The sequence below is a fragment of the Chiloscyllium punctatum genome, chromosome 15 (assembly GCF_047496795.1).
Source record: "Chiloscyllium punctatum isolate Juve2018m chromosome 15, sChiPun1.3, whole genome shotgun sequence".
Taxonomy (NCBI): domain Eukaryota; kingdom Metazoa; phylum Chordata; class Chondrichthyes; order Orectolobiformes; family Hemiscylliidae; genus Chiloscyllium; species Chiloscyllium punctatum.
Window position 1 is genome coordinate 68366969 of NC_092753.1, and position 144179 is coordinate 68511147.

General features: G+C 42.7%; 1 protein-coding gene and 1 pseudogene across 1 annotated transcript; one reads left to right on the forward strand and one right to left on the reverse strand.

The window, feature by feature from the left end:
* Positions 1-1446: 1446 nt before the first annotated feature.
* On the reverse strand, positions 1447-111743 carry LOC140486358 (NXPE family member 3-like). Its single transcript, XM_072585390.1, is given in 8 exon segments — positions 1447-1959; positions 1962-1994; positions 43029-43238; positions 52434-52507; positions 75503-76290; positions 80204-80377; positions 91100-91233; positions 110386-111743. Coding segments are annotated over 6 exon segments (1734 nt in total). The 5' UTR covers positions 80324-80377; positions 91100-91233; positions 110386-111743; the 3' UTR covers positions 1447-1450.
* Positions 107875-108599, forward strand: LOC140486359 (heat shock 70 kDa protein-like; annotated as a pseudogene).
* Positions 111744-144179: the final 32436 nt, after the last annotated feature.

Sequence of the window (144179 nt, forward strand, 5' to 3'; positions counted from 1 at the left end):
GTTTTACTTGCACATCCACCAACATCATTTATTGTATCCGTTGCTCCCGATGTGGTCTCCTCTACATTGGGGAGACTGGGCGCCTCCAAGCAGAGCGCTTTAGGGAACATCTCCGGGACACCCACACCAATCAACCACACCGCCCCATGGCCCAACATTTCAACTCCCCCTCCCACTCTGCTGAGGACATGGAGGTCCTGGGCCTCCTTCACCGCTGGTCCCTCACCATCAGACGCTTGGAGGAAGAACGCCTCATCTTCCGCCTCAGAACACTTCAACCCCAGGGCATCAATGTGGACTTCAACAGTGTCCTCATTTCCCCTTCCCCCACCTCATCCTAGTTCTAAACTTCCAACTCAGCAATGTCCCCATGACTTGTCTGGACTTGTCCAACCTGCCTATCTCCTTTTCCACCTATCCACTCCACCCTCTCCTCCCCGACCTATCACCTTCATCCCCTCCCCCACTCACCCATTGTACTCTATGCTACTTTCTCCCCACCCCCACCCTCCTCTAGCTTATCTCTCCATGCTTCAGGCTCACTGCCTTTATTCCTGATGAAGGGCTTTTGCCCGAAACGTCGATTTCAAAGCTCCTTGGATGCTGCCTGAACTGCTGTGCTCTTCCAGCACCACTAATCGAGTCTTAAGCAATCTGTTCACTCAAAGAACTGCTTCTGAACTGGCTGTTCACAGACCAATTACTGTGAACGTGAAAATAAAAGGGGATTTGATGACAGGATACCAGCCTCTGTGGAGTTATTTGAGTCCACCAAGCAACTTGAAATACAAAACATATTTGTAACAACATATACACAGTATAGGACAAACTAGGGCTAGGTAGGATTCAACAATCAGCATTACTCAAAGCATCAGTTTGCAATCACACACGCGATTGGTTTCTGTCACATTTGTATTACATCCTGGTTCCTTGAATATTTGCATATTCCCATAAAGTGTGAACACAATAGGTCTTAGACTTGAACAGAAAGCAAAACATTCTCTCATGCCCGCTTTCTTAACTTCTGCCCGAACCATTCATTGTAGATGATATGAGTAAGGGACAGGGTGACTGGTGACTCAGAAACAGGGACAGACACATTACATACCTGGCCATCTTACCCAGTGCCACTCAGCATTCCCCTTGAAGGTGTCAGGAAATAACCTGCTGTTATTTGTAACCAAACTGAAGCCACAATTGCACATAATATCCTTCAATGTTGCAGGACAAATAAAAAGCTCTCGCTTACAAAATATTCCCCAAACTTGGCATTGAACCATTTTTTTAAAGATAATTGCTGCTGGGAGATCTATATTTAAAATACTACAATACAATCATTAAAAACATGCTTCCAAAATTCTTGGAGGACATGCTTGTAACCTTTCATTTTGTCATCCAACATAAATCTCATGGCTGTCATTTTCAATCTAAAAAACAGTGCTTAACCCTTTCATAAAGGACACACATATGAAAGAAATACATCTACTTCATTTTTGATAATGATTCTTTTGGGATGTAATTCATGTGGTAGGTAATGTGCTATTGTCAGCTCCCAGGCATCCACAAACGCCACGTTGATGCCCTCAAACATCTTTCTCATCACGAAGTCAAGTTGATAGGAATACCAGTCACTGTTGTAGAGACGGACCTCCCCTGGAAGGGCCTGGACATTGGCAGTCTTTATTATAACCAGTGTATCTGGGCTCCTTTCCAGCAATCGTAGAATTGACCTGCGGATATTCTGGAGCCTGCGGATGTATGGTTCAACTGGGAATGTGTTGAAATGACACCAAATGGTGAAGGCTAAAACAGTGTTCTTTCCACCTTTAATCTCATCCAGTTTATTTGCGATGAATGGCAGGTCCTGACTTGAAATGGGGAAGATTCGGATCGGTGAGCCATGAGCATAGTATTCCATCTTGATCTTGTTGTCTATATCTAAAGCGAGATGTGGCCCGTCTTCCTAGAATTGCCAAGATCAAACTTCCTCAGACCTAAAACAGAAGATGGAATTACACATAACTTGACACTGAGTTATCATTCCATTGATCATTATGAACAGACCAAAGTAGACAAATCACTCAGAATATTAGCGCTTTAACTTGGGGATACTCCCAGCTCTTATCCTACTTTACTGCGAGACCATCAGTTTCATCCAACAATGGGAAGTCAGAAAAGGCAAGTGAGCAGCCAAGTTAAATAATTAGGATCAGTAAGCCAGTCGATGCACCAGGAAACACTCAGGGAAGTAGGTGGGTGAGTTCTTGGGCAGTTAAGCAATTGAGATGAGAACCAACAGTGAGGGAAGAAAGCAGTCAGGTCAGTATATAAAGAGCAAGGTTAAAAGGTATTCAACCTCGGCAGTTGTGTAAGTAAACAGATTCAGAGACACACAAGGCAGAGGATTCTGTTGATGATAAGCAAGCAAGAGGGTGCATAACATGGGAGGGTGTTGGTGGATGGGACAAGATTTTCAGAACCTTCTTTAGAATGGGGCATTTGTAAGTGGGCCCAACAGTAAGTCTGGTAAAAAGGGTCTTATAGAGTCCAAAAGTCAATTTCCCTGAGAACAAAGATGAGCTTTGTTTCTTTTACCAGACATAGTTAAGGCAAGAAGCTGACCCAAAATGGTTCAGTCAGGTATCAAATTTTATTCATTCATGGGATGTGGGTGTTACTGGCTGGCCAGTATTTATTGACCATCCCTAGTTATCCTTGAGAAGATGGTGGTAAGCTGCCTTCTCAAACAGATCCAGTCCACATGTTGTAGGCAGTCCCACAATACCCAAAGACTGTCTTGATGGGGAATGGACATGTTAAGGAATTGCACATCCATGATAAAGAGGAGATGGCTGGAGTCTGTAAACTGGAAATTCTGAAGCTGGTGCAAAGCATCAGAAGAATCGTGGATGTAAGTGGGCAGGGACTGGACCGGGGAAAAAAGACTGAGTCGAGGTAGGAAGAGATGAGTTCTGTGGGGCGGAAATAGGCTGAAACAATGGATCTGCCTGGGCAGTCCTGTTTGTGTATTTTGGGAAGGAGGTAGAAGTGAGCTATGCAGATTTGGGGGCAAATCAGCTTGGAGGCAGTGAGGAGGAGATCATCAAATGAAATGAGGTTGGTGACCATAGTTGATACAATGTTCCATGGTGGGCTCAGAGTCCAGGGGGAGATAGGAGGAGGTATCAGAGAGCTGGCGCTCAGTTTTTGCAATGTAGAGGTTGGTCTGCCAGACAATACCAGCACCACCCTTATTGGCAGGCTTCATTACAAAGTCAGGAGGTAATTACAAAGAAAAGAGGTGTTGGGGGTAGCACATGAATTACCTGTAAGAGGTCAATTGTAAGGAAGGACAACTCAAGCCAAAATATAATAAACATTTTTACTGTCCTGGATAACATAAGGATGTAATTGAATTTTGCAGGATATGTCATACATGCTAGGTAACTGGAAAACCTCAGGCACTAACCAAAGTTTTATAGAGCTACAACAAGATCTCACGACTCTTAAACTCAATACCCCTGTTAATGAAAGCCAAAACACCATATGCTTTCTTAACAACCCTGTCCACTTGGGTGGCCATTTTAAGGGATCTGTGTACCTGCACCCCAAGATCCCTCTGTTCCTCCACACTGCCAAGAATCCTATCCTTAATCCTGTACTCAGCTTTCAAATTCAACCTTCCAAAATGCATTCCCTCGCATTTATCCAGGTTGAACTCCATCTGCCACCTCTCAGCCCATCTCTGCATCCTGTCAATGTCCCGCTGCAGCCTCTATATTGTCAATGACACATCCAACCTTTGTGTCATCTGCAAACTTGCTGACCCATCCTTCAATCCCCTCATCCAAATCATTAATAAAAATTACAAACAATAGAGGCCCAAGGACAGAGCCCTGTGGAACACCACTCACCACAGACTTCCAGGCAGAATATTTTCTACTACCACTCACTGTCTTCTGTTGGCCAGCCAATTTTGTATCCAGACAGCTATGTTCCCCTGAATCCCATTCCTCCTGACCTTCTGAATGAGCCTACCATGGGGAACCTTATCAAATGCCTTGCTGAAGTCCATATACACCACATCCACAGCTCGACCCTCATCAACTTTTCTAGTCACATCCTCAAAGAACTCTATAAGGTTTGTGAGGCATGACCTGCCCCTCACAAAGCCGTGTTGACTGCATTTAATCAAGCCATGCTCTTTCAGATGGTCATAAATTCTATCCCTCAGAATCCTTTCTAACACCTTGCAGACGACAGATGTGAGACTTACTGGTCTGTAATTGCCGGGGATTTCCCTACTTCCTTTCTTGAAGAGAGGAATTACATTTGCCTCTCTCCAGTCCTCAGGTACGACTCCAGTGGAGAGCGAGGATGAAAAGATCTTCGCAAGTGGCGAAGCAATTGCACTTCTCGTTTCCCAAAGCAGCTGAGGACAAATCTGGTCGGGGCCTGGCGACTTGTCAATCTTAATGTTTGACAAAATTTTCTGCACATCAGCTTCCTCTATCTCTATCCATTTCAGCATGCACACCTGCTCTTCAAAGGTCTCATTCACTACAAAGTTTGTTTCTTTCGTAAAGACAGAAGCAAAAAACTCATTTAGAGATTCCCCTACCTCCTCAGACTCCACACACAAATTCCCTATGCTATCCCTGATGGGCCCTACTCTTTCTTTGACCATTCTCTTATTCCTCACATAAGTTTAAAATGCCTTTGTGTTCTCCCTAATCCGTTCTGCCAAGCCTTTCTCGTGCTCATTCCTGGCTGTCCTCAGACCATTTTTACGCTCCTTCCTCGCCTGCCTGTAATCCTCCAGAGCTGAGCTTGATCCTTGCTTCCTCCACCTTATGTAAGCTACCTTTTTCCTTTTGACGAGAAGCTCCACCGCTCTCGTCATCCAAGGTTCCTTTATCTTACCCCTTCTTGCCTGTCTCGAAGGACATATTTATTCATCACTTGCAACAACTGTTCCTTAAACAGTCTCCACATGTCTATAGTGCTTTACCATGGAATACTTGCTCCTAATCCATGCTTCCTAACTCATGTCTAATCGCATCATAATTTCCTCTTCCCCAATTAAATATCCTCCCATTTTGCCTAATCCTCTCCTTCTCCATAGCTATGTAGAATGTGAGGCAGTTGTGGTCACTATCACCAAAATGCTCTCCCACCACAAGATCTGAAACCTGCCCCGACTCGTTTCCGAGCACTAAGTCTAGAATGGTCTCTCCCCTCGTCGGCCTGCCAACATACAGAGTTAGGAAACCCTCCTGAACACACCTTACAAAAACAGCTCCATTCAAATCTTCTGCTCGAAGGAGGTTCCAATCAATATTGGGAAAGTTAAAGTCACCCATTACAACAACCCTACTACGTCCACACTTTTCCAAAATCTGCCGACCTATGCTTTCTTCCATCTCCCTGCTGCTATTGGGGGGCCTGTAGTAAACCCCTAAAGAGGTGACTGCTCCCTTGCTGTTCCTGATTTCCACCCATACTGACTCCTCGACAATGGAAGCTTCTGTAGATGTGATACCCTCTCTGATTAGTAGTGCTACACCCCTTCCTCTTTTTCCCCCCTCCCTATTCTTTTTAAATGCTCTAAACCCTGGAACATCCAGCAACCATTCCTGCCCCTGAGAAACCCATGTCTCTGTTATGGCCACAACATCATAGCATACTTTCGGCGGGATGTTATTCATGCGCTCCTACACATTGACAGCACAGAGGTGAAACGATTGGAGAGTGTCAAGCTCCTGGGAGTGGTCATAACAACAAGCTTTCTTGGACTCTTCGTGTGGATGCACTGGTTACAAAGGCCCCAACAACGTCTCTTCTTCCTCAGGCGGCTGATGACATTTGATATGACGGCGAATACCATTGCCAGCTTTTATAGGTGTGCCATCGGGAGCATTCTGTCTGGATGTGTCACTACCTGGTAAAGCAACTGTACGGTTCAAGATCGGAGATGGTTACAGAGAGTGGTGAACTCAGCCCGGACAATCACAAAGGATAACCTCCCATCTATAGAATCCACCTACCAGGCCCACTGTCAAGGAAAGGCCGCCAGCATTCTTAAAAATCCATTCCACCCTGGCAATGTTTTTCTACAACCTCTACCAACGGGGGATAAGGTACAGAAGCCTGAACACATGCACCAGCTGGTTTTGTAACAGTTTCTACTCTACTGTTGTTAGAATACTGAATGGACTCACAAACTCTTAACATTCGCCTGTACCTGTGTTTTAGTTTTTGCCACTGTTTACCTATTAATTACTTATCAATGCAATTTAACTTTGTGAAATATTTGCATTGCTTACAAGACAAAGCTTTTCACTGTGCCTTGGTACACGTGACAATAAATTCAATTCAATTCAATTCCAAGCCAGCACTTACAAATCATTTCAAATAAATTGGACGAGACTACAGGAGGGAAAATCATAGTTATCACCATTACCTTAATGGCCTACTTCACCACTTTTCTTGTCAAAGTCTATATTTGAAGAATACTGAATGTCAGGAGATCAATTGTCTAGTAACTCAATAGGAGTCCGGATATACTGGTTGTAATAAAGAAGGCCAATGTCCGGGGAAAACCTCCCACAGATCGTTATCTATTACAGGTACGCTTTTTGATTCAGTGATAAGGAATATATTCATAGGCATCAACATGGTGTTTGTTGATGCCAGGGAGATGACCATAGCACATTACCTTCCTCACAATATACATCCTAGGAAAATTATTATAATGAAATAGATGTGTTTCTTTCATATGTATTTCCTTCTACACAAAGATAAACACCGTATTCTCCTTTTTCTGGCAGTCCCTTGAAGTGAGGAGGACACTTGTCAATGGCAAAGACCTGTGTATGGACTTTTAAAATGGGAAGGCTGTTGAAAGCCTGTATTAGATGTCTTCCAGAGCTGAAAATGTGTTGCTGGAAAAGCGCAGGTCAGGCAGCATCCAAGGAACAGGAGAATCGATGTTTCGGGCATCAGCCCTTCTTCAGGAATGTCTTCCAACCAGGTTTTGATTATCATAAGATGCAAAACTTAAAAACACCATTAGGTGTCTTTGACAACTCTACTGGTGTCCATAGAGTTGCTGCTTTTGCTAACACCATGGAGCCCGAATGACATACAATAGCATGACCACTTTGTGTGTTGTGAAGCATGTTGGGAAGGCTACAAGTCCAAGTGTGCCTGGTCTGCACTGGAAGCTTCTGGAGTTGCCATGGTGATGACAGTTAATCAGATTGAATGTTGATTTGATTCTTGTTTCAGAAACCTACTCCACAGTTTCACAGGCAGTCATTTCGTGAGTATTTCTCCCACCTTCATTTCAACCAGAAGCAATGTCCAAAGTGGCTTCAGGTCAACAAAGAACTGGTTACAGGACAGTTCTAACTTGGACCCTGGGATCAGGGGGAAGATGGCACTGCCAGTGACTGTAAAAATCACAGTGGCATTTCTGGATGAGAATGGATGCTGTTTTCAAAATTTGCTGTCCATTTGAGAGGTGACAGGCCAGGAATGCTGGGTACATTATTGTATATCTCTGAATGGAGAAGCAGGCAGTGTGAGTCCATGGCAATGTCAGGATAGTCAGATTTCCCATGATGCTAATAACTGTGTGCATGTCAACAAAAGAGACAGGAACCACTTGAGTTATTGAACAATTAATGTGCAGTTGGGGTGCAATTATGTACATCATGTTGGTGAATGCCCACTGCATCAGTCACGAGGACTTCATTCTGAGGCAGCCTCACTGCTCCTTCCATCTTTCTGCTTCCACAGGGAACCAGAGGATGGTTCCTCAGCACAATGTTTACCCTTCTCTACAGGTGGGTTCATGTCACCTGAGATGTTGTACTGAGAAGGCTGCAAAGAAACTCTCCAGTACAGCTGGGACTGCGAGTTCGGTCTTGGAGTTTGCCTCCACATTCACAGTGGAACAAACGGACTCTGAGGTCTGCACAATGTCCTCTGGATCCTCTAGAAGCCTTGACAGTGCCAGGAGGCCAGTACACCAAGTTTCTCAGTGAGCATGCTCACCAATGCTCTCTGTATGCTGCCCTCTCAATGTTCCTGTGAGAGTTCTCTCCAACAGAACTTGCCTGTCACTTTCCCAAGCAGTGAGCTGGTTCACTTGGTGCCCCCTCCCCCAGTCTATTTGGAGTCCACTCCTGGCCAGGGCTTACCATGTACTGATCCCAATTCTGTTGAACCTCTCAGTTATGGTCAGTTCCAGCATCAGAGCTGGTGGCAATTGGTGGAGGCTGGTAAAATTGCAACAATTAAGAGGCATTTGGATGGGTATGTGAATAGGAAGGGTTTGGAGGGATATGGGCTGGGTACTGGCAGGAGGGACTAGATTCGGTTAGGATATCTCGTCGGCATGGATGAGTTGGACCGAAGGGTCTGTTTCCATGCTGTACATCTCTATGACTCTATGACTCTAAGTGACATTGCCTCCACATCCTTGGTGCGGTTTATAGACTCTCTCTCCCTCTTCCTCCTGCCTTTTCGCTTGAGGTATGTCAGAGGGTCATAGAGATGTACAGCATGGAAACAGACCCTTCAGTCCAACTTGTCCATGCTGACTGGATAACCTAACCTAATCAAGTTCCATTTGCCAGCACTTGCCCATAAACCTCTAGACCCTTCCTATTCATATACCCATCCAGATGCCTTTTAAAGGCTGTAATTGTACTGACCTCCACCATTTCCTCTGGCTCATTCCAAATGTGAAAAATTGCCCCTTAGGTTCCTTTCATATCTTTCCCCTCTCACCCTAACTTGATGCCCTCTAGTTGCCGACTCGCCCACCCCAGGGAAAATACCTTGTCTATTTGCCCTATCCATGCCTCTCATGATTTTGTAAACCTCTATAAGGTCACCCCTCGGCCTCCGATGTTCCAGGGAAAACAGCCCCAGCCTGTTCAGCCTCTCTCTGTAGCTCAAATCCTGCAACCCTGGCAACATCCTTGTAAATCCTTTCTGAACTCTTTCAAGTTTCACAACATTCTTCCAATAGGAAGGAGACCAGAATTGCACACACTATTGCAAAAAAATGGCCTAACTAATGTCCTGTATAGCCGCAACATGACCTCCCAACTCCTACACTCAATGCTCTGAACAAACGCCTTCTTCACTATCTTATCTACCTGTGACTCCACTTTCATGCAATTATGAACCTGCACTCCAAGGTCTCTTGGTTCAGCAACACTCTCCAGGACTTTACCATTAAGTGTATAAGTCCTGCTGTGATTTGCTTTTCCAAAATACAGCACCTCGCATTTATCTAAATTAAACTCCATCTGCCACTTCTCAACCCATTGGTCCATCTGATCAAGATCCTGTTGTACTCTGAGGTAACCTTCTTCGCTGTCCACTACACCTCCAATTTGATGTCATCTGCAAACTTATTAACCATACCTCCTATGTTCACATCCAAATCATTTATATAAATGACGAAAAGCAGTGGACCCAGCATCAATCCTTGTGAACACCAATGGTCACAGGCCTCCAGTCTGAAAAGCAACCCTCCACCATCCTCTGTCTTCTACCTTTGAGCCAGTTCTGCATCCAAATGACTAGTTCTCCCTGTATTTCATGGGAAATGTTGGTGTGAGCTGGCAACTGTGCATCTGGGATCACAGGATGTGTTGAAACATGGAATTATTCTGTGAGAGTCCTGAGTGCTAAGAAATGCAGTTGGGTGAGTGATGGGCATATGGTACATTGATCAGTATGAGGGGAGAGTTGTTTATTCAGGCAAAAATGTGCAGAGGCACTGACATTGCTCATAAGTGTGAGGACATTGAACATATTGTAACAGTGTTGCTGGGTGGTTGTGATATTGACCCTCCTAGATACCTGCTCCCCTTCACTTCAGAGGCATTCTATGAGGATACCTGACCTCCCAGGAAACATAGTCTCTATCCACTGCCCACATCCATGAGCATGGCCTCCAGTACAGAATGCTTTCTCTGCCCTGGTACTCGATTTCCTCATTTGCAGTGACCACCCTGGTGTTCAGCAGCATCCTCCTGTATGTAACTCCATCTTCCTTTGATTGAGAGGGATTGCCTTTCAGAGCTTGAGGTTAACTGTAACATTTATATGTTTATTTGCTGTTAAGCTCCATGTTGTGTGTGTGTGTGTGTGTGTGTGTGTGTGTGTGTTTGCAGCCAGCTAGAAGCTGGGCACTCTCTAGAAATCATTCGAATGTGGACGCAGCCCGGTGCTCCCCATGCACTGGAAAAACACACTCCTATAAATCTTTATCCAATTTACTTTGAAACTGACTAACAGTGTTCTGAAATCATACCAGATTTTAAACATTAATTTTTCTCTCTCCACATGTACTGCCTGATCAATTGAGTTTCTCCAGCATTCTCTGTTGTTTCTCCCGTAGTTTTCGAAATGTTGACACATCTTTCTTTCTGTTTTTACTTATTTTTTGATTTTCAACTTTCCGAATTCTAATTCCTTTTGATTTATTTGCAATTAAATTCTAGCCAACTCAATCAGACTGCTATCTGGATTTTACTCATCCTCAATGTTCAAATCCAGATCAATTTCTTCAACAATTTTTACCTTTTAAGTCTATTTCCTTTTTTTCCCATGACCTTCAAATTGACTTTTGCTAACTGTCACATGGCTTACACAGAAAGCACTTCTCTTTCGAAAATTACCCCTCAGCCCAGCTCTGCCGCTTATCTGTGTCCCTCTGTAACCTGCAACATCCTTCTGCACTGTCCACAACTCCACTGACTTTGGTGTCATTCACAAATTTACTTACCATCCTTCTACGCTCTCATCCAGGTCATTTATAAACATGACAAATAGCAATGACTCAAAAACAGATCCTTGTGGTACCCCACTAGTAATTGAACTCCAGGATGAATATTTCCCATCAATCACCACCCTCTGTCTTCTTTCAGCTAGCCAATTTCTGATCCAAACCACCATATCACCGTCAATCCCATGCCTCTGAATTTTCAGCAATAGCCTACCATGGGAAACCTTATTAAACACTTTACCACACCAATTGCTTTACCCTCATCCATCTGTTTGGTCACCTTTTCAAAGAACTCAATAAGGTTTGTGAGGCACAACCTACCCTTCACAAAACCGTGTTGACTACCCTAATCAACTTATTCCTTTCTAGATGATTGTAAGACCTATGTCTTATAATCATTTCCAACACTTTACCCACAACTGAAGTAGAGCTCACTGGTCTATAATTACCAGGGTTTTCTCCACTCCCCTTCTTAACAAGCGGACAACATTTGCTATCCTCCAGGCTTCTGGCAATATTCCTGTAGACAATGACAATATAAAGATCAAAGCCAAAGGCTCTGCAATCTCCTCCATAGCTTCCCAGAGAATTCTAGGATAAATCCCATCTGGCCCAGGGGCCTTATCTATTTTCACAATTTCCAGAATTGCTAACGACTCTTCCTTATGAATCTCAATCCCATCTAGTCTAGTAGTCTGTATCTTAGTATTTTAATTGTGCCCGTCCCCTGTAGTTTCCTTTCCCATTCTATGCATCCTAAATCTTGCCTAAATGCATCATTATTGCCTTTCCCCCAACTATAACTTTTGCCTTGTGTATATCTGTTCCTTTCCATTGCTATAGTAAACTTAACTAAATTGTCGTCACTGTCACCAAAGTGCTCACATATCTCCAAATTTAACATTTGGCCCAGTTCATTACCCAGTACCAAATCAATGTGGCGTTGCCTCTTGTTGGCCTATCTATGTACTGTGTCAAGAAACCCTCCTGCACAAACTGGACAAAAACTAACCTTGGTCCTCAAACTACAGTGTTGCTTGTCAATATTAGAAAAGTTAAAGATCCCATAACAAGTATCCAGTTACTTTCGCTACTATCCAGAATCATCTTTGCAATGCTTTCCTCTACATCTCTGGAACTTTTCGGAGGCCTATCAAAATCTCCCAACAGGGTAACTTCTCCTTTCTTGTTCTAACCTTAGCCCTTACTACCTCAATAGACGAGTCGTCACCAAACATCCTTTCTGCTGCTGTAATATTGTCCCTAAAATACAATGCCACACCTCCCCCTCTTTTACCTCCTTTCTTGTTCTTACTGAAACATATAAACCCCAGAACCTGAAACAACCACTCCTGAGCCTGCTCTACCCATGTCTCTGAAATGACCAGATACCAACCCCTGCTGCAAGTTCACTCACCTTATTCCAGATGTTCCTGGTGTTGATGTAGACATGCTTCAAATGACCTTCCTGCCTGCCAGTACACTCCTGTGACCTTGAAACCTTATTCATGACCTCTCTACTTTCAACTTCCTGTACATTGGAGCTACAATTCAGGATCCCATCCCCCTGCTGAATTAGTTTAAATCCTCCTGAAGAGCATTAGCAAGCTTCACCACCCCCCACTCCCACCCCCACCCCCAGGACATTGGTACCCCTTTGGTTCAGGTGTAGACCATCCCATTTGTAGAGGTCCCACCTACCCCAGACTGAGCCCCAATTATCCAGGTATCTGAATCCTCCCCTTCTGCATCATTTCTGTAGCCACATGTTCAACTGTGTTCAGATAGTGAGTAAGTTATGGGGTGTGATTTGTTTGAAAGTAATAACTGTAGTTTTTAGGTAGCTAATTCAAACTTAATTTGTAACTTAATAGAGTGTTAGTCATATCAGTTGGTGGGGTGATCTAACTCCAGGTTGCTCTTTATTTGCATGTGCACTGTACATGCAGTCTGACGAGCTTGCTCAGAGCCAGTGCCTAGAGTGACGAGACTTTCTTTTCTTAGTGATAGGATGTCTGATGTCTCTGAGTGGGTACAGGGGATCCTGAAACAGGAGTCATTACCCATATTGGCACAAATGGCACAGGTAGGAAGAATGTCAAGTTCTTGCATAAGCAATTCAGAGTGTTAGGCAGAAAATTAAAAAGCAGCACCTCGAGGGTAGTAAACTCCCATGCCATGTGCAACTGAGGCTAGTAACAGAGACAGAGTATAAATGAACACATGGTTAAAGAGCTGGTGTACGGGTGATGGCTTCAGATATGTGGATTATTGGGATGTCTGCCAGGGAAGGTGGGACCTGCACAAGAAGGATGGGTTGCACCTAAACTGGAGGCACACCAATGTCCTGGCAGGGAGCTCAGAAAGTGCCACTTGTGAGGGTCTAACTAGTGTGGCAGGGGGGTTGGGAACTGGAGCAGCAGGTCAGCAAATACAAAGACCGGAGAAGAGCTTGAGACTAAGGCAAATATAGCTAAGAGGAAGAGCAGTCAGGAAGGGGTTGCTAAGCTCAGCAGAACTGGAGGCTTGGACTGTTTGCTTCAATGCAATAAGTATAACAGGTAAAATGAATGAACGTACAGCCTAGATTAATGCATACAATTATTATGCTGTTACTATCATAGAGAAGGAGTTGAAAGATGGACAGGATTGACAGTTTAACATTCTGGGATTTCGATGTTTTGGATGAGACAGAGGAGGAAGCAAAAGAGATCATGGAATTGCATTACTGGTTCGGGAGCATATCGTAGCTGTGTTGGGGAAGGACGCCCTGGAGGGATCTTGCAGCAAGGCATTATAGATGGAGCTAAAGGAATAGGAAGAGTGCAGTGCAATGCTGGGTTTGGACTACAGACCTCCCAGTTGCCAGTAGGAAATACAGAATGGGATCTGTGTCAGATTCAGGAAAGATATGAAACTATCAGGGTTCTTGCGGTGGGTGAGTTTAACTTCGCCTGTACTGACTGGAATGCCCATGGTGCCAGGAGTTCAGATGAGGAGCAATTTACTAGCTGTGTCCGGGAGGGTTTCTTTGAAACAGTATGTGGATGGTCCAACAGGGCAGGATCTCCTTACCAGAGCTGAAATTGACAAATGAGCCCAGCCAGATGATCAATAGATCAGTGGGGGAACATTTTGGAAATAGTGACCATAATTCCATACCGTTTTGGATACTTTTGGATAATAACAACAGTGAACCTTGGATGAAGGTGTTAAATTGGGGCAAGCTATGACTCTATAACTCTATAATTGGAGAATTTAGATTGGGAGTGGCTGTCTGAGGGTAAATCCACATCTGACTATGGGAGTCTTTTAAAGACCACTTGATTAGAGGGCAGGACAGGCTTGTTCCTGTGAAAATGAAAGACGAATGCAAGATTTAATAATCTTGGATAATGGGAAATTATCAGTTTAGTGAAAAAAAAGGAAGCATACCTAAGGCCTAGGCAACTATAAACAGACAAAGTCCTTGAAGAATGTAGAGAAAGTAGTGAGAGCTCAAATGGGGACTTAGGAGGTCTAAAAGAAGCTATAAAATATCTTTGGCCAGCTGGGTTAAGTGCTTTACATTGAAAGTCACCACAGAGGGGGACATAAGGGATGTTGATGCTAGTGAAAGGTGTGTAATACTCCCATGCAGGTCAACATAATGAAGGAGGAAATATTGGTGAATATTAAGGTAGATAAGTCCCTATGGCCAGATGGGATCTATCCCAGGATACTGTGGGAGGTAAGGGCGGTAGTAGTTGGGGCCTTGACAGATATCTTTGTATCCTCTTAGGCCTCAGGCATGGTTCCAGAGGACTGCAGAATGGTCAGTGTTCCTTTGTTTAAAAAGGGAAACAGAAGTAAGCCAGGTAATTACAGGCCAGTGAGCCTGACGTCAGTGGTGGGGAAGCTGTTGGAGAAGATACTGAGACGCAGGAACTCTTCACATTTGGTGGTGAATGGACTTGTTAGTGATAGGCAACATGCAGTTGTGCAGGGAAGGTTGATTGAGTTTTTTGAGGAGGTGACAAGAATGATTGATGAGGGAAGGGCAGTAGATGTTGTCGACATGGACTTTAGTGAAGCATTTGATAAAGTACCTTATGTCAAGCTGGTACAAAAAATAACATCTCATGGGATCCAGGGTGAACTGGTGAAATGGAGACAAAACTGTCTTGGTCATTGAAGATAGACAGTATCAGGGGAAGGGTGCTTATTGAAATGGAGATAAATAACTAGTGCTGTTCTTCAGGGATCGGGGCCTTTTGTTGTTTGTAATAAATATAAATGATTGGGAGGAAAATGTAAGTTCGCAAATAACACCAAAATTGGCAGAATTGCCGATAGAGAGGAGAATTGTCAAAGCATACAGCAGGATATAAATAGATTGTAGATTTTGGGAGAGAGGTGGCAGATGGAGGTTAATCTGGACAAATATGAGGTGATGCATTTTGGAAAATCAAATTCAGGTGTGAGTTATACAAGAAATGGCAGAATCCTTAGGAGCATTGACATACAGAGAGATCTGAGTGTACAGGTCCATGATCCCGAGTGGATAAAGTGATCAAGAAGGCAGAAAGTACTCTTGCTTTCATCAGCAGCAACATCAAATAAAAAGTTGGCAAATTATGTTCCAGCTGTACCAAACTGTAGATAGGGCACATTTGGAATATTGTATACAATTCTAGTCACCATACCACCAGGAGGATGTGGATACTTTTGAGAGGATATAGAGAAGGTTTACCTGAATGTTGCCTAGTCTGGAGGGTTTTAGTTATGAGGAAAGGTTGGATAAATTAGGATTGTTTTCACTGGAAAGACAGAGGCTGAGGGGCAACTTGATAGAGGTGTCAAAAATTATGAGCATCATAGAGTGAATATCAGAGAATTTTTTCAGGTTGGAAAGGTCAACTACAGGAGTGCACAGGTTAAAGGTGAGTAGGGAAAAGCTTAGGGAAGAAATGCAGGGAAAATTTTTTACAGGGTGTGGTGGTTGCCTCGGACACACTACCAGTGGAATTGGTGGAAGCAGGCATGTTGGCAATGTTTAAGTAATTCCTTGATAGACAAATGAATGGGAAGTAAACAGAGGGATAGATATCACACATGGGCATAAGTAGCAGATCTTAATAAGGAACAGGAATTGGTGCAGGCCTCGTGGGCTGAAGGGCCTGTTCCTGTACGTTTTTGTGTTGTATTGTATTTTAAATGCATTACCTCACACTTTTCAAGATGTTCCACCCCATCTCCCTGATAATGTGAAGAACAATCAGCAATGAACTCTAGAACCAACACAATGTCCATTCATTCATCTTATCACCTGCCCACCCACCTCTAACTTACCCAATCAGTCACCTCCCTATCCATCCCCGAGCCACCTTTACACTGGAAGTAGGGCTGGACTTCAGTTTGACTTAACCTTTCAGTTAAGATTTCAGTTTGACTTAACCTTTTTTAGGTCACTGTACTGAACACAAAGTCAAGATGCCATTTTGTACTCACATTTTGCTGAGGAAACCATTTTTCAAACTGTGTAATTACATAACCTAAACACAACACATATATACTAACCAATATGGTATAATTAGTAAGCAGCCAGAAACAGGAATCAATAACTCATGTATCTCAATAATGTATGATTGAAGATTAGGTGATTAGTTATTAAGGCTGGGAATATACCAATGTTTGTAATTTAAGAGTATTAATTTGCTGCTGTAAGTTTTGCTGTAGGAAAGGGAGCAGTCAGATATCATTGACAGAAAACATTGTGCATCTAGTCTTTGTGCTATTACTTTTGAAATATTCAGGTATAGGCTCATCAGTCCCAAAGAATTTGTCAGCTTTTCATCCAGTTGATTTCTTATATTAATCTTTCAAGTTTCACAGATACATTAAAACTTCCCAATTCCAATAAATTCTTTGTGTTATCTACTGTGAATAAAGACGCAAAATACACTAACATCTCTGCCAAAAGATTACTAGTAAACTAAATCTTGTTGGAGAATATAAGATCCAAAATAACATATTGCTCAGAAAACTATCTGAATGCCTTCTGATATTCTATCTATCCATATTGACATTGCCTAGAAGACTAAGTCACTTTCAATGTATACAGGCTGAACTTTAACTGTTGTTACAAAGGTAGATTCCAAATGGTAATCTTCTGCATGAAAGTAAAGTCTATTAAAGCCAATATAAACAAACCAGTAATTTTATTACAGATAACAACAACAGTATGTTATGACAAAGAATGAATTATTTGAACAAAGTAAAATGCATTTAATTGCAAGAAATACTCCTCTGATAAATGGATCCTAAACCAGACAGTGAATTATAAAACAAAATACAAATTGCTTTCTTGATAATCAATTATTTTAGATTGCAGCATCATATATAATGGATTAATGCTGCAGCAAAATTTCTTATACTATTATCAAAAATCCATGAAACAAATTCAGCCAAATTAAAGCAGATTAAATCAGATGGACAATGGTCAGTTGTTAAAGGAGATCCAGAATGAAAGACTTAAACCCCTAAGGGACTTACTGATTTAAATGAAAGCTTGGTCTTTCGGACTGATTCTTCACTCCAGCCTCTGTGATACTCAGCAATTGTGGAAGGCCTTAAATGTTACAGTGGGCATTGTGTGCTCCATCTTCAAAACCAGCTGGACATGGACATAACCATGGAATAGAGGTTGGCAGCCTCATGGAATGCCCTGCACCATGGCCTGCTGCCTGAATCTGTTAATGACTACCTTGGGCAGAGCTCGGAGCAGACCCACCAGGACATTCTCCAAGTTGCCCTTCCCTCTCCATGTCAGGTGACCACAGAACTGGAGCATGGGGCTGAAGTGCAGGTTCAATTTGAGGAGAAACTGCCTACAACCCTGAATGAGGAGCTCCAGCCTCACACACACCAAAATGAAGTCTGTGGACTCCTCAAGGTTGCTGAACTGTCCCTTGGAAAGTGCTGAAATTACCGAATGAGAAAGTTCCTTCACCCCTGTAGAGGAACATTCAAATCAATATGCTATTAACCTCCCTGGTTGATTATTGCCAGTATTAAAAAGACAGTTGGGATCTGCATTTAAATTCATATTTATTCGAGATAGTTACAAAAGTCAATTGGATAAAGATTTATAGGAGCGTGTTTTTCCAGTATAGGGGAAGCAATGGGCTGCATCCATGTTCAAATGATTTCTGGACACAGCTCAGCGTCTGGCTGGCTGCACGCACACACACACAACATGGAGTTTAACAGCAAGTAAGACCAGCAAATGGTACAGTTACCTCCAGCTCTGAAAGGCAATCCCTCTCTCTCAAAGAAAGCTGGAATTACATACAGGAGGATGCTGCTGAATACCAGTGTGGTCTCTGCAAAAAAGGAAATCGAGAACTAGGGCACAGAGAGGGTTCTGTGCTAGAGTCCGTGCTCGTGGATGTGGGCAGCAGATAGAGACCATGTTGCCCGGGAGGTCCCGTACCCTCATGGAATGCCTCTGAAATGAGTGGGAGCAGGTATCGAGGATCATCTCAACATACCTCCAGCAATACAACAGTGGCAAGTAAAACTGGTAAACACAGTGCAATACAGCCATTCACATGCTTCCCTTTCCTGCAGGACCACTCACAAACATTAGGGAGCAGCAAAGAATCAGTGGAATTAGGTACAACTTTATTATCTCAGTTTGATGAAGGAGATGGTGTTCAGCATCATAGGAACGCTGTCCTACAGACAATGGCATCCAGCTTCAACCCTCCCTTCTCATTTACACTTTCAGAAACAAAAATAACACCAACAACCCAGTCCCAGCACATCCAGGAGGAAGAGGAATAGTTCTGAGTAGCTATGCCATTCCAATACAGCTACGTTACTGGCTAACAGTGTGGAAAATTGCCCAAGTGTGTCCTGTGCACAGAATGAAGGAGAAATCAATCTACTCTCAATCATCAGCAAAGTGACAGAATGTGTCACCAGCAGAGTTATTAAGTCCCACTTTCCTCAGCAATAACCTGCTCACTGAAGCTTAGTTTGGACTCCACCATGACCATTCAGCTCCTGACCTCATTACAGCGTGGGGTCGAGCATGGATAAAAGAGCTGAATTCTGCAGGTGAGGGGGGAGTGACAGCCCTTAATATGAAGGTCACATTCAACAAAGTGAGGCATCAAGGAACCCAAGCAAAACTGGAAGCAAAGGGTATCAGGGGGCAATCTGTCGGTTGGTTGCAGTCATACCTGACACACAGGAAGATGGTTGTGGTTGTTGGAGGTCAGTCATCTCAGCTCCAGGATATCTCTACAGGGGTTCCTCACCAAGGCCCAGCTATCTTCAGCTGCTTCATAAATGACCTTCCCTCTTCCATAAGGTCAGAAGGAATGATGTTCACTGATAATTGAGCAATGTTCAGTACCATTTGCTGAAACAGTCCATGTTCAAGTGCAACAAAACCCAGATGATAGCCACACATGGACTGGCAAGTTGCAAATAACATTTATACCACACAAATGCCAGGTGATCTCCAATAAGAGATAATCTAACCACACTTTGATGTTCAAATAACACTATCATTACAATACCCTACTATTAACACCTAACCCTAAGAGTACAAGAGCAGTTCAGAACCAAGGAATTCTACAGCAAGTAACTCACCTCCTGAATCCCCAAAGCCCTGCCTGTCATCTACAAGGTACAAGTCAGGAATAGGATGGAATACTTTCCGTCTGCCTGCAGTTCCAACAACACTCAAGGATTAACACCACTCATCACAAAGCAGCCCACCTGCGTGAAACCACATTCACAAATATTCATTCCCTCCACCACCAACACTCAGTTCTGGATGTGTGCATTATAAGGTGCACTGTGGAAATTCACCTAATGATAAAATTCATTTAAAGATCTTTAGACAGCACCTTCCAAACCCCCAAACACAATCATTTGGAAGGAAAAGGCAGCAAATACATGGGAACATCAACACCTACAAGTTCCCCTCCAAACCCTTAATATCCAGACTTGGAAATATATCGCCATCCCTTCAGTGCTGGTTTGTAAAATTCATGGAAATAGCTCCCTAGCATCATTGTGGGTCTACTTCCAGTACATGGACTGCAGCAGTTTGAGAAGGCTGCTCACCACCACCGTCTCAAGGGCAACTCGAGATGGCAATAAATGCTGGGCTTCACAATGATGCCCATGTCCCATAGGTAAATAAAAAGAGATAGACAATAAACCACACAAGGGATGTTGAGGCACTATGACTTGATCTGTGGGACTGACCATAACTGAGAGATTCAACAGAATCGGGATCAGTACATGGTGAGCTGCTGAGTAGGAGTGGACTCCAAAAAGACCAAGGGGAGGGGCATCAAGTGAATCAGTTCACTGCTTGGGGTAGGTCACAGACTGTTGGAGAGAACTCTTGCAGGAACATTGAGAGGGCAGCATACAGAGAGCATTGGTGAGCATGCTCACTGAGAGACTTGGTGTACTGGTCTCCTGGCACTGTCAAGGCTTCTGGAGAATACAGAGGACATCGTGCAGACCTTAAAGTCTCTCCATACCACCAGGAATGTGGAGGCCAATTCCTTGACAGAACTCACATTCCCAGCCGTAATGGAAGTTTCTTTGCTGCTTTCTCAGTGCATGTCAGGTGACATTAACCCATCTCTAAAGAGGGGTAAACATTGTGAAACAGTGTTTATCTTTGTGTAGAAGGGCACACATATGAAAGAAACACATCTATTTCATTTTTTATAATAATTCTCCCAGAATGTATATTGTGAGGAAGGTAATGTGCTATGGTCATCTCCCAGGCATCTACAAATACCACATTGACACCTGTGAACATCTTCCTCATCACTGAATCAATCTGATAAGCGTACCAGTCACTGTAATAGGTAACGATCTGTGGGGGGTTTTCCCGGACATTGGCCGTCTTTATTACTACCAGTGTATCCGGACTCCTGTTGAGTAACTGGAGAATTGACCTCCTGATATTCTGTATTCTTCGAATATAGACTTCAACAGGAAATGGAGTGAAATGGGCCGTTAGGGTAATGGCTATAACTATGTTTCTCCCTCCTGTAATCTCATCCAGTTTATTTGAAATGAGTTGTAGGTGTTGGCTTGCAATGGTACTGAACTGGATCGGAGGGCCATGAGGGTGATATTCTACCACAATGTTGTTCTCCAAGTTCACAGCAAGATGAGGACCCACCTTGATAGGATTGCCAAGTTCCAATCTCTTGAGGTCTAAAATAGAAAACAATAGATTTAAGATGCTAAACTACAATATTTCTAGTGGGAGAAAACATTATTTTCAACAGCAAAACTCAAAACAAAACTCAAAACTCAAAGCCACAGATTTTTGTGATTGTTGAGTAGGACATAACTCATACACAGACACCTTGCAGTAAACACAGAAAACACATTTATTTCTCTCTGTGGTTTCCTTTTATATTTTAACTTTCATTTTCCACTAATAGTCTGTGCTTTTCTGCAGTTCTGGTCTCCTTATCTAAGGAAGGCTGGTCGTGTACAGAGGGAATGTTGCGAAGCTTTCCCAGACTGATTCCTGAGATGGCCAGACTGATGTATGAAAAGACATTGAATCAGTTTGGATTGTGTTCACTGGAGTTCAGAAGAATGAGTGGGGGTCTCAATGAAACCTCCAGTATTCTCGGAGGACTAGATAGGGTAGATGCAGGAAACACGTTCCTGATAACAGAGTCCAGAACCAGGGATCGCAGTCTAAGGACGCAGGGTAAATCATTCAGGACTGAAATAAGGAAACATTTCTTCACCTGGTGAATTTGCTGCCACAGAAAGTGATTAAGTCCAAAACATCATATGATTTCAACAAGAAGTTAGATATAACATTTGATGGTAAAGGGATCAAAGGGAATGGAGTGAAAAGCAGAGGCTGGTTCTTGAGTTGGATAATCAGCCGTGATCATAATGAACGGTGGAGAAGGATCAAAGGGCTGTGGCCTACTTGTGCTTTTTTTTCAATGATGTGGATGTGCTGATGTTGGACTGGGGTGGACAAAGTCAGAAGTCACATGAGGCCAGCTTATAGTCAAATTTATTTGAAATCACAGGCTTTCGGAATGCTGCTTCTTCATCAGGTGAAGTCAAATAAACCTGTTGGACTATATCCTGGTGTCGTGTGACTTCTGACATGTTTTCAATGTTTCTATGAAAGCTTTCTCTGTTCCCAGTCAGGAAGAGGAAAATGTTGGATGGGGAAAGGAGATAGTAGCCCAAGACCTTTGCATAAATAAGTGTAACTCGAAACCTGAACTAGGAGGGGAGGTAATGCACTGAGTGAGATAGAAGAAATATCAGCTGGTCAAAATACATAGGCTAAAGAGAACTAACTCATGGCCTGCTATTGGAACATTAGCTGGAGCCAAGAGATGGAACCTGGGAGAAATTGAATGAGAAGCAGTGAGGAGGCCAACCCAGAGAAATTTTGAGAGTAGACTTACAGGTGTATTGCTGCTAACAAATTGGATGTTTACTAAAGAACCAAAAGTGTTCTCAGAATACAGGGATGGAATTTTATAACATTCAACTATCCAATTGACTCAACACCAAAATGATTTGCCATTGTTCGAATGTTTCAGTGTGAAACAGCATCACCTGGTCCTTGAATAAGCTCCACATTTCAATTGTGCCCATCCCCTGCAGTTTTAGTGAAGTCAGAACTAAGATTTCAAGATCGAAAGAAAGTACCAGCAGGCAAGAATTTGGTTTGAAGTGTATCTACTTCAATGCCAGGAGCATCCGGAGTAAGGTGGGTGAACTTGCAGGTAGTTGATACTTGGGATTTCGATGTTGTGGGCATTTCAGAGACTGGAGAGAGGGTAGAGTGAGGACAGGAATGGTTATTGCAGGTGCCATGATTTAGATCTTTCAGAAAGAACAGCGAAAATGGTAAAAGAGGGGGTGGTGTGGCACTGTTAGTCAAGGACTGTATTACAGTTACAGAAAGGATGTTTGAGGACTCCTCTGCTGAGGTAGTATGGGCTGAAAAATGTGTTGCTGGAAAAGCATAGCAAGTCAGGCAGCATCCAAGGAGCAGGAGAATCGAAGTTTTAGGCACAAGCCCTTCTTCAGGATTCCTGACCTGCTGTGCTTTTCCAGCAACACATTTTTCAGCTACGATCTCCAGCATCTACAGTCCTCACTTTCTCCTAAGGTAGTGTGGGCTAAGGTTAGAAACAAGAAAGGAGAGGTTACCCTGCTGGGAGTTTTCTACAGGCCTCCGAATAATTGCAGTGATGTAGAGGATAGGATAGCAAAGATGATCCTTGATAATAGCAAGAGTGACAGGGTAATTACTATGGGAGCCTTTAAGTTTCCAAATATTGACTGGAATACTATAGTTCAAATACTTTAGATGGGTCAGATTTTGTCCAATGTGTGCAGGAGGGTTTCCTGACACAGTGTGTAGACAGGCCAACAAGAGGCAAAGTTACATTTAATTTGATGCTGGGTAATGAATCCAGCCAGGTGTTTGGTTTGGAGGTAGGTGAGCACTTTGGTGATAGTCACCGCAAGTCGGTTATGTTTACTTTCGTGATGGAAAGGGATAAGTATATACCGCAGGGCAAAAGTTATAGCTGGGGAAAGGCAATTCTGATGCGATTAGGCAAAAGTTAGGATGCGTAGGATAGGGAAGGAAACTGCAGGGGATGGGCACATTGAAATGTGGAGCTTATTCAAAGACCAGCTACTGTGTGTCCTTGATAACTATGAACTGGTCAGGCAGGGAAGAAGTTGTTGAGCGCAGGAGCTGTGGTTTACTAAGGAAGTTGAATCATTTGTCAAGAGGAAGAAGAAGGCTTGTGTTAGAATGTACAAAGTTAAAAATCACACAACACCAGGTTATAGTCCAACAGGTTTAACTGGAAGCACACTAGCTTTCGGAGCGACGGTCCTTCATCAGGTGATTGTGGAGGGCTCGATCGTAACACAGAATTTATAGCTATAAATCCCTCCACAATCACCCGATGAAGGAGCATCGCTCCGAAAGCTAGTTTGCTTCCAATTAAACCTGTTGGACTATAACCTGGTGCTGTGTGATTTTTAACTTTGTACACCCCAGTCCTACACCGGCATCTCCAAATTATGTTAGGGTGAGATGTGATGGCTCAATTAGGGAGCTTGAGAGTTACACGTTATCCAGGAAAGACCTAAAAAGAGAGCTAAGAAGAGCCAGGAGGGGACATGAGAAGTCCTTGGTGGATAGGATCAAGGACAACTCTAAGGTTTTCTATAACTTTATCAGGAATAAAAGAATGATTAGAGTAAGATTAGGGCCAATCAAACAAAGTAGTGGGAAGCTGTGCATTGAGTCCGAGGAGACAGGGGAAGCGCTAAATGAATAGTATTCGTCAGTATTCACACTAGAAAAAGACAATAAGGTTGAGAAGAATACTGAGATATAGACTACTAGACTAGATGGAAGGTGTTAGCAATTCTAGAAAGTGTAAAAATAGATAAGTCCCCTAGGCTAGATGGGATTTATCCGAGGATTCTCTAGGAAGCCAGGAAGGAGATTACCGAGCCTTTGGTTTTGTTCTTTATGTCGTCATTGTTAACAGGAATAGTGCTAGAAGACTTGAGTATAGCAAATGATGTTCCCTTGTTCAAGAAAGAGAGTAGAGACAACTCTGGTAACTATAGACCAGTGAGCCTTACTTTGGTTGTGGGTGAAATGTTGGAAAGAGGTATGAGAGATAAGACTTATAATTATCTCGAGATGATAAGTTGATTAGGGATAGTCAACACGGTTTTGCGAAGGGTAGATCATGCCTCACAAATCTTATTGAGTTATTTGAGAAGGTGACCCAATGCGTGGACGAGGGCAAAGCGGTTGGTGTGGTGTATATGGGTTTCAGTAAGGCGTTTGATAAGGTTTCCCACGGTAGACTATTGCACAAAATATGGAGGCGTGGGATTGAGGGTGATTTAGCAGTTTGGATCAGAAATTGGCCAGCTGAAAGAAGACAGAGAGTGTTGGTAGATGGGAAATATTCATCCTGGAGTTCAGTTACTAGTGGGGATCTGTTTTGGATCCACTGTTGTTTGTAATTTATATAAATGACCTGGAAGAAGGCATAGAAGGATGGTATAGGAAATTTGCGGATGACACTAAGGTCGGTAGAACTGTGGATAGTGACAAAGGCTGTTGTAGGTTACAGAGAAACATAGATAAGCTGCAGAGCTGGGCTGAGATGTGGCAAATGGAGTTTAATGCAAAAAGGTGTGAGGTGATTCACTTTGGAAGGAGTAACAGGAAAGCAGAGTCCTGAGCTAATGGTAAGATTCTTGGTAGTGTAGATGAGCAGAGAGATCTGTGTCCAGGTACATAGATCCCTGAAAGTTGCCACTCAGGTTGATAGGGTTGTTAAGAAGGCATACTGTGTGCTAGCCTTCATTGGTAGAGGGATTGAGTTTTGGAACCATGAGATCATGGTGTAGCTGTACAAAATTCTGGTGCAGCCACATTTGGAGTATTGCATACAGTTCTGGTCACCACATTATCGGAAGGATGTGGAAGCTTTGGAAAGGGTTCAGAGGAGAGTTACGAGGATGTTGCCTGGTATGGAAGGAAGATCTTCTGAAGAAATACTGAGGGACTTGAGGTTATTTTCGTTAGCAAGAAGAAGGTTGGGACGTGACTTAATTGAGACATATAAGCTAATCAGAGGGTTAGATAGGTTGGACAGTGAGAGCCTTTTTCCTCAGATGGCAATGACTAGCATGAGAGGACATAGCTTTAAATTGAGGGCTGAAAGATATAGGACACATGTTAGAGGTAGTTTATTTACTCAGAGAGTAGTAGGGAATGCACTGCTTGCAACAGCAGTAGATTCACCAACTTTAAGGGCACTTAAATGGTCATTGGATAGGCATATGGACGAGAATGGAATAACATAGGATAGATGGGCTTCAGATTGGTTCTACAGGTCAGTGCAACATCGAGGGCCAAAGGGCCTATACTGTGCTGTAATGTTCTATGTTCTATGAATTTTTCAGATCAGGACGTTTTTGTTTATTTTTACTTGTTCCTGGGACGTGGGTGGTACTAAGTCAGCATTTCCTGCCCATCCCTCCTTTCCCTGAAGAAGGTGGTAGTGACTGTGAGCTGTTTTTATTTCTGATTTCCAGTGTCCATGGCTCTTTTGATTTTGATTGGGTACACTATCAGTGCTTTGAGGAAGTAAGCTCCAGTATTTTGATCCTGCGACTTTGAAGAAATGGTGACATATTTCAGTCAGAATAGTAATTGACTTGGAGGAAACATACAGGTTGTAATGTTTCCATTTAATTTCTGCTTTTGCCTTTCTAGGCAGTTGAGGTTGATGATGTCAGAGAAGCCTTGGTGAGTACAAATGGTACACATTGCTTTCACCAAGTGTCATTGGTTGAGGGAATGAATGTTGACAGTGGTGGGAGCTGAGCTTCCTATATGTTGTTGGAGCTACACTCAACTTAGTAAGTGTGGAATATTCTTGACTTGTGCCTTGCAGATGATGGACAAGTATTAGAGAGTCAGGAGGTAAGTCTCTGACATGCTTTGAAGCTATAGTATTTATATGGCTGGTCTGATTCAGTTTGTGATCAATGATAGCCACCAAGCTGTTGATGGCGGGGGATTCAGTGACAGTAATAACGTTGAAATTGAGTCCTGGTGAATTGATTAACTAGGAATGTAGACAGGACTTTAAAATAAATAGTTCTGAAGATGGATCAGGAGGGGAGAGTAAATTTGGGAACTAAATAGTCAAGGGTATGTAACTTTTGAAACAGACAGGCAGGAAGGGAAGGGTGGTGAGGTAACTTTGTTAGTATGAGATAAAATGAGTACAATGGCAGGAAATGCTGCTGGATTGGAAGCTGTAGAAGTCATTCAGGGGAAAGTAAGAAATATCAAGGAGAAGAAGACACTGGTGATAGCACTCCATTGGTTCCCTAGCAGCAGCAGTAGCAGCAGCTGTTCTGTAGGACAGAGAAGAAATCAAGAGATAATGAATGTGTAAAAGAAGGACAATCTGCATGTAGATTTGGAAAATTGAGTTGGCAAAGGTAGTCACACAGATGAATTCATAGAGTGAATTCAGGATAGTTTCTTGCAATTTAATGTCATGGATCCAACCAGGGATCAGGTTATTTCAGATCTAACGATGTGTAATGAGGCAGATTTAATAAATGATTTCAGAATAAAAGACTCCTGAGAGAACACTTATCATAACATGGTAGAATTCAGCATTAAGTTTGACATTGAGAAACTTGGGTCAGGAACACCTGTGCTAAACTTAAGCAGCTGCAGTCTGTGTGCTGTAAGTTGACCCACAATTCCCTTATGGAGAAAATTCCCGGAATTTGATAAAACAACACTGAAGGAATGACGATATATTTCCAAGTCAGAATGATGAGTGATTTGGAGGGTGGTGGTGTTCCCATGTATCTGCTTTCCTTTTGCTTCTAGCTGGAAATGCCTGTGGTTTTGGAAGGTACTGTCTAAGGATTTGTGAAGAATGTCTGCAGTGCATCTTGTAGATAGTACACACTGCTATAACTGGCTGTTGATGTTGGAGGGAGTGGAGGCTTGAGGATGTGATGCCAATTAAGTGGGCTCCTTTATTCTGCATGGTGTCAAGCTTCTTGAGTGTTGTTGGAGCTGTATCCATGCAGGCAAGTGAGGAGTATTCCATCACTGTCCTGACTTGTGTCTTGGGTATTAACAGAAGTAATCACAGAGATAGAGGATGGACTGGCACTAATCTTCCAACAATCCCCAGATTCAGGGAAAATGTCAGAGGTTTGGAAAATTGCCAATGTGACACATCTATTTCAAAGAACAAGGAGGCAAAAAATAGGTAACTTTCAGCCAGTTCACCTTGACATCGTGGTCAGTGATTTTCATGGAAGGGCCCTTGTGGTAGTTTTGCCAGGCCTCCAGGAAGATTGATGAAACAGGTATAAAGACAAAAAAGTGCAACTTTCAGCCCCATGTATTTGGCTGTACTGTGAATACAACTTTCCTGAAATCCTGGAATGGAACTTAAATCCATAGCTTCTCACTCAGAGGCAAGGGAGCTGCCCTTGCACCTGTAGTTCTCTATTACCTAGGATTAAGGGGCAAAAATAATCCACTATATTAAATCCAATCTCAGACCAAAATGTTTACATTAAAGTATTAAGAAACAAATTATATTATGTAGCACCTTTCAATGAATCTGAGAAAGCGTATAAAGTAAGATTCATGCAAATAAGACAATATTAGTACATATGGTCAAGACGTTGGTAAAGATGAAGGTCTTAAGCACATTTCAAAGGAAGAAAGTGACATATAGAGACTGAGGATTATAAGAAAGTAGTCCTGGGCTTTGTGCCCATGCAGATAAAGGCACAGCTGCTAATAAAGGAGCATTTAAAATCAGAGATTTCCCCAATGGACCACTGGTTGATGAGATCATATATCATAAAGGGTTGTGAAACCAGAGAAAATTACTGAAATAGAGAGGACTAATGCCATAACGGAACTGAGAACAAGGATGAACATTTTGTTAAAGATCAATGCAGTGCAAAAATACCAATCAATGTAGGTTAGTGGTCACAAGGGATGATAGGCTAATAGGCTTGATGTGCATAAGGTCATCAGCAGTAGTTGGTAGCCTCAAGTGTAAGAAACAAATATATGAGAGTCCAGTTAGGAACACACTGAAATAGGCAAGCCTAGAGGTAGCCAACATCATAACTGAGGGTTTCTTCACCAGATGAACTAAGGCAGGGACAAAGTCAGGAGCTACTGTGGAAGTGAAAATAGACAGTAGACTACATGGAAATGTAGGAGGAAGCTTGTCTCGGGGTTTAGTAAGACACCAAGATTATGAATAGTTTCAGATAGTTGACCAAAAAAAGTCTTCAATTTTCCAAATATTTCATTAAAGGAAATTTCTGCTTCTCAAGCCCTGGATGTTAAATAAGCAGCCTGACAATTTAGAAACTGTGATTGATTTGAGAATGGTGCTGGAGAGCTGAACATGGGTTTAGTCAATGTATACGTGTAAACTAATGATGTGCACATGCATGTTTTCACTGAGGGACAGCAGGTCAATTAAATGTCGGAGGGAGCTAAGGATAGATCCTCCATAGTAACAGTGTGGGAGCAGAAACAGAAGCCAGTGCAAATGATCGTGATGTTATGGGTAACTGTCGCCCCATGGCTAACAGTTGAAGCTCAGCAGGCATGATCTGAAATTTTGCTAGCTTTACATAAAGACCAGATCAGCTTGCGAGATGAAATGTTTGCAAATCAACTTCCCAGCTCGGAGATCACACCCACAACCACAACTGGCACCCGAGTCACAAATCCTTACATAAAGCTTAATCTTGAAAAATGTCCACATTACAGAGGAGGTAGTGTTGGATGTCTTAAAATGCATAAAGGTGAATAAATCCCCTAGAGTTGATCAGTTGTACCCTAGAACATTGTGGGAATCTAGGGAAGTAATTGCTGAGCCCCTTGCTGAGATAGTCACAGATGAGGTACCGGAAGACTAGAGGTTGGCTAATGTAGTGTTACTATTTAAGAAATGTAGTAAAGAGTTGCCAGGGAACTATAGACCAGTAAGCCTGATACCGGTGGTGGGCAAATTGTTGGAGGGATCGTAAGAGGCAGAATTTACATGTATTTGGAAAGACAAGGACTGGTTAGGGATAATCAACATGGCTTTGTGCATGGGAAATTGTATCTCACAAACTTGATTGAGTTTTTTGAAAACAGAATAAAGAGAATTGATGAGGGCAGAGCAGTGGACCTGATTTATATGGACATCAGTAAGGCTTTTGACAAGGTTCCTCATTCCTAATTGGCCAGGTTAGATCACACAGAATACTGGGAGAACCAGCCATTTGGATACAGAACTGGCTCAAAGGTAGAAGACAGAGGCTGGTGGTGGAAAGTTGTTTTCAGACTGGAGGCCTGTGACCAGTGGTGTGCCATAAGGATTGTGGTGCTGGGTCCACTGGTTTTTGTCATTTATATAAATGATTTGGATGTGAACATAGGAGATATGGTTAGTGAGATTGCAGATGACACCACAACTGGAGGTGTAGTGGACAGTGAAGGTTACCTCAAAATACAACAGGATATTGATAAGATGGGGCAATGGGCTGAGGAGTTGCAGATGGAGTTTAATTTAGATAAATGTGAGGTGCTGCATTTTGGAAAAGCAAATCAGAGCAGGACTTCTATACTTAATGGTAAGGTCCTAGGGAGTGTTGCTGAACAAAGAGACCTTGAAGTGCAGGTTAATAGTTCCTTGAAAGTAGAGTCGCAGGTAGATAGAATAGTGAAGAAGGCGTTTGGTATTCTTTCCTTTACTGGTCAGTGCCTTGCATATAGACATTGGGAGGTCATGTTGTAGCTATGCAGGGCATTAGTAAGACCACTTATAGAAACTGTGTACAATTCTGGTCTCCCTACTATAGGGAGGATGTTGTGAAACTTGAAAGGGTTTAGAAAAGATTTACAAGGACGTTGCCAGGGTTGGAGAATTTGAGCTACAGGGAGAGACTGAATAGAGTGGGGCTACTTTTCCTGGAGGATTGGAGGCTGAGAGATGGCCATATAGAGATTTATAAAATCATGAGGGGGATAGATAGGTATAGGTTTGGAGTGAGAGGGGAAAGATTTAAAAGGGACCTAAGGAACAACGTTTTCACACAGAGGGTGGTGCTTTTGTGTAATGAGCAACCTCAGGAAGTGTTTTAACATTTAAACATTTAAAAGGGATCTGGATGGGTGTATAAATAGGTAGGGCATAGAGGGACATGAGCCAAATGCTGGGAAATGGAACTAAATTAATTCAGGATATCTGGTTGGCATGGACGATTTGTATCGCAGGGTCTGTTTCCTCACTGTTCAGCTCTATGACTCAATGACTCTAAAGGAGCAATTAAAAAGACAAAATAGGAAAGTACGTCCAAAAAGGTCAGAACAGCAACAAAGGAATCAGGTGAATTTAAACACACTGATAATCTCAGCCATTGTGGTGAGCCACATAAATGTCAGGTAGTGGCTGCAGATGATCACAGGAGACCTAATGTGCCCAACCAAAACGAAAGAAAACCTGGGGAACAGCCTGGACCAAAGGGTGAAAAGGGTCAAATGACAAAACTCTGAAAGTGTTTTATTGGGGGAATCCTCTGCAGTGAAGGACAGAAGTAGGAAAACTGGATGTGGTATGTATGTAACTGAGTTTCAAGGTAACCTTGTGGCAGAAATAACTTTAAAGCAAACAGCTGCAAGGAGGTCTCAAGCTGCCCAGCAAGCAGTGGTAGCATCTGTGTTTAGTCATCCCGACAAGATCCCCCACTGATAGGGATCTATTCAGAACAAGGTATACGTATGCAAGAGACTGACTAACTTCCTGTCACTGAGGAAAGCAAAGGATTTGTGTCAGCAGACAGGACACCCCTGCCATCCACAACCCTCTTCAAACATATTACTCAAACAACCCAGGAATAAGCATATGGGATTTATCAAAGTAAAAACACACGACAAATCCTTCCCTGCTGGGAACATAAGAGTGGTTGAATTGGCAAAACAAGGTGCTTGAGAGGGAGATCCATGTCAAGCCCCCTGAACAGGCAAACAAGTAAATACAGTCACTGTCCAACAGTCTCAGTTTGAAGATTTTACACAAGCTCGAGGCAGTAACAATGGTTTAAAACAGATCTGAAAGGGAACATAACTTTCATCTTCCAAGTGGAAGATACAAACTGAGGATACATGGTAGGTATGGAACCATGCTGTCCATCGCTAATAAGTCCATTTGCTTCTAAATTCATATGAACCCACATGAACCCAAACTATAACCAAATAATATATCAATGCCATGATGCCCAGGTCACCCAGGGGTGAAAACAATCACTGAGCAAATTCAATTGCTGGTGACTTAATGTGGGAAAGGAAGTGAAACATTGAGTCAACAGTTGTATGGTATGTCACCAGAATAACCTGGATCATTATGATAACAACAGGGAATTAACACATGAAACCAGCAAATGGATCCTGGAACTACTTATGAATGGACGAAATTGGATCTTTGCTACCATACAAGGCATAACATAGAACAAAGAACAATACAACCCAGGAACAGGCCTTTCAGCCATCGAAGTCTGCAATGACACATTTTGCCCTTGCATGCTAAAACTGTCTTCACTTACAGTATCCATATCCCCCTATTCCCTTCCTATTCATGTATTCATTCAGTTGTGTTTTAAATGCTGCTGTTGTGGCTGCTTCCACCACCTCCTCTGCAATGCATTGCAGGTACTCAACACTTTGTGTGAAAAACTTGCCTCATACATTTCTTTTAAACATCCCCCTTGCACCTTGAAACTGTGCCCCCCAGTAATTGACCCCTCCATCCTGTGAAAATGCCTCATAATTTCCAAACTATCCATGCCCCTTCACAATCTTACAATCTTCTATCAGGTCGCCCCTCAAACTCTTGTGTTCCAATGAAAAAAAACTCCCAGTCAATCCAACCTTTCTTCACAGCTAAATTCCCCATACAAGGCAACGTTCTGGTAAACCTTTTCTGAACCCTCTCCAAAGCATCCCATCTTTCTGGTAGTATGGTGACCAGAACTGAATGCAATATTCCAAGAGTGGCCTAACTAAAGTTCTATAAAGCTGCAGCATGACTTCTCTATCCTTATCCTCAGTGTGCTTTCCAATGAAGGCAAGCCTTTTTTACTACCTCATCTACCTGCGTTGCCATCTTCAGTGACCTGTGGAACTGCATGCCTATATCACTCTGCAAGTCAATACTCTGCCATTCACTGTGTAATTTCCACCTGTACCTGACCTTCCCAAATGCATCACCCTACATTTGCCTGGATTAAACTCCATCTGCCATTTTTCTGCCCAGGCCTCCAACTTGTTTATATCCTGCTGTATCCTCTGACAATCCTCCTCTCTATCTGCAACTTATCTGCAAACTTACTGATTAGACGAGCTATGTTTTCATCCAAATCATTTATGTAGATTACGAATAGTAGAGGTCCCAGCACTGATCGCTGTGGAACACAACTAATCACAACTCCCCATTCTTAACGGCATCCTCCCACTGTTACCTTCTGTCTCCAATGATAAAGCCAGTTCTATATCCATCTCGCCAACTCACCCTGATACCATGTGACTTCACCTTTTGTACCAATCTGCCATGAGGGACCTTGTCAAAGACTTTACTGAAGTCCTTTTAGACAACAGAAACACTTTTCCCTCATCAATCATCTTTGTCACCGCCCCAAAAATCTTAATCAAGTTAGTGTGGCACAACCTCCCCGCAAAGAACTATGCTGTCCATCACTAATAAGTCCCTGAGAGTCTTCTCCAATAATTTCCCAACATGAGACACACAGGGCTTTAATTTCCAGGATTATCCCTGATATTCTTCGTAAAGAATGGGTTTAACATTGGCTATTCTCCAGTCCTCTGGGACCTCACCTGTGGCCAAAGATACAAAAGCATGTGTAAATATATCCTGGTTGCCATTGATTCCCTTTAATAAACGGGCTGAAGTATGGCTCACTGAAACTAACAGAGCCAGAACAACAGCCAATATACTGGTACAGAACGTATTCACTAGATAGGAAGACCCATGCAGTATTAAATCTGATTGAGGCAACCACTTTAATTGTCCAAGTTATGAAAAATTGTCAGAAATTTCACACAGAAAGAAGTCAGATATTTCACACAAGTTACCATCTTCAGTCAAGTGGGTTTATGGGAAGATTGAACTGAACTGTACAATAAAATAATTCGACATGAAATGTAGTTTTGCCCCTTATCCTAATGCTGGTAAATAATACTGGATCAAGATCCATAGGATTTACTCCACACATCTGAAGGATAGGGCTTCTTATGAAGCTCTCCTGGGACTTGATCTTTCAGAGCCTGAAGTAGTGGTCCTTGATCATTAGAAAACTCTGCACAATGTTCAAGCTGCCCAAGTGGAGATGGCCATTAAATTAAGACAGGAGAAGAAATATAGTAAAGCATATTTTGATGTTAAGTAAAGCCTGTCAAATATGATATAGACAGTAAGTCATGCTCCAGATCTATCAGCTAGGTACATTGTTTTTCTCAAGATATTCTGAGCCCTCGTATATACAGTAATGGTTAAAGCAAGCCTGTTAGTCTACAAGGTTCTATTGGACTCAGCCAAGACTAGATGGTACATTCCTGATGAAGGGCTCCTGCCGAAACATTGGTTTTCCTCCTCCTCGGATGCTGTCTGACCTGCTGTGCTTCTCTATCACTACTCTAATCTAGACTGATCTCCAGCATCTGTCGTCCTCACTTTTGCCTGGATGGTACTATGTCAATCGAATGAAGCTGTATGGCTCTCAAAGTAGCCACCAGGATCACTTATGTTTGGATACATATGAAACGATGCCGATTCCACATCATGATTCATCTGTCACCATCTCCACCACCTCAAGGTTGCCATTGCACTTGCCTCAAAATTGGAATTAGAGAAAAGGCCCCAAACACAAATGTCTAATCCAACAGCTTGGCTTCAAAATCAGGGCCAGCCTCCACTGACCAAATACAGATAGTAAATTCAGTCTAAATTGGCTCTTTGGCCAACTAACCTTGCAAGTACAAAAACTGTAAATAAAAGCAGATATGCTCTACAGAGAGCCAAATAGTAATAAGATGAAATGGAAGCTTATGATGATCATCAATTGTGTGTCACTAACCATAGCTACTGCCATCGAGAGGAACATCGCCCACTAAGATCCATCAGAACCAAATGCAGGATTGTGGTACAACCTATTGAAAGATGGAAACTGGGGAGTTGGACAGTTGGACATGAATCTGACATGAGTGTGACCGGCAACAAAGAGTTCAGAATTTGAAATAGGGACAATTTCCACCCAAAACTTTTGTTAACTCGAGAAAGTAATGCTCAAATTGGAGTGAAGAATGATATAGGAAGTGAGGTAGAATGCACAGGTAGTGAAGGAATTGTAACCCTTGAGTTTGGGACCCCTTTAAACCCACAAGATGAATAATTTCTGTCCCTTTAAAATGCTCAACAGGGATGGTAAGCAATGAAAGGATAGAAGAATCCAGAATTAGCCACCACCCTTCAGATCCCACTAGTGACCACTTCACTTCTGGCCCTGGAAACTTGTCCTGACACAACGAGACCACAGAGCAGGCTAGTCATGAAAGAAACTGGTAAGGTCCTCAATGACAATTCCATTGTGAATTGGTGCCCATTGAACTAAAAATAACTGGAATCCAGATGCCCGAGTGGTGCCCCTCCCAAATGAGAAATTTGTATGCCCCATCTCACCCAAGTGCTGCTTGAACAAGAGACTGAGAGTAATGAAAAAGCAACAAACCAGAGCCAAAAGGCCGACAGGAAAACAGTTTAATCAATGATGTGGCAACAGCTTCTGGAGCAGTGAGGTAGACTGTAAATATGCTTGATTTACAGAATTAAGACAACAAACTCAGAACTCTAACCAAAAAAGTTAAACTAATCTTAGACAAAATAAAGAACAATGGCTAAAGAATGATAAGAGAGGGTTAGAGGAAAACCAGGTCGGAAATCAAAAGTATTGGAGTGACATGCTAAAACTACTAACCAAATTTGCTGATGACACAAAGCTAGGTGGTAGGGTGAAATGTGATGAGGATGTTAGGGGATTACAGGGTGACCTGGACAAGTTAGGTGAGTGGGCAGATGCATGGCAGATGCAGTTTAATGTGGATAAATGTCTGGTTATCCACTTTGGTGGCAAGAACAGGAAGGCAGATTACTACCTCAATGGTATCAAATTAGGTAAAGGGGCTGATCAGCGAGATCTGGGTGTTCTTGTCCACCAGTCAATGAAGGCAAGCATGCAGGTACAGCAGGTCGTGAAGAAGGCTAATAGCATGCTGGCCTTCATAACAAGAGGGATTGAGTATAGAAGCAAAGAGGTGCTTCTGCAGCTGTACAGGGCCCTGGTGAGACCACACCTGGAGTACTGTGTACAGTTCTGGTCTCCAAATTTGAGGAAAGACATTCTGGCTATTGAGGGAGTGCAGCGTAGGTTCACGAGGTCAATTCCTGGAATGGCAGGATTGCCTTACACGGAAAGACTGAAGCGACTGGGCTTGTATACCCTTGAGTTTAGAAGACTGAGAGGGGATCTGATTGAAACGTATAGGCTTATGAAAGGACTGGACACTCTGGCAGGAGGGAACATATTTCCGTTGATGGGGGAGTGCCGAACCAGAGGACACAACTTAAAAATACGGGGTAGACCATTTAGGACAGAGATGAGGAGAAACTACTTCACCCAGAGAGTGGTGGCTGTGTGGAATGCTCTGCCCCAGAGGGCAGTGGAGGCCCAGTCTCTGGATTCTTTTAAGAAAGAATTGGATAGAGCTCTTAAAGATAGTGGAGTCAAGGGGTATGGAGATAAGGCTGGAACAGGATACTGATTAGGAATGATCAGCCATGATCATATTGAATGGCGGTGCAGGCTCGAAGGGCAGAATGGCCTACTCCTGCATCTATTGTCTATTGTCTATTGTCTATTATGGATAAACTAGATTATGATGTCAGACAGCAGAGTAGAATACTGCAGCATCTGTGGTAACTGACGGTGGAACAACTGAGGGAAAATCTTGTCCAAGCTAGTCAGGGAAAGGTCCATCCTGGGTTAGCAATGAGCAGCTAAGAGACCTGAACAACAGAGGAACACATCCAAACATGCTGAGCTGTCAACTTCGGCAGCTGACCAGAGTTTGTTTAAGAAATAATTGTGGACAAACCTGAGGGAAAGTCCTGGGAATGGTAGTGAGACTCACAATGATCCCTAGTGAAGAATTTGGGTTAAATGTTTCTGAGTTGGAAAGTACAGATTTTGTTATGGAAAAAATATAGTTGGGGCACAAGAATACTCTACCATACATCATTGAAAAGGAAGGGAAAGTTGTAGGTCCATTAGCTAGGTGTCAACAAACAGACAAAATAATTATATGCCCTTACCCTGCACATTCCAAGGAACAAGCTCTGTGTGGTTTTATGAAAGTTTAAATTGCATGATAGCAGACAGGAACATTAACACTGACATCACAAAGATGGCCTATAAAGGAAAAAGGGAATGTTGTGTCTGATTAAAGGAACATCAATGTGCTGCACAAACATGCCATGTTATGAATATCATCTTCTCTATTGAGTCCCAGGTACCAACCAAGTGATTGATATACAGAAAAGAAACTGTGGTTGCAAAAAGGGATAAAATAAGACTGATAAGAAGAATCATGGACACAAATGTCTCCTATTTTAAACGACTCTTGGACAAATGAGCTCAGAACTATGAGGGTTTTGTACAAGGGAACATGCCATCAAACAGTCTGGAGGACTGGGCTAAAAATAAACAAAAGAATGCAATTTAAGACCAACTTTTGCAAAGAGCAGGCCCTGAGTTCAAGTGTCAGAGAAGACAATAAGTTGTCAGAGTGAACCTGCCAGTTCAGCACATGTGATGGCATCTAGATTCTCGTGAAACATTTCGATAATGCACTGATTGCGTCCTTTCTTAGAACTAAAGAGTTAATAATAAAAAGGAGGTTTTTTAGTATTTGACTATCAATCCTTTAACTGTCATAAAATTTGAGACCAGAATAGGAAAAGGATAAACATGATTCTCTGGCTTTAATTCGAGAAATAAGAATGGAACCAAGTGACAGCAATGGCCCAGTAAATGAAAGCAGAGAGGCATTGGAGAAAAATGGTGTGGTCAACCATGTCAAAGGTCACAGGCAGGTCAAGAGGGAAGAGGAGGGACAGTTCAGGGAAGAACATCTACCTTTATTGCCTGTTCTGGGCGATGTGTGACACAGTAATATTGACTCTTAAATGCCTGTTAAAATGACTTAACAAAACATTCACATATCTCAAATTGCTAAAGAAATGTTGATTGAGAATAAAACCGAATGATACTAGTAGTGGTTAACAGATGAAAAATATCACAAGTAATTTGGTGATGGGAAACAATACATTCAGTTGTGTGCAAGAGCTCTTCTGGATATTAAAAAAAGAGAAAAAGAGAAAAAAAGAAAACCAAATGGCCCACCTGACTTCAACTTTGACACCAAGGGCACACCCTGAGTACTTCACAAAATCCTCTTCAGTACTATTTTCTGCTAAAGTTGTAAGAGCTGTCCCACAGAGGAATCACTGCTGAAAAGGTCAAGATTTGTGCCCTGTCCCTAATGCTTCCTTTGAACTTCTAGGTGCTAGAGGTGGAGAGTTTGGAAGATGTTATTCAAGTCATTTTGTTAAGTTGTTGCAGATCATCTCATATATGGACACAATAACTGCTATGGTGTGCCAGAGATGAAGGGAGGGAATCTTTACCTTGGTGATGGGATGTCAATCAAGTAAGCTGTTTGGCTTGGATTGGTTTGGTTTGGTTTGGCTTCAGTTATTGTTGGAACCATGCTCATTCAGGGAAATGGAGAGCTTGGAAGATGTTGCTAGTTAAGACGTGATGAATTATTACACTGCAAATTGTCGAAAGTAAACACACCTGCCACTGTGTGAGGGAGGTAAAGTAAATGAATATTGAATGTGGTGGATCAAGTATCAATCAAGCAGACTATTTTGTCCTAGATAGTGCCAAATTTATTCAGTATTGTTGGATCCACACTCTTTCAGGGAAGTGGAGTCTATTCTATCACACTCCTGACATGTGCCTTGTAGATGGGGAACAAGTTTAGGAAGTTGGGAGATGAGTCACTTAAGACAGAATTCACCACCTCTGATCTACTCTTGCTGCTTCAGAATTTATATGCCGAGTCCAGTTAAGTTTATTTTCAATATTTTCCTCAGAATATTAGTCTTGGGGTCTCCGTAATGGTATCTTCATCAAAAGTCAATAGGAGATGATTAGATTCAGTCTTGTTGGAGATGGCCATTGCCTGGTATATGTGGAGTTCCATATTAGTTGTCACTCATCAGCCCAAGCCTAGATGTTGTCCAGCCTTGCCGTGTGGTGGCAACGACTCTCAGTGTTTTAGGGAATGGTTTGCTCCGGTTCCTACTGACTTGAGTTCTTTCTTGGTCTTCTTGATATTACACTTGGTAAAATGTTGCTCTGATTTGTCGGCTTAGTTACGCTTACATCATCACTGGATTTCAGCTCTCGTATCTATTCAATGGAGAAATGCATCCAAGAATGATTGATTGGTGAGGGCAAAGTCAAATGGGATTTTCCCTCGCAATCCACCATAGGGCCAGTCTGACAAAATATATCTCTCACTACTCAGTCAGTAGTGGTGCTGATGACTATTCTTGGTGTTGATCATTGAAGTCCTACACTCAGTATACATTCAATGTCATTCCTTCTTTTCAGTGTTGGAGGAGAACTGATTCATCAGCTAATGGAAGGCAGGACATGGTAATCACAGGGCATTTCTTTGCCCATGTTTGGCCTAATGTCAAGAAAGTTCATGGAGTCTGGTTAATCTTCAGGATTGCGTTCCTCATTCAAATTCTTACATGAGCCAATTATAAAAACACAGTTTGAAAATTTCTACTGACATATCTTAATTTACGGTGTTATCCATGCTATATGCAAAATGATAGATACAGACAGATAGGTGAATAAATACAGGGATAGGTAAGTAGACAAGCAAGCAAACTGAGAGACAAATTTATCCAGTCTAAAATCCTGTAGCATAATGAGAATGCACTAATGGTATAATGATGCATTAGATGATGTAACTCTGACAGCTGCAGTCACATGCACCATAACATTTTGTAAGATAAAAGAGAAAATACGTCTTTCAGTTGTGCTAGCTCATTCCAACCCCAATAATGGTTGTAGATGCACCTTTAATAGGAATAAGCATCCAGTACTCATCTAGTTTGAAGGTGACAGTTGGAAAAGAGAAGTCCATTTCACATCAGAGAGTTAACTGAAATAGAATGGTGTTATGCAACTACTAAAGAAAAGGCTTCAGAAGTTACATGGAATATGGATATTTCTCAGGTTATCTACTGGGTTTGAAGTTCCAAATTGAGACAGAACATACAACTTCAGTTATGCTATTGGATTCCATGGAGACAATCAAAATACCATCAGGGATCTAAAGTATCAGACTCTGGTTGATGAAATATGATGTATGATATTCAAAACACCAAGAGAACCACAGATCACAGCTGCAGTATGATCTAGCGTTGTAGTGAGTCAAGCTGATGCGGAAGATTTAATCTTTACTGAAAAGGTAGAAACATTTCCATCGGTCTGTAGAAATTCTCTGCCCACTTTGTGAAAGTTACGGGAGTTTTAAAAATCTCAGGAGGCAGATGTGGAATTCATTCAAAACAGGAGGGTCTGTCTGGATGGTTGGTTAAAACACAGTCCAATAAACTAGCTCTTACACCAATATCAAGAACAGAAGAAGCATTCGGCCACAGTAAATGGTCTTCTCATTTTCAATCACATGCTGGTAATACAAGAGTGCATGAGGGAAGGATTTCTTTGTAGATTTCACAAAGGGCTCTTAGGAATATCCAAGTGTCAGGCTTATCCACAACAGTCTGCAAAGTGACCTGGCATTTTCAAACATGAAGAATATGAGATCATGCTACTGTACATGTGAAATCAATAGTCAGACACCAACAGTACTTTGTTATCTTCTAGTGTCCCAGTCAAGTCATGGCAAAGATTGGGGCTAGATATATTTGACTTTCAAGAAATGTATGTTTGATCAGGTCAGGGTACTTTTTCAGGAGTTATACATAACTCCACCACACTGGAGACTGCGATCAAAGCACTAAAGACAATTTTTCCACATGAAATTGTATCAGACAGCAGAATGCACTTTGTGAATAAAGAGTTGAAGAGATTCCCAGCAAAATTATGAACCAATCATGGCATTAGTTCCCCTCTTCATACACATGCCAATGGAGAATTAGGGAGAGCAGTGAATGTTGTTACTGATCAAAGACAATGATTAGAATTTAGCTGTATTGAATTGCAAGTCAACATTTTTAACTAATGAATATTTATCAGCAGAGTTTCTTATCAGTGGAAAGTTGAAAGCAGAAATCCCAATACTATGGCAAGACCTTAGACCGAACATCACATCTCAAGGCCATGGGAAGAGATATCAAAAGAGTTGGTACAATTCTATGCATACAGAATAGAATTGATCCACTTTAGTATCAAGCCTGGATCAGAGATGGGAAATCAGAAAAGCAAAACCGCCATGTTCTTACATTGGCAAGTTGTGTGAAGAATTGTAGCTCAGTTTGAGGTTTTGGATGTAGGTTTGCTCGCTGAGCTTGAAGGTTCATTTCCAGACATTTTGTTACCCTACTAAGTAACATCTTCAGTGGACTTCAGGTGAAACACTGCTGAAAATTCCTGTTTTCTATTTATATGTTTGGGTTTCTTTGGCTTGGTGATGTCATTTCCTGTGGTGATGTTATTTCCTGTGGTGAGGTCACTTCCTGTTCCTTTTCTCAGGGGGTGGTAGATGGGGTCTAACTCGATGTTGATAGAGTTCCGATTGAAATGCCATGCTTCTAGGAATTCTCGTGCATGCCTTTGTTTGGCTTGTCCTAGTGTGGATGTGTTGTCCCAGTCGAAGTTTTTTGAGTAGGGCTGTAATTTGGTTCTCCAGTTGTAGGGTCGGGTCTATCGCCACTTGTTGGTAACTGCTGATATCCGTAAGTAGTGCGTTCGCTTTTTCAATGTAGTCTCTTCAATTTAGAATGACTGTCAAGTGTCCTTTGTCTGCAAGTAGGATAACAATGGTTTTATCGTTTTTTAGTCTTTCGAGTGCTTGCCTTTCTTGTGCATGGAGTATGTTTCCTTCCTTTTTTCTGCTTAATGTTGGTGGGTTTCTTCTGTGAATTGGTTGTCTTTTAATGTTGTTTCTAATGCTGCTAAGAAATCTTGCTTGTCCGCATCCTGACAGTTGTAATTTAATCCTCTTACTAAGACGGCTTTGTCAGTGTCTGTTAAGGGTCGGTCAGATAAGTTTTTTATCCATGCTTCTGTGTTATCAGTGTTGTTACTTTATGTAAGTTTGTCTGGTGTTTTTCAGCAGGTCTAGTTTTTTTCATTTTCTGTGTTTGTTGTTGTCTAACATCTATGGCTTGTTGCACTGTGTCTGTCCATTCATGGTCTGTTGCATGACTCAGTAAAGATTTTTGATGCAAAATTTTCCGGTTGTATTTACCAAGTCTGTTGTGGGCATCATTAATCATTTCTCTAAGCACTCTGAAGCTGTATTGCTCTGCTGTACTTATGGCTAGTGGGGTGTTAAGGGGACGTTTGAATTGAAGACATTTAGGTAGTATCTGCTTCCTTAGGCATTCGTGCAGGAAGTACAGGTGTTCGCAGGTGGCACTCTGTCGGATGGCATTTGTTTCCCATTTTCGGGTGAGTTTTAGCGTATTGTGCCCATAGGTCTTAGTGAGTTTTGAGAAGATTTGTAGCTCAGGTTGAGGTTTTGGATGTAGGTTTGCTCACTGAGCTTGAAGGTTCATTTCCAGATGTTTCGTTACCCTACTAGGTAACATATTCAGTGGGCCTCAAACACATTGAGTTAGACCCCATGTACCACCCCCTGAGAAAAGAAACAGGAAGTGACTTCACCACAGGAAATAACATCACTACAGGAAATGACATCACCAACCCAAAGAAGCCCAAACATATAAAGAGAAAGCAGGAATTTTCAGCATTGCTTCGCCTGAGGCCCACTAAAGATGTTACCTAGTAGGGTAACAAACATCTTGAAATGAACCTTCAAGCTCAGCGAGCAAACCTACATCCATGAACTTACATTATTCAGACTCTAGAAGGAACATTCAGAAAGAACAAAAAATTGAGATGATGAGAAGAGTCTACATCAAATACCTTGCAGATGGTTACACGGGTTAATAAACATGGCTGTCAACTAAGTGGTTTAACTTTCTTCAGGAAAAATGAAGAAAAATTAAATAAAACATGACAATAATAGCAGACTCCTAATTACTGGCCTGATTTTACTGATTACTTGATCAAAATCTGGGAGAATGTGAAAAGCAGCACAGTTTCAGTCCCAATAATGCTAGATTTTGGATACTGTCTGTACAGGGCAAACAGACAAGAGACATGGCCTAACCTGGCACAAACTGAGTCAAGTATTCAAACCATTGTCGCATGGTGGAATCTCCAAACAGATAGACAATTTTTCTACGGAGGCATTCTTTAATATTTGCAGGAGTGTCAAAGCGGTGAATATTGCAGGTTGTTGACATCCACTGGTCCTGATAATAAAAACCAGATGGTGACACCATCGGCGGTCCCCGGACACATTCTCCAAGAGCCGGAGCTGAAAATAAAGAGATACAAGGCACAGCTAGATGATGTGCTATATCTTCAATTTTCAACACATTTCTCACTTGTTATCAAGGCAATGACAACCCCAGCAGGGCCATCAGCTGTTGCTACAGGAAGTATACAAGTACAAGAAGAAAAATAATCTAAATAATATTCTGAACAAGTCTGTGTCATTGGGTAAATACACCAGCTGGTGTCACTGAATTATTATAATCAGGAGATCCCACCTCTAAACCTCTGTTATCACGACAATAGAACCATTAAATAGGATTTATTTAAAGAATATAATCATGTTCCATTAAATATCACATCCAGTATACGTGGCTGTCAACTAGACCATTTATCTTTGACCAGAAATGATAATGAATAAAGCAAAGTATAGATGAAACTAAGAAACGACTCCTGACATCTAACTATTGGCTCCTTTGAATTAGTTGTAGACGAGCAGGAGGCTGGAAGAACACAGCAAGCCAGGCAGCATCAAGAGGTGGAGATGTCAATGTTTCAGGTCTGGGGTGGGTGTAGGGGGTGCTGCAGATAAAGGGGGTGGAGGGGGCAGGGTGGTGAAGTGGGGATAGGTTAAGACAGATAGAGGGACCAATCTGCTTAGTCAATGGGAGGAATGAATCCGGTTGGTGGCAAGGAACAGAGGTAGGGAGGGGGGAGGGGCTGGGAAGGGAGTTGGAGAAAGGGAAGGGAGATTATTTGAAATTGGAGAATTCAATGTTAAGTCCAGTCCAAACACCTTGCACTGCGCGAGCAATAAAGATTAAGCAAGACATGGCATATTATATCTATTACCTTTATTATTGGATCTAAGCAATATGAACTATTTCTTGAATGGCTTTTTTAGTTAATTATTTTTTTAATCCAGAACTACAGAATGGACATGTTGCACCATTTTGTGTAACCTCAGAATATGTGACAGCTGAAGCTGTATTCAGCATTCTCATGACTTAAATATTTAATTTGAGAACAGTAGGAACAGATTCTAAATGTTCAGTAAAATCCATAACTGAAACTGCAGTCTTTAGGTCGAATCTTAAAGAAGGCTGAAATGCATGGGCTCGGATGTAAACTGTGGCAGAATCATGAAAACTCCAGTGAGGTCGACCTCAACATCGGCAGCAGCTGCTGCGTTCTTTCAAGCATCTGTCAGGTGTCAAAACAAGTTTCTCGCTCAGTAGTGAGAGGTTGTCTATTAAAGGGGACTACTGCTTTTTAATGACCTTATCAACTGCAGATTATACCCTGTTAATGTGCAGGTTTATATCTTATCACATGGCACAAGCAAAATTGATGAGGCAAGTCTTCAGCATGGAGTTCGGAGCAGGCAGCTGGCAACTTCAGCTCGACATTTGTTCCATATTGGACACCAGGCACTACCAACTCAAGGCAATACTCCATGGGCAACAGCACCTGTGCCCCATGGCACAGACATTGGCATCCAACATGCACCAGCCTCCAAGAACCCTCAAGGCACATCTTTGATCCATTTACACTATGTTTCTTTGATCCAGTGCTGCACCTCAGAGGAATACAGTGACTATGATTGAAGTGTTGCAAAACAGGATGCTGTTTGCTCAGAAATAAGCACCGAGCTCATGGAGCGAACCATGCTGCATCTCTGGTTTGTTTGCTTGCTCTCTTAGTGACCATTCAACCTATCTGTCTTGCCGTGTTTTATTTTCCATGGGGGAGTCCATTGGGATTAGTCTCCATGCTGTCCCAGATCCATGGGACTTGGGATACTTGTGCATGAAACACAGAAAGCTAACACACAGGTGCAGCAAATAATCAGGAAGGCTAATGAAACGTTGGTTCTTCTTTCAAGGGGATTGGAGTATAAGAGTAGGGGAGTCTTACCACAACTGTACAAGGTGCTTGTGAGACCACATCAGGTGTACTGTGAGCAGTTTTAATCTCCTTATTTAAGCAAAGATATTATTTCATTGGAGGCAATTCAGAGAAAGTTCCCTAGGATGATCCCTGGTGTGGAGAGATTGTCTTAAGAGCAAAAACGAAATAGGTCGAAACTCTACTCACTGGAATTTATAAGAATGAAAAGTGATCTCATTGAAATATAAAGGATTTTTAAGTGGCTTAACAAGATAAACACAGACAGGATATTTCCTTTCATGGGAGAGTCTAGGAACAGAGGGCATAATTTCTGAATAAAGGGGTGCTAATTTAAGGCTGAGATGAGACAGAATTCTTTCTCTGGGAGAGTTATGAATCTTTGGAACCCTTTGCCACAGAGAGTTGTGGGGGCAGAGACTGTGTGTATTTTAAGGCTGAGTTAGATAGATTCTTGACCATCAAGGGAATCAAGGTTTATAGGGAAAGGGCAGGAAAGTGGATGGGAGGAATGTTAGATCAGCTATGATCCAAACAAATGGCAGAATAGGCCTAAAGACCCAAATGGCCTACTCCTGTTCCTATTTCTTATGGCCTGATTGTCTTATCTTGACTATACCTATTCTGGGCTGTTTTCCTTACAGGATGAGAGGGGGGTAGGTATTATACATGATGAAAATGAGTGGCACTTTTGTTGCAAATTGGGAGGCATCTCAAGTGAGTGAGTAAGGAGTGTAGAGAACAAGCAGAGTTAGCGGTGCCAGGGTTGAGGTGGGTGAGAATGACTGGAAGAGGATATTATGGGTATTAGAGAGGGTATTAGTGTTTTGATGGGAGTTGAGTACAATAGCAGATATAGAGTGAGTGCATGGAGGGAAGATGGAGCAGTGGAGAAGGTCACTGACTTTTTTCCTATATTGCTGTGCATTCCTCCAGGTGGTTGAGACTACAATGAGCTCGGTGGCGATTTGGAGCAGACTGCAATGTCTGGTGTTGTGACCTCTTCTGCTAGTCCTTGAGCAAGAGGACAGCCCGCCTCCTCACCATGGCAACAACTAGGACCTCCAATTCCACGTCCATAAAGTGAAGTGCCAGTTTTCCCTTTTCTGCCATGTTTGGGACCAACCTCAAAAACTGCAGGAAGACACCAGACTGAAAACACTTGTCTGGTGCATAAATGTCTGTTAAAAATGGTGCCATTCCTAGAGATTCCCGTCCATTGCGGGGTATCCTGGCAGTTACAAGTTGTTCTGGGTATGGTGAGTAGTAGAATGGGAATCGGATGGGAAAGATACCACAGATACAGGGCAGGTAATAAATGAGGCAAGTTTGGTCAGATATACAGAAATAACTCAGCCTTAAGGAGAAAACACTCTGAGAAACTCAACAAAACTGACAGCCAAAAGCAAGGCACGATTCAGTCCTCCATTTATTTTATAGTGCAGGCCCCTTCCTGAACTACAGAGGGATTATTGGCAGGAGCTATGCTATTGGCCTGCTGAGGTCCCTCATTCCTGCACCTGAGGCACAGATACTTTGGGAATACTATCATTTGTTGCAGGGACAGAAACAGATGATTGCAGGTAAGCTGCCTATTCTCTATCCTTTGTCCATACAATGTCTATGCCTATTTCATAGCAGAGATGGTGCAGGGAAATGGAACAAAGTCTGAACCCAACATTATTATATTTTTCTCAATCAAATGGTGAGGATTCTCTATTTGGTTTCATGGAGCACACACTAGGAGCAGATATATATATATATCGAAAGCACAAATTATAACAAATCCTGAATTAAATTGTTTTATTTTATTCAAAGATTGGTGTCATGTTTGTTAATCAGCAAAACCAACCCCCTATGTCTAGAAGTACAATTCCAGTTTCAAATGCTGTGAAAAATGCTCCACAACATGAGAAACATTGTGATATAGTGGTGAAACTTGTCAGTATGAACACAAAGAGTGTGTAGATCTTAATGCAGTTGGATTACATCATCCCTGCCTGGATTATCTGAATTGAAAATGTGTTGCTGGAAAAGCTCAGCAGGTCAGGCACCATCCAAGGAACAGGAGAATCGACATTTCGGGCATAAGCCCTTCTTCAGGATTATCTGAAGGTTCATCTTCAGTGAGCGTGTTAAACTGAAGGTTGTGGATAGACAGCCCATTTACTCTTCATCTCATTTTACTTCCTATTGAAGACAGCACTTGGATACAAGTGATGATGTTTCTATAGAAGTACTTCGTTAGCTGTACAGCACTTTGAACCATGGAATCCTAACAGTGTAGAAACAGGCCCTTCAGCCCGACAAGTCCACACTGAACCTCCGAAAAGTATCCCACCCAAACCCATCCCCCATTACTCTACATTTACCCCCTGACTAATGCACTTAATCTACACATCCTTGAACATTATGGGCAATTTAGCATCGTCAATTCATCTAACCTACACAGCTTTGGCATTTAGTGGTTATGAAAATGGCTATATTAGTGTATGGAGTGTATGTTCCCAATGCAATAACGGCCAGTAATCTGTCTGCGACGTGTAATCTCATCCAGGCTGTAATGTCAGCATAACATTAAATTTTAACCAGTTTAAGATCTGGATCCAGAAAACACAGCAATCATTATAATTAGTTTGTAATTTTCTTAATAGGAGAGTCCCTGGCTTCAGTTAAAAGAAAGCTAATGAATGGCTAGTCAGCTCCAGCTCTTATATTACAATCCCTCTGAAGTTGGAATGAAAGTTTAGCTGTTCCAAGTCTGATGACATAGAATGAAATGTCATAGTTCATTGTCTTTAATGAACCTTGCACATAAGGTAATCAATTGGAAAACATGGATGATTTACTGGTGGTGGTTAAATAATGGAAAAACAAATACCATGAGTGGTTTAGTGATGGAAAAATAGTTCCCTTGTGTGAAAGAATATTTCTGGGTATTAAAATAAATTAAAATGTTATCATTGGGATGTTTATGTGGTGCAAAGGTAGTGTCCTTACCTCTGAGCCAGGCAGCTCATTTTTATGTTTCACTTGTTGCAGAGATGTGTAGCAATATATTTGAACAGGGAAATATATGAAGTGCTGTCGTTCAGACTGTCTGAGTACTAATAGGATTCTTTTTTAAATCTCATTTTCATATCAGAAATTGAAATATGTAAAACTTAACAAAACAATCAAGTCTTCATCATTCCACATAATGTAAAATGGCATGGACATTAATAAATGCATCATGTTAAATATTTTGGATTGGGATTAGTAGACCTGACTGTACTGAGATCATAGATTTATGCTGTTTAAGTCCTACTTACTGTAAATAAGCAAAGACTCAAAAGCTAATATACTTATGGACATACATGGGAAACTAAGTTACACTTTATTTCAAAATTCTTACCTATTTACAGCAAGGGATTACGCCAACATTCTCCTAATTCATGCTTACTCTAATATACCAAACCTCCAACATAGTAGCCAGTTATAGGGTTAAGTAGAAACCCCGAAATAAAGGAAGAGGTCAGAGTGCAGAACGTGGAGAGGTTATTAAAATCTCCAGTACAGACACTAATAGGAGTGTATGGAAAGGGTTAACAATCAAACTTCAAACACACTGGATAAATGAATGACAATGAAAAGAGGGATGGTTAATACAAGACTGAAGGTGTTATATCTGAATGCACGCAGCGTAAGGAATAAGATGAATGAGCTTGTGGCGCATATCGAAATTGGCAGGTATGACATGGTGGGAATCACAGAGAGGTTGCTGTAAATAGATCAGAATTGGAAGCTGAATATTCACAGATATACATCCTATTGGAAAGACAGACAGGTGGGCGGAGAGGGTGGGGTTGCCTTACTAGTAAAAAATGAATTTCAATCAATAGTAAGAAATGAAGTAGGGTCCGATGGAGTGGAATCTGTGTGATTAGAATTGAGGAACTGCAAAGGTAAAAAAAAAGGCCTCCAAACAGTAGTAGTCAGGAGCTGGGGGCGCAAGGTACACCAGGAGATAGAAAAGATATGTAGGAAAGGCAAAGTGAGCATGGGGGATTTCAATATGCAAGTGGACTGGGAACATCAGGTTGGTAGTGGATTGCAAGAAAAGGAATTTGTGGAATGTCTACAAGATGGCTTTTTGGAGCGGCTTGTGATGGATCCCGGTAGGAAACGGGCAATACTGGATTTAGTGTTGTGCAATGAGGCAGACTTGATAAGGGAGCTAAAGGTGAAATGATTGTAGTATGATTGAATTTATGCTGCAATTTGAGAGGGAGAAGATAGAATTAGAGGTAACAGTATTACAGATGAATAAAGACAACTATAGAGGCATGAGGGAAGAGCTGGTAGAATTGACTGGGAGAGGAGCCTAGCAGGAAAGATGGTGGAGCAGCAATGGCACGGGATTCTGGCAATAATTCAGGAGACACAGCAGAGATTCATCCCAAGGAAAGAAAAGCATGGTACAGGGAGGATGAGACAACCATAGCAGTCTAGCACAAAAGCAAAAGAGAAAGCATATAATGTGGTGAAGGACAGTGGGAAATTAGAGGACTGGGAAGCTTACAAAGACCAACAGAGGGCAACAAAGAAAATAAGGTGGGAGGAGATTAAATATAAGGGTAAGCTAGCCAGTAATATAAAGAGTTTCTTTAGATACATAGAGGGCGAAAGAGAGGCAAAAATGGACATTGGCTCCCTGGAGAATGATAGAGTCATAGAGATGTACAGCATGAAAACAGACCCTTCGGTCCAACCCATCCATGCTGACCAGATATCCCAAAGCAATCTAGTCCCACCTGCCAGCACCCGGCCCATATCCCTCCAAACCCTTCCTATTCATATACCCATCCAAATGCCTCTTAAATGTTGCAATTGTACCAGGCTCCACCACTTCCTTTGGCAGCTCATTCCATACACGTACCACTCTCTGTGTGAAAACGTTGCCCCGTAGGTCTCTTTTATATCTTTCCCCTCTCACCCTAAACCTATGCCCTCTAGTTCTGGACTCCCTGACCACAGGGAAAAGACTTTGCCTATTTACCCTATCCATGCCCCTCATAATTTTGTAAACCTCTATAAGGTCACCCCTCAGCCTCCAATGCTCCAGGGAAAACAGTCCCAGCCTGTTCAGCCTCTCCCTGTAGCTCAGATCTTCCAACCCTGGCAACATCCTTGTAAATCTTTTCTGAATCCTTTCAAGTTTCACAATATCTTTCCGATAGGAAGGAGACCAGAATTGCGTGCAATATTCCAGCAGTGGCCTAACCAATGTCCTGTACAGCCGCAACATGACCTCCCAACTCCTGTTCTCAATACTCTGACCAATAAAGCAAAGCATACCAAACACCTTCTTCATTATCCTATCTCCCTGATACTCCACTTTCAAGGAGGTATGAACCTGCACTCCAAGGTCTTCTTGTTCAGCAACACTCCCTCTGACCTTACCATGTAGTGTATAAGTCCTGCTAAGATTTGCTTTCCCAAAATGCAGCACCTCACATTTATCTGAATTAAACTCCATCTGCCACTTCTCAGCCCATGGAGAGATAGTAGTTGGGCACAAGGAAATGGCTGAGGAACTGAATAATTACTTTGCGTCAGTCTTCAAGATGGACAACATGAGTAACATCCCAAAAATTCAAGAGAGTGAGGGGACAGAGCTGAGTATGGTGACCATCATTGAGGAGAAGGTCTTAGAAAAACTGAATGGCCTGAAGGTGGATAAATCACCTGAACCAGATGGACTACACCCTAGAGTTCAGAAGGAGATAGCTGAAGAGATAGTGGAGGCGTTAGTGGTGATCTTTCAGGAATCAGGGAGGGTCCCACAGGACTGGAAAATTGCTAACATGATGCACCTATTTAAAAGAGGAGTAAGGCAGAAGGACACAAAATTACAGACTGATTAGCCCAACCTTGGTCATGGGTAAGATTCTGGAATCCATTGTGAAGAATGAGATTTCTGATTACTTAGAAGTGAATGGTAAAATAGGGCAATGTCAGCATGGTTTCATCAAGGGGAGGTTATGCCTGACAAATTTGTGCAAATTCTTTGAGGAAGTAACAAGCAGGTTAGACCAAGGACAGCCAATGGATGTTATCTACCTCGACTTCAAGAAATGTGTTGCACAGAAGGCTACTGGGTAAGAGAAGGGCCCACGGTGTTAGTGGCAAGGTGGTAGCATGGATAGAAACTTGGCTATCTGACAGAAAGCAGAGAGTGGGGATAAAAGGGTCCTTCTCAGAATGGCAGCCAGTAACCAGTGGTGTTCTGCAAGGCTCAGTGTTGGGACCATAACTTTTCACTTTATACATTAACAATCTAGATCAAGGAACTGAGGCATTCTGGCTAAGTTTGCAGGTGATACAAAGATAGGTGGAGGGACAAGCAGCATTGAGGATGTGGAGAGGCTGCAGAAGGATTTAGATAGATTAGGAGAGTGAAGAAATGGCAATGGAGCACAATTTGGGCAAGTGTGAGGTCATGCACTTTGGTAGGACAAATAGATTAGATTACATTACAGTGTGGAAACAGGCCCTTCGGCCCAACAAGTGGCACGGACTATTTTCTAAATGGGGAGAAAATTCAGAAGGCTGAAGTGTAAAGAGACTTGGAAGTTCTTGACCAGGATTCCTTCAAGTTAAACTTATAGGTTGATTCATTCATTAGGAAGGCAAATACAATGATGGCATTTATTTTGAGAGGACTTAAATATAAAAGCAAGGATGGACTTCTGAGGCCCTACAAGGCTTTGGTCAGACCACATTTCGAGTATTGTGCGCAGTTTTGGGCCCCATATCTCAGAAAGGATGTACTGGCCCTGGAGCATGTTTAGAGGAGGTTCACGAGAACTGTCCCAGGAATGAAAAGCTTAACATATGAGGAACATTTGAGAACTCTGAGTTAATATTCAATGGAGTTTAGAAGAATGAGGGGGATCTAATTGAAACATACAGAATACTGAAAGGCCTGGGCAGAGTGGATGTTGGGAAGATGTTTGTTTGGTAGGAGAGACTAGGACCTAAGATCACAGCCTTAGAGTAAAGGGAAGACCTTTGAGAATGGAGATAAGGAGAAACTTCTTCAGCCAGAGAGTGGTGAATTTCTGGAATTCACTGCCACAGAAGGCTGTGCAGGCCAAGCCATTGAGTATATTTAAGACCGAGATAGATAGTTTCTTTATTGTCAAGGAGATTAAGGTTTACGGGGAGAAAGCAGGAGAATGAAGATGAGAAACTTATCAGCCATGATTGAATGGCAGAGCAGACTCAATGGGCTGAATGGCCTAATTTCTGATCCTATGTCTTATGGTCTGAAATCTAATTATCTTACTTTGTTCAGATGAGGGCTCCACCATTACGTATCCTGGTGCTCTGTGTGGGATGGACTGCTTGATATTGACACCACTGTAAAAATAAACATATCATAGGTTAGTCGTTGTAATAATGACACATCAGGAGATCACTCAAAAGTACTTTCAGCAAGAGTCAATAGATGTGAAGTTGGAAAAGCACAGCAGATCAGGCAACATCTGAGGAGCAGGAAAGTCAATGTTTCGGGCCGAAATCCACCTGAATCTTTGACTTTCTTGCTCCTCAGATACTGTCTGACCTGCTGTGCTCTTCCACCTGTACATCTCTTGGTTCTGGCTTCCAGCATCTGCAGTCCTTAATGTCTCCAGTCCTTTCAGCTATCCCATTCTTCAAACCTACAGAAACAACTTGAATTAAATTGCAAACATTTTCAGTGAGCATCTAGGTAGATGCAATGTGAGTACATGCTTAGACAGTGGGTGAACAGCCCTGAGATGCTCTTTGGTTCAGTCAATAAAGTGATGCTTGTCCCTGCACACAAAGTCTCCTTGTCACAGCATTGCCATTAAAGTATAAAGTGCAGCATTAAGGAGTAGAAATGTACTGTAAGTAGATGAGAAAAGTGCTATATTGAAGTGATGAGCCCGGAACAAATCAGATATCAATGTCCATGGACAAGAGCTGCCTGTGACTGTTGTCCATACAACAGGCAATGAGATGTCAGTAAAATAAAATATTGGAACAGGAACAGGTCATTCAGCCCTTCGAGTGAGTATATCATTCACATGATCATGGCTCATCATCTAATTCATGCCCTATACCTGCTTTCTCCACATATAGTGTCATTAAGTCATAAAGATATACAGCACAGAAACAGACCCTGCGGTCCAACTCGTCCATGTCAACCAGATATCCCATCCTAATCTAGTCCCATTTGCCAGCACTTGTTCCATATCCTTCTAAACCCTTCCTATTCATATACCAATGCTTTGCCTTTTAAATGCTGTAATTTTATTAGTTGGCTAATATTGTGCTACTATTTCAGAAAGGTGGTAAGGAAAAGCCAGGGAACTATAATCAATGAGCATGACATCGGTGCTGGGCAAGTTGTTGGAGGGAATCCTGAAGGATGGACATGTATTTGGAAAGGCAAGGACTGATTAGGGATAGTCAACGTGACTTTGTGCATGGGAAATCATGTCTCACAAACTTGATTGAGTTTATTGAAGAAGTAACAAAGAGGACTGATGAGAGCAGAGCAGTAGATGTGATCCATATGGACTTCAATAAGGCATTCGACCAGTTTCCTCATGGGAGTCTGATTAGTAAGGTTAGCTCTCATGAAATTTAGGGAGAACAGCCATTTGGATAGAGAACTGATTTGAAGATAGAAGACAGAGGGTGGTGGTGGAAGGTTCCTTTTCAGACTGGAGGCCTGTGACCAATGGTGTGCCACAAGGATCGGTGCTGGGTCTGCTGCTTTTCATCATTTATATAAATGATTTGGATGTGAGCTTAAGAGGTATACTTAGTAAGTTTGCAGATGACACCAAAATTGGAGGTGTAGTGGACAGCGAAGAAGGTTACCTCAGATTACAACAGGATCTTGATCAGATGGGCCAATGAGCTAAGGAATGACAGATGGAGTTTAATTTAGATAACTGCAAGGTGCTGCATTTTGGAAAAACAAATCTTAGCAGGACTTATACACTTAATAGTAAGGTCCTGGGGAGTGTTGCTGAACAAAGAGATCTTGGTGTACAGGTTCATAATTCCTTGAAAGTTGAGCTGCAAGTACATAGGACAGTGAAGAAGGCATTTGGTATGCTTTCCTTTACTTGTCAGAGCACTGAGTACAGGAGTTGGGAGGTCATGTTATGGCTGTACAGGATTTTGGTTCGGCCACTTTTAGAATATTGTGTGTAATTCTGGTCTCCTTCCCACTGGAAAGATGTTGTGAAACTTGAAAGAATTCAGAAAAGATTTACAAGGATGTTGGAGAATTTGAGATATAGGGAGAGGCTGAATAGGCTAGGGCTGTTTTCCCTGAAGTGTCGGAGGTTGAGGGGTGACCTTATAGAAGTTTATAAAATCATGAGGGGCATGGATAGGATAAATAGATAAGGTCTTTTCCCTGTGGTAGGTGAGTCCACAACTAGAGGGCATAGGTTTAGGGTGAGAGGGGAAAGATATAAAAGGGATCTAAGGAGCAACATTTTCACACAGAGGTATGGAATGAGCTGCCAGAGGAAGTGGTGGAGGCTAGTATAATTACAGCATTTAAAAGGCACCTGGGTTTGTATATGAAGGGGAATGGTTTAGAGGGATATGTGCCAAGTGCTGGCAAATGGGACTAGATTAGGTTATCTAGTTGGCATGAACAAGTTGGACTGAAGGGTCTGTTTCCGTGCTGTACTTCTCTATGATTCTATGACTCTATGACTGGTATACAATGGCATCTAGGTTTTGTTACACCATCCCCTTCCTCAATCTATTGCTATTCAGATAATGAGTTGCTTGCCTGTTTTTGTGACTGAAGTGGACAACATCACATTTATCCACATTATTCTGCATCTACCATGCATTTGCCCACTTACTTAACTTGTTCAAATCACACTAAAGCTTCTCTACAACCTCCTTACAGCAAACCAACCCACCCTGCTTCAAGTCCTCTACAAACATGGAGATTTGGCATGTAGTTTCCTCAACTGAATCATCAATACATTTTGTGAATAACTGGGGTTTAAGCACTAATCCCTGTGGTGCTCCACTAGTCACTTCCTATCACACAGGCGTAGACCCGTTTATTCCTAATTTTTGTTTCCTGACTGTTAACCAGTTCTCAATCCATCACCTTCAATATTTCTTTCACCATTCAATCCATTTCAGTATATGACCACCAATCACATGATCTTTAATTTTACATGCTCAGGTTTTATGTGGGATACTATCGAAAGTCTTCTGAAAATCCAAGTAAGCAACATTCATTGGCTCCCCTTATCCAGTCCACGACATCCTCAACAAATTCCAGTAGATTCATCAAGCACAACTTCATCCTCATAAATCTATGCTGACTCTATCCAATATTGTCACTATCTTCCAAGTTCTCTTGTATTACATCTTTCATGGTGTTCCCATGACCAATGTCAAGCTAACTAGTCTATAATTCATTGTTCTGAGGAAGAGTCTGAAAAGGGAGATAGCACTCGGCAGGGTGACACTAGGTCCGTGAACATACAAGATGGCCGATGAGCCATCAGTTGGTCAACTTGACTTACAAGATGGCCGCCGGATCACAATATGGAGAGAAACACCAGAGCTGATATAGATACTGCCTGGGGCTACCAGAATGCCAGCACAATGCACTCTCAACCCAGTTGATTAGCTTAAGGTGGATGAGGGAGAGAAATGCTAACAGCTTGATACACGCTGAATACAAAATGCTAATAACCAGGGCTGCAGTAATTGTCCTTCTCAGGAAGACCAATTAGCGCCCATTACTACAGCAATGGATTTCCATGCAGACATTGAAACTGACAATGTCTACACTGAAACTGACAATGACCACACGGAAATTAACAAAGGCTGCGCTGGAACCGACAAAGACTGTATCGAAACTATCAATGATTTTGCAATGATTGTCATAAACAAACCATGTTACAAGGACTATAATCTCATCATGGACCTATTGTATCATAAGATGTATAAAAGTTTCTTGATATATTGAGAGAAGACTCACAGCTGACCGCTGTGCTGTTGGTGTCTTTCTCTCCCTGGAGCTCCAGTATTTCCTTGTGTAATAAACTCTGTGATTGAACCCCGATTCTGACTCCAAGACTGGTGTTTTTCCCCACAACAAATCACTCAACCTGAAACATTAACTCTGATTTCACTCCACAGGTGCTACTAGCTTTTCCAGTAATTTTTGTTTTTGTTTCTAATTTACAGCATCCACAATTCTTTCAGTTTTTACAATGCATTGTTTTCTCTCTGCCTCCCTTCTTACCTAATGTGGTTACATTAACTCCCCTTGGATTCAAAGAAACTATTCCAGAATCTGTAGAATTTTGCAAAATGACTACCAATGCATCTGTTATTTCTAGGACCAATTCTTCTTTTTCAGTTCATTCCATTTGAGTGGGAGCAGCGGCCGAGTAAAAGCGAACCTGGGAGACTTCAGCTAAGGTAAGACAGTTTGTTTTAAAATTACTTACCTGTAGCGGGCAGCGGTGTTTTTTTTTTCTCTCTCTTCACAGAAAGAGCGGGAGCAGCAGAGGAAGTGACGGCAAGCAGCCGAGAAGGAGAACAGTGAGTATAAATACTCACCCTTTTACACCAACGGTCATTTGAGTGGGAGCAGCGGCCGAGTAAAAGCGAACCTGGGAGACTTTTCACCACAGAGAGCGGCGCGAGCTGGGCGGAAGTGAGGTTGGAGCACAGAGCTGGTCGGGAAGGTAAGTGATTAGTATTTGAGTGGGTGTGGAGAAGGTAGCACTGACAGGGAATACTTGCGGACACAGAGATGGGCTCAAGTGTGTATACTTCAACGCAAGGAGTATCAGAAATAAGGTGGGTGAACTTAAGGCGTGGATCGGTACCTGGGACTACGATGTTGTGGCCATCACGGAAACGTGGATAGATGAGGGACAGGAATGGCTGTTGGAGGTTCCTGGTTACAGATGTTTCAGTAAGATTAGGGAGGGTGGTAAAAAAGGAGGGGGGGTGGCATTGTTAATTAGAAATGGTATAACGGCTGCAGAAAGGAAGTTTGAGGGGGATCTGTCTCTGGAGGTAGTATGGGCTGAAGTCAGAAATAGGAAAGGTGCAGTCACCTTGTTGGGTGTTTACTAGAGGCCCCCCAATAGCAGCAGAGATGTGGAGAAACAGATTGGGAAACAGATTTTGGAAAGGTGCAGAAGCCACAGGGTCGTAGTCATGGGCGACTTCAACTTCCCAAATATTGATTGGAAGCTCTTTAGATCAACTAGATTGGATGGGGCGGTGTTTGTGCAGTGTGTCCAGGAAGCTTTTCTAACTCAGTATGTAGATTGTCCAACCAGAGGGGAGGCCATATTGGATTTGGTACTCGGTAATGAACCGGGACAAGTGATGGGCTTGTTAGTGGGTGAACATTTTGGTGATGGTGACCACAATTCTGTGACTTTCACCTTGGTTATGGAGAGAGATAGGTGCGCACAACAAGGTAGATTTTACAATTGGGGGAAGGGAAATTACGATGCTGTAAGACAGGATTTGAGGAGCATAAGTTGGGAGCATAGGCTGTCAGGGAAGGATGTGGTGGAAATGTGGAACTTTTTCAAGGAGCAGATACGACGTGTCCTTGATATGTATGTACCTCTCAGGCAGGAAAGAAATGGTCGTGTGAGGGAGCCTTGGTTGACGAGGGAGGTTGAATGTCTAGTAAAGAGGAAGAAGGAGGCTTACATAAGGTTGAGGAAACAGGGTTCAGAAAGAGCAGTGGAGGGATACAGGATAGCCAGAAGGGACCTGAAGAAAGGGATTAGGATAGCTAAGAGAGGGCATGAAAAATCCTTGGCAGATAGGATCAAGGATAACCCCAAGGCATTTTATGCGTATGTGAGAAACCTGAGAATGACGAGAACGAGGGTAGGTCCGATCAAGGACAGTAGTGGGAGACTGTGTATTGAGTCGGAAGAGATAGGAGAGATCTTGAACAAGTACTTCTCTTCAGTATTTACGAACGAGAGGGACCGTATTATTGAAGAGGAGAGTGTGAAACGGGCTGGTAAGCTAGAAGAGATACTTGTTAGGAAGAAAGATGTGTTGGACATTTTGAACAACTTGAGGATAGACAAGTCCCCCGGGCCTGACGGGATATATCCTAGGATTATGTGGGAAGCAAGAGAGGAAATTGCAGTACCGTTGGCAATGATCTTCTCGTCTTCACTGTCAACGGGGGTGGTACCAGGGGACTGGAGAGTAGCGAATGTTGTGCCCCTGTTCAAAAAAGGGAATAGGGATAACCCCGGGAATTACAGGCCAGTTAGTCTTACTTCTGTGGTAGGCAAAGTAATGGAAAGGGTACTGAGGGATAGGATTTATGGGTATCTGGAAAGACACTGCTTGATTAGGGACAGCCAGCACGGATTTGTGAAGGGTAGGTCTTGCCTTACAAGTCTTATTGAATTCTTCGAGGACGTGACTAAGCATGTGAATGAGGGTAGAGCAGTGGATGTAGTGTACATGGATTTTAGTAAGGCATTTGATAAGGTTCCCCATGGTAGGCTTATGCGGAAAGTCAGGAGGCATGGGATAGAGGGAAATTTGGCCAATTGGATAGAAACCTGGCTAACCGGTCGAAGTCAGAGAGTGGTGGTAGATGGTAAATATTCAGCCTGGAGCCCAGTTACAAGTGGAGTTCCGCAGGGATCAGTTCTGGGTCCTCTGCTGTTTGTAATTTTTATTAATGACTTGGATGAGGGAGTCGAAGGGTGGGTCAGTAAATTCGCAGATGATACGAAGATAGGTGGAGTTGTGGACAGTGAGGAGGGCATTTGTCATTTGCAAAGGGACTTAGATATGATGCAGAGCTGGGCTGAGGAGTGGCAGATGGAGTTCAACCCTGCCAAGTGTGAGGTTGTCCATTTTGGAAGAGCAAATAAGAATGTAGAATACAGGGTTAATGATAGGGTTCTTTGTCAGGTGGAGGAACAGAGGGATCTTGGGGTCTATGTACATAGATCTTTGAAAGTTGCCACTCAGGTGGATAGAGTTTGTAAGAAGGCCTATGGTGTATTATCGTTCATTAGCAGAGGGATTGAATTCAAGAGTCGTGAAGTGATGTTGCAGCTGTACAGGACTTTGGTTAGGCCACATTTGGAGTACTGTGTGCAGTTCTGGTCGCCTCACTTTAGGAAAGATGTGGAAGCTTTGGAGAGGGTGCAGAGAAGATTTACCAGGATGTTGTCTGGAATGGAGAATAGGTCGTACGAGGATAGGTTGAGAGTTCTTGGCCTTTTCTCGTTGGAACGGCGAAGGATGAGGGGTGACTTGATAGAGGTTTATAAGATGATCAGAGGAATAGATAGAGTAGACAGTCAGAAACTTTTCCCCCGGGTACAACAGAGTGTTACAAGGGGACATAAATTTAAGGTGAAGGGTGGAAGGTATAGGGGAGATGTCAGGGGTGGGTTCTTTACCCAGAGAGTGGTGGGGGCATGGAATACATGGGAGTGGTAGAGTCAGAATCATTGGTGACCTTTAAGCGGCATTTGGATAGGTACATGGATGGGTGCTTAATCTAGGATAGAAGTTCGGCACAACATCGTGGGCCGAAGGGCCTGTTCTGTGCTGTATTGTTCTATGTTCTATGTTCTATGTTCTTGATGTTTCTAAGCTCAACTCAGATAGATTCTACATCACCAGAGTGAATACCTTTCCTCACAATCACATCTCTAAAAACTGAAACCTCTGCATATTCAGTTCTCATTCATGGTCACGTTTCAGCCATGTCTCTGAAATCCCTGCTATACCATTGCCACTTACATTTATCTGTGCCACTAATTTATCCATTTTATTGTGAATAATTAGCGCATCAAGGCACAAAACTTGAAGGCTGATCTTTTTCATGTTCTTCATCTCAATTACAATGGTCCTGCTCAATCTTGTCCTTGAATTCTCTGCCTATCACATTTCTTATTTCCCACTTTGTCTTTTGTTTTGGTCCTTATTTCAATGCTATGTGTCTCCCTGTAAGGGTTTCTATCCACCTGCCCTTTTAGTTTTAACCCTTCCCAACCACACTTGCAAATGTGTTCCCTCAGGCATCAGTTCTGGTCCCACTCAGATATATCCCCATCCGACTTGTACTGGTGCTACATTCTTCAGAACAAATCCCAGGAATCAGAAAAAAAGCCCACTTGCATGAGCTCTCCAGATGTGTGTTCATCTGATTTATCCTGTAATTTATATTCTGATTAGTACACAGCAGTGACAGCAATCCTGAGACCACTATGTTTCAGGCCCTATTTATTAAACCTGCTTCCTAACTCCCTATATTCTGCTTTTAGCAGGACATCATGTTTCTTCCTTACGTTGTTGGTACCAATGTGTACCACAACCACTGGCTTTTTACCCTCCCACATTAGAATGTCAGTTTCCTGGTGTCCAAGTTGAAGGTCTGGAGGAGCAAGCAGCAAGCTGGACCCACTCGGACTTTCAAGTCAGAATCCTCAGTGTCTGGTTTCAAGCCAGTGAGTGAGAGAATGGGAGTCTGCACATTAATGTGTGAATAATAGGCAATAATCCCCATGAATGATTACAGATTAGGGAGAATCTCATTTTTAAATCTGCACTTGCTTGGAAAATGTGACTTTTTTGTCTCAACATTAAGAAAGGCCTCATTTGACATCTTATCTTAATTTCCCAAATTTCTCACTATAGCCCATGTAATTCAGGACCTGGAAAGATTCCAGCTCAAAATCATTAGCTTTCTGTACTTGTAAAGTTTATAATTCTTTTCTCCATTTGACTCATTTTGCAAACATTTGAAGTTTACATGTTTTCACTTGCAGTATATAAGGGCTGTCTTTGGAAATAGAGTATGATGTGGTTCGTGTAGGGAATGAACTTCCAGAGGAAGTGATGGATACGGCTACAGGTACAATGTTTCAAAGATATTTAGAGAAGTGCACGAATAGGAAAGCATTGGGGGGATATGGGCCAAACACAAGCAGGTGGGGCTGGTCTAGTTTGGGATTATGGTCGGCACGGGCTGGTTGGACCAAAAGGTCTGTTTTTGTGCTGTTTGACGCTGTGGCACTATGACTCTATGACTGTATGACCCTTTAAGAGCTTTGCAGGCAAATCAACCAAGTGTCTGGATGCTATTGTATGATCATAGGCAAGAGGTACTCTGCAATGTAACACTTGAAGCACAGATTACATCTGGAGGCTAATGAGTACTTCGTATATCAGTTTAGTTTTAAATAAACATACCAGACACCTTCAAGTAAACGGGATTGATATAACTCAGTTGTGTTACATTTAAATAACACAAGAATATTCAAAGGGATATTTTCCAACATTTTCCAAGGAAAAGCAAGCTGACAGCATTTTAGTAGCAGTAATGGATGGAGTGAAATATTGACACAAAGGATGAACTGTAAACACCGAGTGTGCTTCAAGTCAATAAGTTACCTGATCCAGGAGCCCCGTGTACCAGGTTACTAAAGGACATTGGGTGGATATAGATGAAGGCTTCCTGTTCTTCTGAGATTCAGGGAAGTGACCAGAGGGTTAGAAAGTAATAAGAAGTATTCAAGAAAGAGTTTCAGAAAACTCCCAAAAACTGCAGATCAGTCAGTTTAACATCAGTAGTGGGTAGATTTTTAAGAGCAATATTTGAGGTAAAAAGGGGAGACAGCACAGGTTTGTTCACTAATTCGTTTATTTTTAAATAGAGCACCAGTAAAGTGAATAAAGGCAAAACAATGCACATTGTCACTATGGAGTGTGAATAATCCCTTGACAAAGTGCCACATTAAAATTGGGTCTCAAAATTAAGGCGGACAGAACAGGGCAGAAGGGTCAAGGTCAGCTTGGATTCAAAATTGTTTCAGGAGAATAAATCATGAGTCATAGCAAATGGTTTTTTTTTAGAATGAATCTTGGGAAATACTTGAGTCCTTGAACAGTAAGTGCTGGGGACAACTGATTTTCTTGATGTACAGGCATGAAAGACTTGGAGACTGAAATCGAAGGCAAGATTTCAAAATTTGCCATCAAACTAAGGGAGTGAGGAAGGCATTTGATACACTTGCTGCTTTTAGTCAGTACATTAAGTATTGGAGTTGGGAGGTCATGTAGCGGCTGTACAGAACATTGGTTAGGCCACTTTGTATGGAATACTGCACACATTTCTGGTCTCCTTGCAATAGGAAAGATGTTGTGAAATGTGAAAGATTTCAGAAAAGATCTACAAGGATGTTGCCAGAATTGGAGAGCTTGAACTATAGACAGAGGCTGAATAGGCTGGAGCTGTTTGCCCCGCAGTGTCAGAAGCTGAGGAGTGACCTTATAGAGGTTATAAAATCATAAGGGGCACGGTTAGGGCAAATAGCCAAGGTCTTTTCCCCAGGGTAGGGGAGTTCAGAACTTAGAAGGCATATGTTTTGGGTGAGAGGGGAAGATTTTAAAAGGGATCTAGGAGGCAACTTTTTCACACAGTGGGTGGTGCATGTTTGGAATGAACTGCCAAATGAAGTGGTGAAGGTTGGTACAATGACAACATTTAAAAGGCATCTAGTTGGGTATATGAGTAGGAAGGGTTTAGCGGGAAATCGGTTAAATTCTGGCAAGTGGGAAAAGATTTTTTTAGGATATTTGATCGGCATGGATGTGTGGGACTGAAGGATCTGTTTCTGTGCTGTACATTATCTAGGGCTTTTGCTCAAAACATTAATTTTCCTGCTCCTTGGATGCTGCCTGACCTGCTGTGCTTTTCCAGCACCACTCTAATCTTGAAGCAAAATGAGCAGTCAAGTGTCAGATGACATTTAAGAGACATGTTTAAGTAATGCATTTTAGCAGAAGGAATGGGAAAAGACAACATGGACTAAATGGCACGGTTCTAAAGAACATCAATGGACAGAGAAATATGGGACTGTATTTGCACAGATCTTTTGAGATGAAAAAGCATAGTGAGATTTTGATTCGCAACATGAATGGGACATTGGACTTCACAGATAGAAGTGTTGAGCACAAAAGAAGGCAAGTTATGCTGAAGCTGTACAAAACTCTGGTTATACAGGATTAAAATATTGCATCTGACTCTCAATGCACTTTAGGAAGGATTGTTTTAACCCGTTACATGGGTGGTTATGCATCACTTGGTGAGAGCAGCATTCATTATTCCATTGAAATTGCACCAGAAGCAGGTAGCAGTGAACTGCCTTCTTGAAAGACTGCTGTCCTTGAGGTATAGAGACATACACAGTGCTGTTAGGAAGGGAGCTCCTAGTGAAAGACAGTGAAGGAATATAATTCCAAGTCAGGATAGTATGTGGCTTTAAGCTGAACTTGCAGGTCGTGTTGTTCCCATGCATCAGTTGACCTTCTAGATGGCAGAGTTGATGAATTAGAAAGACACTGTTGAAAAAGTTGTGGTGAGTTTCCGTAATGCATCTTGTAGATGGCACACACTGCTGCCACTCTGTGGCATTGAAGGTGGTGGATGTGGTGCCAATCAAGCAAGCTACTTTGTTCTAGGTGGTGTCAAGTTTCTTGAGCAGTGTTGGAGTTACACCCATCCAAGCAAGTCACCCTCTTGTAGATGATGGTCAGGCACTGGGAAGACAAAGTTACACACCACAGAATTTCGAGCCTCTCACTTGCTCTTATTGCCAAAGTATATATATGGCTGCTCTAATTCAACTTCTGATGAATAGTAACCCCACATCTCCATCCTTGAATTTTGACAGTGGAGAATCAATAACAGTTATACCATTGGACATCCAGGGACAATGATTAGATTCTGGATTGTTGGATATAGTGTTTTGTCTGGCACATTTATGACAAAAATATCATCTGCCACTTTATCAGCCTAAGCCAGGTCTTGCTGCAGATGGACATGGACTACTTCAGTGTATGAGGTGTCATGGATTTGTGCATTCATCAGCAAATATCCCCACTACTGATCTTATGAGAGAGGGCTATTGATGAAGCAGTTAAAGATGGTTGCACCTAGAACGATATGTGACAATGTTGTCACATTAAAAAGGTTATTACATCCTGGGTTTTTTTTAAAAGAAAGGTTATAAGGCACAGATTCTGAACTGACTACAGGAAACAGCTTAAGTAAATAACTTTTTTTGGTCTAAAGGAGGCCTTTAGGTTTTTTTAAAACAATTGTAACAATGGAAAGGGAATGGACAGCTCTCACAGACCAGTCTTTCTCGTTTTATTTTAGCTGTAGCATCAGAAGCTATTCAGGTCCCAGAAGAGTTGGAAGCCTCAGTAAATGATTACTAGCTGCTCCTATCTCTGAAATCTCTCTTGGTGTTGTTTCCTCCTGGATTGGAGAACTGCATATAAGTTCTGTGACTGAACTGACCTTTTTCCCAGGAACATGTTTATGGAATGTTACTATATTGGAACAGTTAATTAGGAATAGTATCTGTTATTCCATTGAGGTTTCCAATAGTTAATATAAATTCCTCTTTCTTTTTGTTCATATTTTATAATGTTTAAATAAATTGTGTTTTGCTTAATGTCAAGTGTTCACATCACATCTGGAACTTGCATTGCACGTCTACTTTAAAATAAAAAAAAGCTAGGGTCTATGCTATCATCTTATTTTGAGGGGGGCTGGTCTGGTTCATAACAAATTGGCGACTCTAGGCAGAATCAAAATCTTTCAAGTTGAGTTCAGGATTGTTGGACATAAAGATGGCAAGTGTCTTTTGTTTCAGGTGTTGAATTTGGTTTAACAGGGTGTACCTTGTGTGGTAATGGCTCTTTCAGTTCTAGGGGCGGAAAAAGTGACTTCAGGAATTTTACAAAGAGTGAGCAAGGTAAAGTAGCTGGAATGGGAAGACAGGCTGGATTAGGGATCGCCTTTGTCTGTGAGAAAAGGGGAGGTAATTGCAGCAACATTTAACTTTGCTGGAAATGCCATTGGAATCTTTGGAAATGGCTAGAATTCATTTGTAGATGAAGCAACTTGTACATGAAAAGGAAATGAAACAGTTTGAATTACAATTAAAAGCAGATGAGAAAGGAAAGATGAAAGCCCTAGTAGAAGAAAGAGAGAAAGACAGAGAAGAAAAGTAGAAAGAGAGAGAATTTGAACTTCAGAAGTTGGCAATTAGAGGGGAATGTCAACTTGAAAGGGAGGAAGTGAAGGTAGAAGGAATCTAAAGAAGAACCCAAGTCAAACATTGAGTTTGGAAGGATCAGGCAAAGTAATTTGAGAGGTGGATAAGGGCATTGAAAATAGATCAAACATAGGATCTTAGAGAGAAGATTATTTTGCAGGAGTTCCTGAAGTAGTGAGAACTCATGTGGAAGAGCAGAGAGTTAAAACAGCAAGATTCACAGCTGAAAGGTCAAATGATTATGAGTTGGTTCATAAATCAAAGTTTGGCTTCTGACATCAATTTTAAGCTGGATGTAGGTTTGCTCATTGAGCTGGAAGGTTTGCTTTCAGATGTTTCGTCACCATACTAGGTGACATCTTCAGTGAGCCTCCGAATGAAACATCCTAGGACAAGCCAAACAGAGACATGCACTAGGATTCCTAGAGGCATGGCATTCCAAACGGAACTTGATCAACAAACACATTTTTGATCCCATTTACCACCCCCTGAGAAAAAGAACAGGAAATGACATCACCACAAATATGACATCACCACAGGAAATGACATCACCAATCCAAGAAAACTCAAACATATAAATAGAAAGTGGGCTACACCACTGGTGCTTCATTCAGACGCTCACTGAAGAGACTCACTGCTCCTCGGATGCTCCCTGACCTGCTGTGCTTTTCCAGACTCTGATCTCCAGCATCTGCAGTCCTCACTTTCGCCTCACTGAAGATACTAGCAAGTACAGTGATGAAACATCTGAAAACGAACCTTGCAGCTCAGCGAGCAAACGTACATCTAGAACCTCAACCTGAGCTACAAATCTTTTCAGAACTTGCTATCAATTTCAATCTGTGAGGGATAGAAATTGGGGAAAAGAGAAATCCACATGTGGTAAGGGAAAGGGAGATCTCATTGAAGATAATAAAGATAATTTACCACAGGGTGAAAAGGAATACCACGGAGGGGAAAATGACGTAAAAAAGCTCAGGTGTTTTCACTGCAATAAAGTAGACCACATGAAGTATGAGTGTTGGTGTTTAGAAGAAGGACTGGGAAATCAGACGTGTGAAAACAGAATAAGCTGTGATTTTTGTTGAAGTGGTAAAGCAAAGCACAGTGGAAGCTAAAACGCTGCACCAGGATGTACAACCCAGTCGAAGGTTGGTTGAGAAGAAAGTGCCAGATCTTCTTAAACCATTCACTCATGAGAATAAGGTTTACTTCCATATGCCAGGAGGCACAGGTAAATAAATTACAATTTTAAGAGATACGTGAACACGTATCTGATGTTGAGAGAGGAGGAGATGTGTCATTCAGAAGGACTATTGCCAGAAAAGGTGGTTATATGTGGAATCGATGGTGAAATGAGAAGCGATCCATTATGTAAAGTGAGGTTGGAGTGTCCGGTGAAATGTGGATAATGATCACAACTTCCTGACCTTTACTATAGTCATGGAGAGAGAAAAGAGCAGAAAGGTATGGGGAAAGTATTTAATTGGGGGAGGGGGGAATTACAATCCTATAAGGCAGGAACTGTGGAGCATAAATTGGGAACTGATGTTCTCAGGGAAATGCACAACAGAAATGTGGAGGTTGGTTTGGAAGCACTTGCTGATAGAGCTGGACAGTTGTCCCACTGAGGCAAGGAAGGGATGGTAGGGTGAAGGAACCTTGGGTGACAAGGGATATGGAACATCGAGTCAAGAGGAAGAAGGACGCTTACTTAAGGTTGTGGAAGCAAGGATCAGACAAGGCTCTAGAAGGTTACAAGGTAGTCAGGAAGGAACAGAAGAATGGACATTGGAGAGTTTAAAGAGGGCATGTGAAAGCCTTGGTGAGAAGGATTAAGGAAAACCAAGGGCATTCTACATTTATGTGAGGAACAAGAGGATGGCCAGAGTGAACAAAAGGATGGCCAGAGTGAGGGGAGGGCCGATCAGGATGGCGGAGGAAACTTGTGCCTGGAGTCGTAGGAGGTAGAGGAGGCCTTTATTTTGTTTCATCATTCACTAGTGAGAGGAACTTTGTCATTTGTGAGGACAGAGTGAAAGAGGCTAATATGTTCAAACAGGTTAATGTTAGGAAGGAGGATGTGCTGGAAAGTTTGTAAAACATGAGGATAGATAAATCTTCTGGCCTAGATGGAATATAGCTGAGGTTACTACAGGAAGCGAGGGAAGAGATTGCTGTGCCTTTGGTGATGATCTTTTCATCTTCCCTGTCCACTGGAGTAGCACTAGATGACTGGAGAGTGATAAATGTCATTCCCATGTTCATGAAAAGGAATAGGGTTAATCCTGGGAATTACACACCAGCCAGTCTTACGTCGGTGGTGGGCAAATTATAGGAGAGGATTCTGAGAGACAGAATTTATGATTACTTGAAAGTCATAATTGAATGAGAGATAGTGAGCATGGCTTTGTGAGGGCAGGTTCACAAGCCTTATTGAATTCTTTGAGGATGTGACAAATCACATTGATAAAGGTAGAACAGTGGATGTGGTGTACATGGATTTTAGCTAAAAGTTACACAACACCAGGTTATAGTCCAATAGGTTTAAATGGAAGCACTAGCTTTCGGAACATCACAACCAGCTGATGAAGGAGCGTCGCTCCGAAAGCTAGTGCTTCCAATTAAACCTGTTGGACTATAACCTGGTGTTGTGTGATTTTTATTTCTGTTCACCCCAGTCCAACACTGGCATCTCTAAATCATTGATTTTAGCAAGGCATTTGATAAGGTTACTCATTATAGGCTCATTCAGAAAGTAAGGAGATTTGGGATACAGGCAAATCTGGCTGTCTGGATACAGAATTGGATGACCCATAGAAGACAGAGGGTGGTAGTAGAAGAACAGAATTCAACCTGGAGCTCGGTGACCAGCGGTGTTCCGCAAGGATTGGTTCTGGGACCTGTTCTTTGTAATGTTTATAAATGACTTGGATGGGGAAGTGGAAGGGTGGGTTATAAGTTTGCTGATGACATGAAGCTTGGTGGACTTGTGGATAGTGTGGAGGGCTGTTGTTGGTTGCTGAGAGACATTGACAGGATGTAGAGTTAGGCTGAGAAGTGTCAGATGAAGTTCAATCGGAAAAGTGTGAAGTGATTCATTTTGGGTCAAATTTGAATGCAGATTACAGGGTTAAAGGCAGGATTCTTGGCAGTGTGGAGGAACAGAGGGATCTTGGGGTCCACATCCATAGGTCCCTCAAAGTTTCCACTGAAGTTAATAGAGTTGTTAAGAAGGTGTATGGTGTGTTGGCTTTCATTAGCAGCGGGATTGAGTTTAAGAACTGCAAGGTTATGCTGCAGCTCTATAAAGCTCTGGTTAGACCTCACTTGGAATATTGTGTTCAGTTCTGGTTGCCTCATTATAGGAAGGATGTGGAAGCTTTATAGAGGATACAGAGGAGATTTACCAGGATGCTACCTGAACTGGAGGGCATGTCTTATGAGGAAAGGTTGAGGGTTTTTCTCACTGGAGCGAAGAAGGAGGAGAGGTGACTTGATAGAGCTATACAAGATGACGAGAGATAGCCAGGGACCTTTTCCTTGGGCAGAAATGGCTATCGCGAGTGGCCATAATTGGCGGAAGGTTTGTGGGAAATATCAGAGATCGGTTCTTTCCACAGACAATGTGTGTGGAATTCACTGCTAGCAATGATAATAGAGTCAGACACACTAAGGACATTTAAGTGACTCTTAGATAGGCACATGGATGATAGTACAATGAAAGGTATGTAGGTTAGTTTAATCTTAGAGTAGGATAAAAGGTCTGTACTGTACCAAAGCGCCTGTACTGTACTGTTCTACATCCTATATTCTAAGTCTTGGCAAGAGTACAGGATGCACTCTCAGCTTCAAGAATGTAACTTGTGCTGGGTAATTATTTAGCTGGATCACAGATAGGAGTGGTTGAAAAGTCAGTAGCAAATCAGGCAGCTGAAGCATTACGGAAAGTATATCATGGGACTTTTTTATGACTGTGTGAAAACAAGATTTTAAAAAAGGGTTAAAGCAAGAAAAGTTAAAGAATAAAGGTAAGGAAGTTGAAATGGAATTATCAGAGACCATGTTTGATCAAATAATTGAGACAAACAAGAATAGGTAGAGGAGAAAGTGGATATTTTTAATTCAGAGCAATTAGCTGAATTACAAATGAAAACAATTGTATTGAAAAGCATACACAGAAGAGGAATCTGAGTGCATCCCAGAATATTGCTATCTTTAAAATGATGTCTTAATGAGGAAATGGAGACCATCACATATTCAGGTAGACAAGAAATGGGCAGGAATAAGTTTTTTTTACCAGTAGGTTATAGAAAAGAAGTTTTTGCAGCAAGTAGAAAGTAGGAAGGAAAATTCAAGCCAAAATACAAAAACAATTTCACTGACCTGGACTGTATAAGGATGTAGTTAAACTTTTCTGGACATTTCATAAGTGTCAGGTAATTGGAAAACCTCATGCAGTGATAAAACCAACATCTTTAATTCCCATTCCTGCATTTGAGAAAGCTTTTACAAGGGTTTTAATTGATTGTACAGGACCCTTACCTAAATCCAAAAGTGGGAATGAGTATTTGCTGACAATAATGGATGCGTCCACAGGATTTTGAGAGGCTATTTTGAGAGCCAAAAGGATTGTAGAAGGATTACTCTAATTTTCCATTAGACATGGATTACCCACAGAAATACAATCAGATCAAGGGTCAAATTTTAGACTGAAATTATTCTGGCAAGTTATAAACATCTTAGGAATAAAACAATTCAAATCCACTGCACACCATCTAGAATCACAGGGGGCATTGGCACACTGGCATCAAAATCCCAAGACCATGTTGAGGGCTTATAGTGAAGCCTATCCAGATGATTAGGATAAAGGAATTCCATTTATACTCTTTGCAATTAAAGATGCACCGAATGAATCGACCAAATTCAATCCATTTGAATTCATTTTTGGGCATGTGATGAAAGGACCACTGAAATTAATTACGGAGAAATTGGTGAGTCACAGTTCAGAGACCACATTTTTGGACCCAGTCAAATTCTAGGCCAAGACGAAACTGAGTAGGTGAGTTAGCTAGACAGCATTTATAAGTAGCACCTTATATGAAGGAACAAGAAACAGACAAGAATTCAAAAATTCCCAAGCTTGCTGGTGGAGATAAAGTGTCAGTGTTACTTTCAGTGACAGGTGAACCTTTAAAAGCAAGATTTAGGGACCTTATCAAATGAAAAGGAGATTGAATGAGGTGAATTATATGATAAGAACACCAGATAGAAAGAAATCTCACAGAGTGTGTCATGTGAATATGCTCAAAAGGTACTTTGATAAGGAGGGAAAGTAAAAGGAGACTGTGTTATTGGTTACAACACAGAATGGAGAACCAAGTTCAGAGGATTCTGAATTGGACATTCCTCAAATTAAATTAGACAATGTGGAAGTTCTCAAAAATTGGGATAAATTATTGAGTTACCTTCCATAGGAAATGACCTGGAAGAGTTATTACTTAGCAAGGGGAGATAAGTAGGAGTAAGCTGGTAAGTACTAAGCTAATTACACATGATGCAGATATAGGAAATGGTGTTCCAATTAAGCAACATCCTTTAGACTTAACACTCTAAAGTTAGCACATGTTCAACAAGAGATTGAACACATGGTCAAAGGCAACATTATCAAAGTGAGTTGCAGTGACTGGAGCTCATCTATTGTAGTGGTGGCAAAACCAAATGGTACCCAACTATTATGTGTGAACTATCGCAAAGACCATGCAGTCACAAAGTTTGATTCCTATCCTATTCCTAATTTGTAAGACTGTATTGAGAAGGTTATTATATTTTTAAAGCAAATTATATTTCTAAGTTGGACTTACTCAGAGGACACTGGCAGGTAGCTTTATCTGGAAGACCTATGACAATTTTGAATGGACTGTATCAATTTAAAGTCATGCCATTTGGTCTGAAACATGCGGCAGCCACATTTCAAAGACTAACTAATAAAAGTGATTTCTGCATTAACCAATTGTGTGGAGTACATTGAAAAGCTGGTGATTTTTAGTTACAAATTGAAGAAACACTTGCAACATTTATTGGAGTTGATCAATTGACTTCAGGAGGCAGACTTGGTAATCAACATCGCTTAAAGTGAATTTGCAAAAGCCCAAGTCACATTCCTGGGCCATGTTATTGGACATGGACAGATGACCCCATGGAATGTGAAAACAAAGAAGCAGTACTACGATTCCTGGGATTGAATGCGTTTTATCGGAGGTTTGTACTGAATTTTAACAGTGTGGCTGCTCCACTTACTGACTTATTGAAAAAGTGTAGAAAATTTCAGTGGATTAACAGTGCAGACTGTCAGAAAGCATTTGACAGCGTGAAAGCTGTGTTAACAACTGCCCCAGTATTAGCCACACCTAATTACACAAAGCCATTCAAAGTGACAATTGATGCGAGTGATGTCAGAGTCAGTGCTGTACTCTTACAGTAAGACAACGAGAAGATAGAAAGACTTATCGGGTATTTTTCCAGAAAATTGAATACTCATCAACAGAAGTATCCATGATTGAGAAGGAAACCTTGAGTTTGGTGTTAGCATTACAACATTTCAACATTAACATTGCAGTGATGTGTCTGAGACAATTGCACATAATGGTTAGGCACGCTTACAAAACATCACGCAGGCACAATGCAATGACATCTGTCCTCTCAAGATCAACCACAACATTGTCCTCAAACCAACAGACAAAGGAGGAGCCATTGTCATACAGAACGGACCCCTGCAAAGAAGCATATCAACAGCTGAACACCGAGAACAGTGCAGACAATTACTTACCAATCCGACCAAAGAACACACTCATCAATTCAACAGACTGAATCAAGACCTTAGATCCAAACTTTCAGAGTGTCCTATGCACTCTCACCCTGCGTACTTCTCACATAGGAGACCTCTACTGCTGCTCAAAAATACACAAAGCAAACACACCCAGGCATCCCATCATATCAGGCAAGGGGACCCTGTGTGAGAACCTCTCTGGCTGTGTTGATGGCATCTGAAATCTATTGTGCAAGAAACCCCCAGCTTCTGTCGTAACACCGCAGATTTCTTACAGAAACTCAGCACCCACAGACCAGTCAAACTAGGAACATTCCTAATCATATCGGGCAGTTTGGCACTCAACACCAGCATTCCCCATGACAATGGTATTGCTGCAACAGCCTCAGTAATCAAACTGTCAATCTCCAGGTACTGTCCTACAACTCATCCACTTTATCCTTGACCACAATGTCTTCACCCTTGACAACCAGTTCTTCATCCAGACACATAGAACAGCTATATGGACCACATTTTTATCCCAATACACCAACATTTTCAAGCACAAGCTCGAGCAAGACTTCTTTGATGTACAGGACCTCCAATCAATGCTATACTCTAGATACATCAATGATATTTTCTTCCTTTGGATTGATAGTGAGGAATTACTGAAACAACTACCCAATGACATCAATAAGTTTCATCCTCCCATCAAACATGCCATGGACTACTCTTCAGAATCGGTTTCATTTGTGGATACATGCATCTCCATCAAGGACCTACACATCAGTTCGTCAGTGTACAGTAAGCCCATGGATAACCTAACTATGCTTCACTTCTCGAGCTTTCACCTGAAACATGTTAAAGACGTCATCTCCTATGGACAAGCCTTGCACATACACAAGATCTGCACAGATGAGGAGGAACTCGACAGACACCTACAGGTGCTAAAAGACTCCCTCATAAGAATGGGATATAATGCTCACCTCATCGATCACCAGTTCTGACATGTTACAGTGATAAACTGCAATGACCTCCTCAGAAGACAGACAGGGGACACAACTGATAGATGACCCTTCACAGTCCAATACTTCACTGGAGCAGAGAAACGACACCATGATCTTCACAGCCTTAAGCATGTCATTGACGATGACAACATCTCACCAAAGGCAACCCTAAGCCTTCATTTCTCATCTTCACACAACCACTGAACCTCAAACAGACCATCGTTCACAGCCAAATGCCCAGCCTTCAGGAGAACGCCACACAACCCTGCCGTGGCAACCTCTACAAGACATGCCAGATCATCGGCATGGATACTACCATCACACGTGGGACACCACCCACTGCGTACATGGCAGATACTCATTTGACTCAGCCAATGTTTACCTCATGCGCTGCAGGAAAGGATGCCCCAAGGCATGGTATATTGGTGAGACTAAGCACATTCTATGGCAATGGATGAATGGACACAACACAAAAATCGCCAGACAAGCATGCTCCCTCCCATTTGGGGAATGCTTCAGTGGTCAAGGACATTCAACCTCCGATCTTCAGGTAAACGTCCTCTAAGGCAGCCTTTGAGATACACTACAAAGCAGAACTGCTGAGGAGAAACTGATAGCCAGATTCCCTACCCATGAGGGCAGCCTCAGCCATGATCTTGGGTTCATGTTGTGCTACATGTAATCCCACTGTACTGTTCTGCGCTTGGAAAATCTTCCTAATGGTTCTGTTTTGACACCATCACCTTGGTAACTTGTTACAATCTTTCTAATTAATTAGATGCACAGTTTTGGATTACTTGTTACTTTGGTTAGACTCTCGGCATGTGACTGTTATACCTATCATGTTAGTTTCAGCCATTTGGTTTTCCTCTAGCACCATCTTATTTTTGTTTTTTTTTGTAATTATTTCTCTGCCTTAGTTAATCAGATCATGGGTCATACTTTCATTTGCTATTTAGCTGTTGATACTTTACTCGCACCATCTGACACTTTTGATCACCTGCAGAGACTTATTATTCAGCCTGTCATCACTCCACTCACACCATTGGTGCTATCTCTTGACACTCTTAACTACGTGGCATTATCTTGCAATTAGATTAGATTCCCTACAATGTGGAAACAGGCCCTTTGGCCCAACAAGTCCACACCGACCCTCCAAAGAGCAACCCACCCAGACCCATTCCTTACATTTACCCCTTCACCTAACACTACAGGCAATTTAGCATGGCCAATTCACCTAACCTGCACATCTTTGGACTGTGGGAGGAAACCGGACACACGGAGGGAATGCACGCAGACACGGGGAGAACGTGCAAACTCCACACAGTCAGTTGCCCAAGGCGGGAATTGAACCCAGGTCTCTGGCGCTGTGAGGCAGCAGTGCTAACCACTGTGCCACTGTGCCACCCAAATTATCTCTCCACATATAAATTTTGTGCTGCTTGCTTCTCTGCACATCACGGAGCAGCACTCTGAAAGCTTGTGATTTCAAATAAATCTGTTGGACCTGATGTCTTATGAATTTTGACTTTGTCCACCCCAATTCAACACTGGCTTCTCCACATCACAGCCACAAAAATAATGGTTCATCTAAACGTCACCAGATACAAATTCAAGTCATGTACAATTCTGTATATCCCTGTTACCTCATCATCACTGGGTCAAAATCTTAAAGCTTCATCCCCAAAAACACAAATGCAATGAGGGATTACCACTAAATGTTGAACATGACAGAAATGCTGACATCCCATGGATGTATCATCGGCAATTAACACTCTAAGACTTAGATGTTAATCAATTTTATGGCCACTGCTAACACCATAATTGGGAATGTCTCAACTTTCTCGGAGGATACTCTATGATAACTTGTTATTCATCCTTTTACAGTGAACATGCATCTGAACATTCTTAAATTAATGAAAATTCCAAATTGATGTATCAGCAGAGGTTGTAAATACAGTTATGTTAGGGGTGGCACGGTGGCACAGTGGTTAGCACTGCTGCCTCACAGCACCAGAGACCTGGGTTCAATTCCTGACTCAGGCGACTGACTGTGTGGAGTTTGTACATTCTCCCGTGTCTGCGTGGGTTTCCTCCGGGTGCTCCGGTTTCCTCCCACACTCCAAAGATGTGCAGGTCAGGTGAATTGGCCATGCTAAATTGCCCGTAGTGTTAGGTAAGGGGTAGATGTAGGGGTATGGGTGGGTTACGCTTCAGCGGGTCGGTGTGGACTTGTTGGGCCGAAGGGCCTGTTTCCACACTGTAAGTAAACGAACTAAAGTACCTCAGGTTCAATTTTTAAAATAATATTCCACTGTTGGGAAGTTTTGTTCTATACTTGGTGTCATAATTATAATTTGAGTCAGGAAGAAAGTTGGGAAAACAATTATAAATAAAAGAACATTAATTGACATACCTTTGGAAATAATGATTCTCTTCTCCAGTTAAGAGATTTTTCTCATAATCTCCTTTAAAATGGTTGATACGAGCAGAGCAGGGAAGTTTCTTTGGTTTGTAACAGAACCAGGGCTCACCAGTCCTGGGATCAGTAAAGTTACAGAGTGGCTCAGTTTGAGGCAAATATAGATTACACACGGTGGTCTCTGAATCACCCTGATATTTGAAGGTACTTTTTAAATACACTCTTTCTGGTTGTTCCTCACGTAGTCTTTTAAGTGCTTGGATCCCTTCACTGGGATGAACTAATAAAACAGAAACTTCGACTCTCCCCGACCAAGATAAGTTAAAATTGATATAGTAAGTTCCATTTTGGTTGTCTATAACAGTTCCTGCTGAACCAGCTTTTAAAGCTGGGGTGTGGATGCGAGCTTGGAGATAGTCACCCCCATATCGCTTTGGGTGACCGTCAAAATCACTCATCTGCAGCATCACTTGTAACTGATCTCCCACATAGAAAGTCTTTGCAGAATTTAAAATTACAAAGTGACTGTGTGATGGGTAACTGCTTTTCCGAAAGGGTACAGCAGAGTTGGGGGTTTTCGGCCATTCGATCATTTTCATAAGGAATGCTCCCTCTGACCTTTCTTCAGGGGTGAAGCTGTGAATCTGGTATCCACGTTGTATAAGCCTGTCTGTCCAATGGAGATTCCTTGTCTCCACTTTCTGCGTCATGGTGTGATTAAACTTTGGAACTGGATATCTTCTCCATTTGGGCTCAGATCCAATGACCTGAGTTTTATCATACTATGAAAGAAAAAAACATTTTTAATGCATATCTTTTCCATTGCCACATCACACATGGTTCCCAGCAAACACCTTCCTTCAATCAAATAAGAATATCACAGGATTCTTTGGAATTGCATCATCATAATTAATTAATTATGTATTTCAATGAAACAGCAAGCATTTAATAAGTTATATTTCCAGACTGCAGCTCAGATTAGCAGAGGAAACAAGCCTTGAGAAACCTACTCCCAGACAGCTCAGTGAACATCTCCTGAAGGAGACCAGGCCAGGAAAGTTGCCAATCGAGAGTGTGGTGCTAGAGAAACACAGCAGGTCAGGCAGCATCCGCAGAGCAGGAGAATCAACATTTCAGGCAAGAGTCCTTTATCAGGAATGAGGCTTGTGAGCCAAGGGGTAGAGAGATAAATGGGAGGTGTCTGGGAATGGGGTCTTGGGGGAAAGGTGGCTGAGAGTGCGATAGGTTGATGGAGGTGGGGGTAATGGTGATTGGTCAGAGAGGAGGGTGGAGCGGAGAGGTGGGAGGCAAGATGGACAAGTCATGACGGCGGTGCCGAGTTGGAACGGGGATAAGGTGGGGGAGGGGAAATGAGGAAACAGGTGAAGTCCACATTGTGCCATAGGGTTGAAGGGTCCCAAGGCGGAAGATGATGCATTCTTCCTCGTGGCCTTGGGAGGTTTGGTTGGCCCAGGACCTGCATGTCCTCGGCACAGTGGGAGGGGGTGTTGAAGTGTATGGCACCAGGGCAGTGGGGTTAGTTGATGAGGGCATCCTAGAGATGTTCTCTGAAGAGATCTGCAAGTAAGCATCCTGTCTCCCCAGTGTAGAGGAGATCACTTTGGGAGCAATGGATACAGTACGTGACATGTCTGGAAGTGCAGGTAAAACTCTGATGGATGTGGAAGGATCCTTTGGAACCTTGGACAGAGGTGAGGGGGGAGGTGTAGCGCAGGTTTTGTAATTCCTGTAGTGGCAAAGGAAGGTGCTGGGAGGGGAGAGTGGGGGGGGGGGGGGGGGGGTGGAGGCATGGACCTGACAAGGGAGTCATGGATGGAACGGTCTTTGAAGAAAGTGGATAGAGGTGGGGAGGGAAATATGTCTGTTGGTGGGATCCATTTGTGTGTGGTGAAAATGGAAGAGGATGATACGGTGTATATGGATGTTAGTTGATTGGAAGGTGACGACTGGGGGAGTTCAGTCCTTGTTGCAGTTGGAGGGGTGGGGCTCGAGGATGGAGGTACAGGAAGTGGATGAGATGTGCGGGAAGGCATCATTGACCACGTGGGAGTGGAAATTGTGGTCGTTAAAGAAGCAGGCTATCTGGTGTGTTCTGTGGGAAGTTCCCAGTTTAATTCCTTGTCTGTGTAGAGTTAGGCTCAGCATTACTGAGATTGTGAGAGGAAAATATGGAAATGGTTTCAATTCCCAATCCTGAACACTGTCCAATGACTCACATTTGAAGAGCACATGAGGCTTGAGATGAGGAACAGAACTGGGCTTCATTACAATACTCTCCTTCAGGTCAGGTAATGTGTAAGTAAACTTGATCTAAGTAGCTGAAAATGTGTTGCTGGAAAAGCACAGCAGGTCAGGCAGCATCCAAGGAGCAGGAGAATCGACGTTTCGGGCATGAGCCCTTCTTCGAGCTTTTCGAGCAACACATTTTCAGCTCTGATCTCCAGCATCTGCAGTTCTCACTTTCTCCTCCAACTTGACCTAAGTACTCAATATTACAACTACCTATCAAACTATGTATCCCAGTATGATCAGTTTTTGTAACTCTATCCATAATCTTGACAGCTTTAGCAGTTTCATGTTTAGATAATGGCATGGTGGCTCAGTGGTTAGCACTGCTGCCTCACGATACCAGGGATCTTGGTTCAATCCCAGCTTTAGCTGTCTGTCTGTGTGGTGTTTGCGTATCTGCCCTCTGTCTGAGTGGGTTTCTGCTGGATGCATCAGTTTCTCCCACAATCCAAACATGTGTAAGCTAGGTAGATCAGCCATGGGAAATGCAGGATTGCAGAGATAGGATTCGAGTCTGGCTCTGGTGGGTTGCTCCTCGGAGGGGGCTGCAAACTCAATGGACTGAATGGCTTCTTTCTGCACTTCAGGGATCCTGTGATTCTGTAAGCATCCTCATCAATGTGAAGTATTTTCAGTCAGTCCTATTTAATAAGCACCAAGAACTTTGCCACTAGTGAAATAATAACAGCTTGAACTTGCTGAAACTAAAGACAGACTGGAGGACTGGTGATTTGTGAAGTTTAATCTCTTGGCACAGCGTTAGTTCTTTGATTCAAAGTACCTCTGTCTTTCTGATTGCATCATTTCTAAAAGAAGAGAAAGCCAGAAGAAACACCTAAATTTTATTCACATTATGTTAAAATTCTGTGGTGTGTAATTCTCTGTCTGAATCCCCAAATCCTGTCCCCACCTCCAAGATACAATGAGAAATATGGTGCAAATCTCAGAGCAGTTCTCCAGAACAAAGCAACCTATATTCAACCAGAAACTCATCCAGCATCTTCACTAATCACTCCCTCCAATTCTGGCACATCTGACTGCTATGTGTACATCTGCACGATGTACTGCACCAATTCACCAAGACCTATTCAACTCTTCCCTCCAAAACCCCATCGCAATCACCTTGAATTAAACTGGTTGCATGGGAACACTACTCTCTACAGGTTCTCCAGAATGTCACACACTATCCTGAACGCACTGAGATGGTCCGCCAGACATGCTACCCAAGGTACATCTACACCAAATGGACTGCAGCAGCTAACTGAAGAAAGTAGATTATCACTGTTTTTTTTGAGGATAACTATGAATGGAAATTAGTGTGTTGGATAGAAGTGTGATGGAATAAGAGTGTGATGGAATACTGCCAACTTGCCTGGATGAGTGCAGATCCAATAACATTCAAAAATCTTGATACCATCCAGGACAAAGCAGCCTGCTAGATTGACACTTCATCCACAAGCATTAACTCCCACTACCACCGATGCTCAGTAGCAGCAGTGTGAACTATCTACAAGTTGCAAAGGTAGAATTCACCACAGATCCTCAGACTACGCCTTCCAAATCCACAATCACTTCCAACTAGAAGGATAAGGGCAGCAGAGATATGGGAACTATACCAGCTTCAAGTTCCCCTCCAACCAACCTGGCTTGGAAATATATCACCGTTCCTTCAATCTCACTGGGTCAAAATCCTGGAATTCCCGCCTTTATGGTATTGTGGGTCAACCCACAGCAGGTGAACTGCAGCAAGTTAAGAAGACAACTCACCACCACCTTCTCAAGGGCAAGTAGGGACAGACAATAAATGCTGGCCAGCCAGTGACACTCAATCCCACAAATAAATAATTTTTAAAAAATAATATTGGCTTTCTCATCGACAAGCGTATCCCATGAATGAATGAAAAGGATTTGATCACTTGCTTTTTAATTGTAGCATGAAAGATCACCAGGGACAATGAACTGAAACAGACTCTTCTTATTGATAATTTCTCATTCAGTAGGGGGTCACCAATTCTGTTCAGAGTCCAATTGACCATGAGCCACCTAAGCTGTTATATCTCCCTGTAGCAAGTACTGAGAAGCAGAGGAGAGGGATAATAACAAGATATCCAGACCAGATGAATTTGGAGCACTGACAAGCAAGTGGCCAAAGAGAGTGTGGCCAAAGGTCTTGTACATTCTCACAATGCAGCAAGAATATGTGACCCAACCTGGGAAATTTCCTCAACTCTGTATTAAAGAGAAAACAAATAAACAATCATATTGGCAACTGAAGCATGTGATCAGTGGGAGATAAAACCATCCCATTTTTAAACGATCCTGTTTTAAACCTTGGCAAAAATGATTAGTTTACTCAAAAGTAGCTCATGACACCATTCCACATACCTTTATATGATATAAATTCAGAATTAAAATCAGCATCACAGCCATCACCAGCAGCAATATAAAACAGGAATGACGTATGGAAATGTGGCGAATGTTTTTTTTCAAGACTTGTTCATCCATACTGGAAGATCACTGTGTGTTAATATACAATCAGTCTGTTCTGCATAGGGAAATCTGCAGCAAAAGAATTAAATAAATTGAATATCACAAAATGAATGGGGCATAGTAGTTTTCACTGAGAATCCTGAGTGAATATGATTTCACTTACTACCCTGGAAAATAAAACCGGAGGTTTGAAATAAGACATCATAAAGGAAACAGGTTTAAGCCAAATAATTAGAAAGCAGCCAATCTTTCTTCAGCTCTCTGCAAATTATTAACCTATAATCACTGAGAAACACAAACTCACAGGGCCAATAAACACTGATTGGAGGGGAGCAAATGGAGCAATTAAATGGATGTGATCGTCAGGGGGAATGAGGAGAGTTTCTGAGGCACAGGAGCAGGGATGTTGGAGCACTGTCGCCTGATCAATGAGGGGGTGATGGAGGTGTTTCGAGACGAGGGCAGGGCAGGTTTGAAGAGCTCAGGTTCCAATTCTTTATACAGTCATATAGCACAGAAACAGACTCTTCGATCCAACTCGTCCATGCCAACCAGATATTCTGAACTGATCTCATCCCATTTGCCAGCATTTGGTCCATATCCCTCTAAATGATTCCTATTCATGTATCCATCCAGATGCCTTTTAAATGCTGTAATTGTACCAGCCTCCACCACTTCCTCTGGCAGCTCATTCCATACACGTAACACCCTCTGCATGAAAAAGTTACCCCTCCAGGCCTTTTTAAATCTTTCCCCTCTCAGCTTAAACCTATACCCTCTAGTTTTGGATTCTCCTATCCTGGAAAAAAGACCTTGGCTAATCACACTATCCATGCCCCTAATGATTTTATAAACCTCTCTAAGGTTACCCCTCAGTTTCTGACACTCCAGAGAAAAAGCCTTGGCCTATTCAGCCTCTCTCTATAGCTCAAACTAGCAACATCCTTGTAAATCTTTTCTGAACCCTTTCAGGTTTAACAACATCTTTCTTATAGCAGGGAGACCGGACTTGCATGCCGTATTCTAAAAATGTCCGAATCAATGCTCTGTATAGCACTAACATGACATCCCAATTCCTATTGTCAGAAACAAACTCAATAAAATTAGCTGAGACCACCAAAAGCTGGAAACAAGGCAATTTATTTACGAACTTGCAAGTAAGGGCATCAAATACATTAAGCAAATGAGCCCTGAGCATTGGAACATGTACACAGTTAACCATGAGATATGAGATAACCTGCATGAGATAACCTCTCCCATCCCCTTATCCTACCTAAAGCTTCACGGCCGCTACGTGACTTCTCGGAAGGATGTTGTGAAACTTGAACGGATTCAGAAAAGATTTACAAGGATTGTTGCCAAGGTTGGAGGATTTGAGCTATAGGGAGAGGTTGAATAGGCTAGGGCTGTTTTCCCTGGAGCATCAGAGGCTGAGGGGTGATCTTATAGAGGTTTCTAAAATCATGAGGGGCATGGATAGGATAAATAGACAAAGTCTCTTCCGTGGGGTGGGGGAGTCCAGAACTAGAGGACATAGGTTTATGGTGAGAGGGGAAAGATATAAAAGAGACCTAAGGGGCAACTTTTTCATGCAGAAGGTGGTACGTGTATGGAATGAGCTGCCAGAGGAAGTGGTGGAGGCTGGTACAATTGCTACATTTAAGAGGCATTTGTATGGGTATATGAATAGGATGGGTTTGGAGGGATATGGGTCGGCTGCTGGTAGATGGGACGAAATTGGGTTGGGATATCTGGACAGGTTGGACCGAAGGGTCTGTTTCCATGCTGTACATCTCTATGACTCTAAAAGGCTCAATGGCCTGTCATTTTCCAGATTATCCCTGTTGCAATTCTTCAACAAAGGAATAACATTGGTTATTTTTTAGTCCCTGGGACTGCTCCTGCAATTTAACAGTATGCAAAGATTTCATGCAGTTAACTTTGGAATTTCCAAATGCATAACTATGAAAGGATGTTTATTTCTTTGCATCACTTTTTGCTTCCAGTCTTTCTTCTTTATTATGTTGGCATTCTTCAACCTACTCTCTGAAACTAGGGCTTCTTCCATTCACAAATCTTCTATTTCTCCGATTTCCTTGTGGACTCCAAAATATTCCAATGTCATCGTCTATTGGAGAACTACCAGAACAGCTGTTTCACTAATCATCAACACTGATGTTCATCTAAATAGATTTCTTCCTAAAAATTAGCAGCAATGTACTTCTGAACTCTTTGAGGATCATAATTTCCTTTACATCCTCAATTTTTCTCTTGCTTAAGGGATCTAAACCACTGATCATGCAGAAATTCTTTCTTCATGGAAATTTGATGAATGATGATGTGTTTTTTTTTCTTGCAGAACTAAATTTCAATTGAGAAAATTCAGACACAAGCTAATGATCATTGAATATTGCCTGTCTGGCAGTTTATTACTCTGCAGATGGTACTTCTGACGAGCTGGCACATAGAGCCAGACTGTCAAATTTGTCAAAACACTGTGTAACATTAAGATCCAAACCTCTTTTAGCCACTTCATCCATCCTCAAGTGAGGTAAAAATACCTTTACACTCTTTTCTCATTAAAATTAGGCTTTAAGGATAGATTCTGAGTTAATCAAATTCCACATTGGAATCAGATTCAATGTCCAAGCTGCTATGTTTTTCCTCCCTCTTTGTTCTAAGCTTTTCCTTTATCAGCTCATATTCTCTAATTTCTTTATCTTGTTTGGACTTTAAGTTCTTTCTTTAATTCCATTGCCCTTTGCTTCTCTATTTCCTCTCTTTCTGTTGCCCTCCATTTTTTGCTTCCATCTCTTATTCTAGGCTTCTCATTTCTCTTTAACTCTTAATCCAGTTTATAATTTCTGTTTGTCAGCGAATTCTAGCTGTGACTCTCGAGTTCAGGTTTCCCTTTGTCCAATTCGAATTGTATGAAACATTTGATCCTTTCAAGATGCTGCTTTTCCTTCTACCTTCAATTTATTTGCGTACTGCCTTCTTTTTTAAATTAATTCACTCATAGGATGGTGTGTCACTGGCTCAGCCAGTATTTATTACCCATCCCAAATTGCCATTGAGAAGGTGGTGGTGAGCTGCTTTCTTGAACCATTACAGTTCATGTGCTATTGGTAGATGTACAATGTTATTTGGGAGTGAATTCTAACATTTTGATCCAATCACACTGAAGGAATAGTCATATATTTCCAACTTAGGATGGTAAGTGGCTTGGAGGGGCACTTGTAAGTGAATGTGTTTCCATGTATCTGCTGTCTTTATCCATGGAAGTCATTATGGGTTTGGAAATTGAGCTTTAGTCAAAGTTTTTAAATAACCTACTGTTATATCATTGCCTTGCAGAAAAGTCTTAGCATTATTCAAAGCCATCTTCAAATTTCCATGCAATAAACATCACCACAATGCATCTGCCTTAGTCACAGCACCACTCTGTAACCACGACATTCAAATCTTCCTTAAATCTAGTTGATTTATAAATCCCAGGAATTGCCCCAAATTGTTATGATCCCACTTGATGTTATTATTGAAAGACTCAGATCCCAGACTGAAATTAAAGGTCATATTTTGTTTTGTTTGTTTTTAATGAGATGGTCCATCACTTAAATATAAGGACACAATGCTGCAGGTTAGTTTTAACAATCAAACAAAGGGATATTAAGCCAAAAAAGAATAAATCAATCTATCTACATATAGCACAAACTTAATGTTTTGAAACAAATGATAAAATATAACCAAGCCCTCCCTCGCAAAGTACCCAGAAGGACCTCTTATACTGTACTTACATCAGAAGAAGGATTGCTTTCTGTAAAGCCTTGATAAACTTAATTTAACAGTGGTTTCAGCTCTCAGTCTGGAAAATCTGAGAACGTCTTCCTGGAACTTTTATAAACCTTGCTTTAAACATTCTGTTTCAAATAACCTCTTCAGGTTTTATCCAAACAGTTCTGGAATCTCCTTCCTCAAAGGTAATCTAATTTCTGACTTCTCCCTTTCTCAGGAGCACTGCTTTACACATCCAACTTGACCCAAGTCATCTGTGGAACTGAAGGTTTTTTTTAAATGTTTCTTTGAACCAACTTTTTAGTTCCTTAAACACAAATAGAACAAGGTCTAGAAGTTTCAAACTAAGAACTTACTGCACAATGATTTGCCTTGACCTATCATAAAACTCTCCTATTGTGAACAAAAGCCCTTTTTAGTCCAGGAAGCTACTTGTCTGCCAAGTTGTTCGAAAACAATCACCATCAGTACAGAAAAACTTACACGTTAGTTATTAATCCCTCCAGGCACACAGAGAAATTCATGTCACTGCTTCAAAAATCTAAGTTTAAAAGAAATGATATTGGAATTTATATAAATATCCCACTTACATCACACGTCAGATATATATCTCCGATATGTTCAACGTTGCACAGACAGCTGCTCTTGCCGTATTCTGAGATCCACAGTCAGAGCCGTGCGGTGACATATTCACAATCTCAATCTCTCTCTCCAATATCACCATGGAACTCAGGGCTGCACCACTCCACAGTTCCACTTCAACCTCCAGCTTATTCGCTATGCTAACAAGACATGTTTTATTTTCCTTTCAGGCATCAAGGCCCACAAGATGCAATAACTCAGAGATACCGAGGCCCTCTGGAACCTTCCTCTCCTCCCCTTCCCTCTGACTCCACCCTCTTCCCCAACCCCACCTCCTGTCGTGAATTCACCATCCCTCCTAACCTTCTGCTCTCCAATGCTAAATGTTCTGTACCCGCAAAAGGTCTCAGTTTTATCCCTCCGCATCCCCACCTTAATGAATTTCGGGCACGACATGATGTTGAACTCTTCTTTTGTCACCTTCGCCTCTGTGCCCATTTCTTTGGTCCTCTCCTCATCCCACAGACCTCTTCACCCAGCTCCAACACACTTCCTCCACCTGGATCCTTCCCTCTGGCCTTTTGTCTGCACTCAATTTGCTCATTGAGAACTGTCAATGTGAGACTGGTCACTTCAATTTCTCTGCACTGCGCCCCCCCCCCCAACCCCCACCCATTCAATCCAATCTATCTCCATACAAACAGGTTGCACTCTGTGTGCTCAGGTCCAACCCTGATTTTCTTATTAAGCCTGCTGACAAGGATGCTGTTGTAGTCTGGCATACTGACCTCTTCATTACAGAGACTGAGTGCCAGTTCTCTGATAGCTCCTTCTGTCTTTCCCTGGACCATGACCCCACCTTGGCACATCAGACCATTACATCTATTCTAGTCACTGATCTCATTTCATCTGGTGATCACCTTCCACTGCCTCCAAGTTGAAAGGTCCCCTGCCCCACACAGCTCACTTCTACCTGTTCTGAGAAAGGGTCACCGGACTCAAAATGTTAACTTTGATTTCTCTTCGCAGATGCTACCAGACCAGTTGAGCTTTTCCAGGAACTTCTGTTTTTGTCTCTTCAAACATGTATTGAGTTCCTTGGAGATTGTAGAGAGTCTGTATACTTAAAAATTTCTTCTCCATGTGTTGTCATCCCTTGATTCTGTATTAGTGGCTGCATTATCGCTGTTACCCCTTGAGAATCAGACTATCCAATCCATCCACCTGTCAGCTCCTTTTCCCTTAGTAACATTAAGGCATCTCGGTTTCTCCGGAAATTGCAGTTTGTAATTTCTCTCTTATTGCAGTCTATTGGTGGCCTCTCACTGCTGGTCACTGAACCAGACCCAGGCCCCTCCTTTTCAATGTGAGCAGGTCATGAGCTCTGTGTCTCCAGCTGATGGAGTGGACTTAGTCTATCCTACAACACTTTTCTCTTTGTCACGTTGCATCATATCCTGAACTGTGACATTTGGTGGAGGTGTATGTGCAAGTGAAGGTAGTTGGTTATGATTGTGACCCTTCAAAAGCTGTCATGGATAAAGGCATTCTGTAATGGGATAGAGCAAAAGTTAGTTAAGGCCAAATAAAAATCTTCATTCCTTCTCAGGTGATCTTTTATGTTATGTTGCCATGCCATGGCTTTTCTCAGCTTGAAGAAAGGGCTGAAGAAGGGCTTATGCCCGAAACGTCGATTCTCCTGTTCCTTGGATGCTGCCTGACCTGCTGCGCTTTTCCAGCAACACATTTTCAGCTCTTTTCTCAGCCTGAGGATGCCTCACTTATTTATAATATGGACAAATCCATATGAGGTTGCAAACAGTTGGAAACACTTGTTGGTAAATTGTGGTTCGTTACCAGCAAATACTAATCCCAGAATTCTATCCATGGAAAATATTCTCTTCAAATAGGTCTTATAGCCTTTGGGGTGGTGCAATATATCTCAATCCATCAGGAATAATAGTCAAGCAGGATAAGTCAAGATGTCCCCTTAAATTGGTCAATGCCAAGGCATTCCTATGGTCTAGCTGGAAGTGCACAGGTGGTTTCCTCAGGTCCTGTCTGTCAGTGGCACCGGTGACACATTTAGACACTATGTCATCAAGGGAACATGAGATACCTGGTCATCAATATAGCTTGCTGTTTTCTGGACCGACGCTTACATAGCTTGAGCTAACCATGAAGAATCTCCTGGAGGATGTCTAGGCAGAGAACTCAAGGGACAATGAACCACTCAAACACCAAAAGGTCATAAATATTATTGAAGTGAATTGAATTTATTGTCACGTGTACTGAGGCACAGTGAAAAGCTTTGTCTTGTGAGCAATACAGGTAAATCAGAGTTAAGTAGCATAGATAGTAAATAATAGGCAAACTGCAGCAAAAACAAAAACACAGGTACAGGTGAATGTTAAGAGTTTGTGAGTGCATTCAGTATTCTAACAACAGTAAGGTAGGAATTGTTACAAAACCAGCTGGTGCATGTGTTCAGGCTTCTGTACCTTCTCCCCGATGGTAAAGGTTGTAGAAAAACATTGCCAGGGTGGGATGGATCTTTAAGAATGCTGGCGGCCTTTCCTTGACAGTGGGCCTTGTAGATGGATTCTATAGATGGGAGGTTGGCCTTTGTGATTGTCCAGGCTGAGTTCACCACTCTCTGTAACCATCTCCGATCTTGAATGGTACAGTTGCCATACCAGATAGTGATACATCCAGACAGAATGCTCTTGATAGTGCACCTATAAAAATTAGCAAGAGTATTCACTGTCATGCCAAATTTCTTCAGCTCCCTGAGGAAGAAGAGACATTGTTGGGCCTTTGTAACCAGTGCATCCACATGAAGAGTCCAAGAAAGCTTATCGTGGATGACCATTCCCAGGAGCTTGACCCTTTCCACTTGTCCCACCTCTGTGCTGTTAATGTGTAGGGGGGCATGAGTAACATCCCCCGAAAGTCAATAATAAGTTCCTTGGTTTTGCTGGCATTGAGAACTAGGTTGTTCTCAGTGCATCATTTTTCCAGGTCTTCCCCTCCTGTCTGTAGTCTGTTTCATCACCATCTGAGATTCAACCGACTGTGGTGGTGATTTCATTGAACTTGTAAGTGGCATTAGTCTGTTTTTTGGTGACACAGTCATGGGTATACAGTGAGTACAATAAGGGGCTGAGTACACACCCCTACAAGTCTCCCGTGTTGAGTGTTAGTGATGATGAAATATTGTCCCCAATTTTCACTGATTGTGGCCTGTGGGTCAGGAAATTGAGGATCCAGTTGCAGAGAGTGGGGCTTAGTCCAAGATCACTAAATTTAGTAATCAGTCTCAAGGGGATAATAGTGTTGAAGGCTGAACTGTAGTCAATGAATAGGATTCTTACATAGCTGTTCTTGGTGTCAAGATGCTCTAGGGAGGATTGAAGGGCAAGTGATATGGCATCTGACATGGATCTGTTGGTCTGATAGGCAAACTGGAGTGGGTCAAGAGTAGTGGTGAGGCTGGAGTTGATTAATGCCATGACCAGACTTTCAAAGCACTTCATGACCACCGAAGTTAGGGCCATTGGGCAGTAGTCATTGGGACATGCTGCATGAGACTTTTTAGGCATAGGAATGATAATGGCGCTCTGGAAACAGACAGGGGCAGTACCCTACTGCAGGCAGAGGGTGAAGATGTCCAAGAAGACTTCTGCCAGTTGATCTGCGCATGCACTGAGTGCATGGCCTGGTACTCCATCTGGTTCCATCGCTTTCCTTGGATTCACATGAAGGAAAACTGATCTGACTTCTGAAGCAGTGACTGTTGGGATAAGTTCATCAGGACTTCTTGGAATAGGTGTTATCCCTCTGCCAAAATACTGCTCAAAGCGAGAAGATGTTGAGACAATCTGGGGGGGTTATGTCATCGTCTGTTATCTTGCACTGTCACTTTTTAGAACCTGTGATGTCATTCAGTCCTTGCCATAGTCACTGGGTGTCTGTCTCGAGTTTGGATCAGAATTGGTCCTTGGCTGACTTAATGGTTCTGCAAAGGTCATACTTGGATTCCTTTTCTTTGAGTGGATCTCCTGATCTGAAGGCCTCACCCTTTTTTAGGTTTTTAGCAGGTTCTGTATGTCCTGATTCATCCACAGTTTCCTGTTGGTCCTACTACCAACTTAATAATTTTGTTCAATGAATTGTCACAGGTCGGATTATACTGGGGACATATTCCAGACACAAAAACAGAACAGCAAATAGGTTCTTCATCACAAGAAATTACAGAGAGTTGTGACTGTAGCCCAGTCCATCATAAAAATCAGGCTTTCTTCTATTGCCTCCGCCTACACTTCCCACTGCCTTGGGAAAGCAGCCAACATAATCAAAGACCTCTCCCACCTCGAGTATATCTCGTCCTTCCTTTTCCATCGGACAGAGGATACAAAAGTTTGAAAACACTTATCAACAGATTCATGAACAGTTTATTTCTCACTGTTATCAGATTTATGGACAGACTTCTCATACATTAGAGTTGATCTTTCTCTGCACCTTCTCTGTAGCTCTAACACTATATTCTGCATTATGTTCTATTTCCCTGATGTACATATGAAAGGTATGATCTGTCTGGTCAGCACACAAGATAGTACTTTTGACTGTATCTCAGTACATGCAATAATAATAAATCAAATAAAAATCAAAAATCAAATTAGTTGAGCCTCAGAAAATTGCAGTAAATTCTTCACTATTGTTGGCAAATATCACTTGGTTAAAGAAACAAAAGCAGGTTTTCTGTCTTCCTTCTGTGGACAGTTGAATGGAATCCTTGACAGAATGTCATCTGTAGACTGCCATTAAACTTTCACATATTCTGTACAGTGTCATATTGCATCAACACAAATTAATATCCCTGGAACAAAAACAGAAATTGCTGGAAAAGCTCAGCAGGCCTGGCAGCATCTGCAGAGAGAAATCAGAGTTAACATTTGGGTCGAGTGACACTTCCTCAGAACAGTTGTGAGGAAGGGTCTCGCGACACAAAATGTTAACTGTGATTTCTCCTCACAGATGTTACCAGATCTGCTGAGCTTTTCTGCTTGTCTTTCTGGGGTTCTTTCTTATTTAATATCCCTGGAATATGGTTGATAACTTTGCAAGTTCCTTTGCATTCAATGAAGTCACTAAAAGCTTGCAGAAAATTTCAACCTTAAGTGGCCAAGCTAAGATGTGATCAGAGAATTTCTCACAAATACACATCACTGTGAGCATTTCTTTCTGAATGACAGCATTTCATTGCTCTGTTGTCAGTCAGAGCTCCAAGAACATAATGGCCAGACTATCTGATCCCATCACGCTGAATAAGACAGCTCCCAGACCAGGACATGCTGCATTCCATTTGTTAGAAGACTCAGAGACATAATGTGTAAGGAGCTCCGATGCAATGAGTATGTCAATGAGTCACTCAAATGATTGCTCTGTCCAACACCATACACTCTCCAGTGGGAAGCCCATGCCCCTTCTCAGCAGTACAGTGTACCCAGCCCCACTACGTCTCAGTATCACTACAGGTTTGCTCAACTGACCCTGGGGAAATGTAGCCACTCCTACTTTACGTACAAAATCCCAATAATCCTCAGATTTTTTTCACCCTATCTGCACTCTCAGGAGTGCCTTTACAGAGATTCACTGCTGCGGTCAGAGCCAATGTTTTGAGTGTGGTATAAATCTTCTTCTGAACTGAGTGATTTGTGAAGAGTTGAACAGTAGATTTGGGGATTCCTAGCTTTGCAGTAAAATGAAATCTTTCTGTCCTGTTCCTTTTTATAGTGTGGGCTGGCAGCACTCAAAGCTAATCTATTGTCCTGTTTCCTTTTAACTGTTTGTTATCGACCTGGCTTCTTCCACACAGAGTAACCCTACTATAAAGGAGAGAGAACCCAGTGTGATGGGCTGCATGTCCTTCTGTGCTGTATTCTTCCCAGAACAGAATTTAACCGCCAGTGTGTATGGTTTTCCATACAGATGCCGTGATAAAACAGCAGAAAGTGCAGTGACCAGAAGTCAGACAGGATGCCACCAATTTTAACCTTTAAACTGAGGACATTCTTCAACGTGCAGGAATTTTTGCCATTTCTGCAATTTCAATGCAGTAAGTGTTCATTGACTACTGTTTTTAACCCAGGATTCCAACTTTAACATTCACAAGCTGACAATTCCTTTTTCCAACAAGTTAAGTGATGCTAACCTTGAGGTATCCGAGAGATTTGAGGCAGGCTGCTGGTTTCCTTGCTCGGTGTGCTCCAATGTCTCAGGTTTTGGACCATGCAGTGGTGTAAAGCAGTAAACTCAGCTATCACACAGAAGATGGCATGCGGTGTTCTGTCTGAGGAAGGGGGCGAAAGTATGCTGTGTGAACATGTAATATTACATTCTGTCAGCAGGTACCTGCAAAATTCCCATCTGTCTGTCACCAATGACCAAATTCTGTTCCTCGTCTCCTCTTCTGAGGCTGTCAAAATCGAGATGACCAAAGGACCACATCTGGTTCCTTGCTTCTTCCTGGCATTTTGTAATCCCTTCTGAACAAAGAAATAAAGCCTGGTTTATGTAAGGAATGTTGTGCTGCAGAATACCTGGGAAGGCAGAATAAGCAGCTTTATACCTTGAACTTGTGAGGCCTCTAATCTTACTTGCTCTTATTGCTGTGTGAGGTGTTAGGCTCTGAAAGGGTTAATACTAATACATGCATTAAGCACCACCCATTATGATGATATTGTTTGAACCAGGGAGAGAGAACAGCTGTGGATATTGATGGAGGCTGACCTAGCATCCAGGTCTCCCTCATAATCTTAGTAACAATATCTATATTAATAAACCAACCTGTACCTGACTGCCATCATGTTACACCTTCAGCGGTTGCATGAGAAGGTGCCGTGGGACTGTGGGGGTGTGTTGGGATTGAAGGAAAAGTGGACCAGGGTGTCCAAGAAGGAATGGTCCCACAGAAGGCAGACAAGAGAGAGGAGGGGAATGTGTGTCTGATGGTGACATCTCACTGGAGATGGTAAAACTGGCACCTGATGATCCTCTGGATGCGGATGCTGGTGGACTGGTAGGTAGGGACAAGGGCAACCCTATCGCTGTTGCAGGAGGAAAGAGAGGGTGAGGGTGGAAGTGCAGGAGATTGGTCAGACTCAGTAGAGGGCCTTGTCGACAACAGTGCTGGGGAATCCTCGGTTGAGGAAGAAAGTGGACATTTTGGAGGCTCCCTTGACAAAGTTTGCCTCATTGGAGCATATGCAACAGTGACAGAGGAACTGGGAGAATGGAATGGAGTCGTTTTTTGGAAGCAGGGTGTGGGGATGTATAGAAGAAAGTGAGGACTGCAGATGCTGGAGATAAGAGTCAAGAGTGTGGAGGTGGAAACGCACAGCAGGTCAGGCAGTATCCAAGGGGCAGGAGAATCGATGAAGGGCTTATACCCGAAACATCGATTTTCCTGCTTCTCAGATGCTACCTGACTGGCTGTGCTTTTCTAACATTACACTCTCGACTGTGAGGATGTATAGTCCAGGTAGCTGTGGGAGTCGGTGGGTTTACAGTGGATAATAGCGGCCAGTCTATACCCAGAAATGGAACAGAGATTTCAAGGAAGGGAGGGGAGGAGTCAGAGATAGACAAGGTGAAGGTGAGGCCAGGGTGGAACTTGGAAGCAAAATTAATTAACTTTTCCAATTCTGGGTGAGAGAGGGAAGCAGCACTGATGATATCATCGATATATCAGAGAAAGAGTTGTGGGTGGGGTCTGAACTAGGATTGGAACAAGGAATGTTCCACTTGAAGAAACAGGCACAACTTGGGCCCATGTGCATACCCATGGCCACCCCTCTGACCTGAAGAAAATGAGAGGAGTTATAAGAGAAGCTGTTTAGGGTGGGGCGAGCTCGATGACGGGTGAGGATAGTTCAGGTCTTTGCCCCAGGAAGAAAAGGAGAGTCCTGAGACCATCCTGATGGGAGAAGGATGTATAAAGGGATTGCAGATTAAGGTTTGAACTTTCTCATGTTCTTACTCCCTACATGCTACTGTACAGAAGTGAACTGCTTTAGTGACTATGTATGTATACAAAGATATTTTTATGAACAAAGTATATTTTTGAAATTTATAAATAAACAACATACTGCTGAGGGAATAACTAAAGCCTGGGGCAAATGTTACCAAAGCGCGTTGAGGAAAATCCATCGTTCAGGGTTTTTCTGCCAAAGTATAACAAGGGTCAGTTTAGTTGTCAGATCCTCGTGTGCCTCCAAATGAACAGAAGCACTTTCCAGCATAAATAAAAATGTCTTTGCTTTTTGCAACTGTGAGGAGATCTGAGAAAGGTCAATATTCCAAGGTCTTGTTTGCTTTTTTCGGTTTCTGCAGACTGTACAGACCTGATTTAGAACATTTACATATACTTACAGATGGATTTATAAATAAAGCATATCTTTGAAATAAAAAATGTTGAGTTTCAAAGACGAAATCAGAAAGCTGAAATCCACCGTCATCCATTTACTATCGCCAGGTTAGCCCATTGAAGACTGTTTCAGCTGAGTCTACCCACAAAAGTAGCAAAGAAGGTATTATATTATTAAATTGTTACTTAATAATAAGTAATAACACCCACAGAAACAGACATTAAGCTGGCACACAACATTTACCAAGTTACAGAGTCACAGAGATGTACAGGACAGAAACAGACCCTTCAGTCCAACTCATCCATACTGATATTCTAACTTATACTAGTCCCATTTGCCAGCATTTGGTCGATATCCCTCTTTAACCCATCCTGTTCATGTCCCCATCCAGATGCCTTTTAAATGTTGTAACTGTACCAGCCTCCACCACTTCCTCATTCCATACATGAAGCACATTCTGCGTAAAAACATTAGACCGTTTACGATATGCTGGGGGCTGTTCCCCTGAAGAAGAGTGAGGATCAGAGAGGGAGAGAGAGAGAGAGAGAGAGTTGGGTCAGTCAATTAAAAACAAAAGCCATGGTTGCACATTTATTCAATTTCACTTTTTTTGACAGCAATGAATTCTAATTGGCAGCAGAGTCTGGACTGAACGTGTTTTAATATCTGTACAAATCACCATCCTCCACACTTTCATAACCAAATCACACATCCCAATCCGCTCCTTAAGTAGCTTTGCTGTAATGCTTCAACAATCATGTTGACACAGAGTTGTTGGGAATTCAAACAAGGTAATGACTTTAGTTTACTTTATGGGGGACACAGTTCAAGAAAGAGGCTGTTCATCAAGCAACAGTTCCTTAATATTTTAATTCACTTTGTCACATGACCATGGGCTATACAAGGCAGTTACAGTATCAATGTTTGACTAAAAGAACTAAATCCATCCCAGATTGGGATAAATGCTTTCCCCATTGTAGGCTAATCAACTTCCTGTTTTGCCCATGTTCAGTGACCATGCCCTTTGAAACTGCAAACAGGCTCCTATTTGCAGTAATTATCTCTCCCTATAATTTTTAAGTTGGATTTTTCACAAACACTGTGATAATTGTGTCTCTTTGTAGAACCAAGTGGTTCATGTCTCCTCTATGTCTGAGCCAATCTGAAGTAAGCTTACATTCAATATATTTTGTTTTAAACCTTAAAGCCTGAATCAATTGTCATCCAATACCAGTGGGTTTTCAATAGGTGTGCCGCAACAAAGTGAGAAGTGTGCTGTGAAGCAGTGCTGCTTTATTTGAGCACCAAGGCCTCTTGCATGCTTCTGATCTCCTCTGGAGCCTCAGTGTCTTATTGAAGAAAGTATCTGCTAACATTCATCACTGGGCATGGGCAGGAGAAAGGAATTCCTGTCTGTGTGCCATGGGATTCATTGTTTGACTCATTGAAGTGTGCCTTGATACTGAAAAGATTGGGAACCATACTCCTACACCAACCTCACAAGCTGCTATGTACATACATATACATTTCTAGCTGTTGAATTAATTTCTATACCCATGGGCATTCACAACTTGCGCACCCCCACACCCTCAGCCCCACCCCCTCCATTTTCAGCCACTGGTTGTGCCCAAGGAAGTCATAATCTTTGATGGTTCTTGTTCCTCATCCTGGATTCTTCTGGTGAGTCAGTAGGTTACATTTGTGAGGTCCAATTAATTTGCATAGCTATAGCTCATACCTCCCAAGAAGTCCTGCCATCAATGCCAGCAGCAACTTTACAGTCAATAGTGATTTCCAGTGGCACCACCACCAGTACATGGGAAGAAATTCTAATTCAGGGATGAGCATCCAGCTTAATATCCTAGTCCCAAATCCTCAGCCACTGCCTTGTAACATCTAGTTCAGCCTCACATTCTCTACAGGTTGTTCAATTTCTAATTGGATTCACTGATATTGCTTCATTGCTGTCCAGGCCTATCCCTTCATTTTCCATAGACATTCCAGCAGTTTCAGGATTTGTTTCTCCTTGGGAAATAGGTATCTCAGCAAGTCCTCAGTTAGATCATCAGTTATGTTCATCCACTTCCTATGGTTGTGTTGGGGGAGAGGGGAAAGGGGGAAGAGGGTTGCAGGGAAGGGAGGGAGGAACGGTGAGGGAAGATGTTAGTCATCACCAAATGTCCAAGCATTTCTGGGATCTGGGTTGAAAGCAGAGACTTGAATTGCTCACTGAGTAATAGATGATACCGTACTGACACTGAGGTTCACTGGACTTCAAGCAGTATTCCTCTCCGACACATTATATCATCACTTTGTGGCAGCACTGGAAGTCTCAAGGATATAATTTAAGATGGTAATAAAACCATATATCATTTTCATCCCTATCCCTAAGGGTTGTGGGCAGACATTCTCTATTCCCAAGCAGCAAGCCATATGTTTGGGTCAGCCCTTTATTGTTATCTCCTATGATCCTTGTAATTTTAAGTGTTTTGCTGTAACATTTAAATTCACATCAAATGTAAATTCCTTTTGAACAATGCTTTGCTCAATCTCATTTAGAGGCCAACACGCTTGCTATATTGACAATTTTAATTCATCAGTAAATACAGATTAGCCCTTCGACAAATATATGTTTAAAATTAATGGTTACAATTGAATCAGTGACTCTAGCGGTGCACAATTGGACCATGTGTACATGTGCACTCAGTGGAGTTTAGTGGTTTCTCTCAGTCAGGTTACAAATATTAAACAGGTTGTCTAAAATGTGACAACACTCATAGTGGTTAGACAGGTTGACAGCTTGAGTAATATTTAATCTGACACAAGTGCAGCTATAATTAAGATTATAAAATCGAATGTGGAGGGGAGGATACTATCGTTAGATTTAAACAAATCAGCTTAAGTATAAAAGAAACCTTCATTGCTGCACTTTGGAACACTCAGACACTGCAATTCCCGATTCCCAGCTGTTCTGAGCTACTCCTTAGCCATTTGAGTTTGTTAGCCGTGACAGTTATTCTCCACACTCATGATTGCAAGCTTTGTTCAAATTCCTATAGAACAGGCCTAGTTGGGTCCCCTGCAAGCCACTTGGCTCCTGTGCAATCACAAATTCCAAACGTATTATTAATACTGCTATTTCCTGATTCTGTGAAGAGAGAACATAGCAGACACCAGTCATGGAGTCATGGATTCATAAAGGTGTACAGCACAGAAACAGACCCTTTGGTCCAAGTCATCCATGCTGACCAGATATCCTAAACTAGTCTAGTCCCTTTTGCTAGCACTTGGCCTATATCCCTCTAAACCCTTCTTCCTACACATATACACATCCCCAGATGTTTTTTAAATGTTCTAATTGTACCAACGTCCATCACTTCCTCTGGCAGTTCATTCTATACACGCACCACCCTCTGCATGAAAATGAAAAGTCACTTTTAATTTTTTCCCCACTCACCCTAAACCTGAGCCCTCTAGTTCTGGACTCTGCCACCCCAGAGAAAAGATCTTGTCTATTTACCCTATCCATGTCCCTCATGATTTTATAAACCTCTATAAGGTCACCCCTCAGCCTCTGAGTTCTTATTTTTCTTTACACTCCTTGATCTGTGTACAGTGTTTTCATTGGTCTTTGCTTTCCACCCACACATGGAAGTGTCACTGGTTATCATAAATCTGTAAGTTCTATGCCCTAGCTGAATGCTAAGCCAGGTTTTGTAAGTAGGACCCCTTATACAGTTGAAACTTTAATGATCATTGAATCTTCACTTTGATTATTGCAACTTCTTTCTGTCCCTCAGAGACTTTAAAGTACCCTTTCATATTGAGATAACATTCCAAACACAATCCTAATATGCATGTGTATGTTGATTCTCTTGCTCTCCTCCCCCAACTTTTTTAGTGGTTAAACTGGCACAATAGATTCTATGGTTTTAGCTTAAACTGACTTTTGAAATCATTATGTTGGATATTACAATTTCAAGTAATTGGTTTGTTTAAAGTGCAAGTTGTCGGACCACACACAGCAACTGTTTCATGTCAATAGTCTGTTGCAGTCAGGGTCCCCTGTGTTCCCTGGGAGCTGACCACATTGTAATTGCTTCTTTTGTAAGAGGAGCAACTTAGTGTAAGAGCTTGGAATTTAAAGCAGACTAAAGCTTCATCCACAGTTGCAGTAATGTGTTTTAACTTTAACATTACACTGTCACTCTTACTCAGTAACTTGAATCTTAAATCATATAAAATGTTTGAAATTGAAATAAATTCACCATAGTCTTTTGAGAAAACACAGGAACCAGAAGTCTCAAATGCTTTAACTTTGCCACACATTTTGAAGCCTCAGATCCATTGAATCCAATGCTGAACTCATGATATATATTTTTTGAAATAAAGTACACCTTCCTTTAATCCAAGTCTTAAATTTCACTTCAAGCCACAAACATCACTTTCTCAGCATTCTGACCCATCATATCTTTCTGCAAAGTTAAAAATCACACAGGTAACCAGATAAAAGAACAGTCATCTGAAAGCTAGTATTTCCAAATAAACCTGTTGGACTCTATCCTGGTGTTATGAGATTTTTAACTTTGTTCACCCCAGTCCAACACCAGTACCTCCACATCATATACTTCTGCATCATTCTTCCCCTTATTTATCCCTTCTTTTCTCTAATAGATTCTATGTCCTGGCTGCTATAGTATATATACCTTCTCAATTGGCTACACATTATAAATGAGCAATGACTGATCAGAACAGCTTGAAAAAAAAACAAATTGGGGATTTAAATTGAAAGACTAGGACCAGGTAATTATAATGGAGTTCAGAATTAGAAACTGATTAAATTAATTTCAGCTGAGTGGGATATGCACGTAATTGAACAATCTTGCTACAATTTCATTTATAGAACACGAAGCAGAGTGGGATAATTTCTGTGACTTTGAAATCTGTTTGTTCGTTCCTATTATTTCACAATGCAATGCCTAGTCACTTGTTCAGTTTCCATCTCTCATTAAATGTGCTTATTACTCAATATTTTAAAATAATTTGTACTGTCCTGCATTTGTACTGCATTATCACAGTTAGTTAATTAATTAATTGGCAAGGCTTTATACCTTTGCACATTGTCAGTGATCTGTGTCATTGCCTCATGGTTACTTTAAAGCGTGGCTGCATTGTTCAATTGGTGATAGAAGTTATGGCAATATGAGGAAACACGTAGGTAGCATAGCAAGTGAGGAACCGGAAAGGGAAAGTGAGACTTTGTGTTCCTCATGCAAAGCACCAGCACTGAAACAAGAGGTTGAATAACCTTCCTTGCGGTAGCCATCTTTATGTTCACTCGATAAGCTTGCCTAGGAGTAGGGCAAATCTAATTGACAGGATTCTTTACACTACTATTTCTGGACAGTATGGAGGCAATACATCTCTTACATGTTGAAATTGGATGTATTAATGACATGTTTTTTTAAAAAAGGGAACAGGAGAAACAGCATAAAGAAGCTAAAGCTGAGAAAGAGGAGCTAAAGCAACAAAGCTGAAGAGAGAACCCCCAAGCGTTTCTCGGGATCCCAAGCTCAGGTCTGGCATACCAACCCTATTTGAGAAGGAAGGGAATGATACCGAGGCAGAGGGGAAATGGGGATGTTACCCTAGTGCACTGGTGCCTCCCATTGAGCCACCTACGACTCCGTCTCTGCTGCTGTGCTGAGTCCTGAGAAAAACCTGTATAGCTGATCAGGTTAAGATGCACTGTAGGAAACCAGGGGCATGCTGCTACTTTGCACTGGAGTTCACCATCTCCATGTCACACACCCTCCCCCCACACAAAAATATGCTCCCCATCAGACAGCTACTGACCCCCAAGGCAGATGGAGAAGATGAGCCAATGATTATTGGAGTCTACATCCCCTGGAAACCTCAAGAGATGATCGTGATAATAAATCAGACTCCGATCGCTAAAGATAAACCCGACCAATACGTCCGGAGCATAGTTCAAATGGGCAGTGCAACACCCCGGGATCTGTTTGCCCTTTTTTGTATGATCTTGTCACCAGAAAAAGTCACTAAGTGGCAGGAACAAATGGGCGAGAGTGACAGAAAAGGACCGGTCCACACTTATGATGATTTAAGCGACAGATTCAAAGAGGACACCTTGAGTGTCACGGACATGGTACGCACATATAACATGGATTGGTCTAAGAACACCAGGACACAGATGAGGAGAGCCCTTATTTATTACTGGGATGGCTAGAATGACCCCAAGTTGTGCTCTGAAGGTCATAGAAAAACTGAGTTTGTTGAGCTGCCCCATGATCACAATGCACCTTCAGCCAGTACTGATGAACTTCATCGGGATTGGAATACCACAGACCTGCCACTTGAACATGCAGACTTCACTTCTTATGTGGATGGCAGCTCCTTTATGTCACCCACAGGTCAGCAATGCTCTGGATACATGATTGCTATGGATGCTGAAGTGGTTGAACTCCACTTCAGCACAGAAGGCTGAATTGTTTGCCCTCACTCGGTCTTGGATCTTGGCAGAAGAGAGTTCAGCAAATATTTATATGACTCTTGCTATGCTTTCAGCGTTGCCCATGACCACGGCGCCTTATGGGAGCATACAGGACTTTTAACCTCCATGGGGCAACCCTTTAGTAATGCTGTTTTTGTGCATAACCTCCTGCAGTTACCATCCAGCCTAGTGGTGATCAAATGTTCAGCTCACACTGTTGCCGCTGACAGAATCTCTAAGGGTAACACGCAAGAAGATGCAATCACCGACCAGGCAACCTTTCACCCGGCTTTCCTGGTTCCATTGGGCTCACAGCAACACCTCGTTCCAAAATGTATGAGGACGGGTATATCAGACCTGGGTGAGACACATCACTTACAGGGGGGATGCCCCTGCAGTGGATCACAGTCACCCTTGACGTTCATACCAAACTGTGGGACAGGTCTGTGTTCCTTCTTTGCTTTTACCAACCTTGATGGATAATGTACATAACTGTACACACCTAGGCAAGGAGGGAATGGTCAGCACTTTGCTACAAATCTGGTGGCACCCGGTTCCCAAAACAAAGGCTGAGAAGTGAGCCAAAGCATGCTCAGTCCGCAAAAAGACAAATGCTGGAAAAAGGATGTCCTGCAGTTCTGGGACTACTCCCTCGCCTGGTGGGCCTTTCAATTGTCTACAACTAGATTTCGCAGAATTACCCAGGGTACAATGTTAGAAGTATTCTTTGGTAATAGTAGATGTCTTCAGCAGATGGATTGAGGCAATCCTGACAAGGGGCAACACGGCTACAACAGTGGTAGAAATATTGTGAGGGAAATAATTCCTTGTCAAGGACTCCCAGAGACAATAAGCTCAGTCAATGAGTCACAGTTTGTGGCTAAAATTAATCAGGGGATCTGTAGGGAACTAGCAATAAAACAACAATTCCACTGCACTCACCACTCAAAAGCAACTGGAGTGGTGGAACGAGCAAATAGTACCCTAAAAAAATGCTGACAAAGCTACAACAGGAAACAGGCCTAAGTTTGTTGAATGTCCTCCCCTTGGCCCTGTTCCACATGAGGGTTACCCCTTCAAGTAAAAACAGTCTGTCTCCTGTTGAGGTGGTTTACAGGAAGCCCATGAGGACCTGGGATAATCCGACATACCCTCTCCCTCCCTGAGAGACTAGATATGAACACCCTGAGAGAGGAGGTGGGGGTGTACCTACAGGGGCTAACCAAATCTCTCCAAAGTTTGCATTCATAGGAATGCCAGGCTTACAGATAAAGCGACAATCTGCCTGAAGGGGATTACCCCGCTGCTGGGCCAGGGGACTTCTTCGTCCTGATAAAGGGCTGGGAACGAAAAAAGCTGGGACCAAAATGGAAAGTACCATTCCAGGTGTTACTACCCTCTCCCACAGCTGTGAAAGTACAAAACCATTCTGTGGATACACAGAACCAACTGTAAAAGAGTCAGCGTGGAACCGACACCAACTACGGACAAGATGTTTTCCATACTTGTGACCATGGTGAGAGGGGGCCTTGAGAAAGGATAAATCCCAAATTGACAGCATGATACCTTTTTGCACCGAGCCTCTCAGACAGCCCATGTAATGGGGAGAGACACCCACTGCTGGGTATGTGCCCATATGCTTCGGTGGGAGGAATCGCTTTGGGGCCCGTACCTTTTCGCTGGCACGAACTGGCCGAATGGCTACTGCGTCGAAGCCTTTCCAGTGACCTTGCTAACACCGATGATGTACAAGAGTGGCAGTCGGCAGGGTATAACCTGACCTCCTGATGAAGGGCTCCTGCCCGAAATGTCGATTTTCCTGCTCCACGGATGCTACCTGACCTGCTGTGCATTTCCAGCACCACTCTAATGTTCACCCTAATTACAATGAGTCACATAGACCCCCCTCCCTTGGAGTTCTCAACATCACCATCGACTACATCACCATTTGTTTCAGGTGGGAAGAGAAGCCTACCAAAGGCATTTATGTGGTAATGAGTGAATGCTCCTCTACCATCCCCTGGGTCGAACCAATTCAGAACTTAACAGAATATGGGTACTTTATATTTGATTAGTCTACCATCCCCAACAGAACTTCAGGCCACCTCTGGAATAATCCAGCTCCCAGGCTGTTGGGAGATGGGTGAGGGGCGGAGGGCACTGTTTCCACCCTGACAGCTTAGACAGCACACACTTCATTTGCAGTTTGAAAGCCTACCCTAGGATTTCCTCAGTTTGGGAAGGGTCGTGCTACATGGGGTATGTTGTACCTCGCATTCGAGTTCTGGGCAACCTACCGTCATCGCCGAGATCCAGAAGGTCCCTCCCAAGTTCCTCACCTGGGTGGGAATGTTCTCCCTCCCAACAGGAATCTATTTACATTCCCAAGAAATTAGCCAGCTCAGGACTGTATGGGAAAGGGTCACCAATGATACGGCTAGTGCCCGATCTGAAATTAACACAGAAAAACTTGCAGTTAGGACTTTGGCATCCAGAATCATTTGGCACTGAGCTTCCTACTAGCGAAGGAAGGTGGTACCTGTGCCATTGTTGGGGCAGAGTGCTACACCTACTTCCTTGATGAGTTCATGAACAACACTGACGTATATACATACTAAACACATCACACAGGAAATCCAGACTCTCCTAACTATCGAAAAGGGGTTCAGCGAGGGCATGGGAGGGTGGTCACTGTGGGGGGGGGGGGGGGGGGGGGAGGGGATGTATTCTTAGAGAATTGGAAGGCGTGCTAGCACATATCAGGATTACAATACTACTTGTGATCTCCTGCATTCTAGTGCTCCGGTGCTTATGGCCACTATTGTCCAAATGTTTTCACAATAGGCTCTGAGGGGACCTGGATGATCATCAAATGATTAAAAGGAGGGAATGATTAAGTTAAAATGCCACAGAGGGGGCAGTTCCATGCTTTGTTTCTCTTTCAGGACACATTGGGGATGCAAGGGTTAAACAATTCACTGCCAAAGGACTTTCTGCATTATTAACTAAAAGCTTGGACTCTTACAATACCGACACACCATCTCAGTAGGGGAGAGGCTGACTGTATTTCAGAAATAAAGTCTAGTGGAGCCATGCAAGTGGATCCCCCCTGTAGCCCCAGATAGAGGGATTTGCCCTTTCCAGACAAGACTTATAGCCTTGGCCACAACCCTGTTAAACTGCCTCCCGCTCCCAATGTTTTGCTTCCCCTCCATATTAGCATAGGTATGTGAATCCCCACTTACAGCAGACAAAACCCTTCTGCCTTAATCTCTTCCCATCAACACATAATCATGAAGAATACGATAATCAGTTTCTGTAATCCATTCACACGTTATCACAGGACATCGACATTCATCGGGCTTTGTAAATTCATAATTACCTACTTTAAACTATGTGATGACTATCATACATGTGACTGATAAACCTTTTGTTTAATTCCTATGAAATATACTGTCTCTGTGTGTAGGGCAGAGATTCGTGGAGAAGTGGCACCACAAGCAGACACACGGCTACTTTAGAGACGCTTTACATCTCTCGCCGGCTGTCTGATAATAAGGCTACTGCTGTTGTACAGAAAACTTGAGTCGTCTGGATTTGTGGAACAAAGCAGTCATCAACAGTTCTACTCTACCATCTCCAAATTCAATCCCAGTTGACTATTCATCCAGCTGCCAAACTAACACCCTACCTAAAGGTGGTAAAGAAAGGCAAATAAAAAGGTGGGCATGGTCTCACAGTGGTTAGCACTACTATCTCACAACACCAGGGTCCTGGGCTAAATCCCAGCCCTGGGTGACTGTCTATTTTGAGTTTGCACATTCCTCACTTGTCTACATAGGGTTCCTTCCACTGTCTAAAGATATGAAGGCGAGGTGGATTGGCCATGCAAAATTTTCCATGGAGTCTAGGCGTGTGCAGACTAGTTAAACTAGCCGTGGCAAATGTGGGATTATGGGGACACGGTTGGAGGGTGAGATACTTTTTCGAGAGTTGGTACAGACTCAATGGACCAAATAGCCTCTATCTGCACTATAGGCATTTTAAGACCTACCTCTGTGGGACATCTGATTGTCCAGCTTCAAGGTCATTAGTAGGTAACCTGCTCACATTATCAATTGTCAACATGTCTGGAGAGATGAGATGGTTGATGGTCCACACAGGTAAAGGCTTTTATTGTACAATATGCATACGAGAATATGGCTCAAATGAGAAAGTTTTGTTACATTTTTGTACACTTCATTGTATATCATTTATCAATGACCATCAAAAAATACAAGTTAGTTGTAGTATTGATGTTTCATTAGAAGCCTAGTCTAGTTTGCCATTGGAAAAAATGCGCTCCATTGGAAGCTCATGAAGCCCTACATTCCTTATGTTGTTGCCTGTACATTTCTGAAATACCTTACAGCATCATCTTGCGAATCACCGTCATCATCAGCAGTCAGGAATGTCAGGACAAGGGAATATATTTTTAAGGTGAGAAGGGAGAGATTTAAAAAAGACATGAGGCACAATTGTTTTACACAGCGAGTGGTTTACATGTAGAATGAACTTCCAGAGGAAGTGGTGGTTGCAAGCACAGTTACAACATTTAAAAGACACTAAGTTAAGTACATGGATAGGAAAGATTTAGAGGGATATGGGTCAGGAGCAGCCAGCTGAGACTAGTTTAGTTTGGGATATGTTTAGCATGGACTGGTTGCACCAAAGATTCTGTTTCTGTGCTGTATGATTGTATGACTCCATAACTCCATGATATTGGCCATATCATTGCACAAATAATTATCATCTTTGCAATCAAGTGCATTGGATATCACACATTTCTTGAAATATTTGATGACAACCTCCATTTCACCCGTTTCTGATTAGATTAGATTCCCTACAGCGTGGAAACAGGCCCTTCAGCCCAACCAGTCCATACTGACCCTCCGAAGAGTAACCCACCCAGACCCATTTCCGTCTGACTAATGCACCATGGCAATTTAGCATAGCCAATTTACTTGGCCTGCACATCTTCGAATTGGGTGAGGAAACTGGAGCACCCGGTGGAAACTCACGCAGATATGGGGGGAATGTGCAAATTCCTCACACAGTCACCTGAGGCTGGAATCGAACCTGGGTCCCTGTTACTGTGAAGCAGCAGTGCTAACCACTGAGCCACCGTGCCGCCCCAATTCTCCTCGTTCCTTTCTTAAGTGTCCCCCTGCATTTTCTATATTTCATGAGGGCCTCTGTTGAACTCCCTTTATAAAAAATTCTCTTTGTCTTGTTATCCAGACCTGAATATTCCCAAACATCCTCTTGGCTTGGAGCTGCTACATTTCACCCTAACAGGAACATGTTGAGCCTGCACGCTCTGCTTCCATTTCAAATAATCACCAAACCCACCATCCCTCTCCCTGCTGCTGTTCTTTTATAGACTTATCTAGAAGGAGCTGCTCCCAGTGTACTTAGGCCAGATCTTGCCTTATTTAAACAAAATCTGCCTTCCTCCTGTTAGAAACGAAAATCGCTTCTTAATAATCGCTCTAGACAAATTCAGGAAAACAAAGTTTTATTAGCAAGTCTGCAGAGTCGGGCAGCCTTCTGAGTAAAAGGCGCGCTGAGGCTTACAAAGTTTCTCATTATATACAGTACAAGTCCCTCCCCTCCTTGGCTCTAACAAGCCATGAGGTTCACATTCTTAAAAACATCATTATTCTCCAACTTGCATCCTTATCACAAAGTCTGCAACAAATGTCTCCAGACCCTAGAGGTGTTATTTTTCTCTCCCTGTAGTCTTATCAGTCAAAGACTTATTCTTCTCTGTGCTGTAGCAGATGTCTCTGTATCAATCTGTAGCAGATGTCTCTCGAGTCGTTTCCCTGTCTTGCAGCCTCTATCAGTCAAGGACTCCTCCTTCCCTGCCTGTGTTTATGGTTTCATCAATCAAGGGCCTGCTTGTTTTACTCTGCTCACGAACTGCATGCACTATTTTAAACTATTCTAATTTTGAGTATACAAAATGTTTTAAGAAAGCAAAAGTCTAAGTTTTAGAAAAGGAGCAAAAGTTTTATCTTTTATTATAGATCAGTCTGTGGTCTAGGCACATCTTAAAGTTGCAAACCGAAATTACCTCTCACAATTCCACCCTTTTCTTTTTTAAGATGTGCCTAGACCAAGATAAGCCCCCCCTTTCTTTAAGGGCCCGGGAAATCTTTGGACTTTCGCAGCAACATCACCTTAAGTTCCCGTGTCCCATGTTGTGGAACCACCACTGCCTGGAGTCGGGAAATATTTTTCTGAATTAGAAGCTGAATACAGGGGATTAGGCAGGGTAATACGAGAAGAAGAATCACAACCCCCCCCTCCCCAACCATCAGTAGCGCGGTGCGCCACCAACTACCACCTAGGAGACCATCCCACCATCCGATGCCACTAAGAGGACGCCAAGATTGTACTGGCACATGGGCCAATTTCCGAATTTCATCGGAAATTTCCAAAACCGCTTTACCATTATCGTCAATTTCTAGGCAGCAGTTAGTCAGGTTAAACTTCCCGCACACGCCCCCCTCCGAGGCCAACAGATAATCCAAGGCAAGTCGGTTTTGATATATAGCAGCCCTCATCTGATCCTGCTGCTTAGCCAGCAGCTCCAGGGCCAGGGCAGTCCGGTTAGTAATAACCTCTACGACTGCTTGGAGCCTGATAATTCGATTTAACATATAGATAGGAGTACGATATCCCCATGATCCGTCCTGTGCCCATGTAGCCGGCCCGTAGTATTCAATAATCCGGGCCGGTGGCCACTCATCCCCCCAATCACCGACTTGGATATCCCTTGGCGACCTACGCAGGGAGTCAAAGAGTTTAATTCCCAAATCATCGCCTTCCTCCCGGGGTAATAGGAAGAATTCAGGTCGTATTAGACCCAGGAAGCATACTCCAGCCCATCCCATGGGGAGTTTGGAATAGGCCTGATTACCGCATATCCAAAATAGGCCATCTGGAGCAGGCCCTCCCTGCCTCACAACATCATCCCACAGTTCCTTTACCCCAGGGACGCCCTCATAAGGACCAGGACCACTACAATTCCAATATTCGGGCTCCTGGCCCCGTGCCAGAGTCTGGACAGGAGTATCCCAGCATCGACTCCCCTGACAACCACCACCCCAGGCTCTCATCATGTCATCGGAAGAATCAGCACCTAGTTCGTCAGAGGAGGAATCAGTACGTAATGGAACGCAATTTTGATGACCTCGGTTTGCAATGTACCAAGTAATATCCTCAGGCCACCATACTCGTGTGGTCGCATCCAATATACTCTGACAGGGACTAATTCCTACCTCCACGGTCCCCTTTCCTTCAACACATAACTGGCCCTCAGGGCTATTTGTCAGTCTCCACCCCTGGCTTTTCCTTTCGTTGACATGTGTCCAAGTGGTTTGAAGCAATTCCCATATGTCTAAGCTGTGACCAGTCCATGGCCATTGTTCTGACATATGCGGCCCCCCACAAACCCAGCAATTGCTAATATTTAAAACAGTGGCTATCCGAGAGGTAAGATCAATAAACAGGTTTTGTGTTACATCAGGGAGCTCAATCCTTTCTTCTACCTCTTCGTATACAGATGGCACTTTAGAGAGCACGACCGTTCCCTGACGGTCTTGCTCTTTCTCCAACCCCCGATCAGTGATCTGTATCTTGGTCTCCTTGACTCTGTCAACCTGTTCCCTGCGCAACACGGAGGATAGGTCCCACCTCCCAGTTTTGCTAATACACACCCAGCGGTCATTTATAGGGCATCCACGGATTTTGCCACCGTATCCTTTATTATATACCTGATAATAGGGTCTTCCACCCTCCCAACATTCATGGCGTGCACTCACATCGTAACACCAATCGTCCACATAGGAATGGGACACAATGTTCCCGAGTAGATTCGAATCCCAAGTCTTACTGTAGTTCGACATTTGTCACATCTTCCCTCACCCTCCCCCACATACAGGAATAAACTGATCAATATCCCCACCAATACAGTCCAAGTAGAGTTCATTATTGCTGTCTTTTCAGTTTTACCACCAACGGCTTGTCCCCTTGCTCGCATGTCCAAGTGCTTTCTCCTTCAGATGGAACAGGCCCCTTTATCCTCGATGCGTGGACCCACCCTTTCTCTTTCGTCCAAACAGCTGCTTCAGTTGTTAACAGAACCAGGAACGGTCCTTCCCACCGCGGCTGGAGCTTTTCGGCCTTCCAGGTCTTAACAAGTACCCAGTCTCCGGGCTCCACCTTATGCAAGAGGAAGTCGAGCGGCGGAGTGTGAGCCAGGAGACCTTTCCTCCGGAGTTCTCTTGGGCAAATTTGACCTCAGTGGGATCCCTCCTGCGCCACGTGGTGTACCACAGATTGAGGTCACCTTTGATATTGACGCAAATGGCATCTTGAATGTCTCTGCTGTGGACAAGAGCACTGGCAAAGAGAGCAAAATCACCATCACCAATAACAAGGGCAGGTTGAGTAAGGAGGAGATCGAGAGGATGGTGCAGGAAGCGGAGAGGTACAAAGGTCAGGATGATATGCAGCGTGAGAAAATTACAGCCAAGAATTCCCTGGAGTCGTACGCATTTAACATGAAGAGTTCAGTGGAGGAAGAGAAAACGAAAGGCAAGATCAGTGAGGAAGATAAGAACAAAGTCATCGAAAAGTGTAACCAGGCCATCTCCTGGCTGGAGGCAAACCAAACAGCAGAGAAGGAGGACTTTGAGCAGCAGTTGAAAGATTTGAAAAAAAAATATGCAAGCCCATCATTGCCAAACTTTACCAGGGAGGTATGCCCGAAGGGCCATTCTCAGAACAAGTCAGAAAGGACCCTTCTGGTGGACCAACAATTGAAGAGGTTGATTGAAACTTTAACTCTCTTCAAAGTAATATCATTTTCAGTTGGTCTCTCTTCTCCACCATTCCATCCCCCCACCTCCCTGAAATTGCAACAGTCCTTTAGAATTTCTCGGGGCTTCTGTAAACCCAGTTGATTTGGACATTTGCACAGTTAGGTAAATGATGGCCTACATTTCTGAAGTTTGGGTGTTTGAATGGTAGCAATTAAACGTGTCAATGGTGAATTTTTCTGCAAACTGTTTCCTGTATGTTTTATACATTGAGTAGTTTACACCCTTTTAGCTGCTAATGGAGTTCTTTCTCAGTTTTCTGCACACTACAAGAATGCACCGTATGATTCAGAAATTCAGTCAGTTGTCACTAATCCTGAGAAGTTATTGTTTAGACAGGTTATACTTACAGTTAAGCAAACCAGCTATCCTTTCTGTCATGTAGTTGGAACAGTGTTCCCTTATAATAAATAGTATACAACAGAGATTCTATTTTCATACAGACCACAAGAAGGTGGTGTTATAACAATTGGCAGCCTTTGCAGACTTAATTTGTATGCAATTATTGGGGAAAGTAATCACAATTAAATATCTTTGGTGGAAAATGCATAACATCCGAGCAGTGACTATCAATAATACAATTTCTCTCCGTGCACAACCAATTTTCAGATGATGTCCTTTGTGTTCTCCAAAAGCTTGTTTAACCATTTGAATCATTAAGTGGATAGGACCAATTTTCATGCATTGTGTGTCTGTTGCTGTCATAAATGTTTTTTTGTTTGCAGCAAAATTTAAGTTTTTTTTTGATACCTTCCAGACATTGATTCTCTCACAATCTTTTCCATTTTTATGACTTTTCTTTCAACTCTCTGTTTTTTTTTCCCTTGGTTAATCATTCTTTGATATTCCCTTCCTGGAATCATTTTTCCTCACTGAGGAAACTGGGAGTCATGAACTATTTTCATAAAAGTGTGCAGTTGTTCATTAGTTGTCTTTTCTATTAAACTTCTTTCTGAGTCCACTCCAGTTAACTCTGCACAATGCCTACCTTCTTCGAGTTTATAGCACAGTTGTTTTCAACCCAAGTTTCTTACTCTTAACATGAATGCTAACTTCTATCATATTATGGTCACTGTAACCTTTAGAGTTTATTTTTACTTTGTGATCACGTATTAAACCTTCCTCAGTATATATTATCAGACGCAAAATAGCTTGATTCCCATTTGGATGTAGAACATATGATTCTAGAAAAGTGTCCTTCTGACTTCCTTAGGCAACTTGATTTTCCCAATCTACATGAAAATTAAAATCACCAGTGATAAATATACTGCCTGTTTTTTACACACCTTATTTTCTCCCTGAACTATTCTGTCCCAAAGAAAGCTATTGTTGATGGGTCTGTGGACAACTCCCAGCAGCATCTTTACCCATTATTTTTTATAAGCTCCCACTTATATGGATTTTATAACATATGTTTCCAAGATCATTTCCTGCTACTTATACTTATTCTATCTACAAATAACAAAACATACCCCAGCCCATCCCTTAATCGCCTTAGATCCCTTATTTCCCATTTCCGAGGACTTCATAATTCTCCCGTGATAATCTATCACAATTTAGCCAATTCCCGGACCTTCAGTCCCGTGATCGCCCAGGTTCCTTTGCAGGCACCCCCGGTCTTTGGATTCCTGTGTCCTACGTCTCTGTGACACAGATCACAGGCACCCCGTAGGTACACGTTCCTCCTCAAACACGGTCTCTGCAAAATCCCTCACAGGCAAGCCCCGGTCTCTAGATACCTGAGTCCCACGTCTCTGTAGAAAAATCCACAGGCACCCCGTAGGTCCCCAGGCGTCCGGAAACACGGTCCCCGCAAGTTTTTCTTACCTGGGTTCGGTGCACCGAAATTACTCGATCGTAAACCGTCCCCACTGCCTCGGCCACACCCCTCCTTTGTTTTCCTGAGCCTCCCGGATATCACTCGCTCAAGCCGCGCGGGGCGACAAGCAAGGAATCAGGGACTGCTGAAATCAGAAGGGTGCACCTTCTCCGATGTCCTTCCTCAGCTCCCCCCGCGGCCGGAGTGTTGATCCCGGACGACGAGCCCCCAAGTTGTTAGAAACGAAAATCGCTTCTTAATAATCGCTCTAGACAAATTCAGGAAAACAAAGTTTTATTAGCAAGTCTGCAGAGTCGGGCAGCCTTCTGAGTAAAAGGCGCGCTGAGGCTTACAAAGTTTCTCATTATATACAGTACAAGTCCCTCCCCTCCTTGGCTCTAACAAGCCATGAGGTTCACATTCTTAAAAACATCATTATTCTCCAACTTGTATCCTTATCACAAAGTCTGCAACAAATGTCTCCAGACCCTCCCCTTCCTGGCTCTTAATGAGCCATGAGGTTCACATTCTTAAAAACATCATTATTCTCCAACTTGCATCCTTATCACAAAGTCTGCAACAAATGTCTCCAGACCCTAGAGGTGTTATTTTTCTCTCCCTGTAGTCTTATCAGTCAAAGACTTATTCTTCTCTGTGCTGTAGCAGATGTCTCTGTATCAATCTGTAGCAGATGTCTCTCGAGTCGTTTCCCTGTCTTGCAGCCTCTATCAGTCAAGGACTCCTCCTTCCCTGCCTGTGTTTATGGTTTCATCAATCAAGGGCCTGCTTGTTTTACTCTGCTCACGAACTGCATGCACTATTTTAAACTATTCTAATTTTGAGTATACAAAATGTTTTAAGAAAGCAAAAGTCTAAGTTTTAGAAAAGGAGCAAAAGTTTTATCTTTTATTATAGATCAGTCTGTGGTCTAGGCACATCTTAAAGTTGCAAACCGAAATTACCTCTCACACTCCAATGTCAAGATAACGGCAAAGTAGGACACTCCAACCAGAGTCCCTCTGTTCAGCCTGTCCTTTTTGGGTCTTTTCTACTGTTTGTTTTGTCTTTCAGCAATCTTGGAGTGGATCAAGGGGAATCCCGAATCCCGGAGTGAAGCAATGGGAATCCCAACTCCTGGAGCAACGCATGGGGGATCCCGAGTTCCAAAGTGGTGTGCAGGGCACCCGAGTCCCAGAGCAGTATGAGGGGAGTCCCAGTTCACAGACCATTAGCCACGGCAAATGTGGGATTACGGGAACAGGTTTGCGGAATGGATGCATTTCAGAGGGTTGGTGCAGACTCGATGGGCCAAATAGCCTGCATCTGCACTGCAGGCATTCTATGACACACCCCTGTTGGACATCTGATAATCCAGCTTCAAGGTCATTAGTAGGTCACCGGCTCACATTACCAAATGTCATTGTGCGTTAAGAGATGGGATGGTTGTTGATCCACAGAGGTAAAGGTCTTTATTGTACAATATGCAAACAGGAAAACGGATCAAATGAGAAAGTTCTGTTACATTTATATACTTCAGTGTGTACCATTTATCACATGACCATTAAAAGTATAAGCCAATTGTAATATTGATGTCCATTAGAAAGCTAATTTAGTTTGCTATTGGGAAAAAAAAATGTGTTCCATTGAAAGGCTCATAAAGCCCTGCGTTGCTTATGTTGTTGCCTGCACATTTCTGAATTAAGCTTACAGCACCATAATGTGAATGACTAACATCATCGTCATCAGCAATCAGGGATTTCAAGACTAAGGAGCGTATTTTTAAAGCGAGAAGGGAGAGATTATAAAGACATGAGGCACAATTGTTTTTTGCACAGAGTGTGGAATGAATTTCCTGAGGAAGTGGTGGGTTAAACCACAGTTACAACATTTAAAAGACACTGAGTTAAGTACGTGAATCGGAACAGCTTGGAGGGACATGGGCTAGGAGCAAGCAAAGGGGATGAGTTTAGTTTGGGATATGTTCAGAATGGACTGGTTGGTTCAAAGGGACTGTTTCCGTGCTGTACGAGTGTATGACTATAACTCTGTGTCAACATCGACAATGTCATTGCACAAATAATTATCATCAAGTGCATTGGATCGCACGCATTTCTTGAAAAAAATTGATGACAACCTCCATTTTGCCCATGTTTCTGTTCACCTAATTCCTTTCTTAAGCGTCCCCCCCTGCGTTTTCTATATCTCTTGAGGGCCTCTGTTGAACTTCGCCCTTTGTAAGAATTTCTCTTTGTCTTCTTATCCAGACCTGAATATTCCCACACATCCTCTGGGCTTTTAGTTACTACATTTCACCCTAACGGGAACATGTTGGGCCTGCACTCTCTGCTTCCATTTCAAATGATCCCGAAACCCACCTTCCACCTCCGTGCTGCTGTCCTTTTGTAGACTTATCCAGAAGTAGCTGTTCCCAGTGTACTTACGCCAAATTCTGCCTTATTTAAACAAAATCTGCCTTCCTCCAAACTCAAGATGATGGCAAAGTAGGACGCTCCAACCAGAGCCCCTCTGCTCAGCCTGTTTTTTTGGGTCTTTTCTACTTTTCGCTCTGTCTCTCAGCAGTCCTGGAGCAGCGCGTGGGGAAATCCCGAATCCTAGAGTGGTGTGTGGAGCATCCCAAGTCCCAGAGCGGTGAGTGTGGTAACCTGACTCTCGGAGCAGCGTTAAGGGATCCTGAGTCCTGGATCATTACCCACGGTACATCTGGGATTCTGGAAACAGGTGTGAGGGTGGATGCTTTTCAGAGGTAAGGTGGAGACTCAATAGGCCAAATAGCCTTTATCTGCACTGTAGGCATTCAATGACCCACCCCAGTGGGCATCTGACTGTCCACCTTCAAGGTCATTAGTAGATAACCTGCTCACATTACCAAATGTCATTGTGTGTTAAGAGATGGGATGGCTGGTGGTCCACACAGGTAAAGACCTTTATTGTGCAATGTGCAGACAGGAATACAATTCAAATAAGAAAGTTTTGTTACATTTTTGTACACTTCAGTGTATACCATTTATCACATGACCATCAAAAGTACAAACCAATTGTAATATTGATGTTTCATTGATACCTAGTTTAGTTTACCAATGAAACAAATGTGTTCCACTGGAAGGCCCTTAAAGCCCTGCATTGCTCATGTTGTTGCCTGAACATTTCTAATATAGCTTACAGCATCATCATGTGAAAGACCAACATCATCATCATCAGCAATCAGGATGTCAAGACAAGGGGATATATTTTTAAAGTGAGAAGGGAGAGGTTTAAAAAAGACACGAGGTGCAGTTGTTTTACACAGAGGGTGGTTTGCATGTGCAATGAACTTCCAGAAGAAGTGGTGGGATTCAAGCACAGTTACAACATTTATAATACAGTAAGTACATGAGTAGGAAAGGCTTGGAGGTGTATGGGCCAGGAGCAGACAGGGGGGACTAGTTTACTGTGGGATTGTGCTCAACACAAACTGGTTGGACCAAAGGGTCTGTTTCCGTGTATGACTGTATAAGTCTATGTCAACACTGGCAATGTCATTGCACAAATAATTATCATCTTTGCAATCAAGTGCATTGGATATCAGACTTTTTTAAAAAAAAGATTGATGACATCCTCCATTTCGCCCCTGTTTCTCCTAATTCCTTTCTTAAGTGCCCCCCTATATTTCATGAGGGCCTCTGTTGAACTTCTCCCTTTATAAAAAATTCTCTTTGTCTTCTTACCCAGTCCTGAATATTCCCAAAGTTCTGCTGGGCTTGCAGCTGCTACATTTCACCCGAATGGGAACATGTTGGGCCTGCACTCTCTGCTTCCATTTCAAATAACCACCAAGCCCACCATCTCCCTCCCTGCTGCTGTCCTTTTGTAGACTTATCCAGAAGTAGCTATTCCAAGTCTACTTAGGCCAGATCCTGCATTAGTTAAACAAAATCTGCGTTCCTCCAATCTCAAGATGACGGCAAAGTATGACACTCAAGCTAGAGCCCCTCTGCTCCAAATTTTCTTTTAGTTTCTTTTCTATTTTTCATTCTCTCTCCCAACAGTCTTGGAACGGCATGATGGGAATCCCAAGTCCCAGAGTGGAACATGGGCTAACCCAAGGCCCCCGAGCGGGACGTGGGCTAACCCGAGTCCCAGAGCGGGATGTGGGCTAACCCGAGTCCCAGAGCAGGACGTGGGCTAACCCGAGTCCCACAGCGGGATGTGGGCTAACCCGAGTCCCACAGCGGGACGTGGGCTAACCCGAGTCCCACGAGCGGGACGTGGGCTAACCCGAGTCCCACAGCGGGATGTGGGTTAACCCGAGTCCCACAGCGGGACGTGGGCTAACCCGAGTCCCACAGCGGGACGTGGGCTAACCCGAGTCCCAGAGCGGGACGTGGGCTAACCCGAGTCCCCCGAGCGGGACGTGGGCTAACCCGAGTCCCACGAGCGGGACGTGGGCTAACCCGAGTCCCACGAGCGGGACGTGGGCTAACCCGAGTCCCACGAGCGGGACGTGGGCTAACCCGAGTCCCACAGCGGGACGTGGGCTAACCCAAGTCCCACAGTGGGATGTGGGCTAACCCAAGTCCCACAGCGGGATGTGGGCTAACCCGAGTCCCACAGCGGGACGTGGGCTAACCCGAGTCCCACAGCGGGACATGGGCTAACCCGAGTCCCACAGCGGGACATGGGCTAACCCGAGTCCCACAGCGGGATGTGGGCTAACCCGAGTCCAACACCGGGACATGTGTTAACCCGAATCCCAGAGCGGTGAGAGGGGAATCCTGAGTCCCAAAGGGGACGGGGGGATAACCCATGTACTGGAGCAGCACGCGGGTAATCCCGAGTCCCAGAATAGAACGAGGGGATTCCTGGGTCCTGGAGCACAGATCAACATAGAAGATTACAGCACAGTACTGGCCATTTAGCGCTCAATGTTGCGCTGACCTGTGAAACCAACCAGAAGCTTATCTATCCTACACTATTCCATCTTTAACCATATGCCCATCCAATGACATTTATATACCCCTAAAGTTGGTAAATCTACTACTGTTGTAGGCAGGGCATTCCATGGGCATTCCATGCCCCTACTACTGAGTAAAGAACCTACCTTTGACATCTGTCCTACATCTATCATCCCGCAATTGAAATCTATGTCCCCTCATGCTAGCCATCACCATCTGAGGTAAAAGGCTCTCACTGTCCACCCGATCTAACCCTCTGATTATCTTGTATATTTCAATTAAGTCACCTCTCAACCTTCTTCTCTCTAATGAAAGCAGCCTTAAGTCCCTCACCTTTCCTCATAAGACCTTCCCTACATACCAGGCAACATCCCAGTAAATTGTCTCTGAACCCTTTCCAAAGCTTCCACTTCCTTCCTATAACCTGGTGATCAGAACTGTACTGAATACTCCAAGTGCGGCCGCACCAGGGTTTTGTACAGCTGTAACATGACCTTGTGGCTCCGAAACTCAATCCCTCTACCAATAAAAGCTAACATACCCAATGCCTTCTTAATAACGCCATCAACCTGGGTGGCAACTTTCAGGGATTTATGTACATGGACATCAAGATCTCTCTGCTCATCTACACTGCCAAGATACCATTAGCGCAGTACTCTTTATTCCTGTTACTCCTTCCAAAGTGAATCACTTCACACTTATCCACATTAAACACTAGTTGCCACCTCTCAGCCCAGTTCTGCAGCTTGTATATGTCCTTCTGTAACCTGCAACATCCTTTGGGTTGGTCACAACTCCACCAACCTATGTGCCATCTGCAAATTTACTAATCTACCCTTCTATGCCTTCATCCAGTTCATTTGTAAAAATGACAAACAGCAGTGGATCCAAAACAGATCCTTGCAGTACACCACTAGTAACTGCAGGATGAACATTTCCCATCAATCACTACTCTGTCTTCTTTCCGGGAGCCAATTTCTGATCCAAACCACTAAATCACCCTCAATCCCATGCCTCCGTATTTTGTGCAATAACCTACCATGGGGAAACCTATCAAATGCCTTACAGAAACCATATACATCACATCAACCACTTTACCCTCATCCACCTGTTCGGTCACATTCTCAAATAACTCAATAAGGTTTGTGAGGCACAACCTACCCTTCAGAAAACCTTGTTGAGTATCCCTAATCGACTTATACCTTTCTAGATGATTGTAAGTCCTACCTCTTATAAACTTTTCCAACATTTTATCCACAACCGAAATAAGGCTCACTGGTCTATAATTACTAGGATTGTCCCTACTCCCCTTCTTGAACAAGGGAACAACATTTGCTATCCTCCAGGCTTCTGGCACTATTCCTGTAGACAATGACACCATAAAGATCAAAGCCAAAGGCTCTGCAATCTCCTCCCTGGCTTTCTAGAGAATCCTAGGATAAGTCCCATCCAGACCAGGGGACGTATCTATTTTCTCACTTTCTAGAATTGCTAACACCTCCTCCTTGTGAACCTCAATCCCATCTAGTCTAGTAGCCTGTATCTCAGTATTCTTCTCGAAACATTGTCTTTTTCCAATATAAATACTGATGAAAAATATTCATTTAGCCCTTCTCCTATCTCCTTGGACTCCACACACAGCTTCCTACTACTATCCTTGATTGGCCCTAATCTTAATCTAGTCATTCTTTTATTGCTGATTTACCAATTGAAAACTTTAGGGTTTTCCTTGTTTTTATCTGCCAAAGACTTCTCATGTCCCCTCCTGGCTCTTCTTAGCTCTCTCTTTATGTCTTTCCTGGCAAACTTGTAACTCTCAAGCTCCCTAACTGAGCCATCACATCTCATCCTAACATAAGCCTTCTTCTTTCTCTTGACAAGAGATTCAACTTCCTTGGTAAACCACAGCTCCCTCGACCACTTCCTCCCTGCTTGACAAGTATATACTTATTAAGGACACACAGCAGCTGTACTCTATTTCTGTATTCTCCAGCAGATGGCACTGGAAGTAGTCTTAGAGAAAACAAAAATAGAGATTCCTGGAAAACCTCAGCAGGAATGGCAGCATTTGTGAAGAGAAATCAGAGTTAACATTTTAAATTGCGGGACCCTTCCTCAGAACTGGACCTTTGAGGTCCTACAATCTTAGAGGTCTTGCTCTTTGGTTTAGTGGCTAGCCCCCTAAATTCGTGATGCAAGTCCTCATCCCTCATTCTACCTATATCATTGGTATCGATATGTACCACAATCCCTGTCCTATCAACCTCCCCCTTCAGGGTACCTGCAGCCCTGCAGGGACATCCTTGTGCTGGCTTTAGTGGAGGGCAACATAGCATCCTGGAGTCACATCTGTGGCCACACCAACACCTGTCTGTATCCCTATCTAATAACCACTCTCACTAGTGTTCCTGCTCCCCCGCCTCACCCCAAACCCCTGTACAGTCAGGCAACTTGTGATGCCAAAAGCTTGGCTCACTCTGCATTCCCTCAAAGCGTCAGCTCCTCATTGGCTTCCAAAATGGAAAACTGATTTGTGAGCAAACTCCTGCAGTACCTGCCTGTTTCTGGTTGACTGCCCGGTGATCACCCATTCCCTTCCTTTCTTCCTGACCTGTGGTGAGACCACCTCCTGAAATGGCCACTGAGAACTGTCAGCCTCACTAATGTACACAGTGTCTCCAGCCACACCCCGAGCACTGAAACATAGGTTTCTGCAGGTGAGAGCTTTTCCTGTATCTGGGAATCTAACAATCTGGTAAGGCCCAGGACTTCCCACATGTGACAGCTCACATCGATCATTCGACTGACCTCAGCTACCATAACTTTAACTTGAACTTACTCAGTCTTACATACTCCTTATCGAAACGCTGCAAAAAGAAGACTTTATAAACTATAAACAGCATAAATAAAAGCAAAAAGCACCTCTGTTGCTCTCCACCGAATTCCGACTGTGCTACAAATTCCCAGAAGTTCAGACTCACTCAGGCTGCTCCTCGCTGAGGATATGCTCTCTTCCAACTGCTTATGCAAAGCTTACTTTCTCATTTAACCTTTGCCTTGAAAGTTGATGAAGATTCCTTTGGGGAACTGCAGTTTGGAGACATTTCTTTCTCTAGCCTATCATCATTGATTAAACATTGTTCTGCAACAACACAATTGTGTAGCTATTCTTTATATGGTCAGTTGCCTTCACTAACATTGTGTCCTTTCCAACTGCACGCACCATTGACTGACTGACATGTCAAATTCATGGCCATCTCCCCTATGTTCCTAACTCAGGCCAATCTGTATTCATTCCTTTGTCAATAATTGATGATAAACTGCAGAAATGTGATAAATGTGATTTTAACAAATTCTACTAAAAAGACACTGTGAAATCTTATTCTTCTTTCGAAGTACATATTTGCTTAGTCCCTGTGTTAACTCCTGTAAACTGAGTTTGAATTTCATGATAATGAAATATCTGATCGACATTTATTATAATTAACTATTATATATAAACATTACATGCCTCAGGTACATAAGAGTTCATGCTAACATTAAGCTACTACTTACAACAGAGGAATATGTTTCCAATAGTGTTGCACATCAAGTGATCTGAGGAAGATCGAGTGTGAGATCCTATCAGACAGGAGTTGGGAAGCACAGACTGGGAGCAATTGTTCCACAGAAAGGGCACAGCAGACACGTGGAGACTGTTTAAGGAGTAGTTGTTATGAGTGATGCATGGATTTGTTCCTCTGAGACAGGTAAGAAGGGGTAAGTTTAAGGAACCTTGGATGACGAGAATAGTGGAGCTTCTTGTCAAAAAAGGCAGCTCACATAAGGTGGAGGAAGCAAGGATCTTGCATAGTTTTAGAGGATTACAGGCTTGGTAGAAAGGAGCTCTAAAATGGACTGAGGAGACCCAGGAGGGGGCACAAAAAAGGCTTGGCAGCAAGGATTAGACAGAACCCAAAGGCATTTTACTCATACGTGAGGAATAAGAGAATGATTAGGGCAAAGGTAGGTCCGATCAGGGATAGCGTAAGGAACTTGTGCTTGGAGTCTGAGCAGATAGGGGAAGCCCTAAATGAGTTTTTTGCTTCGGTTTTCACTAAGGAAAGGGACCTTGTTGTGAATGAGAACTTTGAGGAGCTGGGATACAGGCTTAAGTAGATCAAGATTGATGAAGCTGATGTGCTGGAAATTTTGGCAAACATTAAGATTGATAAATCCCCAGGGCCAGACCAGATTTATCCTAGGCTGCTCCGGGAAGCGAGAAAGGAAGTTGCTAAGCCACTGGCGAAGATCCTTGCTTCCTCACTCTCCACGGGAGTCGTACCGGAGGATTGGAAGGAGGCGAATGTTGTTCCTCTTTTCAAGAAGGGTAATAGGGAAATCCCTGGCAATTACAGACCAGTTAGTCTTATGTCTATGGTCAGCAAAGTTTTGGAAAGAATTCTGAGGGATAGGATTTATGTCTATTTGGAAAAGCAGTCAGCATGACTTTGTGAGGGGCAGGTCATGCCTCACAAATCTTATTGAGCTCTTTGAGGAGGTGACAAGACAAGTCAAGTCAATGAAAGTTGAGCAGTGGATGTGGTGTATTTGGTCTTCAGCAAGGCATTTGACACTGCACATAAAAGGCTAAAATCTAACTTGGGAGGCAGTATCAGCATATTACCACTATGCATCCTAAAGGACCTGTAACTAAGCAAGTGTTTCGGAAAGATCATCTTGCAGGATATAATAGATAACCAATTCTGTGCGTTGGAAGAAATATGCTGCAGTGTCAAAATGCAAGCTCCTCTTGGCTTCCTTCACTCCTCTACCTAATAGTTCCTAACAATTCAGCAGTGATAATACTACCATTATTGACAAATGTCAATGTAGTTTCAATTCATAAGATTCAAATGATATTCACTGGCATGGATCAGACCACATGGGTTGTATTGAGTCAATCAATAATCTACAAGGATATGATGTTGAAGTGTAGAACGCAGGTACTAGGATGATTACATCGCATTCATTAAGCAGATTATACATCCTATACAAGTAGCAAGATATACCTCTTAATCCACAGTTGATGCTCTGGACAACAAAGTTGAGAATGGTTCAAGGTTAATCAGTTACCCATTGGGCAAAACCAATATAAACAGTTGCAATTTGCAACTGGAAAAGGTGAGCAACTACTGGAATTACAAAAGATCATTATCCAGGGATGTTGGACAATATTGTAGAAGTGCCTGAGACGTTTTGTTCATTTTGGTCAAATATAGATGAACTTGGTATATCACAAGTCATTTTCAAAGACAAATATGCTTTGACACCAAATGTCTAATGCAAAGTTTTCATCTCCATGTTGTATGAAGCTCGGGAGAAACAATCCATGCCCCTACATGTCCGGGGGGTGGGGGGGGAAGGGGACCAGTGTCCGGCACAGAGGCGGGGGGGAGGGGAGCAGTGTCCGGCGTGGTTGGGGGGGGTGGGGGGGGGGGGGGGTAGGGGAGCAGTGTCCAGCACGGGGGGAGGGGAGCAGTCTCCGGAGGTGGGGGGTGGGTCCTGGGTGCAGGCTGGAGTGGGGAAGCAGTGCCGGAGGAAACTTACCTTGGAGAAGCTGAGAGGCAGAGCGGAGTGGACTGGAGGCTTGGAGCAAAGTGGGAGATGGGTGTTGGACTGGGGTCTGGCACAAGTAGACAGACCATGTGTGGAAGCTCCAGCTCTCAGCTACTGCAATGTAACGTTTATTTGAAATCAAAGTTTGGGATAAGATTTGTAGCTCGGGTGCTCGTTGTTGTGGTTCTGTTCGCCGAGCTGGGAATTTGTCTTGCAAACGTTTCGTCCCCTGTCTAGGTGACATCCTCAGTGCTTGGGAGCCTCCTGTGAAGCGCTTCTGTGCTGTTTCCTCCGGCATTTATAGTGGCTTGTCTCTGCCGCTTCCGGTTGTCAGTTCAAGCTGTCCGCTGTAGTGGCCGGGATATTGGGTCCAGGTCGATGTGTTTGTTGATAGAGTCTGTGGATGAGTGCCATGCCTCTAGGAATTCCCTGGCTGTTCTCTGTTTGGCTTGCCCTATAATGGTAGTGTTGTCCCAGTCGAATTCATGTTGCTTGTCGTCTGTGTGTGTGGCTACTAAGGATAGCTGGTTGTGTCGTTTCGTGGCTAGTTGGTGTTCGTGTATACGGATCGTTAACTGTCTTCCTGTTTGTCCGATGTAGTGTTTTCTGCAGTCCTTGCATGGGATTTTGTACACTACATTAGTTTTGCTCATGTTGGGTATCGGGTCCTTTGTTCTGGTGAGTTGTTGTCTGAGAGTGGCTGTTGGTCTGTGTGCTGTTATGAGTCCTAGTGGTCACAGTAGTCTGGCTGTCAGTTCAGAAATGCTCCTGATGTATGGTAGTGTGGCTTGTCCTTTGGGTTGCGGCATGTCCTCATTCCGTTGTCTCTCCCTTAGGCATCTGTTGATGAAATTGTGAGGGTATCTGTTTTTGGCGAATACTTTGTATAGGTGCTCCTCTTCCTCTTTTTGTAGTTCTGGTGTGCTGCAGTGTGTTGTGGCCCTTTTGAATAGTGTCCTGATGCAACTTCGTTTGTGTGTGTTGGGGTGGTTGCTTTCATAGTTTAGGACTTGGTCTGTGTGTGTGGCTTTTCTGTAAACCTTTGTGGTGAATCCTCCGTTCGGTGTTCTCTGTACCATCACGTCTAGGAATGGGAGTTGGTTGTCCTTTTCCTCCTCTCCAGTGAATCGGATTCCTGTGAGTGTGGCGTTGATGATCTGGTGTGTGTTCTCTATTTCTGTGTTTTTAATTATTACAAAGGTGTCATCCACGTATCTGACCCAGAGTTTGGGTTGAAGTTGTGGTAAGACTGTTTGTTCTAACCTTTGCATTCCTAGAGGCATGGCACTCATCCACAGAATCTATCAACAAACACATTGACCTGGACCCAATATACCGGCCACTACAGCGGACAGCTCGAACTGACAACCGGAAGCGGCAGAGACAGGCCACTATAAATGCCAGAGGAAACAGCACAGAAGCGCTTCACAGGAGGCTCCCAAGCACTGAGGATGTCACCTAGACAGGGGACGAAACGTTTGCAAGACAAATTCCCAGCTCAGCAAACAGAACCACAACAGTTTATTTGAAATGTTTTTTAACTGACTGTAAGTTCAATTCTTTAACCATGTCTTATTTCTAACTTGTTCTTTGAACACAGTACAGTAATGCAACTACTTTTCTTTTTATTCCTCGCTTGTATATAAGATTTGTACCTACATACTTGTTCCTAAGCTGGTGCCAATAAGACGTGACATTGTGAAACGTTTCACTGTATTGGATGCCAAACACCATTCTCTGTAAATTTAATGTTCATCAGTCAGAAATTTGTTCTGTAAAACAAAATGGAATATTAATTATTAAAATGCTTCAGTTGTGCTATGTCTTTCCAGCATCCTTTTCCTTTTCCATCCAAGTGAACATTATCATAATTACCTCGTCTGGTCCCACCTACCTACATTCAAGTTTTAAACTCCCATCTTTAGCTTGATCTGCTTTCACATCTGCCTTTCGATCACACAGAAATAGCTGACCTCTAATCTTTTGTAACACATGCACCTGTTTGTTCTGCTTTCTCAAATAATTTAATCCTTTCACCTCTGGGTTCTGCTTCATCGTTACCAGTTACAATATTCCCTCACAATCTCCTCCCCTTTTCATTGTCAATTTAAATGGAGTCAATCCACTTGCGTTTCTGGGTGTTGCTCTCAGTCCCATCAGAATATTAAATTACCCTCTGGTCTCTTGTATGGTATTTAGCAAATACTTTCTTCAATATCATATTCATTTGTTCTTTCATTCCTGAGCTCTGTGGTGAGTAGGGAATGTGAAATATAGTTTGATTTCCAGCAATTTATAAACTTGATCAAAACAGAAAGAATAATGAGTAGGCTCTTTAGCTGCTCTTAAACCTGCTACAAGCCTCAACTTCTTGATATTTCAAAAACCTATTGACCATTTCTTCATATATTTTCAGTGATCTATCCTCCACAACCCTCCTGGGGTAGGGAATTCCAGACATTTACTGCTCTCTGAGAGAAGACATTTCCTCATGTTTCATTTTTTAATGCGTCCCCTTATTCTATAACTTTGTCCCCTAGTTTAAGACTGTCCTACAAGTGGAACCATCAATTCTGTCATCCAGCATTTGTACATCCTTATGGCGAAGGTACATCCTTTCCTTCCCTTTCTGTAGCACTGTGTAAACGTACCATGTCTATTTCCTCCTGACCAATTGCTGCTGCTACTACCATGTGATCCTCAGAGCCTGTTACAATAGCCTTTGCAGTTTTCTCAACTACCCATCAGTCTGTTCCCTTCTCATGTGCTTTAACCTTTATCACTGCTGTCTTTATTGTTTGTGTCACAGAGTCATTCAGTCATAGAGTTGTACAGTGCAGAAACAGACTTTTCGGTTCAACTCATCCATGGTGCTCAAAATTTTTAAGTTAATCTAGTCCCATTTGCTAACATTTGGCCCATAACCCTTTAAACCCTTCCTATTCATGTGCCTATCCAGATTCATTTTAAATGTCACAATTGTAATAGTCTCCTCCATTTCCTCTGGCAGCTCATTCCATACACGCACCACCCTCTGCATGATACAATTGCCCCTGATGTCTCTTTTATATCTTTCCCCTCTCACCTTAAATCAAAGTCCTCTGGTTTTAGACTGCTCTATCCAGGGGGAAAGTCCTTGGCTATTCCCCCTATCCATACCTCTCGTGATTTTATTAACCTCTATAAAGTCATGCCTCAGCCTCCAATGCTCCTTGGAAAATAGCCCCAGCCTCTCTGATACTCAAAACCTCCAACCCTGGCAAAATCCTTGTAAATCTTTCCTGCAACATCGCAAGTTTAAAAGCACGCAATTATTGTCTCATATTGTATATGAATTCTTCCGGATGTGATGTACCCTCTTCAACTCGATGTTACTTGTAAAACCCTGCGGTCTTACCTACTGTCTGCATAAATGTTAACCTGCTGAGTGTAATATTCTTAACAATAGCAATCAATTTTATTTGATCCCTGGCACTAACATCTTTGGATGCGTTCATACTTTGCATTTGGGCCTTCAGACATTTCATAGTTTTAGATTCAAATAAACGGACACATTCCCTTTTAAATCAACATTATGTTTATGTGTATATTATTTAATGCATCCTTTGTTGTTGCTGTAATTTTTCTTTGGTCCTTCAGGAAACTTGACCTTGACTGCTGTCCAGGAATGAAGAACAAAGAAAGTTGGGTCACTCCACTTTTACTCATTATTCTACCTGGTGGCATGCCCTTTCTTGACCACAAAACTTCGGCTTAAATCATTTAAGCTTTTCACTATTTGATCTGATGTATTTGATTCTGATTTATTATTGGTACAGTGAAAAGTTTTGTTTTGTGTTCTGTACAGGCAGATCATAACATAGAAAGATTGTAGGGGGATTGGTCAGAGCAAGGAAGACAAAGTTACAGCTATATAAAAAGCAAGATCAATATTAGATTTGAAATTTGAGAGGTCCATTCAGAAGTTGAATAACAGCAGGGAAGAAGCTGTTCTTGAACCTGTTGGTACAAGTGTTTAAGGTTTCTATGATTCTATCCAGCAAGGCTCCAGTAATTGAGTGGTAAAGCCAAACAGCTTGTATCCTTTGGCTAAAGTTCAGGGATCAACCATTACTGAAGGATTAATGGTATATTAAAAATTAGTATGTTTACATGATACTATTTTCTTAAAACACTGTAAGCCTTATTTTACATCAATACTGCTTTACTAGAGTTAAATTATAATTTTATCTATACAGACAGACATAAAGAAGACATGGATGAGGTGGCAAATAGAACCAACCAGGGAACAGTTGGTCCTGGATTTGGTAGTCAGTAATCAGGCAGGTTTAATAAATGACCTCTGGGTAAACATTCCCCTCAGGTATAGTGATCATAACATGGTGGACGTAGTATATTGGCATGGCTAAAGAAATGGCTTATGGGCAGGAAATGAGTGGGGATAAGTGGTTCTTTTTCAGGTTGGTGAACTATAATAAGTGAAGCTCCACATAAATCAGTACAGGGACAGTAATTGTTTACAATATTTAGTAATCACTTGGAGGAGGGAAGAATGTACTGCTGCCAGATTTGCAAATGACACAAAAGTAAGTGGAAAGGCAGTTGCAAGAAGGATGCAGTTTACAGAGAGATGTCAATTAGTTAAGTAAATTGGACAAAAGGTTGGCAAATGGAGTATAATGTGGGAAAATGTCAAGTTGTTCATTTTAGAAGGGATAATAAAGAGCCAGAGTACTATTTCAATGGAGAAAAACTGCAGTAAGCTGCAACACAAAGGGACTTGCATGAAAGACAGAAAGCTAGCACACAGGTGCAGCAGACAATCAGGAAAGATAATAGAATCATAGAACACCTACAGTGTAGAAACAGGCCAGTTGGCCGAACAACTTTTGCCCGAAACATTGATTTTCCTGCTCCTTGGATGCTGCCTGACCTGCTGTGCTTTTCCAGCACCAGTCTGATCTCTACTCTGGTTTCCAGCATCTGAAGTCCTCACTTTTGCCCTGTTGGCCTAACAAGTCCACATCGACCCATTCCCCTGCAATATTGCGCTGCATTTCCCCTGACTAATTCACCTAACCTACACATCTTTGGACTGTTGGAGGAAACTGGAGCACCTGGAAGAAACCCATGCACACACAGGGAGAATGTGCAAACGCCACACAGACAGTCACCTGAGACTGGAATCAAACTGGATCCCTGGTGCTGTGAGGCAGCAATGCTAACCACTGAGCCACCAATGTTGGTCTTTACTTCAAGAAGGTTGGAGTATAAGAGTAGGAAAGTCTTATTGCAAATGTACAAGGTGTTGGTGAGACCACATCTAGAGTGCTGTGAGCAGTTTTGGTCCGTTTATTTAAGGAAAGATAAGAACATAAGAACAGGGGTAGGCCATTCAACCCCTCAAGCCTGCTGTGCCATTCAATAAAGTCAGGCTGATCTGTGATGTAACTATTCGCCCATATCCCTTGTTACCTTTGCTTAATAAAGACTTGTCTACATCAGATTTAAATTTAACAATTGAATTAACATTGACTGCCATTTGAGGAAGAGTGTTCCAAACCTCCATACCCTTTCCATATTGAAGTGCTTTCTAACATATCTCCTGAATGGCCTGGCCCTAATTCTGACATTATACCCATGATTCTAGAATCTTCAATCAGTGGAAATAGTTTATCTTTATCTATCTTGTCTATCATTCCATTGGAGGCAGTTCAGTGATGGTTCACTAGGATGATCCCTGGTTTGGAGGGATTGTCTAATGAGTAAAAGCTAAACAGTTGGGACTCTACTCATTGACATTTAAAAGAATGAGAGGTGATCTCATTGAAACATAGGGCATTCTTATAGGGCTTGGCAGGGTAAATGCTGAGAGGATGTTTTCCCTTGTGGGAGAATCTAGGACCAGATGGCATCATCTCAGCATAAAGGGACGCCAATTTAAAACCGAGATGAGGAAGAATTTCTTCCCTCAGAGGGTTGAGGAGCTTTGGAATGCATTGCCACAAAGAGCTGTGGGGACAGAGTTCCTGTTTACATTTGAGGCGCCCACGCCCTCCAACTCCTCCAAGACTTCCGTTTCCCTGGCCCCCAAGGCCTCATCTTCACCATGGATATCCAATCCCTCTACACCTCCATCCACCATGACCAGGGCCTCCAAGCCCTCTGTTTTTTCCTCTCCAGAATTCCCAACAGTACTCTTCCACCGACACTCTCATTCGTTTGGCCGAACTGGTCCTCACCCTTAACAATTTCTCCTTTGAATCCTCCCACTTCCTCCAGACCAAAGGGGTAGCCATGGGCACACGTATGGGCCCCAGCTATGCCTGTCTCTTTGTTGGCTACGTAGCGCAGTTGATCTTCTGTAATTACACCGGCACCACTCCCGACCTCTTCCTCCGCTACATCAATGACTGCATTGGCGCCACCTCGTGCTCCGGCGAGGAGGTTGAGCAATTCATCAACTTCACCAACACATTCCACCCTGACCTTAAATTTACCTGGACCATCTCTGACACCTCGCTCCCCTTCCTGGACCTCTCCATCTCCATTAGTGACGACCGACTTGACACTGACATTTTTTACAAACCCACCGACTCCCACAGCTACCTGGATTACATCTCTTCCCACCCTACCTCTTGCAAAAATGCCATACCGTCTTCCCAATTCCTCCGCCTCCGCTGGATCTGCTCCCAGGAGGACCAGTTTCACCACAGAACATACCGGGTGGCCTCCTTCTTTAGAGACCGCAATTTCCCTTCCCATGTGGTTAAAGATGCCCTCCAACGCATCTCGTCTACATCCCACACCTCCGCCCTCAGACCCCACCCCTCCAACCGTAACAAGGACAGAACGCCCCTAGTGCTCACCTTCCACCCTACAAACCTTCGCATAAACCAAATCATCCGCCGACATTTCTGCCACCTCCAAACAGACCCCAACACCAGGGATATATTTCCCTCCCCACCCCTTTCCACCTTCCGCAAAGACCGTTCTCTCTGCGACTACCTGGTCAGGTCCACGCCCCCCCTACAACCCACCCTCCAATCCTGGCACTTTCCCTTGCCACGCCAGGAACTGTAAAACCTGTGCCCACACCTCCTCCCTCACCTCTATCCAAGGCCCTAAAGGAGCCTTCCACATCCATCAAAGTTTTACTTGCACATCCACTAATATCATTTATTGTATCCGTTGCTCCCGATGCGGTCTCCTCTACATTGGGGAGACTGGGCGCCTCCTAGCAGGGCGCTTTAGGGAACATCTCCGGGACACCCGCACCAATCAACCACACCGCCCCGTGGCCCAACATTTCAACTCCCCCTCCCACTCTGCCGAGGACATGGAGGTCCTGGGCCTCCTTCACCGCCGCTCCCTCACCACCAGACGCTTGGAGGAAGAACGCCTCATCTTCTGCCTCAGAACACTTCAACACCAGGGCATCAATGTGGACTTCAACAGTTTCCTCATTTCCCCTTCCCCCTTCTCACCCTAATTCTAAACTTCCAGCTCAGTAACTGTCCCCATGACTTGTCCGGACTTGTCCTACCTGCGTATCTCCTTTTCCACCTATCCACTCCACCCTCTCCTCCCTGACCTATCACCTTCATCCCCTCCCCCACTCACCCATTGTACTCTGTGCTACTTTTTCCCCACCCCCACCCTCCTCTAGCTTATCTCTCCAGGCTTCAGGCTCACTGCCTTTATTCCTGATGAAGGGCTTTTGCCTGAAACGTCGATTTCGAAGCTACTTGGATGCTGCCTGAACAGCTGTGCTCTTCCAGCACCACTAATCCAGAATCTGGTTTCCAGCATCTGCAGTCATTGTTTTTACCATCTTGACAACAGGGGCAGGAGAATAAACATTCGGATCATCGGTCTGCCTGAGAGTAAAGAAGGTGAGCAGCCTGTGGAATTTGTTGAGGATTGGCTGCCGAAATTCCTTGACTTGGAGGCTGGCACAAAAGGATTGAAGACAGGGCTCACCGCGGGTTGCAGCGCAGAGATCGGGTCTGGTTCAACGTCCTCTTCCTCTCCTGATGCGTTTCCATCGTGCCGGGATAAGGAGAGAGTCATGGAGGCTTCCAGAGTCCAGGGGAAGGATCCAAAGGCCCTAATTTATGAGAGCTCTAAGATCATCTTCTTTCAGGACTTCTCAGCGGTGGTAATCCAGAAACGAAAACCACACAACAGTGTCAAGAAAAGACTGAAGGAGCTTGGGATTCAGTACTCCTTGAGGTACCCAGCGGTGCTTCTGATCACCTTAGTTGGATCCATACATCTCTTTGACACGTTGGAGATGGCAAGAGACTTTGTGGACAAATTAACTTAATTTGAACAATTTTAGTATGTATAAATTGTGTTGTTTGGGTATGTCTTTATCGTTTTGTAATAGAAAAGGAGGAAGTCCGGTTGGAGATTTATTTTTCTTTTTTTCCTCTATTTATAATAATTTGGTTTAAACTATGTTTGGCGGCGGTTGAGATGTACACTTTCAATTTCTGAGTTAGGATACAAAAAGGGATGGGTGGAATTTTTGTTCCCTTTTTTTAAAAAATGTTTTTTTATTTATATTCTATGGGGTGTTTACTCTATTTTGTTTGTAATTGCAGTATGGCTCTAGCTGGGAGAAGTGAAGATGGGTGGGATGGTTAGATGCCTACTTATGAGCAGGTTGGGATGGATAATTGCTGAGTTCCCCTACTCAGCATTGTTGGCACTTTATATGTTGCTTTGTTTTTTTGTTTTTGTTGTTTTTAAATTTTAATAGTTTTGTAGGTTTAATGTGGTGGTTTTAGTTTATGTAGTTTTTATATTTGGTGGATCATGTGACACTAAGGCTCAGCGATATGTGATTTGGGTTCCTGCTCTCTGGAATTTAAACATTTTTGCAGAAGGTTATGGTTAATGCCTTGATTAAATAGTGTGCCTGGAATATTAAGGGATGTCACTCACCAATTAAGAGGAAGAAGTTACTCTTGAGTCAGAGAAAGGAAAAGGTGGATATTGCTTTGTTCCAGGAGACACACTTGGATGACAAGGAGCATCTGAAATTACAGCAGAATGGCTTTGACCAATTTTATTTTTCATCATTTAATACCAGAAGTAGGGGAGTGACTATATTAGTTAGGAAGAATCTCCCATTTAAGTTGTTAGCGTCTTTTAAAGACACACACGTGAGGTTTGAAATTCTTAAAGCCTTGATAAATGGGGACGAATACGGTGTTTAAAGTGTTTATTGTCCCCCATCTCATCCCCTTAAATTTTTGGTAGATGCTTTTTCTAAATTGATAAGTCTCAAGTCCTGGCACATCATTATAAGGGGAGATTTTAACTGCCTCATTGATCCCACAGTAGACAGGTTGCCCAAAGGTCCCTCGACACCCTCTGTACAAACTAAGCAGTTAGTGGGCCTGTGTGGGAGTTAGGGTTGGTGGACATCTGGAGGCGTCTCCACCCTAAAGGTAGGGATTTTACGTTTTTCTCCAATCTGCACAGACTACACACCAGGATTGATATTTTTCTGACTCCTGTCGTCACCCTCGATTTGGTGGCATCTTGTACCATTGGTAATATTACCATCTCTGATCATGTTCCAATGTACCTGTTGGTTAAGATTAAGGATGTTACAGTGGGTTTGCAGTACTGGCGAATGGATCCCTTTATCCTCAAGGATAATAAGTTTGTGGAGTATTTCTCAAGGGAATTTCAGGCGTTACTAGACATTAACTTCGGCTTGGTTGGTCTCTCATCCGTCCTCTGGGAAACTGCCAAAGCCGATGCTAGGGGGTTGGTTATTTCATATTCCGCCAGTAGGAAGTGGTGGAAGGGTGAGCAGCAACGTCTCCTTGAAGCACGGCTGAAGGCAGCTGAGAAGGCCTACTTTGACAAATCCTCGTTGGTCACACTACAGAGGATTATGGCACTGCGGTCTGCACTAAATTCTGTGCTCACGCAGACGGCAAAGAAGGAGCTGGCTTTTGCAAAGCAAAGGTTATATGAGAATGGTGACGAGCCAGGCAAATACTTAGCATGTCTCACCAGGAAAAAGAGTGTCCCACATGCCATTATGGTGATTAGGGAAGAGTCTGGGAACCTAACATGTGATTCTAAAAAGATTAATGTGGCATTCCAGAGATTTTACTCTAAGTTATACCAATTTGAGGATTGTTAGGAGGGGCAGACCAAAATAGAATCTTTTTTTTAAGGAATTGAAGCTCCCAGGTGTGACTCCCAAACAAGAGTCCTTTTTCAATACCCCCTTATCAGAGCAAGCAGTGCAAGAAGCTGTGAGGCAGCTTCAGAGTGGAAAGGCGCCCCGTCCTGACAAACATCCCAGTGAATTCTATAAAGAATTTATAAGTATACTGTCAGGCCCGATGCTCAATATGTTTAATGATTTATACAGTCATGATTGTCTCCCACCGTCTCTGAGAGAGGCAAATATTTCACTTATTCTTAAAAAAGGCAAAGGACCCGGAAGACTATGCCTCATACAGGCCCATCTCACTCTTAAATGTGGACTTTAAAATCCTCTGTAAGACTCTCACGTTAAGGCTGGAGACTGTGTTACCTTCTATTATTAAAGAGGATCAGACGGGCTTCATAAAGGGTCGCAGATCCGCCAATAATGTTAGGAGGCTGCTTAATGTAATCCAAGCATGTCAACAGCAGTCAATACAGGGACTGGTGACTCCTGTAGATACAGAGAAGGCATTTGACCAAATTGAGTAGCCGTACCTTTTCTATCCTCTGGAGCGGTTTGGTCTGGGTGAAGTTTTCATAAGATGGATAAAGATTCTTTATGATGGCCCTCTCACAGCAGTCATCACCAAGGGGGTACGATCAAACAATTTTAATATTTTTGGGGGTAGCCGGCAGGGCTGTCCCCTTCCACCATTGCTTTTTACGTTGGTGATTGTACCATTGACGGAGGCCATTCGTTGGGATCCCAATATATCAGCTCCAGAAGTGGGGTCAAAATTACATAAGATTTCATTGTATGCAGACTATGTCCTAATTTCTTTGACAAATCCAGCAGTTTCAATGCCTTTCCTGATACAATGCATTCACGTGTTTGGTGCTTTTCCGGGGTACAAGGAAGGGGCGAAGGAGCTAGCTCTTGAGGGCGAACATTGATTCCCATTTAGGTGGTCACATGGGGGTTTGTGTATTTGGGCATATTTATTACTCCAGTTCTGGATCGGCTGTTCAAAGCCAATTTATCCAATTATTTGATAAAATTAAACAAGATCTTCAAACCTGGGATGTACTTCCACACTCGTGCTTGGGTCAGATAGTGTTTATTAAGATGAATATTCTTCCTCATTTGCTATACCCTATACGGACGCTCCCCCTGATTTTCCATAAGCAAACACTCAGGAGGCTGAATGGCTGGTTCAGCTCCTTTATTTGACACTGTAAGCGGCCCTGCATTAAATTAGTTAAACTGAAACTGCCTGTCAGACTGGGGGGAGTAGACCTTCCAGACATTTAAACATTGCCAACTAAGCTCGCTTTTGTCAGGCGTGAGTGGAGATCCTCTTTCAGTATGGGTTTGTGGAGATCCTCTTTCAATATGGCCAGATATTGAAGCCTCCCAGGCAAGGTGCCCCCTTACCGGTTTGTTGTTTTTGGACAAAATGAGGACAGTGAGGGAATATTACCATAACCCAATAGTTATCAATACCAATAAAGCATGGATGGCAATTTGGCAGAGGGATGGCAATATTGGTAAAACATCTTTGTTTACACCTATAATGGGTATGCTGGGTTTTCAACCGGGATGGTAGATTTAGGATTTAAACGTTAGGCAGCTAGTGGTGTGTCTTGCATGGGCAATTTATTTGAGGGAGCGTAATGATGTCCTTCTATCAGTTAGTACAGAAGTACAAGTTTTCTAATAGAGACCTCTTTCATTTTTTTCATGTTAGGGATTTTATTCAAAGAAAGGCTACACTTTTGACTGATCCCTGCAAATCCGACATAGAGAGGGGGTGCTAAGTGCTAAGAATACACTTTCTGTCAGTATTTTATATCATCAGTTGGGAAGTGCCCCCTCAGTTGAGTTTGGTCAACTCTGCAGGATGTCGGAAAGAGAGCTGGGTGTTGAAGTTTCCTCACAGACATGGGAGGATATTTGGGAGAATGCAAGGAAAATATCAATTTGCAATAGGACCCACGCTTTACAGTTGAAGATTCTCCACAGGGTCCACTTGGCTCCGGACTGTTTGTCAAAATTTGTTTGGCTGGGCTGAGTTATTACTATTTATTAGTTTGTTGTTGGTCATTTATTTATTTAGTTACATAGCCAGTTTGAGTTTTTTTATTCTGTACTTTTCTATATATGTTTATACATTTGTACATGAGGCTGGGTTGGGTTTTTTTGCCTTGGGTTTGTTTTTGTATTGTTTTGAATTGAATTGTATTGTTTTGTACTTGTAATATTTAAAAATCTATTTTTTCAATTAAAATATATATTTTTTAAAATGTGCTGGCAAACAGTCATTCTTCAGGCTCACGCATCAACAGTTGCCACTTGGAAGGGATTCTGGCCAGAGGAAAGGGATGCAAAAGTTAACTAGGAATGATGCAACCATAACCCACCATGAGTTAATATTATCAGCAGAAAAAGAGACAGAAATTGTGTGTGATCATTTTAGAATGGCGACTGAGATTGGATTATCCATTTTCATTCATTTCAATACTGTCTGAAACAGGTCGGGATGAAAGAAAGTAGCACAATGCCATTAAAGTATGCAATGTAATAATGTCATTGTTCAATGGTCACACAAATGCACTACAATAGCTGTCTTGGGCAACAGATTCTGGTTGGTATGTACCACCATGAAGAACACAGCAGGGTAGTTAAAATCATATCAAGCAGTTCTGATTGATCGAAGATTATCAAAACCCCCAAGCATTTTTTAGTTGCAACATAAGACATACTTGTACAAGTCCTTTGTTTGTAAAGTATGGGGCTTGTTAATTATGTACTGGGAACAATCCAGACACTAATATCTTCAAGGTCCTACTTTTTAATTATCTGCTCGAGTTCATGAAAATCGTATCATATGACCTCAATATCAACACTTCCCTACTTTCACACTCTTTGTCCTTACCAATAAATGGCAAGATTTGTAAACAACGGATCATTAATCTCTGTTGCCATTTCCTTGAAGACCTTGGGATGTAGGTCATCTGGCCCCTCCTTTAATTCAAATAGTTTGCTCTGTACGTTTTCCCCTAGTGATGATGATCGGTCTAAGCTCCTCCCTTTCTATCGCCTCTGCATTACCTGTTACTATTAGGAGGTACTTGTGTCCTTCACTGTGAAAACCGAACTAAAATATTGATTTACTGGCTCCATTATTTCTGTGCTCCCCACTATTCACTCCTCAGTCTTTGCTAGCAAGGGACCAGCATTCACATTAGCTACGCTATTTCTTTTTTTACATTTGTAAAGCTTTTCCTGTTTTTATATTTTGCACTAGTTTTAGTTCAGATTTGGATTTTTCAGATTTTAGATTTTATTATCGCATATACTCAAGTACAGGAGCACAGTGTAAAGTGTATACTCTCACTACACATAGTGCCAACTTAGATACCAAGGTACAAAAAAAGGCTCAGGTAGTAAGAGAAATGGGAGTTAAAAAGTTAAGCATTCCATTTACCTTTTGTGCTTTATGTTTTTTTTAGTAACCTTTTGTTAATCTTTAAAACTTCCCCAACCTTCCAGCATGCTGTTCATCTTTTCACAGTGGCATGCCTTAGCTTTTAGACTTTATATTATCCTTAATGCTCTTGTTTAGCATTAATATTTGTTGTGACTCTTATAATCTTCCTTCCTTTCTGAAATATATCTCAGCATGGATGTCATGAGATGCCACTGTTGGAGTAGTGTGTACAAAGTGTTGAACCACCTGATGAAGGAGCTGTGGTCTGAAAGGTAGTGCTTCCAAATAAACCTATTGAACTATAACCTGGTGTTGTGTGATTTTTAACTTTCAGCATGGAGCAATTGAATATCATCAACTGTCCTACTTTTTAGTCTTCCCAGCCAGGCTACTAGGGCCAGCTCTATCCCTATGCCTAAATAATCACCTTTATTTAACTCCAAGTCTTCAGTGTGGTACTTGTTTCTTATTCTCTAACTGAATTTGATATTCTACCATGTTATAATGCCTCTTCCCCAGAGCATCCTTTGCTATGAGATCAGTCATTAATCCCACCTCATTACACAATACCAAACTCAGAATAGTCTGCTCCCTGTTTGTTATTTGGAGGAAGATGTTGTGGAACCAATCTCTAATACATTTAATAAAGTCTCCCTATGATTCCACTTTTAGAGAACTATGAACGTGAACTTCAAGATTCCTCTGTTCCACTACACACCTTATGCCCTACCATTCACCATGAAACACCTACCTTGATTTGACTTTCCAACAGATAAGACCTCTCATTAAACTCCATTTGCCATTTCTTGGCCTACTTCCCCAACTGATCAAGGTCTTGCTGATAACCTTCCTCACTGTCCAAGATACCACCTATTTTACTGTCATCAGCAAACTTACTAATCATGCCTTGTCCATTCTCATCCAAATCATTGATCTAGATAACAAGCAACAATGGGCCCAGCACTGACCCCTGACACACTGCACTAGCCATAGGCCTCCAGTCTAAAAAGCATCCTTCCACTATTACCCTTTGCTTCCTACAATCAAGCCAATTGTGTATCCAATTTGCCAGCTCATCATGGATTCCATGCGACCTAACCTTCCAGAGCAGCCTACCATATGGAACTTTATCAAAGCCCTTACTGAAATCCATATTGACTCCATCTACTGCCCTTACCTTGTCAACCTCCTGGTCACTTCAAAGAACTCGGACAAATTTGTGAGGCATGATCTCCCACTCTCAAATCCATGCTGACTACTTCTAAGCAAACCCTGTTTTTCCAAATGCATTTTCACCTTATCCTTCAACATCGGTGGTGGATAAATTAGATCAGATATTAGATTAGACTAGACTACTTACAGTGTGGAAACAGGCCCTTCGGCCCAACAAGTCCACACCGACCCGCCGAAGCGCAATCCACCCAGACCCATTCCACTACATTTACCCCTTCACCTAATACTACGGGCAATTTAGCATGGCCAATTCTCATGACCTGCACATTTTTGGACTGTGGGAGGAAACCGAAGCACCCGGAGGAAACCCACGCAGACACGGGGAGAATGTGCAAACTCCACACAGTTCGTCGCCTGAGTTGGGAATTGAACCCAGGTCTCTGGCGCTGTGAGGCAGCAGTGCTAACCACTGTGCCACCGTGCCGCCCCGAAGTTACTTGAGAAGATTCTAAGATTACTGGTCTATAGTTCCCAGAGTTTTCTTTGCAGCCCATTCAGAACATTCGCTACCCTCCAGTCTTCCAGGACCTTGCCCATGGCTAGCAATGATGCAAAAAAATCAGCCAGGTCCCCCACAATTTTTTCTCTCATCAGCGCCTGAGACCCGGGTTCAATTCCCACCTCAGGCGACTGACTGTGTGGAGTTTGCACGTTCTCCCCGTGTCTGCGTGGGTTTCCTCCGGGTGCTCCGGTTTCTTCCCACAGTCCAAAGATGTGCAGGCCAGGTGAATTGGCCATGCTAAATTGCCCATAGTGTTAGGTAAGGGGTAAATGTAGATGTAGGGGTATGGGTGGGTTACGCTTCGGCGGGGCGGTGTGGACCTGTTGGGCCGAAGGGCCTGTTTCCACACTGTAAGTAATCTAATCTAATCTAATCTTGCAGCGTTCTTACATATATCTGGTCAGGACCAGGAGATTGATCCACCTTCATACATTCTAATACATCAACACCTGCTCTAGTATGATATGGGCTGTCCCCAAGATATCACCACTAACTACCCCATGTTCCCAGATCTCCATGTCTTTCTCTGTAGTAAACAAAGTCTCACCAACGTACTGTATAATTACAACATGACATCCCTGCCCCATACTCAAATCATCTCGCTATGAAGGCCAATATCATTTGCAATTTTACTGCCGACTGTACCTGCATACTTACTCTCAGCAACTGGTACGTGAGGACACCCAATTCCTTTGCTCCTACAACACCCAGGTCACATTGCACATTCCCCCCCCTCCCCCCCTCAACTTATGGCCATTCAGATAACATGCCTTCATGTTTTTGCTCCCAAAGTGGATAACCCCACATTTATATACTGCATCTGCCACACATTTGCCCATTCCTTCAGCTTGTCCAAATCATAGTGAAGCACCTCTGCATCCTCCTCAAACTCACCTTCCTAATCAGCTTTATGTCACTGCCATCTTGGTGACATTGCATTTAGTTCCCTCATCTGTGAACAGCTGGAACTTAGCACTGATCCCTGCAGTACCCCACTGTCTGCCATTCAGAAAAAAAGTCCCATTTATTCCTACTCTTTGTTTCCTGTCTGTCAACCAGTTGCTATCTATCTTAATACACTATCCCAAATCCAATGTGTTTTCATTTTACATGCTAATCTCTGTCAAAAGTCTCCTGAAAGGCCAAATAAAACACATCATCTGCCTCCACTTCATGAACTCTATAGGTGTGCACTTGGAAAATCCTGAAAGATTTGTCAAGAATGCCTCTTTTTCATAAATTCATGCTGATTCTTTCTGATCTTGCCACTGTTTTGCATAGTCTAGATTAGAGTGGTGCTGGAAAAGCACAGCAGGTCAGGCAGCATCCAAGGAGCAGGAAAATTAATGTTTCTAGCAAAAGCCCTTTTCCTGATGAAGGACTTTTGCCCAAAACGTTAATTTTCCTGCTCCTCGGATGCTGCCTGACCTGCTGTGCTTTTCCAGCACCACTCTAACCTAGACTCTGGTTTTCAGCATCTGCAGTCCTTGTTTATACCCACTGTTTTCCATAGACTCACCAGTTAAATCTTTTATAATGGTATTAAGCTGATTGGTCTGCAATACCCAGATTTCTCTCTGTCTCCTTTCTTAAATAGAGGTGTTGAATCAGTTACCCTCTGATCTGTTGGAACTGTTCCAGAGTCTATAGAATCTGGAAAATGCTCACCAGTGCATCCATTATTGCTAAGGCCACTTCCTTAAGTACTGTGGGATGCAAGTTGTCAGGCCTTGGGGATTTATCTGTCTTCAATTACCCCAAAATCATTTCCCTATAAATACTGATTTACTTCAATTTCTCCCTCACACTAAACCCTGCTTTCTCCAACATTTCTGATGTTATTTTTGATGATCCATTATGAACACAGAAGCAAAGTATCTACTTCACTCTCCATTATAAATTTCCCTCTATGGGACCTACATTTGTCTCCAATCATTTTTTTTCTCTTCACCTCTAGAAACTGTTCTAGAGTTGATGAAGACTGACAGAAGTTAACAGTGCACTGCTGATGAAGAACCATCATCATTTGATCCAGCACTTGCAGTAATGAGTGTAAATATTGGCATTCTAGAGGCCAGCCTAGAATCAAGAAAGGCATGTGGTGAATTAATAAGGGTCAGCAGACTGCAGTCAAACCACAGAGTAAAACTTACCCCATCTGCTAGCTCACCAGGGTGTGAGTTCTAGACTCAAAAAACTTTAACTCTGTTTTTCTCTCCACAAATGTTGCCAGACCAACTGAGTTTCTCTAGCATTTTTAGGTGATTAAGATTTCCAGCATCCACAGTATTTTATTTTTATTTGACAGATCATAGCTAGTCAATGATTAAACCTCACATTTGTTTCATATTCCTTAATATCTTTGTGATTGAAAAATATTTGCAGCCAGTTTCAAACATAATTAGACTAGAATTGATTGCTGTTTGCAAAAATAAAGTTTCAAACTACATCCCCACTTTGCATGAAGAAAAGTCTCAAGTTCATTCTGAAAGGACTGTGATTTTGAATGGAAGTGGTAAGCTTAACCAGCAAGTATCTTTTAGGTTAGATTAGATTAGATTACTTACAGTGTGGAAACAGGCCCTTCGGCCCAACAAGTCCACACCGCCCCGCCGAAGCGCAACCCACCCATACCCCTACATCTACCCCTTACCTAACACTACGGGCAATTTAGCATGGCCAATTCACCTGACCTGCACATCTTTGGAGTGTGGGAGGAAACCGGAGCACCCGGAGGAAACCCACGCAGACACAGGGAGAATGTGCAAACTCCACACAGAGAGTCGCCTGAGGCGGGAATTGAACCCGGGTCTCTGGCGCTGTGAGGCAGCAGTGCTAACCACTCTTATGCCTCTAACATAGAACTCAAACTGAATCTGCTATTTTTACATGGAAAAAGTAGATGATTAAAATGTGTAATATTTGAAAGTAAATGCTGACAAATATGTGCAAAGAATGGATCTAGTTCAATAGTTCACTGAGCTGTTTTCTGGAAAATAATATGATAGCAGAAGATGGTGGAAAGTACAAAAAAACAATTAAGATAGAAAACTAGAAGCTTAGTGACAGAGAGCAAGTGCAGAATGTCTGGGCATTAATAGTCCTTAATGTATTGAAATCTCATCCAAATATGGGATGAAGTAGATATGTCAGCATAGGTTAAGTCCCTACCAAAGAAAAAACATAATGTAGTCATTTCCCATGAGAAGGGAATTTAGGAAGAACATATTGTGGATAGTAATCAAGGTCTGCTCCTTCTGGAGTTCTTGAATGAGCTCTACAAGACTGACTGTGCTTATGGGGTACAGTTAGTGTTGAGACATGCTAAGACTTTCATAGATTTTAGAAAAACAGATTACCATTTCACAGAAGAATACACCATGGGTTTTAAATGGCCAATATATACTTTTTGAGGAATGATTCCCAGAATTGCTCAGAATACTCCAAGCTTTGATTCTTCAAGTCAGTGTTTTAGATACTTAACACATGTCTTCCTACCCTCTGATATTAAACCTCTTCAGATGTCCACTGAGTTACCCTATACAAAGTACCTTTTGTTTTACCCATGTTTGAAATAAAAAATTATCTACATTGAAAAACACTTGCCAATTTTAACATTGCATGAGGGGTCTGGCTCCAACCTGGCAGAGACATTATATTGAACGTGGAGCTGATTATTTGCAGCATGTGAGAGGGGGGCAGCGTCATGACACCTTTTGCAGGATACAGCATGATGTAATGTCTGGTGACTGTTGTCTCAGTTTCAAGATCAATCACAAGCTAAAGTACCCAATGTTTCAATGCTGCAACTGAAGCTCAGGCCCAGAGTGCTGTCATGTAAATCCAAAACTGGTATAACCTTCCACAAAACATACTCATTACATCCTTACTACCACCCTTTTAGCAAGGCATGACATTAGATTACTTACAGCGTGGAAACAGGCCCTTCAGCCCAACAAGTCCACACTGACCCTCCGAAGAGCAACCCACCAGACCCATTCCCCTACATTTATCCCTTCACCTAACACTACAGGCAATTTAGCATGGCCAATTCACCTAATCTGCACATGTTTGGACTGTGGGAGGAAACCGCAGCATCTGGAGGAAACCCACGCAGATACGGGGAGAATGGGCAAACTCCACACAGACAGTTGCCTGAGGTGGGAATTGAACCCAGGTCTCTGGCGCTGTGGGGCAGCAGTGCCACTGTGCTGCCCACATGTGTGCTGTGAAGGAACTATTCAGAAGCAAAGCACACTGTCACTTTGAGACCTTGGGTCTTCCATAGTAGTGACACAAATAACATTATAAAGCCCAGTTTCAGTGTCTGTGATTGACTGATAACAGTATGACACTCATTCTGAAACACTGCCAATACAAGCTGATATAGTTAAAATGTACAGAATTAAGATCATCTCAGAGGATCTCAGCTTGACCTTCAAATTGAAAATGTACACTTTTCCACTTGTACTGGTTTGTACTGAAGGATGTTTGGAAATATGCACACTCACAGTCTATAGCATTCACCTTTAACTAACAGATGATACTGGAGGAGTGTCAGAAAGATATTTCCTATCTTCACTCGAGACGAACAGAAACAATAGCCTCAACGTATGGAGCCCCGACCCAGACAGCTGGTATTTGGTGCCCCAAGCCAGTACATGGTTTCCCCATTCTGGTCCAAGACGTCCAACCTCAATCATGATGCACAATCCAGGTCTTCTCACTGCTAACATAGGCATGAAAACCAACAAAATATTCCAGGGAGACAAAACTGAAGATTAAGAATTACCTATTTCTCTTTGCCTTGCCACTGTGACCACTCCTCACTTCCCTAACTTTCTGATTAATGAGGGTCCTGAGCACAGACCTTAACTTCACTGAGTCTGTCAATATTCCTCCGGGTGAGTGAGTAATGGTGGGTGGGGTGGTGCTGGAAATTCTTAGCTTTGTTAACAAATACTTTGTTTGGGTAAGTGTTATTGCAAGCACTTTCCCAGCTTCTACCACCAGGGAAATCCTTGAAATCCTGAGGCAATAAAGAAAGGGTCATAGATGGATCAAAACAGATCTCTAGTGACTTTTCCTGCTCATTGCAACAGGGAAATGGCCATGCCCTTTGCTCAAAGGACAAAGGGGTCAATCATCAGAACTTGTGTACAGAGAACATCTTCAAATAAAGTTGCTGGGGAGGTGCCAGTGTTAGACTGGTGTGGACAAGGTCAGAAGTCACATGACACCAGGTTATAGTCCAACACATTTGTTTGAAATCACAAGCTTTCAGAGCACTGATTCTTCATCAGGTGGAGTGGAGGGACGGGAAGCGCACAGGCACCATTGTACGACCCTTTGATCTCTCTGCCTCTAAATTCTGTGCCTGTGTGCTTCTCTTCACTCCACCTGACAAAGCAGCAGTGCTCTGAAAACTTGTGATCTCAAATAAATCTGTTGAACTATAACTTGGTATCATATGACTTTGTCTGAGTCTGAGCAGATGGGGGAAGCCCTAAATGCATTTTTGCTTTGGTTTTCACCAAGGAAAGGAAACTTGTTGTAAATGAAAACTTAGAGGAGCTGGGATACAGTCTTGACCAGATCAAGATTGATGAAGTTAATGTGCTAGAAATTTTGGAAAACATTAAGATTGATAAGTCCCCAGGGTCAGACCAGATTTATCCTAGGCTGCTCTGGGAAGAGAGAAAGGAGGTTGCTCAGCCGCTGGCGAGGATATTTGCCTCCTCACTCTCCATGGGAGTCATACTGGAGGATTGGAAGGAGGCAAATGTTGTTCCTTTTTTCAAGGAGGGTAATAGAGAAATCCCTGGCAATTATAGACCAGTCAATCTCACGTCTGTGGTCAGCAAAGTTGTGAAAAGAATTCTGAGAGATAGGATTTATGACTATTTGGCAAAACATATTGTGCTTAAAGGCAGTCAGCATGGCTTTGTGAGGGCAGGTCATGCTTCACTAATCTTATTGAGTTATTTGAGGAGGTGTCAAGACAGGTTGATGGCAGTTGAGCAGTGAATGTGTTGTGTATGGATTTCAGCAAGGCATTTGATAGGATTCCCCATGGTAGGCTCATTCATAAAGTCAGGAAGTATGGGATTCAGGGAGATTTGGCTGTCTGGATTCAGAATTGGTTGGCTGACAGAAGGCAGAGAGTGGTTGCAGGTGGAAAATATTCTGCCTGGAAAACCGTGTTGATTGGGGTCACGCAGGGCTCTGTTCTTGGGCCTCTGCTCTTTGTAGTTTTTATAAATGACACGCATGAGGAGGTTGAGGGATGGGTCAGTAAATTTGCAGATGAAACAAAGGTTGGAGGTGTCATTGATAGTATAGAGAGCTACTGCAGGCTGCAGTGCGACATAGGATGCAGAGCTGGGCTGAGAAATGGCAAATGGAGTTCAACCTGGATAAATGTGAAGTGATGCATTTTGGAAGATCGAACTCGAATGCTGAATATAGGATTAAAGACAGGATTCTTGGCAGTATGGAGGAACAGAGGGATCTGGGTGTGCAAGTACATAGATCCCTTAAAGTTGTAACCCAAGTGGATTGGGTTGTTCAGAAAGCATATGGTGTTTTGACTTTCCATAACAGGGGGATCGAGTTTAAGAGCCGTGAGGTTTTGCTGCAGTTCTACAAGTCCCTCGTGATACCGCACTTGGAATATTGTGTCCAGTTCTGGTCACCCTACAATAGAAAAGATACAGAGGTTTTGGAGAGGGTGTAAAGAAGGTTTACCAGGATGCTGCCTGGACAGGAGGTCTTGCCGTTTGAAGAAAGGTTGAATAAGCTCAGCCTTGTCTTTCTGGAGAGAAGGAGGAAGACAGGAGACCTGATAGAGGTGTACAAAATAATGAGAGGAATAGACAGAGTCAATAGCCAGAGACCTTTCCCCAGGGCAGGATTGACTGGTGTGAGAAGTCATAGTTTGAAGATATTAGGAGGAAATAATAAAGGAGACATCAGAGGTAGGTTCCTTATGCAGAGAGTTGTGAATGCATGGAATGTGTTGCCAGTTGAGGTGGTGGAAGCAGAGTCATTGGGGACATTTAAGTGACTGCTGGACATGCACATGGATAGCAGTGAGTGGAGGGGTGCATAGGTTAAGTTACTATATTTTACATTAGGATTAAGTCTCGGCACAACATTGTGAGCCAAAGGGCCTTTTCTGTGCTGTTCTTTTCTATGTTCTATGTTCTAGTCTATAGACAATCAACTAGTGGAAAGGATGGTCAAGAACAAATTTTTATTAGTCATTTGTAGGATGTCCATGTTGTTGGCTGGGTCAGCATTTATTGCCCATCCTTAATTGTCCTTCATTATGTGAGGGTATATATTGGAAGGGATGTGCAAAAGAAGCAAGTATGATCTAAGAAAAAAATGTTTTCAAACAGCAAGCAGTTAGGAAATAGAATGCACTATCTGGAAATGTGGTGGAGGCAGATAAAATTGATGCATTCAAGTGAGCATTGGACAATTATTTGGATAGAAATAGTGTTCAAGCGTATGGGGAAAAGTCAGAGATTGGCACTGAGTAATGATGGTCATTTGAAGAGCCAGTGTAGCCGTGATGGGTTACAGGGTCTCCTTCTGCACTGTAACCATCCTGTGATATAATTCCAACAAGATTCTTGAGATCAACCTCATGCCTGGCAGGCCCTTGCAGTGTTAATGGAGAAGATGTTCATATTTCTGGGTTTATAACAGGCAGAGCTGAGAACCCAGGGTTGAGTTGATTAGAACACAATTACATTTCGGCGAAAGCGAGAACTGCAGATGTTGGAGATTAGAGTCAAAGGGTTTTTGGTCAGAACATCGACTCTCCTGCTCCTCAG